Source organism: Capricornis sumatraensis, chromosome 3 (assembly GCF_032405125.1).
Source record: "Capricornis sumatraensis isolate serow.1 chromosome 3, serow.2, whole genome shotgun sequence".
Taxonomy (NCBI): Eukaryota; Metazoa; Chordata; class Mammalia; order Artiodactyla; family Bovidae; genus Capricornis; species Capricornis sumatraensis.
Window position 1 is genome coordinate 38,812,333 of NC_091071.1, and position 144,179 is coordinate 38,956,511.

A 144,179-nucleotide genomic window follows, 5' to 3' on the forward strand; every position below is an offset into this window, starting at 1 on the left:
ACTCTAGAGTGCTTGGGCTTCAGTGGTTGCTGCACGAGGGCTCAGTAATTGCAGCTCCCAGGCTCTAGACCTAAGGCTCAATAGTGGCACATGGGCTTAGTTGCTCCAAGGCATGTGGGATCTTCCAGGACCAGGGATCGAACTTGTGTCCCCTGCATTGGCAGGTGGACTTTAACTGCTGGACCACCAGGGAAGTCCAGCCAGCCACAGGAACCCTTTTAATAAAGATCAGAGGAGCTTCTGGCACTAACAGACTCCACTTTGCCACCATACCATTTTCTCTCGTTAACGGGTCGTGAGGTCTGTCCAGTTGCCCTGTGTAACCAAGGTCGGCTTTTAGTGCATCTGGTGGGGATAGTGTCTCTGCCCCAGGGTGTGAGCAGGGCTCTGGGTGAAACCAGCTCCCACTGCTGGCCTTTGGAGCCTCTGTCTACAGGAGGCTATTCTCTCACGCCAGCCCCTACCTCTGGAATCACCTGAGCTTCAACAATGTGCAGACGGTCCCTTCTTGGATGCCGATCCCATGCCTGGCAGCTGCGCCCAGATTCCAAAGAAAGCCTCCCAGACTTGCCTCCCAAGCCGTTCTGCCCCTTCCTGACTTTGAGCCCTGATGCCCTCAGGCAGGGATGCGTCTGCATCTATAGGTGACATCATTGGTCCCATCATGTATATGGTGACATCATTGGATGGGAGAGGTAGGCTTCTTTCTCTTCCCAAGCACTTTTCTGCAGCCGTCCTGGCTCCACCCATGAAAGCAGATCTATATGGTAGGGGCGGTGTCTGCTGATGGGTTCTGTGTGTGGCTGCTTCAGCCAGGGCTGCTTCCACACCCACACACCTCCCCTCAGCACAGCCCCACCCTGGCTGTCCCGCTTAATTGCCTCACGCTCCCTCTGCCCTGCCCAGCTGGCCTGCTCAACCTCCTGGGCGCAGACCACCTGCTCAGGCCTTTCTCTGGGACATTTGTCCTTAAGGCTCCTGGGCCCTGGTTCTGCTGACCCCACTGGCAGAGTTCCCCAGAGAAACAGAACCAACAGAAGCATGCATATGGCAGATGGACGAATAGATGGGTAGGTAGATAGGTAGGGTAAATGGACGGATCCAGATCTATCTATCCTTCCTTGTGCTTATGCTCAGTCATATATCTGTGTATCTAGGTCTGTCCACCCTTCAGTCCATCTAACTATTTGTCCACCTGTCCATCCATCCACAGAGATTTATTCTAAGGAATTGGCTCACATGATTGCGAGGGCTGGCAAACCTAAAGTCTGCAGGGCAGGCAGCAGGCTGGAGACCCAGGGGAGAGTGGACACTGAGTCCAAACAGGCATCTTTAAATCAAATGCAGTCAGCCCTCTAAAGCAGAACTGGGCTCACCCTCCCTGTCTTCTTGGCTTGGGTTTCCGTGGTTTCTCTGACCCTCTGTCTGTTCCCCACATCGCCGCCCTGCCCTCCACCCCCTTCCCTGACGTGCTAACTCCTCTCCTCCTCCGATGGATGCCATTCACTTGGTTGATGGGAGAAGCCCCGCAGTTTGTGAGGTGGGCAGATCTGGGCTCAAGCCCAGCTCTGTTCCTAGCTGATGACCCTGAATAAGTCCCTCAGCCCAGAGCTTTGGGTTCCTCTGTGAGGTGGTGACATTCGCCTCCCATCCCTTGAAGCCCCCGGTGGAGTGGACACCTCCTTGGCTAGGATGTCCTTTTCTCTCCTGTGATGGAGCGAGGGCTCCTCCCGCACAAGGAGGTTTCCCAGTCCCATGGGCATGCATACGGGTTGGAAGACTCAGTGTTGGTGTGTCAGTTGGGGTCTTGTGAGAAACAGCCAGTGGAATGTGTGTTTACAGAGGGAGGTGGTGGGGACTGGAAAGTTGGAAATCCGTGGGGGAGGCAGCAACTGGAAAGTCAGATAGGTGGACGTTGCAGTCTGAAGGCAGAATTCTCTCCCCCTTACGGGACCTTGGTCTCTTCTCTAAAGGCTGGCAACTGATTGGGTGAGGCCCACCCACATTAGGGGAGGTGGTCTGTCTGGCTCAGAGGCTATGAATTTAGATGTTACTAAGCATATCTGAGAAATGCCTGCACAGCAACATCTAGAGTGATGTTTGACCAATAACTGAGCACTATGACCTAGACAGGTTGACATGAAATTAACCCTCACACCCTCCCGCAAGGCTTGTCTCTGATGGTGCTGGTGCGAACTGGCTGACATACCAGTTGTTGCATAAAGCACTTTCTTTGGCTCGTATGATTTAATCCTCATAGTAACTGTATGAAGTATGTTCTATCTTGAGCCTCAGTTTATAGAGCAGGGCCCTTAGGTTCCTAGAGGTTAAGTAACTAGCCCAAGGTTGCACAGCAAACTGTGGAGCTGGGGTTTGAAGTCAGGCAGTCCCACTGCAGAGCCCACTGCTTTGGCCTCACACCGTTCTGCTGCCTCTCCCAGAATCCTCAAGAGACTCCGGCCTCTTCCCTCAGCCCCACTGGGACTTGCTGGCCCTTGAGGAATATCCCTTTCTCTCCCATGCCTTCCCCGACTCCCCTACTTGTTGGGAGCAGGCAGTAGGTTTCTGAAGTACTAAGGTTCAGAACTGCCTTTAGCCAGGCCTCTCTGACTCCACTTTGAGCCAGGGAGGAAGGAGACCTACCGGCTCTCTGTCTTAGCAGCCAGGGCACTCCTGCATGGCCACTGTCCCTGGTGGGGCAGAGGCCAGACCACAGTCCTGCAAATGGCACTGTGACCACAGGCTCAGCTGATAAAGTGTCAGAAGGAAGACCAGCTCTGAGCCGCTGAGTCGAGTGAGGTTGGCCCCTCTTCCCCGCAGGGCCCTGTAGCAGGAGCACAGGCGATAACAGGACTTCCGCCTTCTCAGAATACTTGAGCAGCCCAGGAATGAGGTTTTATTCTGTCCTGGCAAGGCTGCCTGGGCCTTGGGAACTAGCATTCTATCCCTGATCTCCCTGAATCTCGGGAAGCTGTGATCTCTGCTCCGTGTAGCCCTATACTGGGTTTGCTTGCTGCCCTGGGCACCAGCCTCTTGCTAAACATAGAGTCATTTCATGAACCCTAGATGTTTGCATTATGATTCACGTGGTGTTTATCTGTGTCTTGATGCATTTATACCTCATTTCTTTATGCCTTCGTGTAACTCAAGTAAGGAGGAAAAGATGGTTTCTAAGCTTTTAATGTTTCGGGATTTAAAATGTACTTAAAGAAACTTGCTTGTTGTTCTTTAGTCACTAAGTTGTGTCCTACTCTTTTGTGACCCCGTGAATTGAAATTTGCCAGGCTCCTTTGTCCGTGGGATTGTCCAGGCAAGAATACTGGAGTGAATTGCCTTTTCCTTCTCCAGGGGATCTTCCCAACCCAGGAATCGAACCCACGTCTCCTTTGTTTCCTGCACTGCAGGTGGATTCTTTACCAGCTCAGCCATGGGGGAAGATGGGTATCATTATAAACCCAGGACCTAACACATAATGCCAGGCACATTGTCCCCAATCTTAAGGGTTTATGGAATGACTTAAGCCCTAACCTGGAGATTGAGGATGCTCTCGCAGTTTACAGGTTTCAACAGCAAGGAATGTTGCCTAACTGCTTCCAGAAGACAGACAAAAGAGAAGGTGAATATGACCATTACCTGTGTCTAAGAACCTGACGTGACTGATTTACAATGTCAAAGTCACCAGCAACAGTGGGTGGACTGAAATGATTTGCAGAGAGGAGGAAAAGCTCAGACAGGCCAACTTTCAGATTATTGAAGGAAATCAGAAATGAGGAGCATGGGATAGCACTGAATGGGGGGCAGTAGTGCAGTTAGCACTGTCTCCCAGGGCTTCCTGTCCAGCTAGGTTGGTCAACAGAGGAGGCAGCGGGGTGGTTAAAGGGCTACCTGGAAGCTCACAGAGTGGTGCCTGGCTGCTCAGAGCTTCTTGGCCGCAGGACTCTGATCTGGTTTTCAATCTGAACTCTGTCCCTAGCCCATTGTCTGACTTTGAGAGTGTCACTCTCCAGCTCCCAGTTTCACATCTCTAAAATAGGGACAATAATATCTACCTCAGAGGGTTGTGGTGAGGACCAAAAAGGTCACAAGTGAAAGCATCCAGTGGTTTCTGGTACTTATGCCACATTTGCTCAGTGTAAGTTTCCTATGCTTATTTCACTGACTGCTCTTCTGAACTTCAATTTTTTTTATCTGCAAAAAATGGAATATGTGAGAGTGCCTGGCACATCATTGAAGCTCAATAAAGGTTTTATTTTTATTTTTAACTTTTTATGACTTTTATTTTTGAAACAATTTTAAAGTTGCAAGAAGTATAGTTCTCCTACACCCAAGCTTCCCCTAATGCTACCATGGTACTTAATCAAATTAGTGGCTTCCCTGGTGGCTTAGCAGTTAAGAATCCTCCTGCAATGCAGGAGACTCAGAAGATGCAGGTTCGATCCCTGGGTTGGGAAGATCCCCCAGAGAAGGGCGTGGCAACCCACTCCACTATTCTTGCCCAGAGAGTTCCATGGACAGATGAGCCTGGTGGGCTACAGTCTAGGATTGCAAAGAGTTGGAAGTGACTGAGCACGCACATATGCAATCATATTAGTACAATGATCCAAACCAGGAAATCAACATCTCACAACTCAATGCCATTAACCAAACTACAGACCTTATTCAAGTTTCCCTAAGACGGCATTTTCTATTCTGGGTTCCAAATCAGGATCCTACATCCCATTGAGTTGTTGTATCCCTTAGTTTCCTGTGACTTGTGACAGTGTACTATGGTGTTTCATGATGTTGACTGTTTCTATGTGTACTCGTCAATAACTTGGGAGAAACACTTCTCACTTGGGGTTTGTCTGATTTTTTCTCAGGATTAGATGGTTACTCTTTGCAGAAATACCACAGCAAAGTTACTGTTACTTTTTTTCTTTTTCCTTTATTGTGATAAAATACACATAAGATAAAATCTACCATTTGAACCATTTCAAAGTGTACAGTTCTCAGTGGCACTGAGTACTTTCACAGTATTGTGTGACTGCCACCTCCATGTAGTTCCGGAACATTCTCATAACCACCAGTCTCCAGCAATCACTAATCTGCTTTCTATCTTTTTGGATTTGCCTATTCTGAACATCTCATACACTGGAATTGTACAATATGAAGTTTTTCCTGATGGGCTTTTTTCACTTAGCATCATGTTTTCAAGATTTACCCAGGTTACAGCAGTGAATCAGCACACCACTCCCTTTTCATGGCCAAATAATATTCCACCATGCAGACAAACGGCATTTTACTTTATTTTCTAATTTAGCAGTGAAACTTGGTGAGGCAAGGTGGCCGCAGACCCTGGTGACTGGCAGGAGGTACTGTGAGGTGTGTAGAGGACAAAGTCAGGACTCGTGCCCTGGGGAACAGAGAGCTGTATTTCACCTTGCAGACAGCGCTCACCAGGTCACTGTTGCTTTGAAAACTTCTCTGTGGAAACGGAAAAACAGTTGTCCAGGAGGAGGGAGAGACAACCCAAGGACGGGAAGGGAAACCCTCCCTGGGGCCACAGAAATTGCGTCTCAGTGGCACCAGCTTTCCAGGGTCAACCACGGCCTCCTGAGGGTCTGTCTGGCCAGCAGAGGCTGGGACTCGGACTGCACCCCGATGGTCGCCACAAACACGCTCAGGGAGGGTCTCGAGTCCCGGGTGACACTTGCTCATTGCTTATGAAGAAAGGGAAGCCTCCCTTTAGGCACAGGCAAGAGCTGCAAACTTCCATTTATAAACAAGGTGTGCTGAGCGGGAGGGCAAACATTTCCACGTCCCAAACGTCGCACCTCAGCAGCTCCTTAACTAGTAGATGCCCTCAGGTTTCCCCCAGCGGGTCTGGGAGCCGACCTGCGAGGAACGGCGGTCTCTGAGCCGCGTTAGCAGTCCCAGCATCGCGCGCAGCCCGCGGCCAGGGCGCGGCGCGGCCCCGGGCGCAGGGCGGAGGGCGGGGCCTCAGCGCACGGCCCGCCCCTGTCCCGCAGCCCTGCCGTCTCGGCGCGCGCACCGTGCGCGTGCCCCGGACCTGGCGGCGGCGTGCGCGGGCGGCGGCGTGCGCGGGCCGCGCGTGCGCGCTGCGGCGGGGCGAGGGGCGGCGCGGGCGCGAGTCTGTCAGTGACAGCGGGAGGGGGAGGGGGCCGGAGATGGTGGTGGTGGCGGCGGCGGCGGCTCTTCCGACATGAGGCAGCGGCAGCGCGGGGCTCGGCGGCGGCCGCGGCCGGGGCGGCATCTCTAGCTCAGGAGGCGGCCCCAGGCGGCGGGCGGGCGTCCCGGGTCGGCGTCGCGGGAGCGGGCTCTGCGGCAGCTCCGCGCACGGGCCGCCGGCTGAGGGGCCCGCGCCCGCCGCGCCCTGCGCTCGGCGCCCGGCCGCTCCGGGGAGCGGGGCATCCCCGCCCGCCGCGTCGGCCCCGGAGGCCGGGAGGGGCGGCGCGGCCGGGTCAGGCCCCGCTAGACGGGCCGCGCCGACGGGGGCGGCCGCAGCGCCCCAGGCTCCGCAAACTCGCGCGGGGCGCCGGGCCTCGCCGCCCGCCCGCCCGCCGCCCGCGGGGCCGCCGCGCGGGGCGGGGGCGGGGGTCCGGCCGCCGGCCTTGACGCGGCTGAGGCGCCGCTCCGTGCGCAGCATGAGGGGCCGGCGGCCGCAGCCGGGAGAGCTGTGTTTGCGAGAGCGGCCCGCGGCTTGAGAAGGCTCGGCTGGACTTCCCTCAGGAGCGGGCGGCGGAGCAGGCGAGTGCGCGCGGAGGAAACGCGCCGCGGGCTCGGGTGGCGCTGGACGGGCGCGGGGGCGGCCGCCCGCGGACCCCCGGGCGCTCCCGGTCCGGCCGGGTGGCTGCTGTCGGCCTCAAGGGGGGACGGTGGAGCAGCGCTCAGACATTCCCCAGTCGTCGTGAGCAGACGGTGGCTTTCCCAGTAGACCGCCGGGGCCCCCGCTGAGGAAGCCGGTAGGGCTGGTGGCCTTCAGGTGCGCGTTCCTGCAGGAATAGACCCCGGGCTGACTCTGGCTGTCTCGCCGACAGGTCCCGGTGACCCGGGCCGGCAGGGTTCCGAGCTCGGCAACATGGCTTCCCCGCCCCACCAGCAGCTGCTGCAGCACCACAGCACCGAGGTGAGCTGTGACTCCAGCGGAGACAGCAACAGCGTGCGGGTCAGGATCAACCCCAAGCAGCCGTCCTCCAACAGCCACCCGAAGCACTGCAAGTACAGCATCTCCTCCAGCTGCAGCAGCTCCGGGGACTCCGGAGGGGTCCCCCGGAGAATGGGCGCGGGAGGCCGCCTGCGCAGGAGGAAGAAGCTGCCCCAGCTGTTCGAACGGGCCTCCAGCCGGTGGTGGGACCCCAAGTTTGACTCCGTGAACCTGGAGGAGGCTTGCATGGAGCGTTGCTTCCCGCAGACCCAGCGCCGCTTCCGGTATGCGCTCTTCTACATCGGCTTCGCCTGCCTGCTCTGGAGCATCTATTTTGGGGTCCACATGAAATCGAAACTGATTGTCATGGTAGCCCCTGCTCTGTGCTTCCTCGTGGTGTGTGTGGGCTTTTTTCTGTTTACCTTCACCAAGTTGTACGCCCGCCATTACGTGTGGACTTCACTGGTTCTCACCCTCCTGGTATTCGCCCTGACCCTGGCTGCCCAGTTTCAGGTTTTGACGCCACTCTCAGGACGAGTTGACAACTTCAATCATACTCGGGCTGCCAGGCCCACAGACACTTGCTTATCTCAAGTGGGGAGCTTTTCCATGTGCATCGAAGTGCTCTTTTTGCTCTACACCGTCATGCACTTACCTTTGTACTTGAGCTTGATTTTGGGAGTGGCCTATTCTGTTCTTTTTGAGACCTTTGGCTACCACTTCCAAGGTGAAGCCTGCTTTCCCTCACCTGGACTGGAGGCCCTGCACTGGGAGCTGCTGAGCCGGGCCCTGCTCCACCTCTGCATCCACGCCATTGGGATCCACCTGTTCATCATGTCCCAGGTGAGATCCAGGAGCACCTTCCTCAAGGTGGGCCAGTCTATTATGCACGGAAAGGATCTGGAAGTGGAAAAAGCCCTCAAAGAGAGGATGATTCATTCTGTGATGCCAAGAATCATAGCTGATGACTTGATGAAACAGGGGGATGAGGAGAGCGAGAATTCTGTCAAAAGGCACGCCACCTCCAGCCCCAAGAACAGGAAGAAGAAGTCTTCCATCCAGAAAGCCCCTATCGCCTTTCGCCCGTTTAAGATGCAGCAGATCGAAGAAGTCAGCATTTTATTTGCAGATATCGTGGGCTTCACCAAGATGAGTGCCAATAAGTCTGCCCACGCCTTGGTGGGTCTCCTCAACGATCTGTTCGGCCGCTTTGACCGGTTGTGTGAGGAGACCAAATGTGAGAAAATCAGCACCCTGGGAGACTGCTACTATTGTGTGGCTGGGTGTCCTGAGCCAAGGGCCGACCATGCCTACTGCTGCATCGAGATGGGGTTGGGCATGATAAGAGCCATTGAGCAGTTCTGCCAAGAGAAGAAAGAGATGGTGAACATGCGCGTTGGGGTTCACACGGGGACTGTCCTATGTGGGATCTTGGGCATGAGGAGGTTTAAATTTGATGTGTGGTCCAATGATGTGAACTTGGCCAATCTCATGGAACAGCTGGGAGTGGCTGGCAAGGTCCACATTTCCGAGGCCACCGCAAAATACCTAGATGACCGGTACGAAATGGAGGATGGGAAAGTTACCGAACGCCTTGGCCAGAGTGTTGTTGCTGACCAGTTGAAAGGTATGTGCATTTCTTTGCCTCATCATCTCCCTCCCCTATCCCATTTGTGTTGGAAAAACAAAACAATCTCTTTCCAGTATCAGTATCTGGAGGCAGATCAGTTGTCTCCCAGGGCCAGTGGGACTTTTCCCCCAGTGAGTCAGATATCACAGGTCTGTTCACTGTGACGGTGTTGACCTAGATGACACCTTTAGAAGGAGGGAGAACTTTGAAAATGTATTGCCCGCCAGCCGGCTGTCAATGTCTCTGAGATGCTGGGGCAGGTCCAATGAGTGTGAGGGGATCCGAGCCCTTCAGTGGGCAGAACTTTGAAGCACCATAAAAAATTGCCTTTGTGCTCCGTTAGGTTGCCCTTAAGCCCCATCAAAACATTTTTCTATGCCTTTCTCCTCTCTAGGCCTCACTTCGCTGGAATAGAGAAGTCAGCTAAGCCCTGCAGGATCCTTGAGAATTAGATGAAATTATGTACCCTCAAGTGCACACTGCTTTTTGCCTAGGTCTCTTTTTTAAATGTTTGATTTTCAGCTTTCAGTTTTCATATATCTCATTATGGTTTCTAATCATGATATTTGTCTTACCTTATGGACAGCAGCATTTTAGAATATTGAACTTCTCAAACCACCAGGTGATTTGAAAGTGGGACATATATCCAGAGCCATCTTTAGACCTCCTCCCCCAGCTCCTCAGATTTTCCCTGTCTTAAGTTCCTTACTGCTATTCTTGTTTTTTCACCAAGCTGCTTCTTTTAATTTTATTTTTTTCACTTAGGACAAAAGTCTTTGAGGTCTGGGAAGTGATGACTTATAAGTAACTGGGATCAAAAGTAAGAATTCTAAGTAACATCCTCCCCTCCTTAAAAAAAAAAAGTCCTTCTGTTTTACTAAGGTCTTCAGGGTAAGAGGAACATCTATTTTGGAAGTATGTAGAGACAATAACATTGATCTTTAAAAGCCAACATTTGTAAAACTATTTGTGTTTTGTGGTACCCCACATTGTATAATTACATGATGAAAAGCCCCTGGAAAGGGAGTACTCAGAAGAAGTAACATCTTAAATCAGAGACAGAAGTAATGGTGTAAATCTGCGCTCCGTAAGTGGTTGAGTTTGAGGGCCTGGATGCATCGTCACACCACCTGTGTCCTCAGTTGATATTTCCTTTGTTCTCCCTATCATTTACTTATTTGTTATCTGGTGAGGGTACTTTATCCTTATCCTGATCTGTCTTTGTTCTGTTAATTTTGCTAACAGTTGAGGAATTTGTGGGTAGAATAGAAGAATATTTTCACCTGATAATTCTCTCTGCCTAGAGAGCTTTGTGTCTGCTTTCTGCTAAATACTTTCTCTCCTTTTGTCCTCCTCAAATTTCTCTCTGCCTCTCCTTTGTGTTAGTTTTGCACAGCATTATTAGCAGTGCTGCAGACCAGGGAAGGGGGCTTCCCAGGTGGCGCTAATGGTAAAGAACTCTCCTGCCAATGCAGGAGACACAGGAGACACAGGTTCAATCCCTGGGTGGGGAAGATCCCCTGAAGGAGGGCATGGCAACCCACTCCAGTATTCTTGACAGAGGAGCCTGGCGGACTACAGTCCATAGCGTTGCACAGAGTCAGACACAGAGTCAGACACAGAGTCGGACTTAACACTAGCAGAGAGCTTGCAGTGCTACATTGATGAGGTCAGAAACTGCAGTTTACAGTTGGCTTGAGATTCTACTGTGACAAGTGTCTTCATCTGTAGGACGGTGGCCCCTGCTCTGGAGTTTGGAGATGCCAATGGAGTAGGGTACAGATGCAACCCTTGCTCTGTATCATTGATACAGATATGATATCAAAGGTATCATTTTGATACCTTTAGGATCTGAGTGTCCCCGGCTCCATCCCCAGGGATTATAGGACAGATTCCAGAGAATGGAGCAGCACTGTGCTATGTTAGATTAAGTGTGACGATGATAGCAATTTTGTAAGTGGTGCTCTAAGCAGTGTATTACTTGAATTTCAAAAATAAAGACAGATGTAAATCATTTTGTCTGGAAATTGCCAGGTCTTTGACTCTTTGGCAGTACCCATTTTTGTTTATGTGTAATTTTATTTTTAACTTACAGATCAAAGGTCTCAAAGACACTGACACCCCCCAACCCCCACCAAAAAAAAAAGCTAGAGTGAATTTTTTAAAACCCACATAGTGTAAATTTGGTAAATTAATTTCTTCTTTAAATTTGTGTGCACTGTATATTTATAAGGGAAGATTTTAGCACTGGATGGAGGATGGGGAAAGATAGAAGCCTTAGCCAAACTGGTGATTTTTTAAAATATAATATTCTCTTCTTTAACAGTTTCCCTGAGACCATGATTTTTGCTTTATTCAGCTCATTTTGAAACCCTCTGGACAGGACCCCAGTAATAGAGGATGTCTACACAACTTCCTGACCTCTTTTTTTTTTTTTTTAAACTGCACAGTTCACTTCTCCCGACGCTGTACAAATCTACTCAGCTGAGATGTTAGCACAGTTTGTAGAAGACCCTTTCCACAAAAGGAGTTAAGGTTATACACATAAGATTCCTTTTAGCCCATCTTTGGGTTTGTGGCAGGTATTTTTCTCTATGCAGTGCTGAATGCTAGCGTTTCTTCTCGTCCCCTTTTCTGATATTGGGGCTAAAAATACCCAGTCGAGGACTCTGTAGAAATGAAGATCTGTGGAATAAACTGGGGGTTCCAGCGCTAGCCTGGCAGTGTGGGAGGCAGTTTGTCTGAATGGGCTTTGTGGAAAGTGGGCTGTCGTTATTTCTGCACTGTCACTCACCCCTCGAACATCTTTATTGTTCTCTCATGGCACCTGGCCCTTTGGACACACAGGTGGAGTCGTGATGGTTCCTGACCTGGGTGAGCGTGCAGATTGTAAACATTCTTCGAGTCCACAGAGTTGGGAATGCGATAGAGATCTGCACGTGCCCAGGGTGGGTCTTGAGGTCAAGCAGTGGCTCTCTAGGGGAGAAAAGAACATTCAGTGCAGTGAGGGAAGCGTGGGCAAAGGCTTGTTGTGCTGTGCTTAGTTGCTCAGTCGTGTCTGACTCTTTGTGACCCCATGGACTGCAGCCCGCCGGGCTTCTCTGTCCATAGGGATTCTCCAGGCAAGAATACTGGAGTGGGTTGCCATGCCCTCCTCCAGGGTATCTTCCCAACCCAGGGATCGAACCCAGGTCTACCATAGTGCAGGCAGATTCTTTTACCGTCTGAACTATCAAGGAAGCCTGGGCAAAGGCTTGGGGGTCACATTTCTTGGCAGACTGGGCAGTTTAAGTAGTTCATCAGGACAAGGGCAGCTGTGATTACCTGGGAAGGAGTTTGGGTTCAGTCCTGTAGGTAATGGGGGACCATGATGGGCTTTAGGCAGGAAGCTTAGGTGCTCTGACTTGCAGTTTTAGAAAGTTTACCCTTTCAGTTCTAGGGAGTGTTCTAGTGGGTTGGAGATTAGTGAGCCATTGCAGTAAATCCTTGGTGGCCTGGACCAAGGTAACAAGAATGGCAATGGAGATGAGGCGACCGATGTGAGCAGCAGTCAGATCAACTGAATTGGATCCACAGCCACATTTAAACAGAGGATGAGGGCAGGCGTGGGGCTTGATTGTTTGAGAGGCTTTTCAGGTTTCTGGAATTGATGTGGGAATCGTTTGGCATCAGGAATGGGTGAGAGGGAGGCCTTTGAAAAATCTGTGGTGTGAATGGAAAGTGCAGGATCGAGTTGTAGAATATGAAATAGGCCAGGAAGCCCTGGCTTGTCCATTCATTCATTCAGCATTTTGTGTGGGGCACATTTCTAGGTGCCGTGGATACAGCAGTGAACAAAACACAAAAATTTCTTCTTTGTAAAAGTAGAAGATAGTTTGTTTTGTGTTCAGTTCTAAGGAGAAGACAAACAGCGGGAAGGAGACTATGGAGAGTGTGTGTGTTTGTGTGTGTGTGTGAAATTTTAGAGAGAGTGGCCAGTCACTGAGAGAGAAGGTTGAAAGAATTTTCAGCAGAAGACTAGGATTTGAAAATGATCCAGAAAGTGAGGGGCAATTATTATTAAAGATTAGAAAGAAATAGTCTGATTTGAGTGATAGGAAGAAGTGTCCTTTCACTCCACTGGGCCCAAGAGGATACTGGCTGTTGTGTTCTGTCTTGGGCCACAAGTGAAAAAGAGGAGTACTGTCAGTTGTTACAGTTTTTCCTCCCATAGGCGGAGTCACAAAGGAAGTGAAACTCAGAAAATACCTACAGACATCTTATTTTCCCTCCTTAACTATTGATCTAGGAAGATAAAGGTGCTCAGTCACCCTAAATCGACACCAACAGTTGTGTATTTATAGAGGGAATACCAACAATATTGCATTGTTATAAGCTAAATAAAATAAGACCTTCCCTCCAAACCAAGCTTTGGACTTGTGGAGCAGCTCCGGGAAAGATCTGTTGATGTGCGTGGGAGAGATGGCCACCCACTGGCCACTTCGGTGACTGACTCCTTCACTGTGTGCTGGTGTCACTTGGGAGAGTTCCTATCTAGACCCTGTCTGGAGTCTCACCTCAATCTGACAGTGGGCAGGGACACACAGCACTTCAGCCTCTGCCAGCAGCTGTCCCAAACTGGGAGTCTGGGCTCCTGGTTCCCTGCTAGCTACAGCTAGGATCCCTGGCTATGTACTAGTTCTGGGTGCAGTTTGCTTGTACCCCTGGATTCACTTGATAGCTTGTCCCCAGCCTAACCCATACCCCTTGCCACTCATTGAAGAAGACCCTGATGCAGGGAAAGATTGAGGGCAGGAGGAGAAGGGGGCTACAGAGGATGGGATGGTTGGATGGCCGCACTGACTCAATGGGCATGAGATTGAGCAAACTCTAGGAGATAACTAAGGGCAGGGAAGTCTGGTGTAGTCCGTGGGGTCACAGAGAGTTGTACACAACTTAGTGACTGAACAACAACAACTTGCTACTGTAGAGCTTGCCCATGGCTGACCTCTCGGTGTCCCCTCTTAAGTCCTGTTGAACAGAAACTCCATGCTCGCCTGCATCCTTGAGTGGACTCTCATGCCCATAGCCCACAGCCTCTGGAGTAGCAAGGAGGCAGAGATAAGATGAAGCAGAAAATCTGACTTGACATCTGGGATTGGAGACGGCAAACAGCTGTGGAGTTGGTGCTCAAGCAGCCCTGGTGACAGTTTATTTAGACTCCTTCAGACCAAATTATATGGCTTCCAGAAGGAGCACACAACTGTTGATCCTGAGAACCAGCTTTTGAGTAAATTAGCCTCTGGCAAAGAAAGTTAAGGATATGGTTCGCTGAATTGCAGGTGGAATGAAGGGAGGAGAGTAATCTTTTCAGGCAGGATAACTAAGAAAGGAAAAAATTGAAAAGAAGCAAATAGAATAGGTAAAGAAATTTCAGGGTTCTCGTCTACTAACCAGCCTTCACATAATTGTGTTTCTACCTATACTGGTCAGTGTCTCCTGTGGACTTTGCTGTGGAGTAATAATCTTGAAAAGAAGAACACAGTGAATTTTCTATGGTGTATGCACATGGGCCTAAATTTTAATCTCTCTGCTGATTGGTGATTTCAGTATTGGTATTTCTGTTTAGATTTTGATATTGTGAGAATATGGTCATTACGTACAACATAACAAAAATTTACCATATGAGCCATTTTTAAGCCTGTCAGCTGGATTTTCTTAACTGCTTTGGCATTGTCTGTTGCAGTATGTCGAAGAATGTGTGGAAAATCTGACTCTACAGAGATATATAGTTAGAAAGTGGAGGAGCATTTTAATAGCCATTTAGATAGCTGTGGATATTTTTCTTTGGTACTACACAAACACCCAAGAAGTGGTAGTTTATTGAGGGTTAGTTACAATAGCTAATCAGTTTTTTGTCTGCTGTCAAAACTCTTGGATTTTTGAATGAACTTTTTACCCAAGTGTGACTTTGTAACATCATGCATTGGTCATTTAGAAAATTACGGTTTCTTGAGTTATGCAGATCTTCCAAATGTCGGCATAAAGTCTTTAAATATTAGGACGATGTCAGCTTCACAGTGGCGGATAAAAACGTTCCAAAATTCTGGTTTTCCCTTGAAAGTTTGCGTTTCATCCTTGGCGACAAATACTCTCAGTTGTTTTCATTGAAGGGACAGGCTCATTTCATTCATTTCTTAGGAACAGTCTGCCAGATACTCAAGTGAATGACCAGAGTCTGTCTGTGCATAAAGTATAAACGATGTTCTATCAAAAAAGCAGCCGAAACAGGAGCATAGACGCTTTTGGGGACAACCGGTCACTTTGGTTCTTAGGGCAGAGTTGTAGGTGCATTCCAACCTCATCCTGCAGAACACACTCAACATTTAACACAATTATTTGATTTTACTGCTTCATCAGGGGACATTCTTAAGTGCAAATGACTGTTTTTTCCTTCTGCAAGTGTGTGGTGTGACAGAGCTGGTTAATGACCAGTAGAGTTTGGTGCTACTGCCCAGATTCATGGTCAGGCACCGGCAGTCTCTTTAGGGGTCAGGATGAAGAATGTCGGCTTTGTGTCATCACGTTTGCTTTTGTATCATCAAGGCCAATATCAACATGTGGGTGTGTGCTGAGTTACTCAATTGTGTCTGACTCTTTGCGACCCTATGGAGTGAAACTCGTCAGGCTCCTCTGTCCATGGAATTCTCCAGGCAAGACTGCTGGTGTGGGTTGCCACTTCCTTCTCCATCCAGAGATCTTCCCTACCCAGGGTTGAACCTGTGTCTCTTGTGTTTCCTGTATTGGCAGGGGTGTTCTTTACCACTAGTACCGTTTGGGAAGCCCAATGTCAACACGGAGAAAGGCAAATCATGTCTTAGTATGAAAATAGTTTCGGCCTCACAGATGCCCTGCAGAAGTCTTAGGGACCATTGAGGGTTTGCATACTGCTCTGAGAACTGCTTCCCTGAGTGGTAAGAAAGGAAGAGCGAGAGTTTGTACCTACTTCCCGGACACATTCTCATGTAGATGGTAGAGTTCATGTTGGAATTAGGATGGACGTGTGACATTTATTGTGGAAGTAGCAAGTGACTTCAGTTCATGCATTTCCTTTTCCTCAAAAAAAAAAAATCCTTTGTGACTCTGCCAAGTCCCTGCTCCTGGTGTTTAGAGGTCAGGATAAAGAACGTCAGCTTTGTTTTTTGATTTATTTTTGCCGAGCTCCCTCTTTGGTGGAGTAGTGTAGCGGTCGGTGCGTGGGTTTTGGTTTCCCATACATTTGGAATCAGTTTTCAGTTCTGAATCGTGGAACCCAGGGAAGCCAGGAATGACTGCCTCTGTCAGAGGCCTGCTGGAAGACTATGAATGAGATGATCATTCAAATAAAGCACTTATTAGCATAGCGACATGACTGCAAAAGGCGTTCAGTAAACAATAACCAACTCTTCTGCCTGAGGAGTCATGTTCCATATTGCAGTCAGTGGTGTGTTTTTTCCTGCCCTCTATCTAGATGGTGCACCTCTTGTGTAATTGGGTACTGAAACCAAGAACACACCAGGGACTGTGATTGTGACAGTTTCTTGAATGAAAAAGGGCAAGTGTCCAAAATACAAAAATGTGGATAACTTGCCCTAGTTAAACTGTAGCTGCCAAGTTTGGCAGCTTCGTTACTGAAAGCTCAAGGGAGTTCAGACAGTATTGTTCTTGGGCTGCTTCTTGTCCCCAGAGCTTAGAGGTACTTAAGGCGACGTGACCCTTGATAGTTGAGAAATTATGGGAAAATCTTCACCTCTGGGACTCTGGAGATATTGAATGAGATTTGTACCAGTTATTCAGCTCTACTGTGTTCTGCTATAAATTCCTTTATTTATTCAATAAACATTGAGTGACTTTTTTTTAAAAAAAAACTATTTGCAATGGCTTGACTAGGTTCTGGAGATAGAGCACGATGCCCTCCTTAACAGCCTACAACCTAGAAGGCTAAATAGATATGAATCAAAAAATCACCTAAACAAATACATTCTAGCCTTGCTGATCTTATTACAAAAAGGTCTGGAGGTAGGGAGACTTACCATTTCCTCCTTATAGGTGTGGGAACTGAAGTACTGAGAGGTTAAAGGTTAAGTAACTTGTGGTGGTCATCCAGCTAGAGAAGTTACCAAATGATGGGGCCAGTATTTATTCCCAAAGGACTGTATTAGAAAACACTGGTACCTGCTTCACAAAATTGTTGTAAGGATTAAAGGAGAAAATAATATTAAATACTTAGAAATGTACTTGGCACATAGTACTTAGTAGAGATTAGATTCACTAACTAGCATTACTGAAAGTGGGGAATGTTTTCTTAGTAGCAGAAGCAACAGAAAAACAGCTATACCTTTCTTCATTCAGCTCTTTGCTGTTCACACAGTGTTTTCAGGCATGTTATTATCTCAACCATTGTGAAATCCTAGGATCTTGGGATCTGTGTATATTTAGAAGTTTATGTTTCATTTGCTTGATTCCTCCCCATTGTCCACCAGTTTTCAGGCTGACTTGGTTTCTTAACATCCTCTGAAGAGGACTTGTGGCTTTTTAAGAAAGAATTAATGTAAATTCTTGGATTTTAGCTTCTTTGGTGTATTCTTCACTCCATTACAGATATCTTTTTTTTTTTGATGCTCAAATTGTCCCTTCTTGGCCGCCCGGGAAAACCCTTTTGAGTTAGCCCCTGAGTCCTTTTCATACAAACTGGCAGTGTCTGAGAGCTCTCATACTTACCTCATAACATTTTTATGGATTAAAGAAATAATAGGCATGAAAGTCTCATTATTTCTGTTTGTCTGGTATTTTTGTTGAGCAAGACTGAACTAAGCTTTACCCTCTCCCTTTTTGAAAAGAAAATTAATAGTATATGCCTGTTTATATGGAGAAAGAGCACTTCTGAACAAATGGTTTGTGCTTCTTCGAGCTCCTCAGAAGCTTTAATTTACATTCTCACAATTTACAATTATAGAGCAACACAGCTTTCTGTCTCCCGTATCTTCTCACTACTGCTTGTTGAAGGACAGGTGCCCTCGAATGTTGATAAATAAGGATCCAGAACAAGAAAATGAAAGGAATCCTAGACCAAAATGTAGGTCACCTGTTTGCAGACTGAAGTGCATACCCCCTACCTCTCAAGCTGCTTCTCCCAGGTGGAAGGTTCTGGGCAGCCCCACTCCAGGAATTCCTTTCCTGGGCCCCTTGTTGTGAATGGCGACTCCTGGAGGGATGCCCCTCCACTCCCCTTTCCGTGCTGTATAATGTTCATCTGACTTCTGATCTATATCCACTGCGCTCGAATGTACCTCGAGAGCAGGAATTTTTGCACATTTTATTTACTGCTGTATTCCTGGTGCCAGAAACATAACTGGTGTACAGCAGAGGCTCAATATTTGTGACATGAACAAATGAATGAATGAAGATGGGTGGTGGTGTTCAGTCACTGAGTTGCATCCGACTCTTTGCGACCCCATGGACTGTAGCACACCAGGCTTCCCTGTTCTTCACAATCTGAGTTTGCTCAGACTCATCCATTGAGTCGGTGATGCCATCCAACTGTCTCATCCTCTGTCACCCACTTCTCCTCCTGCCCTCAATCTTTCCCAGCATCAGACATGTGTAGAAAACCACGCCCCAGACATCAGCATGGAAGATAGAGAGAAGGCAGCAACTGGCCTTTCAGAAATAGCTGTGTGGTTAATTGAGTCGAGGCTGAGAGCACGGTCTCTAAAGGCCCTAGACAACGAGATGGGAGAGTGCCTGGGAGTGTGGACGGGCCGCAGGTGGGGATTGGGGGCAGTCCTGGGCTCCCGGGTCTGTGGGGAAGGCTGCCAAGCAGGAGCACAGAGGATTGAAAACCCAAGTGTTTATTTAGGGCCCAGGAAATGTGGGGTTGAATGGCTTAGTTTAGGCAATAATTTTGAAGCTTTTTAAGACAGAGATTTCAATAAGTATATTTATCTTTAATAATACTGTAGCTCCTTAAAATTCTTATTCGATTATCATTTATGCACATGGAAAGCCAGCATATCCTTTTTTGGGCAAAGCTCCAGCATAATCTTTGTACATAATTTCCAGGATTTTTATGTAATGTTATTAAATTCTATTCATTTTTTTTTTCTTCCAAGGAAAAATGTGCTACTGAAAGCAGCTTTTGGATCATTTATATTTGTGTTTGAATAGTGTAGGAAATATCAACTTTGGTTTTTTACCACGTAGTTTGTAGAGAGGAAGAAAACCCACATGCAGGTGATTTTATTTTCTTGTTTATGGATATCAACATACAATATCCTATTAAGGCTTTGACATTTTAAGTGGAAGAGACTACTGCATGTGAATTTAGTTAGTTTTGCCCTATCAAGAGTTAACATCGCAAGTGTGGATCACACTGCATTCTGTAACTTCATAAATGTGTTCTCTTCTCCATGAGAAATGCCTCTTGTGGTCATTAATTTTTGTTTTGTGAATGAGCTGTCTAAAACCAGGAGAGGGGAGTATTTCTGAAGGAAAAGTATGTTTATAGAATTATCTTGTTATTTGAAAAAACAAATTTGTTTAGTAGATTAGCTTTTCATCTTAAAATGTTTTCTCCACTAACTAGATAAGCACTTTTGGGAAAATAATCTCTCTGGTTCTCAGTTTCCTCCTGTTTGTAAAGCATAAAGTGTGAACTAGATGCGCTTTAAATTCCACACCATTCTTTAAGAACAGCTGAGCTCTGTGATTGGAACACAGTACACATTCTTCATATGAGGAACTGGTTTCTTCTTCATCCACTTGTTTAAACTATGAACCCTCATTTAGATAAATTTAGCATATGGAAACTCAGATTTACCTAACCACTAAATTGCAGGGCATGGTGAAATGCTTAATGTTCTAAAGGATTCTTTACTTCCTTCAAATATAAGTAAATAAAGATTGAGTTATAGAAGTGTAATTTACACTTTTTTTTTTTTTTAAATCACAATTGTTGTATAAAGCAGGGTATCATTAGAGGAACCCAATTTGATTTTGAAAGTTTGAGACATTCTTTGGAAATGGCTTGGAGAAAATGTGAAGTGATTAAATAATACTTAAAAAATGTGCTTCAGTTCCTGTTTGAACATTATTTGGGAGAGAGATTGAAAGGTTACTTGCCAGTAAAATGAATTTCACTTGTGTTGGCAAGTTTCTCCTTAATAGAACAGAGCAAACACTGGGTTAATAATGTGCTTATCGATTATTCCATTAATAAAAGACTCACTTGCTCCCGAAGTGGGTTCCTAGATCAGCTGACTGTATTTTTAGGGTGCCAAGGTCCTATATATTTTATAGTTAATGTGACTTCAGTAGGCCCCAAATTAATACGCCCAGGAAGAGTCTACCTTAGGCCTGTTAATTAGAAATTATAGATCACAGTGATAAAAGGAAACCCTTGGATTTCATTATAAAGGATTTATAAAAGATTTGAATGGTTTTCTTATCCTCTCTTCTTACAAAATAGCAAAGCCTTGCAAAGCAGCTCATGGAAAGTAATATGACATTTTCTGTGATCTGCATGGTTGGTGAAACAAAGTAAAAAGGAGAAACAGTCTACTACTCTGTCCTGAAAGTTAGCGTTGACACTGAGTACATGTGTCATCCGACCTGAGAGAGAATTTCACCTCAACAAAGGCCCAACTTGTGAAACTGTAGCTTCCCTTAGAGAAGCTGTTATTCACAGCCTGCTGGAGTCATATGTTTTCTACTGACTAAAGTGCCTGACTCAGTGTGTCAGTCATTGCAGGAGGTTAAAAACTTGTGGAACTACCATGCAAGTAAAACATCTCAAAGGACTTTTCTGGTCTCTCACACACATTTCAGAGTGACTTTCTCAGCTGGAATAACTTAATTAACCCTGTGTTCTTTCTGGCTCCTGAAAGAAATGGTGATTTATGAACACTCTTGGAGCCCACGATCCTAAGATAACAACTTTGTCCCTCTGCCATTTGAAGTTCAAATGGAAATATTTGCTTTCATAGCTCTAGTCATGATGTTGCTTTATTTAGTAGCTATTAAATTTCCAGTTCCATATACTGCCCTGGAGGCGTTCCAGTTTTCACTAAGGTTTCTGTTTCTTTCAACAACATTGCTTATGGTGTGTGGAACTTTCCTGAACAAGGAATATTAGGATGGATGATTTTGAGCTTTTCTTTTTTTTAAATAACAGCTTTTTCGGATGTATAATTCATATACTGTGCCATACTACTCACTCGTTTAAAATATGCAATTCAGTGATTGTTTTTTAGTATATTCGCAGATATGTGCAACCATCACCATAATCAGTCTTAGAACTTTAAAAAAAGTTTTTTTTTTTGACAGTGCCTTGCAGCATGAGGACTCTTAGTTTACCAACCAGGGATTAAACCCATGCTCCCTGCAATGGAAGCATGGATTATTTTTAAAAATTTTTATTTATTTATTTTTATTTTTGCCGTGCTGGGTTATTGTTCCTGCTTGGGCTTTTCTCTGGTTGCAGTACACGGGCTTCTCATTGTGGTGGCTTCTCTGTTGTCGAGCACGGGCTCTAGGGCTCATGGGCTGCAGTAACTGCAGTACATGGGCTCTAGATTACAGGCTCAATAATTGTGGCACATGGGCTTAGCTGCTCCGCGGCATGTAGGATCAGGGATCACATCTGTGTCTCCTGCTATTCCTTAGCACTGAGCCACCAGAGAAGCCCCAGAAGCGTGGATTCTTAACCACTGGACCACCTGGGAAGTCCCTGGAACATTTTTATCACTCCCACATGAACTTCTGCACAAATTAGCACTCAATCCCCATTTCCCCCCTAAACCTCCCAGCCCCTGGCAACCACTAGTCTACTTTCCATCTCTGTGGATTTGCCTGTTCTGGACATTTCATACACGCAGAATTATGCAGTATGCAGCCTTTTGTGTCTGACTTCTGTCACTGAGCATATTGTTCAGGGCTCACCTGTGTTGTGCCTGTGTCTTTACTTCGTCCCCTTATTTGGTCATATAATAGTCCATTGTATGGATAGACCAAATTTTGTTTTTCCATTCATCAGTTGATGGAAAAGTGATTCCTTTTTTGAAATCAACAAACTGAATACAAATAGAAATGATAAAAGTCTCTTTTTTAATTTAATAATATAACTCGACTAAAATTTAGCTATTTCATTTTCACTAGTGTTTAAAGTTTTCCTGAAAGATAATTAAATGAGATTTATTGCTGAATTATAATTTAATGTAAATGCTTCACATAATCAGCTTTTTTTTTAAAAAAAAAAACAGCTCTCCTCTTTTCTAAGCTTGATTTAAGTGAAAGTGAAGTTGCTCAGTCGTGTCTGACTCTTTGCGACCCCATGGACAGTAGCCAACCAGGCTCCTCCGTCCATGGGATTTTCCAGGCAAGAATACTGGAGTGGGTTGCCATTTCCTTCTCCAGTAGCTTGATTTGGATTTACTAAATATTAAATTCTCCGATGCTCTTCCTTTCTCCAGCCAGTTACCGAATAGACAGCCTTGGGAGTAGCATGTGGTTGACTTTGAAACCAGCCTCATTTGATATGTTGTTAGATATAAATATCAAATATAGTAAATCTTTTGGAATTTGTCAAGTGAAGAATTGGAGATTTTCCTCTATAGTCAGTCAGATGTTTTCCTATTTTAACCAGTTTAAATGTTTGGTTTTATGTTTCTGAAATGTATGAAATACTTTTTTTAATCTTCATTAAAATGAAATATACCAAATAAAATTTAATTTTGTTGTTGACTCAGTTATTTTTATTGCTTGTTGTTTGGCTTTTATTGATATAGCATTTTGCCTATAAAAATAGGAAATTTGCTTTTTACTTTAGATAAACTAAGATTGTTCTGTTTTTCCATTTCTTATGTTTTTAAATACTTTTTCTGCTTGCTCTCTTGCTATCAGCTAATGTAGCTATCAGTATGCTTTCCTGTGACAGGTTTGCTCCTGGTTTTCACTTTATTCCACTAAAAAAACCCCAAATAACAAAACTCATTAACCTTGCAGATAGATATACTTTGATTAAAAAGACTGAGTTCCATCTTTGTGTGACTTTTTTTGGTTGTCAGCTATATTCTGAATAAGTTGCCAGGTACTGAGTTCAGGATGAGTAAGATGTTATGACAGTTATTTTTAGTATATTTTTAAAGGGGAGGAGAAAGGGAAATTTGAATCAAATCTGCGCCTTCATAAATGGTGCATGTTTTCCACAAGACTGAAGTAGGTTTCTTTTGAGTGTGTAGAAATAGAAAATGGGAATTATAGATTAGATTCTGTAACTAATAATGAATTCATTAGAATTCACTAACCGTTAATTCTATAACTGGTTGTATTGTAAAGGTAAAACATGAACGTTAAATTTGGAAAGTGTTGATTGCTGTTGAGATTTACCAGAATTTTGAGAAAGTACTTTGCAGACTTTCCCAAGAAACGTTCGGTAAGAAGAGCTCCTTGCGTAGAAGCCGTGTGTGTCTGGTGTCCTCGAATCCACTGCCAAGGAAGGAGAGGCCTTGTTTCTTCCTTTTTGGTTTAAGCTGAAGGTGTGCCTGGGTTTGCATACCCCAGATTTAGTTGTCTGGCCTTTAGTATAGGTTCATCTATGGTGGTTTGTTTTAGAACGGTCTGTTCTTCCCAAAGGGCCTGGCAAGGGCCCAGGTGCCCAGTGCAGGCCCAAGCAACCCCAGAATTACCTGATCCATGCTCATATCTCACTCAGGTTATGTTCCCGTGTCTCTGACCTCTGGTTCAGTAAGGTTATTCTCTGAGGTTAAAAACTAAGGTAGACGCCATCTGTAGGAGGATGGGTTGTCAGTGTTTTAACTGTCCAGGTAGTCAGCGTGCTAACATATGCCATCTGAGCACTGGTTTCCTCTTTAGGGAAGTGTGTCATCTGACCTGAGAGGTTCTAGCTTCAGTCAGTCCAATGCCATCGTGCATGTAAGAGTGCCTGGTGTTTGGTAGGTGTTCAGCAGATGTTGGTTTTCACCCTGCTCCCCTCCCCACAACCTGTTTCATCAGCGATGAAACCCATGCAGTCGATGGTAATGTCGGTTACAGGCTTCCCTCATACCTGGGTGGAGCTTACCTTTCGTCTTTGGCACTCGCCTGCCCTTTGCAGATGCGTCTCTCCTGCTGTGAGCTCCGGGCACAGCGGATCAGGACGAGTGGCAGTCAGGGAGACTGTAAACCAGAGAACAGGAGGCAGGACACAGTGGGGCCCCATGAATGAGTGGAGCAGGGTGAGGGCATAGCCACTGCGGGTAGTGATTTTGTGTCTGGTGGGCGGAAGGTGCATTTGTCTCTCCAAAGAGATGTTCATTAATATTGTGGCTGATTTAAGACTGTTGGTGCAGCACTTCAACTTGTTTGTCCCCTTTTACAGGTAGAGAAAAAGATATTTTCCACAGATCAAGTGCTCAGTTCATGCTTCTCCATGGGGCCTCCCGAGCTGCTTGCCCAGAGCCTGGGAGGAGGGGGTCGAGATTTCTTAATGATAATTGTCGTAAGACTGTCATGGAAAGTCCTTGAGTGGGTACTTGGGATTTATCTAAACCTGACTGGCTCCCAAGCCTGGTGGTGCTGCCCCTGTTGCTTTTATAAACTGATGCCAGACTTCCTGTACCACAAGAACTTTCTAAGTTCTGCCGCCCATCCCCTTGCTGTAATCCTACCGTTTTCTGATATTCTGTTCACTTAAAAAAATTGGTATGCAATTCATATCACATAAAATTAAGTCGACAGTTCAGTGGCATTTTGTGTATTCGCTCTGTTGTACAACCATCACCTCCAACTCTAGCACGTGTTCATGGCTCCAGATGAAAACCTCACATTCATTAAGCAGTTGCTCCCTGTGCCCTCCTCTCCCCAGCACCTGACAGGCATCCAGTCTACTTTTCGTGTCCATGCGCTTGCCTCTGCTGGATACTTCATGTGGATGGACCATCTGTGGCCTCTGTGTCTGGCTTCTTTGACGTAGCATAATAATTTCCAGGTTTATCCGTGTTGTAGCATGTATCAGAACTTCATTCCTTTCTGTGGCTGAATAATACTCCACTGTGTGGATGGACCACATTTGGTTTATCCATTCATCTGCTGATGGACATTTGGGCGATTTCCACCTTTTGACTCCAGTGAATAGTGCTGCTGTGAACCTTCTATTTTTTGAGCACATGTTTTCAGTTCTTTTGGGTATATGCCTAGGAGTGGAATTGCTGGGTCATAGAGGAACTCTATGTTTAGCTTTTGGACAAACCTCTGCAACTTTTTTAAAATGAGAAACTTGTAAGAAGGACTGTGTTATGAGTCACATCTGGCAATCAGATGTCTCAGCAAACATCCTCCAGGTTGAGAGCCAAGCTGGAATAGGTAATGAGGAATGAGGGGTCCTGATTGAAATCATGACTTTGTTCCCTGTGAGCTGGAGTGGTATTGTGGTATTAGGGAAAGGATAACGTAGATGACACCTGTTTAGAGGTCTTTTCTTTCCGATAAACATGTGGGTTTGAACTGTCCCCTCCGGGCTGGCACTGGATTCGGCAACTTTGGAATTGTGTGTTAGATAAACAGTTGGTATCTAGGGCAAGCTTTAAAAGAAAGTGCTATTTAAATATTGACCAAAAAAAAAAAAAAAAAGAAGCCGCCCCAAACAGCTCTAAGAATAAGAACTTCCTTGTTCGAATGAATCCAAATTGTATAAATACGGCATGGTAGAATCAGGCTTCCCCTCTGGTTTCATGGGTCGAGTGAGCCGGGGCCTCCCGTGCTGTGTGGACATTCCTGTTAGCTGTCCTTCCAGCGCGGGGATGCGGACTACTGTGCACAGCCAGCAGTGTTCCCACAGCGCGGCCTTAATATAGAACGTTTTTCCAAAAAAACATTGGCCGCCGAAAGAGCTCAGCTCCCAAACATGGTCATTGGTTCATAGTTCGTGTGTATTTGTTTTTACATAGTTAAAACAAGAAAGAGTATGTGAACTTGTCAGTGTTACCAAGCGTCAGTCCTGTTCAGGGCAGAAGAAGAGACAAGTGAGTTTCTAATCAGAAAATGACTCTTCCTCCTTCGGGGCAGAGGAGGAGGCAAGGGTCACCTCCATAGTGAGGAGGGTAAGGGTGGAGTCCCTTTGCTCAGAAGGTGGGGTGGGCAGATGCTCCAGCACCACCTCGGCCCCCAACTCTGGGAAGTGGTGTCACTGCCTCAAGGTGTGTTGATTGCTCCCCCTGAGAAGTTGCCCTTGTGCACAGCTTGGAATGCCCTGTAGGGCAGCTGGATTATGATGCCCACAAGTAGAGAGGTTTTGTACCTCATCTCTGCACAACGTAGGGAGATGAGGTGGATGGTGCTGCTGCAGCCTCTTGGGAGAGCCAGCAGTCCTGGGGGGAGTCCATGGGCTCCAGGGGGATCTGGTTCACCGTTTCAGTCATTCAGAACCTTCATTTCCATCAGCATTCTGCGTTGTAGAAGTTTAAGATGACTGATTCATGCTGGTCATGAGAGTGATCTATAAGCTCGGTGCCAATGTGTTGGTTTACATTGGGGAATATAGTGTATTTTTCTAAGGGTTAGAATATTCTTAACTACTGCCCAGGGCATTTCCTCCATGAACTCAAGATATGTGGGGGCCTGGTTAATAGGAACAAGGTTGCTAAGGAGGGTCGTGTAGAGTGAAGGATCTTACAGCATGTGACACTTGACAGCCATGGGGGATCACAGTGTGTACCTCTCACCAGGACCTGGAACACTTATGTCCACCAGATCGAATGTCTTCTCTGAACTATGTAAGGTGCTGCCAGAGCTCTTACCTTGTGCTTTCCTTAAAGAAGAGGAGATGCTGCAAAATAAAACAAAGCTTCACCATAAAGTAGAACGCTTCCTACTTCATAAGGGAGGCAACCATATGTAGAAAAGCTTACAAGTAAAGTGAAGATAGTTTCAAATTAATAGTGTGTGAACTAATGAAGACCCAACTAAAAGTTGGCTTCCCTCGTGGCTCAGCTGGTAAAGAATCCGCCTGCAGTACAGGAGACCTGGGTTTGATCCCTGGGTTAGGAAGGCCCCCTGGAGAAGGAAACAGCTGCCTACTCCAGTATTCTGGCCTGGAGAATCCCATGGACTGTATAGTCCATAGGGTCGTAAAAGAGTCGGACTCAACTGAGTGACTTTCACTTCACTTAACTTCAACTAGAAATAGTGGAATTTTTAAAAAATCTCATGGAACAAGAAGTGTGACAGTTCCAGGGTTGCTTAAGTCAGAGGTTTGATGATATTTTCAAGGGCCCAGGTGCTGTCTGTCTTTGCGCTTTGCTGTCATTGCTGTGTGGGAGATGTCTCCCCTCATGGCACAAGGTGGTTGCAGACATTCCAGGTGACTCATGACATCCATCAAGGAAGAGGGCCTTTCCCTCACATGCATGTCTTGTTTTATTAGTAATGAAACTTTTCCTTGGTGTCCCCAAGCAGACCTCCCTCAGGTCCCTTTGGATAGAGCAGGACCATGTCCATGATCTTACCAGTCACCAGAAGGGAAGTGAGACCCTATTGGCCTGGACTTAACTTGCTTCATCAACTGGGGCCAGGGGTGTCTTTCCAGAACAAGTGGGAGATCCCCCAAAGAGTATCAGGTGTCTGTTGTTGAGAACAGTTGGAGGCGGTGCCTGAAGAAAGAAAATGGTCCCTAGGGATGTACAGCATTAAGGCTGTGGTTTCAGTGAAAACACAGTATTTTTAAGATGAAAATTTAGGTGCTTGTTCTTAGGAGAAACTTATGAAACTGGATCATGCAACCAACTCAGACTTTGTGTGTCTTCTCTTCATTTCCCCCAAATGGATCCAGTCCCTAGACCTGGCACAGCAGTTCTTTCTGCTTTGAGCCCACACCCTCACCGATTGAGTTTTTTCAAAGGGCAGGCCCCCTGGAAGGACGTCCCCCTCCGCCACTCTCCTGGCCCCTGACATCAGCTCTGACCCGCTGGCCGCTGCAGACATAGCCACTCTCCTCCCTCTCTGGATGGAGGCTCACTGCAGGTGCTCTGCCATTGACCCCATGGGTGTAAATGAATGAAGGAAGACATTTAGACTTGATGTGATAAGAGGTAAGCCCTCTTGAAGGTTTTGAGCAGTGCTGTGAATGTCATAATGAATGTGGTTTTAATGTGTAAGAGATTTATTCCTTCATAGTCACCTGCTAAGTGTCTTGGATTTCACCTCTGTGTCTTTTTCTTTTTTTTTTAAAAAAACAAACCTGTAACAAACATATTTCTTAAACTTTTGTCTGGTGTGCTGAAAAGTATTGGTTGTCCTGTAGGGATGATGAAGTGTCTAGAGCAAAGCTAGTTCTTCCGGAGCTGGGGAGCACTCTCGGTCCCAAGGATGGCAACAAGAGGAGGTGAAGATGGTTTTACTGTGGGCTGTGAACTGTTGACAGCATTTTCTTTAATGTTAAGTGAAGCAGGGTTCTCAAAAACTCTGTGATTATTGGTTCTAATTTGTATTCCATGAGAAAAAAAAATACATGAAGTGCCTGTGGCCCCTGGAATATAAACACACAGTGAAAGTATTTTCTTTTCCTGAGCCTCCTGTCCTGGCCCCGGGCTGTTCCGTCGACATACATTAGCATGCCTGTCTTCCTTTTCCATAGAGCACAGGCCTATAAATATTTCGCAGTTTAAAAATAATGTTTTCCCTACCGTGAGTCAAGGTTCAGTTCTCGTCGATCTAATTTTAGTTCCTTGCTTTTATGAACTTGCAAATGTTTTCTTTAACCAGAAAATAGGCTGGGGGCGGGGAGGGGGGAAGTACACAGAGATGAAGGAGACTTCTTGGTACATTTCCCTATAGCATAGGCATTTCTGTGTGAAATTTGCTGTTTTGTTGGACAGGTTATAGAAAAACAAAATTGTGAGCTAAGGAGTTTAGACAAGATGCAGAAAGAGTGCTGCCTGTTGGTTTCTACATGGAATGTTTTTCGAGAGTAATGTTAGAGACCTATGAAATGCTAACGTGGTTCTGGAAAGTCTTAATTTTTTGCCTCTATCTAATTTTATATGAAAAACGGAACAAAAAGATAAAAACAAAGAATTATATAACACCCATTACCTGAAGTGACCTCTTTGTAAGACCATAACTCCTTCACATCCTGAGGTACAGGCAGTGATTTTTTTCTTGGTTAAAATTGATGTCTGCTGCTATTTTGTTTAAGATTTCTCGTGCGTCTCTTTAATTCACATATTCTTATTTGTAAGGACGTACTATCCCTTGAAACGAATGACCGTGATTTGTGTAAAGGTGTCCCGCCTGAGCTGTTGGATTGCTTCACCTTTTTTTTCCCCTTCTGTCAGTATTGCATCTTGAAGGAATTGTGTGACTTTTGAAGACGTATGCTTAGACAGATGACCAGGTGGGCGGATATCTTATACTTACATGTTTTTAATAACAAAAATGAAACATGTTTGTGGTCTACCTTCAGAAAAGACAGAAGAGCAAACAAAAGATTAAAAAACTGCTTACCACCCAGAGATGGCCACTGTGAACCTCTCAGTACAAAGCTTTTAGACCTTTTCAGTTCAGGTGTACATACCAATAATTATCTTTTAACAAAGGGTGTCACAGTAAACATGTTGTTTTATAACTTACTTGTTCACCTAATAGATTGTGAGTGTCTTTACATCACTAATCTTTATATACATCTATATCATTATTTTAAATGACTATAAACTTTTATCACTGGTGTACTATGACTTGTCCAGGAAATCTCCCTTGTTGGAAATTCACATTGTTTCTAGTTTTGTCTTACTACTGAGAGGTGCATTTTCCAGACATCCCTCAAATCGGGATGCATCACAGAATTTAGCGTAAGCCAGAGTCAGACACAACCGAATGACTTCATTTTCTTTCTTTCCATAGTTCCTTTTGGAGAAGGAAATGGTAACCCACTCCATTGTTCTTGCCTGGAGAATCCCATGGACAGAAGGGCCTGGTGGACTACAGTCTATGGGTCTGCAAAGAGCTGGACACGACTAAGCAACTAACACACAAAGAGTTAAATGGACAGGCTTCTTTCGCTTAGAATAACACTTTTAAGATTTCATCCAGGGACTTTCCTGGTGGTCCAGTGGCTAAGACTCTGAGCTCCCAATGCAGGGGGGCCTGAGTTCAGTCCCTGATCAGGAAACTAGATCCCATATACTGCTGAGTTCTCATGCAGCAACTAAGACCCAGTGCCGTCAAAATAAATAACTTAAAAAAAAAAAAAGATTCATCCATGTTGTTGCATGAATCCAAAGTGTATTCCTTTTTACGGTGAAGTAATAGTCCTTGTATAGATAGATCTACCACAATTAAAAAGTCCCACTCATCAGCTGATGGCTGTTTGGGTTGTTCTCAGTCCTTGGCTGTGATGAGTAAAGCCTCTATGAACATTCACAGGTCTTTCGTGGACACAATTCCATTTCTCTTGGTTAAATACATCAGAGTTGAATTACTGGATTGTGTGGTGAGTGTGTATTTAATTTCATGTGCGTGTGTTTGCTCAGTTGTGTCCGACTCTTTGCAACCCCATGGGCTGTAGCCTACCAGGCTCCTCTGTCCATGGTATTCTCCAGGCAAGAATACTAGAGTGGGTTGCCATTTCTTTCTCCAGGGGATCTTTCCAGACCCCGGGATTGAAAACATGTCTCCTGCAATGCAGGCCTTCTCTTGCGTTTCAGGGAGATTCTTACCACTTCATATGACACTTTAAAACTGATAAAGCTTTTTTTCTGTGTAACAGTCCTCTTAACTGAATGCTTATTTGTTGTGATGTTTAAAACTCACCCAGTCTTTAGATTTTCTTGGTACGGATTCATATAAATTTAAAATCCCTTCCTTTTCAGTGCTTATAGTTTTTTTTTTTTTTAATTGAACTGACATGTACAGGCTCCACATGTGCCTTTTCTCTGCTTAGAGTTACTGTAACATATGGCTCTAGGGTGTGTGTGTATTCTCTCCCTAAGAAAAGGAAGGATGATGTAAAGTGCAGGAAATAATAATAAAGGAAATGCTGACCTATTTCTTAAGTGCTCATTGCCGCCAAACGGGGCTTCCCGGGTGGCACCCGCCTGCCAACACAGGAGTCGTATGAGACTTGGGTTTGATCCCTGGAGAAGGGCCTGGCAATCCACTCCAGTTCTGTTGCCTGGAGAATCCCATGGACAGAGGAGCCTGGCAGGTTACACTCCATGGGGTCGGAAAGAGTCAGACACGACTGAAGCAACTTAGCACAAGCTAGTAGAAATGTGCATTGAAGGCATAGGTGAGGCAAGTGAATTCAGAATAAACCCTGGCTGTATGCTGGGTGTGGATCAGGGGTGAACTTGGCCTGGGGTGAAAATATCACATTCTATACATTCTTTATTTCTTAAGTAGCTTGAATTATAAATCATAATATCCAAAGTCTTGGTTTTCCCCACAAATAGAAAACTTCTTAAACACCTTCAAATTTCAAAAGCGAAAGGGGAAAAAAATGTTTCTGCTACCTTTTTTTTCCTCTAGCCTATTTAATGAAAGAAGGAATCAATTTTTCACGAAAGGTGTAACTGTGGAGTTAGTTCAGTCACCAAAAACAGGTTCAGACATTTGATTCTGTTCATGAAGTGAGGTGTGTTAGTTGCTTAGTCGTGTCTGACTCTGCTACCCGATGGATTGTAGCCCACCAGGCTCCTCTGTCCATGGAATTCTCTAGGCAAGAATACTGAACTGGGTTGCCATCCCCTTCTCCAGAGGATCTTCCCCCCCCCCAGGGATTGAGCCTGGGTCTCCTGCATTGTAGGCCAACTCTTTTACCATCTGAGCCACCAAGGAAGCCCCTGGTGGCTCAGATAGCGAAGATGTACAAATTCACAAAGTAAATATTTGCATGCATTAGCTCACGGAGGAGAGTGCGTCTTGGGAAGTGATATCTCACTGCCGGTGGCAGAGAGCCCATCCTCTTGATCAGCTTGGGCCCTGACTTAACCTGCTCTCCAGGGTCACCTGGAGGCTGCGTTGGTTTTGGAATTCCTCTGGGGGTCCAATTATGTTTAGGACAGACCCTAAGTACAGCCCTCTGGGAGGGTTGCCAGGGTTGTGCAGAGTTACCCCAGAGCAGGCACTTAGCCTTGAAATCGACTCAGCCGCCTGTGTGCAGGATGACTCAGTTGAGCCAGAACTATCTTAATTTGATAACTATCCTAATTTGAACCATAGGCTTGGGTTTGACCCAGAACCATCTTGGTCTGCAGTGGAGTTGTGGTGTGTGTAATGCCGTCAGATTATGTGCATTGTTAGAAGCCTGGGGAGAGGAAGCAACTTGCTTGGCCAACATAAAAATAGCCGTGGTATAAGAAGAAGGATTTTAAAAATTAGTGTTTTTAATCTGCTTGTGAACTAATGTTGGTTATACATACTGTTTCAATCTATTTCGTAAATCCAGTTTTTTAAAAAAACCTGCACTTAGGGCAAGAGTTCAAGTTTCTACCTTGGAGTGCATTTTTCTCATCCCCTCCCCTCCCACTCATCATTCTAATTAAAAAAAAATAAATTGCTGGTTTTTAAAACTCTTTTTCATAAGAGCTAGGCATCAGCAAAAATTTTCTCTTGATTCTGTCTCAGATGATGATTTTCAGTTTAGTCGTATAACAGATAAGGAAATTGAACTAGTAAAGTTGCATTTGCTTTGATGTAATAAAGAATCTTTCCTGCATCTAAAGAAAATGGAAATTTATGGAAAAGCAAATACTTTCTTTGAATTGTATGTAAATAAGAAAGATGGGATGGACAAGTTTATGTTTAACTGGGCAGTTTTGAAATTGCTCCTGTTTGAAACTAAGTTTTTTGATATGAATTATTTGTTGTTCTAAAGAGTAATATTCACCTTCTTCTTGGGGCTTATGGAAATGTTATTGGATATGTGATCTCTGTCATTAAATAGTAGAACTATTGGATGTAGCTTAGGGAGAGAAAATTAAAAAATAGTCAAAGGACATCCCTGGCAGTCCAGTGGTTAAGACTCTGAGCTTCCAATGCAGAGTTTGGTTTGATTCCTGGGAAGTAAGATCACACATGCCACAAGCCCTGACCAAAAATATAAATAAAATTCTAAAAATAAAATATAAAAAAATATCTAGTCAAGGAGCAAAGAGGAGTTTGTTGTAGTTGATCAAGATGAGAAAACCAAGTGGTTTTTCCAGACAAAAGGCTTACACAGTATTATGTATTATAATTGAGCTACTTAATACTTTTTAAAACTTCGAGTGTACATTTGTAAATTTGAGGGCGTTCCATGATGAGATGTAGATGTAACTTCCCAGTTGCCCGTCACAGATACTCAAGCAAATTCATTTCCATCCTTGGAACAGGCCCCTTGTCTGTTGCTTGGAAGTGCCCCCAGGCCTTGGGAGGCAGCAGCAGGAAGTAGAAAACATGACCCACTTGTCAAAGGGGCCTGTACAGAAGGCTGATTGCTACTATGTAACATTGGACCTCACCATTATTTCAGATTTAATGCCCTCCCTGTCTCTGTTGTAGTGTTGTAGTAAGGATCTTAAGAGGAGATGAATAATGCGTGACAAATGTAAAGTATTATTCCATTAGGGAAGAAAGAAAGAAAATTGGAAAGCACCAAATGTTTGGGAGGAAACTAAAACACAGCTTACTTTCCCTTTCTGTGAGGGCTTTATAGTGTACACTTGGGAATGGAAAGTGAAAGGCGTGTGCAGGTGCTCCAGACAGGATGGGGTGGGGCGGGGCAGTGAAGATGACAACTTTAAAACCCTGGATGCTTTGATCTTAGAGCACCACTAATTTGTGCTTAGCTCAGATCCAAGTAAAAACGGTATAATTGACATAACAATAGAGGGGCGTTTTGTAACAGACTTTAGGAGCTTCCAGTCCAGCACACAGGTCATTAGAGACTGACACGTGAGGTTGTGGAGTGGCTGGCTGGAAGCTGCCAAAAACTTAAGCCTGGTGACTGACTAGACTTCAGAAACTGCTGTGGCTAATGCTTCCGATCTTTCCCTTATCCTTCCTTTGTTACTTTGTATGTTTGCCTTCCTGTTTTCCCCACCCATCCATCCACTAGCCATTGTACTAAGAGTGGACTTGGAGCCATGATCAATCTGGAGCTGAGTGATAGGCAGAGGATGAAGAGGGACAAGTATTAAGGCAGCCCCTGAATTAGTTGTTAATTTTTTAATTTAATTTTTGAGATCTCATTGGCTTTGTTCGATGATGCATGAATTGAGAAGCATCTCATCTAGCAGAAAAAAGTTATGTTAATTTTTTTAACAAATAAAAAACGCTATATTATGGATAACTTCAAGCATATAAAGGTGAAGACAACAGTACAATGAACTCAGGTCCCCATAACTCAGCTTCAGTTATCTACTCGTGCCCATTCTTGTCCATTTCTATAAGAAAAACTTACTGGATTGTGTTGAATCTGTATATATGGGGAGAAAATCCATCCTAACAATTTTGAGTGCTTGAACCTAAGAACCAGTATCTGTCTCCTTCCACTTATTTAGATGTTATTTAATATCTCAATAATAATATGTTTTTTCAGTTCAGTTCAATTGCTCAGTCGTGTCCCACTCTTTGTGACCCCATGAACCGCAGCACACCAGGCTTCCCTGTCCATCACCAACTCCCGGAGTCCACCCAAACCCATGTCCATTGAGTCAGTGATGCCATCCAACCATCTGATCCTCTGTCGTCCCCTTCTCCTCCTTCCCTCAATCTTTCCCAGCATCAGGGGCTTTTCAAATGAGTCAAGTCTCCACATCAGGTGGCCAAGTATTGGAATTTCAGCTTCAACATCACTCCTTCCAAGGAACATTCAGGACTGATCTCCTTTAGGATGGACTGGTTGGATCTCCTTGCAGTCCAAGGGACTCTCAAGAGTCTTCTCCAGCACCACAGTTCAAAAGCATCAATTCTTCTGCGCTCAGCTTTCTTTATAGTCCAACTCTCACATCCATGCACAACTACTGGAAAAACCATAGCCTTGACTAGATGGACCTTTGTTGGCAAAGTAATGTCTCTGCTTTTGAATATGCTATCTAGGTTGGTCATAGCTTTCCTTCCAAGGAGCAAGCATCTTTTAATTTCATGGCTACAGTCACCATCTGCAGTGATTTTGGAGCCCAGAAAAATAAAGTCAGCCACTATTTCCACTGTTTCCCCATCTATTTCCCATGAAGTGATGGGACCAGATGCCATGATTTTAGTTTTCTGAATGTTGAGCTTTAAGCCAACTTTTTCACTCTCCTCTTTCACTTTCATCAAGAGGCTTTGAGTTCCTCTTCACTTTCTGCCATAAGGGTGGTGTCATTTGCATATCTGAGGTTATTGATATTTCTCCCAGCAATCTTGATTCCAGCTTGTGCTTCTTCCAGCCCAGCGTTTCTCATGATGTACAGGGTGACAATATACAGCCTTGATGTATTCCTTTTCCTATTTCGAACCAGTCTGTTGTTCCATGTCCAGTTCTAACTGTTGCTTCCTGACCTGCATACAGGTTTCTCAAGAGGCAGGCCAGGTGGTCTGGTATTCCCATCTCTTTCAGAATTTTCCACAGTTTATTGTGATCCACACAGTCAAAGGCTTTGGCATAGTCAATAAAGCAGAAATAGATGTTTTTCTGGAACTCTCTTGCTTTTTCAATGATCCAGCGGATGTTGGCAATTTGATCTCTGGTTCCTCTGCCTTTTCTAAAACCAGCTTGCACATCTGGAAGTTCACAGTTCACATATTGCTGAAGCCTGGCTTGGAGAATTTTGAGCATTACTTTACTAGCATGTGAGATGAGTGCAATTGTGCGGTAGTTTGAGCATTCTTTGGCATTGCCTTTCTTTGGGATTGGAATGAAAACTGACCTTTTCTAGTCATGTGGCCACTGCTGAGTTTTTCAAATTTGCTGACATATTGAGTGCAGCACTTTCACAGCATCGTCTTTTAGGATTTGAAACGGCTCCACTGGAATTCCATCACCTCCACTAGCTTTGTTCGTAGTGGTGCTTCCTAAGGCCCACTTGACTTCACATTCCAGGATGTCCAGCTCTAGGTGAGTATGTTTTTTAGCATACAACTATTTTGTACTTCTTTATTAAATTTATCCCTAAATACTTATTAATTTTAATGCTGTTAAAAATGGAGTTTTTTCTTTATTTTTGGATTGTTCATTGCTGGTATGTAGAAATACAGTTGTTTTTTGGATATTGATCTTGTATGTAGTGAACTTGTTAAAACTCACATATTCTAGTAAATTTTTTTGTAGTTGCCTTAGGATTTTCTGTGTGCAGGATCCTGGCATATGTGAATCAGGACAGTTTAACTTCTTCCTTTCCAATCATCTATTAATATATTTAAAATTCTCTTTTCCTGCCATAGTGCACAGCTTAGAACCTCCAGTAAATACACTGTTGACTGGAAGTGATGAGAATGGACATCCTTGCTTTGTTTCTGATCAGAGAATGAACTTTCAGTTTCATTCATTTTCTCTAGTTTTTTTTCTAATTCATTGATTTCTACTTTAATATTTATTCACGTCTGCCTTCTGCTTCTTTGGGGTTTAATTTGCTCTTTCTTGTTTCTTAAGGTGGCATCTTAGATTACTGGCTTGAGACTTTTCTTTTTTTCCCCTCCAGGATTTTTATAAAAATTTTAAATTTCCCTCTCAGTACTTTCCATGGCTGAATTCCATAATTTTGATCTGGTGTGTTTTAATTTTCAATCAGTTTGAAGTGATTTCTTCTTTGATTCTTGAATTATTTAAGCATGTTTTCTAATTTCCAAATATTTGAGGTTCCCCCAAATTTCTCTTCTTGACTTCCAGTTTAATTACATTGTAGCAGACAACACGCTTTAGATGATTTTGATCCTTTAAAATGTATTGTTAATTATTTTTTTTGCCTAACCTATTGTCTGCACTGGAGAATGTTACACGTGTAATTGAAAAGAATATGTATTTCACTGTTGTTGCTGGAAGTGTTCTGTAGATGTCAGGTTAAGTTGGTTGTTCAAGCCTTATATATCTTTGCTAGTTTTCTGTTTAATTGTTATATCAATTAAAATATTATTTTGAGTTGTCTTCTTCTCCTCTGTCAGTTTTTGCTCCATGTATTTTGGGGTTCTGTTTTAAGTGTTTATGTGTATATAATAGTTAATATTTCCCTTATGAACTGATTGTTTTATCATTATAAAAATTTCTCTAACATTTTTTTGTCCTACAGTTAGTTTTTCTAATATTAGTATAGTGACTGCAGTTTTCTTGTTGTTTTGTTTGCATAGTATCTTTCCCCATCATTTTATTTCAACCTATTTATATCTCTTGTAGCCAACATATGTTTGGGTTTTGTTTTTATTTAATTTTTTAAAATTTATTTTTTTATTGAATATAGTTATTTTACAATATTGCATGAGTTTCAGGTGTACAGAATAGCAATTCAGTTTTTTTCCTTGCACATTACATTCTTCTATAGGTCATAACAAGATATTTGATATAATTCCTTGTGATATACAGTAAACGCTTGTTGCTTTGTTTTTGTTTTTTATCCAGTTGGATGGTCTTTGCCTTTTACTGGAGTGGTTAACCCCCTCAAGTTTAGTGTCTTTATTGATATGGTTGGATTTATGTCTACCATTTTGCTATTTGTTTTCTCTGTCTCACAATTTTTTTTGTTCTTCTATTGCTCCTTTATGTCTTCTTTTGTGTTAAATAGATATTTTCTAAGGTTCTATTTTAATCCATAAATTTAATGTTAAATGAATTAAATTTAATTTAACAAGATTTTTCTTGAGTTATATTTTTAGTGGTTAGAGATTACAGTATGCATTTCATCATGATCTACTTTCGATTAATACTAACTCATTTTCAATAAGATATAGAAAGTTTCCCCATTAAATCGCTTCCTCTTCCCCCCTTTGTGTCTCTGTGGTATTATTGTCATATATATTACATCTTTATGTAACTGAATTATGAGGTCTAGAATAAAGATCTATAGTTATTGTTTTATGTTCATGTCTTTTAAATCATTACCTGTGGGGAGAAAAAGGCAAGAGACTATTTATAACTCTTTTTTATATTTATCTATGTAATTACCATTACTGGTGCTCACTCTTTCTTTGTGTAGATTCAGATTACCATCTAGTGCTGACTTCCAGACTGAAGGATATCCTTTGGTATTAGTAAGGCAGGGCTAGCAGCAGATTCTCTCAGTATCTGGAATCTAGGGATGTCCTTATTTTTACTTCATTTTTGATGTATAGTTTTGTTGGATATAGAATTCTTGGTTAACAGTTTTCAGTTGTTTTTTTTTTTTCTTTTAGCATCTTGAACGTATTTTGTCACTGCCTTCTGGTTTCTATCATGTCTCATGTGATATCAGCTGTTAATCTTTTTGTGGGTCCATCTTATATGATGACATCTTTCTCTTGATGCTTTTCAGACTTTTCTCTTTGTGTTTGGCTTTTGAAGATTTGACTGTACTGAATCCAGTGGATCTTTTTGTGTTTGTGTTTCTTGGAGTTTATTGAACTTACTTTGAGTTTGTTGAATTTGAAGATCAATTAAAAAAAATCAAATATGGGGAGTTTTGGCCTTTTTTTCAAACAGCTTTTGTGCTCTTTTCTGACTTCTCCTTTTGGGGCTTCCTTTACATATATGTTGTTATTCTTGGTGGTATCCCTCATGTCTTGGAGACTCTGTGCATTTTTCTTCATTTTTTTCTTATTTCTTCATCATATTGGATACTTTCAAGTTTGCTGATCTTTTTTTCTTCTTCCACATCAAATTTATCATTGAGCCTTTAGTGAATTTTCTACTACATTTATTGAACTCCAGAATTTCTATTTGGTTCTTTTTTATAATTCTCTCTCTTTCTCTCTTTTTATATTCTTTATTTGGTGAATCATTGTGTTCATATTTCCTTTTTTCTTTTAACACAGATTCCTTCATTTCTTTGACCATATTTATAATAGTTACTTTGAATTTTTTCAAGGTTTATATCTGAACCCCCCTTTAGAGTTTCTGTTGATGGCTCTTTTTCCTGAGTATTGTTCACAATGCTTTCATGTTTCTTTGCATGTCTCATATTTTATTTTTTAAACTGGATATTTTAGTTCACATAATATAGCAACTCTAGATTCTGATCACCCTTGACAAAAATCCAGGTTTGTTTTCATTGCTTTTTATTTTTTTGCCTTGCCTGGATTAATTCTGTAGATTATGTCTTCTTAGCAGTGTGCAGCTGCTGCTGATCCTGTTCTTTTATTATTTTTATATTTAAGCCCAGATTCCTAAGGGTTGCCCCTGTGTCAGCATAGCTTAATGGTCAGCCAGTGATTGATCAGAGTTATGTTTAAACACCTTGAACTGGCAGAGCGTCATCATTTTGCAGTGAATGTGTGTGTACACTGAGGAATCTGTGCAAGGTGCAGGCCATTTAGGTCTTGCTTGGTTTACTTTCCACCACCGCCTCGCTTCAGCCAGGGAGGAATAGAGAACTAGGGCCCTCTCTGGTCTCTCCTGCATGTTTTTCCCTTTCAGGATGCCAGGGACACGTGGGAGCCTACCCTTGTCCACTGTAGCTCTCTTGTTTTTAGCATCTATCTCATGTATTTTTGGGTAGTGTGCTGGTCCATTTCTTACCCTGATCAGTATTGCAGCCAAAGGCTCTCTGAGATGTTGGCCTCGTATAACTTTCCGAGATCACTGTTGTTTATGGTAGTGCCCTGGGCGTGTGCTCTGCTCCATCAGTCATTTCCTCCAGCAGTGGAGACACCAGTTTTCATAGCCTGTCCTGCCCTAGTGGATCCAACACCATGATGGAGCTGGGGAGAGGGGTGGGAGCACCACGGGGCTAGAATGCCATGCATCCACACTGCTCTAATGCAAAGTTCTGTAGTTCTCTTTGAGTGAACCCTGATTGATTTGTTGTTTGGTTGATTTCCATTCCTGAAATCGTTGCCTTTGACAATCCAGTTCTTCTCTTTGCTTTTGGAGAAGCTTCTCACTTATTATGCCAGAAGTTCTGTCCTCCCCACCGCCTCCCTTTTACCAAGCTGCCTTTTGGTATCTTTCCCCCCACCCCAGGGTCCTAGGTGGTGTTAAGTTAGTTATAAAAACACAGCAGCATGAGGTGTAAGGTGTATAGAATGGAAATGAAAAGCATCCTCTGTTCTGGTAAAGACAGCCTCTGCTGATAGACCAGTGAGAGGCTTCCAGACCAAAGGCTTGCTTTAGCCATTGTGCTTTTGGTTGTATCCCCTCTCCACACAGTTCACTTACCCTTTGCCACAGTGGTTTTTAACTCAGGGACTCCTTTTAGCTCCAAGGAGTTAAACTTAATAATAATTAGTTGGACTAAAAGGAGACAAGGGGCCCTCTCCTAGCAGGGACAGAATACTCAGACTGGTGTGACTTGTGGCTTGTGAGTAACTCTAGTTCTGCCTGCACCCTGCCTTGCTGCCCTTTATCCTACTGAGAGTGCATGCCTTCCCAGGCTCTGTGGGAAAGTGCCCATCAGTCACGTCCCCTGTGATGTCACTCTGGCGTGACTGCATTTTAGAGAGTTCTCGGAAAGAAGAGGGGACACAGAGCAGAGTTAGGGCCTGAGCTCTGGCATCATGCTGCCGAAGGTTCAGATTTCAGCTCTCCATCCTCTAAGCCTCTGTGACCTCGGTTTTCCTGTCTCTGCAATGAGTCTGGTAACAGTCCTTGCTGTCCTGGCCTTGAGAAGCAGGTAGCAGCAGTCTCTGTCATGGGCTTTGCGGTAGCGCTTGGAACTTTGGAGCAAGCAGCAGACGCTTCCCCTGTCTCTCCTCCTGTTGTCCCTTTGTTCATCATCATCTTTTTGTTGTTCTTTATTACAAATTAGGAATCAGATAGGAGAGGATATCTAAAATGAGGCCTCTTTGTGCTCACAGCAGCTTAGTTGAACCTCTGAGTGGAGTTGAGGCTTTTCTACCGGGCAGGGCGTGGGGGGTGCTGTTGCAGGGGCACAGGGGTCAGGGAGTGGGCCATTGCTGGCAAGCACATGGCAGAGGTCCAAGGCCAGGCGACGTAGAAGCACATAGAACACAGGACATAGAAGCTGCTGGAGGGCACAGGGTTTGTTTTCAGGGCGGTGAAAATGTTCTCCATGGATTGGCCTGTGGTCGCCCAACTCTGTGAATACATTGAAAGTGTCTGACTTTTGTACTTTAAATGGGTACATCGTATGAGGTGTGAATTTTATCTCAATAAAGCTACTATTTAAAAATGGTGTTAAAGAAGTAAGGAAGTTAAGAGTGGTTGATCTCTCTGGTTAGGGTTGCTGATCATCTTTATTTTTCCATTACACTACACTTCTCACTTTTTTAGGTATTTCCAGCAGAAATATATTTATTGCCTTTGAAATGAGAAAACAGCCATCAATTTTTAAAAAGATTTGTTTGTTTATCGGCTGTGGTGAGTCTCTTGCTTCATGCAGGTTTTCTCTAGTTGCAGTGAGCAGGGGTGACTCTTTGTTGTGGTAGGCGGGCTTCTCAGTGAGGTGGCTTTTCTTGTTGTGGAGCACAGGCTCCAGGCACGTGGGCTTCAGTAGTTGCAGCTCATGGGCTCTGGAGTGCAGGCTCAGTAGTTGCGAGGCACGGGCTTAGTTGCTCCGCAGCATGTGGAATCTTCCTAGACCAGGGATCAAATTGGTGTCCATTACATTGCAGGGTGGATTCTTAACCACTGGACCACCAAGAAGCCCCAAACATCAGTTTTTTAAAAATCACGTTATTTTATCTGCCAAGACTTATGATAGACATAAAATAGTAGCAGAATAAGATTGAGGTAAGTTTCACGAGTGCAGATGACCTGAAAGAACTGAGGTCTTGGGCTGAACTCAGCTGGAACCAGCCGTGCACCGGCACCGACCGTGACCCTCACGGCAGGGCTTCGAGACTGACTCTTGTCTGACCCCAGGCCTGCAGCAGCTCAGGTGTGGCAACTTCAGAAATCACAGGGGTCGCGACTGGCGGGATGGGGTTGTGTGTGTGTGGATTGCTTGTCAGTGGGAACCGATAATAAAAACACACATGTAGAGCTCTGCACATCTCTGGCCTTCATCATGCTCGAATGTAACAAGGAAGTATGTTTCCTGAGGACCCATTGTGTGCAGGTATGGCACTGAATATTGCTGATGCAGAGATCAGCTGGGGTGTCTATTGGTCTGGCCCTCGTAGATCATATGCTGCCTCCTGGTGGTCCCAGGAGACCAACTTTGAGGTTAGAATTCTGCTTTTTACAGTGAGGGCTGGTTCTGACTCCTGAGAGGACTATTGTGCCACACACCACCCCCCCGGCCCCCTCCCCCAACTTACATTTGCTTTGGAGCCACAGAATTTTTTGTGCGTGAGGCAGCAGGTCTATAAATGTTTTGAGCTCTGATGTTGAGGAAATTATTTATGAACCCAGGATGTCATAGATTTTTCTGAAGATGACCTCTGTGGGTGCGGGGAGAGGAGTTTGTTGGGGAAGTTGACCCGCTGCTTCTCAGTTGTTGACTTTCAGATTCCCAAGCCCTGACTGAGAGCTCCCTGCCAGTGCCTTTCAAACAGTGCCCGACAGGCTTAAGAAGTGGCTTCAAAGCCATTTATTTGCCAGAGGTCCTCAGCAAGCCAGCCATCTCGCTGACCACCTGCAGAGGCTTTATCATCCCTCAGGTGTCTTTGATAAGAAGTTACTCACATTTAAGAAGCCACACCTTTATTCTGCTAGTGAATTTCCACCCCAGAAGCATTTCTAAAGACTTCCTCACCTGTGAATTTGCTGAGTAGAACCAGCTTTCTGAGTCTGGCTGTGCCTGCACAGTGTGGAAGGGAGGGAGGCTCAGCAGAAGCTCCCAGGATAGCCCCACCATGTCCCCACTCACTCTTCTCCTCCCTCTGCCTGTGCCCTCTCCCCTTTCACTGGAGCCCTGATCTCTGCCTCTTCCTGACCTTCCAGAATTTCCCAGTGGTGATTTGAATTTTATTTACCTAAAATCAAGTTTTGTGGCTCAGCTGGTAAAGAATCTACCTACAATGCGTGAGAGACCTGGGTTTGATTCCTAGGTTGGGACGATCCCCTGGAGAAGGGAAAGACTACCCACTCCAGTATTCTGGCCTAGAGAATTCCATGGACTGTGTAGTCCACGGAGTCACAAAGAGTTGGACACAACTGAGTGACATTCACTTTCACTTTTCATCAAGTTTTCATGATATACTGCTGTGGAGTGATGCTGGAGTGACTGCGACCACCTGGATGTTGCTGCAAAAGCACACAGTGGCTGCCCGTGGAGTGAACCTCACGTCTAGAGTGTGTCTCCCACCCTGTGTGTGTGTGCACAGTGGCTCAGTCATGTCTGACTCTCTGCAACCCCATGGACTGTAGCCCGCCAGGCTCCTCTGTCCATGGGGTTCTCCAGATAAGAATAGTGAAGTGCGTGCCATTTCCTACTCCAGGGATGTTCCTGACCCAAGGATCAAACCTGTGTCTCTTTGTGTTTCCTGCGTTGGCCACCACTGCGCCACCTGGGAAGATGCATACTGCCGTAAGACCCCGAAAAAGACTAAAATCTAGGGTCATTTGTTGTGCACAACAGAGTGTCCTTTTGCCTTAGTTGATGGTTTTTCATACTCGCTGAATTAGGGCCATGCTTTTAATTAGCACCAGTGCCTCCTGAGTCGGACACCTCCAGCAGGGTTTGCCCAATGGATAAACAGTGATTCAAATAGTGTCAGAGATACAATTTTTTTTTTTTTAATTTTTTTTTTTAATTTATTTTTTTTTTCATCTCCAAGATTTATTTATTTTTTTTTTTGCTGTTTGAGGTTTTTTTTTTTTTTTTTTTTAAATCTTTAATTCTTACATGTGTTCCAATTTGAATGAATACAATTTCAGAATTGAACCCTGTGAGGTTTTAGTCTTTCTTGGCATTTTACCACTTTGAGGACATCAAGTATGTATGAAGTCCATTTTTGTTTTTGCATGCTGTGAGTATATGTGAATAAAACCCAAATCTTTATGGTTGGGGGAGAATTCTGGAACCTGACCCTGGTCCTCAGGATTCCCATGTGCTTCCAGAAACTATTGTCTGCTACTTAAGTCACTCCACAGGGACACACTCAGTAAATAGTGTAGGCCAGCCCCATGTCTCAGTTCTGCAGATCCATCAGTGAAGGGAACAGACACTCTGTCTGTCCCTGCTTTTGTGGACCACATGTATAGGATGAGGGCATCAAAAGGTGAACACATATCTTAGGGAAATACGTGGTGTGTCAGAGAAGATTCAGCCAGGGGGCCAGGCTTTGGGGGAGCTGCGAGGTGAGGGCAGCAAAGAGGCTTAGAGAGAGTGGTTGCTGTGGGAAGTAAGGCCGCCAAGGAAATCCTTGCTCTGTTGGGTCTTCCCTGTCAGGGAGACCCTCAGCAGATGTGTCCAGTGCAGTTTCTTTACCAGGAAGGAATGGTCTGTGAGCACCCCCAGGCAAATAACTCGCAAAGTTGGCGTTGACGGGAGGTTGTGCAATCAGGCTCTCTGGCCAAGTCCCAGGCTGCCGGTCTGAAGGGCCCACGACTGTGTGCTCATTCCCGTGCCATCCAAAAATATTTTGTGACCTTGCTGGTTCGCAATTTTTTAAATGTTATTTTAAATCTCCAAAAAAGGGAAACATCAAAGTGCAGGCTGTCCACGGCTGCCCTTCTCGATGCACACAAACAGCTGCACAATACAATCGCCCATTGTGGCGCCCGATGCCAGCCGTTATAAATAGACTCGTGGCCCCACGTGAAACGCTCCCGAGGAGGGGCAAGTGCTCTCTTGATGAATGTGAGCCGCTGTTCCCATCGAAAGCCCTTCTCAGACATCAATATTATTTTATGTTTCACTGACTGAACTACAAGGACAGCAACTGTGTTTCTGCATAAGCCCTGTGTTGTTTAACTCTTTCCAGTCCTCTCATATCTCTGTGCTGTGTGTGGTGTGATTCATGGCTGGGAATGCCCAGCTGTTAAATATCGTGTTCATTCCCACATTTTTACCCTTATTCTAGGAAGTTTTTATTGTAGTTTACTTGTAACATGTCAGAATGTCTAAAACTGGCTGTCAGTAATCTAGAAATCAGTTTGTCTCTTAAGAAAAAATAAATACAGCACACACTTCTGACAGTCTCCACTCTTCCAGAGCCGATTAAGAGCAGCTCATAAAGAGTCGTAAAGAAACAGTGCTTATGTGGTGTGTGGCATAAGGTACTATGCCGTAGTCACTCAGCTGAGATAGGAATATGTCAAATGCTTTACCTTAATTATGTAAATATGGTAAGGGAGATCTTAGTATTGTTTGCAAAGCCATTGTACATATTCTTGGAGTCATATAGTCACTCCCCAGGCTCCTACAATAAAGTGCCACTTGTACAGTGCTGGAGGCCAGAAGTCCAGAGCCAGGGCATAGGCAATTGGTTCCTTCTGGAGGTTCAGGAGAACCCATCCCAGGAGTGTCATCTGGCTCCTGGGCCCACTGACCATTCTGGGTGCTCCCTGGTGGTACATGCAACATTCTCCATCTTCACATGGCTTACTCTGGGTCTCCGTGTGTTCTCTTCTGTCCCTTGTAAGGACACTCATCGGAATTAGGGCCCATCCAAATCCAGTGTGATTTCACCTTGAACCTTATGTGATTACTTATAATCACATCTGCAAACACTTTGTTTTCAAATAAGCCCATGTCCTGAGGTTCTGGTGGACATGAATCAGGGGGGACACTTTTCAGTCCACTATAGGGAGCTTGCATTCAACATGCATTGTTTGAGCACCTACTATTTGAGCATTTACAAGACCCTAAATGTGACGTGGGGAAGGGGTTCAGAGGTACGCAACATAGCCTTTCTCTTAGGGGATGGTGATGTCCTAGTCTCCACTCTTGGCATCGATGATCAAATGTCATTGATTAGCATTTCCAGTTAGAAGGGCACCACTGACACACGTTTTTGTCCAGTGGGTCAGCCTGAGTGGGTCATCTTAAGAGCTGTGCCCAGTGGCTGTGACCAGAACTGCGTGGTTGGGGTCTCGGGTCCATTGAAGCCCTTAGCCCAGATTCCCTAAATGTTAATGTTCTGCCACATTTGTCTCTCTCCAAACCACATACACACATTCTTTTTTTTTCCCTCTCTGACCCATTTGGGAACAGATTGCTGACAAGAGTCCCTAGAGTCCCTAAACACTTCCTTGTATACTTTTTTCTTTTTATTTATTTATGGCTGCTCTGGGTCTTTGCTCCTGCACACAGGCTTTCTCCAGTTGCGACAAGTGAGGGGTGCTCTCTAGTTGTCATGTGGGTTTCTCATTGTGTTGGCTTCTGTTGTTGTGGAACATGGGCTCTAGGGTGCATGGGCTTCAGGAGTTGCAGCTTATGGGCTTAGTTGCCCCAAGGTATGTGGGATCTTCCCAGACTAGCCATGTCCCCTGTGTGGGCAGGTGGATTCTTAACATCTGGACTAGGGAAGTCCCTTCCCTGTGTATTTCTTAAAAACAAGGACACATTATGTGTAGTTATTGTACACCCACCAAGTCAGGAAATGCACACTGTCACCATACCCTTCGCAGCCCCCCTTCACACTTGTCACTTATCCAGTCATTTCTTTTACAGGCCCAGGAGCCAGTCTAAGCTCATACATTACATCACCTGTCATGGCTCTTCAGTCACCTTCAATCTGAAACAGTTCCCTGTCTCTGTTCCATGACCTTGACATTTTTGAAGAGAACAGGCCAGTTACTTTGGCAGAATGTCCCTCAGTTTGGTTTTGTCTGTGTTCCCTCATGATGGAATTCAGGTTGTACCTTTTTGGCAGGACTGCAGAAGTGGGGCTGTGTCCTCCTAAGTGTGTCAGTGGAAGGGCACACAATTTTGATTTGTCCCATCTCCATAGATGTTAGTTAGGGGTTATCATTGGTTGAGAAGGTGTCTGCCAGGTTTCTTCACTACAAAATTAATTAGCATTTTGTAATTATTGAATAACTACTTGATGAGAAATATTTTGAGGCTGTGTAAGGCTGTAAGACTGTCTTTCATTCAGCTTTTACCCACTAGTTTCAGCATCCTTTGATGAGTCTTACCTGAATCAACTGGTGCAGTGGTGGCTGAATGGCAATTTTCTAATCACATGGTTTATCTTGCATTTGTTGGTTGATGTCCCTCTGTAAGGTGAAGCCTTATTTTTCTTCACTCCCTCTCTTTCCAGCAGCAGACTCGTAGATCTTAACTTTATTCATTGGGTTATAATCCTTTCTGTCACCGTCTGCTCTGACCTTGCGATTGTCCCGGATTTGGCCAGTGGGAGCCACTGTGTCCGTTTGACATGTCTGCGTCATTCCTGGAGTACATCCTTCCTCTTCTGGCACAACACACTCAGGTGGATCCTGGTCTTTCTTTTTCCCCAGCCTTGGAATCAGTCATTTCTCCAAGAAGCTCTGGTTCCTTTGAGAAGAAAATAGTTTTCAGAAACCAAGTTCTGAGTGCCGTGTATGTGCATTGCTACTGGGACAGTATCGGGGGTGGGGGGGCTTCCCTAGTGGCTCAGCAGTAAAGAATCCACTTGCCAGTGCTGGAGATGTGGGAGACACAGGTTAGATCCCTAGGTTGGGAAGATCCCCTGGAGGAGGAAATGGCAACCCACTCTAGTGTTCTTGCCTGGGAAATCCCATAGACAGAGGAGCCTGGTGGGCTATGGTCCATGGGGTCGCAAAGAGTTGGGCATGGCTGAGCAACTAGCAGACACACGCGGGGACATTGTGGCATCTAGGCCTTCTCATTGGATGTAATTAGGAAACTTGTGCATGTGCGAACTCCCCTCCAAACATGTGCATAAGGATGTACATTTTATAGATGCCTGTGTGCACACATACATTTGTAGCTCTTTATCTACTGAGGTGGCTGTAAGAGCCACAATGTTCACACCACAGTTACAGTTCAGGTCACATGGCTCATCTCCTCTTTCCCCATTTCCCTGGTCCTCCCTCTCTTCTCGCATCATCTGTGATACATTTGCTCGATCAGTCCCTCGTATATAACCAGTCTTACAGACAGGTTCGTCTAGACCTTGGCACGTACTCCCCAGCCCAGGACCCACCTGTGCCTCCAGTACTGAGCAGACTCCTCCAGCCTGTGTCAGCAAGCAGTACATATACTTTTAGGTCTAACTCTTGCCTGAAAAAGACATTCTGTTCGTCTAGGAACATTCTTTATAGTGGTTTCCTGAACAGAACATTTTTAGCATAAAGTCAGCAAAAGGTCTTTATTGGTATTTGTGTCTTGTGCTTAGTTGCTCAGTCGTGTCTGACTCTTTGCGATCCCTTGGACTGTAGCCCTCCAGGCTCCTCTGTCCATGGATTATTCAGGCAAGAATACTGGAATGGGTTGCCATGCCTTTTCCAGGGCATCTTCCAGACCCAGGGATCAAACCTGGGACCTGCATTGCAGGCAGATTTTTTACCATCTGAGCCACCAGGGAAGCCCAGTCAAGCCCAAAGATGCTGACACTTGGGAGAATCAGCTGGCGCTGCTGATGAGGGGCCCGTGGAGATGACAGCACCCTGGCAGAGCTGGGTTGAAGTGTGGGCTGGGTTTCCTGGAGCATCAGAGGAAAATTCTGTCTGCACTCAGCTTAACCACAGAAGTAGCTCAGAGAGTTACTGCAGAGATTCCAGTGACTGTTTTTGAGGATGATCTGGCAGAAAATGTCCAGTGTTTTGTTAGCTGATATCCTTGAGCTTGGCTTGGGCCTGATAGGGTCAAGAACGCCTGGTGGTGCTCAACTCCAGCGGAGTGCCTGGGCCTGGCTGAGTGGTCAGCTGGGTGCTTGCTCTCAGCGGTGCCCTCATGGCAGGGAACACCTGGAGCTGTATTTCCCTGGTCGATTCTTGTGGCCCAGGTTTGGTTCTGCTCAGCTGTGGGAGGTGGGGGAGCAGGTGGCCCTGAGTAGGCCACGGCATTGGGAGCAGACCCGTGGTGGGTGGCACGCCGGCAGCGGCTGTCTGGCGGCTCCCATCGGTAACGCCTTGTGGTGAGTGCTGCCTCCTCCCGACCTTTGCTCTCCCTGTCCCCGCTTCCGTGTATTTGAACCTTTCTGATCTGGGATTACTGTTCCTTATCGGATTCATAGCTGACAAAGGCCCCTCGGTCATTTTGAGTCCTGATGGCCCCGGGGAGTTTCTGGTCACTTGCTTGGGCTTCAAGTCATGATCTGGAGACCAGGGGCTTCCTCTGATGGGGACAGTGTTGGGTTTTATCCCGTGAGTGACCAGAAGCCCTGCCCACATAGCTCCTTGAGAGCCCCAGGGCTGTGAGTGGTCTGGGAGCTGGAGTGGCCCTGTTGGAGGTGGAGGGTGGCCAGTGTAAACGATGGGAAACCAGCATCACCGAACGCGCGCCCTGTGCTGGACACCGAGTCACGCTCTGAAGAAGAGAGGGTGGTAAATGATGACACGTGTTCCTCGCTTCAGGGAATTCCTACTGTATCTCGAAAGGACAGAGGTGGGCCCTTGGAAGGCAGGGGTTGGGCTGTGGCCACAGCCCTGTGGCTCCCATTTTGGTCTTCCTCTGCAGGTGGGGCGAGGTGCCAGCCTGAGCCGTGCTTGAAGGCATGCTGACGTTTCTTTCACCTTTTCAAATCATAGGAGGTAGTGTTGCGTTATTCTTAGGTAGGTTTTAATAGCTCAGTTTTCATAGTGAACTCCATCTTGGCATTGTACCACCATTTGTTGAAAAAAAGAGAAGTTGCATAAGCTACAGAAGGGCGAGAACATGACAGAAAGATGAACTGCTGTGTGTCTCAGTAAGAGTGTATAACTCACTGAGGATGGTTCTTCAGCGTCGAACAAAGAGGTAATTGAGATTTGAACAATGTGCAGTCACTCTCCTTTAATAGAGACTTCATTCTAGTCTTATTAGTGTTATCTCCTTTTAAAATGGCAGTGCAAATACAACTTTAAAGGAGTATTTTTGATTAATTAAATCTCTTTTTATGTCTGTCTAACAGTTTCTGATCATCACGTGTTTCCTTTTCCCTGAAAAATGGCAGGGAATAAAAACCCACGTAAAGATCTCTGCTTGGCGTGCTTCCCAGCCTCAGACCTGATTCCGCCCGGGAGGAGCTTGGTGGAGAACTGAGTCCTCCCTTGGGGCCGAGGGGAGGACGGCCTTACAGATCCAAGTGGGTCAGGGTGGGGTGGAGGAGCACAGAAGTATGACTTGAGAGCCGCTGCCGCCACGAGGCCCCCTTGTCATCTAGTGAGAGGTCCAGGGGGAGGTTAGATGGATCTGCAATTTAAACAATGGCAGACATACCAGGGGATGCGAGTTCATCACAGGACCAAGGTCTGTTTCTCTTGTATTCTGAGCGTATACTGTATGGTTTTCAGGCACTGTCAGCAAAGTCTGTGCGTAGTCCTGGACCCATCTCCCACGCCACTGATCAGGAAAGCAGGCCGTCTGCCAGTCCTGGAACCTGCGTGTGTGCAGTGTTGAAAGCTAAGAATGAAAGATGTCTAAATGCTATTTATGTTTAAAGAAGTGTGTGTTGGAGGGGGTAGGACTGTGGTTACCTGGCTGCTCTCACACGGAAACTCTCCTGCTCAGAGCAACTTCTCAGTTTCCCGCAGGCAAAGCTGTAAAGACCTGTGATTGTACACACCCATGTCATCTCCCTTTCCATCCTGAGTGGACACCGGTGTCTTAGGGGCCACACAGAATTTAGTTGCTTGCAAAGAAAGCCTCTTTGTCAATCCAGTTCCCCCCTCCCCTCCACACAACAAAAAAACAACCCTGAAGATGTTTTTAACATAGTGACTTTGTAACAGATATATAAATCCCCTGGTCTTTAACTGGAGAGAAATACTACCTTGATAAGGAGACTAGTAAAGAATCTTGGTTTAAGACTATGTACACTGATGACTTGCCTGGAACTTTTAGAGACTCTTACTTTCTTTCCAGCTCTGCTAGAGAGAGCAAAGTACTAGATTTAAGTGAAAGGACACTAGAACAGTTAACTTCAACCCTGTTCCATGAAGTATAGGCATCTAACATGGCCTTGGAAATAACCACTAGGGCTGTCCTTTAAAATTGATTCCTTCTGCATGAGTGGAAACATTGTTGGTTTCTCCCTTTATATCTTTAGTGCTTAAAATACACATGCACTGTGAACACACACAAGCAACAAAGTTGCCTGGCTGATACAATTTTGTCCTTACTTACAAAGCTAATATAAACAATGTAGCGGTGCTCACACATGCCTCTTCACAAAGTATATCTATTAACATAACCATGGGAAATACAGGACAACCGATGTGCTTTGGTTCAGGCTTTTGGCCACTTCATGCAAAGAGTTGACTCATTGGAAAAGACCCTGATGCTGGGAGGGATTGGGAGCAGGAGGAGAAGGGGACGACAGAGGATGAGATGGCTGGATGGCATCACCGACTCGATGGACATGAGTTTGGGTGAACTCCAGGAGTTGGTGATGGACAGGGAGGCCTGGTGTGCTGCGATTCATGGGGTCGCAAAAAGTCGGACACGACTGAGCGACTGAACTGAAACCCTGCCGCTTACTACTAAGGTGACCTTAGACAGTTACCTAAAGCTTTAGCCTCAGTTTCATCATTCAAATGAATCACAAAGTCATAAGAATTTTCAAAGCTAATTATTATCTGAGGTCCTTTTCCTCTCTAACATTAAGCAAGAAAAGTAGAAAGCAAAATTGTTTGGCTCTTCCTTGTATAAAAGAGCACAAACTGCTTATTCTTTTTTTTTTTTTTTAATTTATTTATTTGGCTGCGCCAGGTCTTAGTTGCGGCACGTGGGATCTCTTTTTGGTTATGGTATGTGCGATCTAGTTCCCTGACCAGGGACTGAACCTGGGCCCCCAGCATTGGGAACATGGAGTCTTAGCCACTGGACCCCCAGAGAAGTCCCCAAACTGCTTCTTCTTACTTAGGCTTTGATATTTTCTCAGTAACCATTTTATTTTGGTTTTATTTCTGTTCTCCGCTTCCCTTCAAATATTGTCAAAGGGTCTAAAAGATGGAACTGGGCTCTTCAATTCAGGGCTCTGTTCAGAGTCACTTATAAAGATTTATAATTTGTATTCATGCCCATAAATTAAGAAGATTGTATTAATTTATAGGAGTTTATGCTAACAAATGTTTATTGCGTGGTTGCTTCGTGAACAATGCAGAGCCAGCGCAGTGTCAGAGAATTTATAGTTGGTTAGGGCAGCCGGGAGCCAGTCACTGGAATGCTGGGAGAGGAGTGTTTGTCTGGGGAGAGACAGATTGTTCCTGGGGTGACAGAGGCGGGATGGAGAGTTCACCCGCCTGACCGAAGGGCTGGAGTGGCCTCCGATGAGGTCCTGGAAGATTGGTAGGACTTAGATGCCCGCTCAATCTAGCGATTGTATTTAAATATATTAAGGTTCAGAAGTGAAAGTCTCCGTGCTTCACACAGATCAGCTTTCTAACCTGGGATCTGTGACTAGCCAGAGACGAAGCTGATTTCCATGAAAAACAGCTGCATACCTCTGTTTCCAGGATTAAATGCAGTATGTTTGTTGACATTGAGCTGTGCTGTTGCTGGTGGCTACATTGTTAACAGTTTGATAACATAGGTTTATGAGAAGACCAAGTCTCTAAAACAGGTCTTACTCTCCAGGAGCCGTGTTTTAGATTTCCTTTTGTCTTGGACAAAAAAGCCTGCATCAGATCATTAATTTTATTAGTTTTATAAATCCTTTTTAAAAAGATTTAGTAAAAGGCATTTTGTAGTTTAGATGATTTTAGTTAAACTTTTTTTTTTTTCTTTAAGGGAGAAAGCACTGTTAATGTGCTCCTTTGTACAATGAGCAGAAGTTCTAGGGGAAGAATCAAAGACTCCAAATTATCAAGAGAGAATGAGATTTTGATTTTGTTCTGTTGGTACATTCCTTTTCTTATGATACTTTGTCTGTATATAAAATTATAAGATAATCTAAAAATAGTGTGGCGGAATCCTACATTTTTTCCTTTTTATTTTTAAAAATGAATTCAGGGACTTCCCTAGCCATCCAGTGGTTAAGACTCCAAGCTTCTAACTCAGCAGTGTGGATTTGATCCCTCGTTGGGGAACTAAGATCCATAAGCTGTGTGGTATGGCCAAAAAATAAAAATAAAATGAATTCAGATAAAAACAAAAGGAAACTTTAAACTTATGAATCATCATCAGCTTTTCCTTTACACATCATTTTCTTTTTTTGGTACTTGCACAGCAGTAAAATGATAGAATATGAAGATGGAATTTGCTAGTACTTCGTGATTTCAGAGTTATATGCTGTTGCAGTCAAGTGTTCCTTGAATCTGGCAATAAATCTAAAAATTTAGATAAGAGTCTAGCCATTTAGAAGGAAAAAATATGGATAGAAACATAGAGAATGGTAAGTAGAGGCAGCTCCCTTGTTGGTGAGAGTGAGGTCCTCATGGAACCCTCTGTCCTTGGAGAAGTATGACGACATTGCTGGTCTTTAATGCTCCGTATGTGATTTTGCTCTCTGAGCCTTTATTTTCTGCCTTATCTTACGTGGTCTTTTCCATCCTGACGTTCTGGGTGGATATTTACCTCCAGCTTAAACCTGGACCTGGTGGTTAAGTACTACCCCTGCCAACCCCCCCATCCGTCTCTATTGGTGGCAGGATTATTTCACCTATCTCATCGGAAAATCAAATGAGGTAATGGAAATGAAAAGTACTACACAGGTATAGTTATTAAAGACAATTCAGTCAGCAGGTGAAAGGCTTGTTTTAATACTTTAACCTGGAATCAATATCTTGCACTCAGTAGCCACTCCTTAAATGTTTGCTTAATTGAATGTCATTTTAATGAGCAGTTCCTTTTCAAGGAAGGAACCAGGAATCTGATAGCACCCAGCAACTTCACCAGGCGTTTGTCTTCAAAGCAGAGATACCCAGAGCAGGAGAGTATCACCTTGTAACTTGCCTGCTCCTGCCAAAGAGGCTTTCTTGGTTAAGAAAGAATGAAAAAAGAGAGAGAGAAAGCCTCAGCAATGAGACAACAGACCACCATAGTCTATGCTAAGTGCACCGCCTAAGGTCATGAACCTAGATTCTCTTTGGAGGAGAGGGTGAGCGTGGTTTTGGCTGTAAGAGGGATGGTTGCGTTACATCAGGTGGAAGCCCAATTTTACCATTGACTTCATTAATTGTGGTTAAAAAGAGGTGCACGTTGGCACTTCCCCAGTGGTCCAGTGGTTAGCACTCTGCACATCCATTGCAGGGGGCACAGGTTCGATTCCTGGTCGGGAACTAACATCCTGCATGCCACACAGTGCACACACACACAGAATGTGTATATATGGGTGCCAAGCCGACAGGTGGACTATAGTGGACTCATGTGTCAGCTTGGCTAAGTTGGATCTCTGCGTATGCAGCTTGGGCCATAAGAGGCAATCTGCACAGGCTCTGGAAGGAAGAGGTGAAGCAGCGGGCACACTCTTTTCACATTCCCAGTCAGTGCAGGGCCTGGAGCGTGTGGTCCTGACCTGCTGGCTGCCCTGGGCAGTGGGGCAGGAGGTCCTCTGACACCCAAGCATCTTTGGTTGGTCCTCCCATCCGCACTCGTGATAACCAACTTTTCTGTGTCTTCATCCACACTGTTGACCAAACAGTAACATGACTTTCTAACAGGTCGGCATCAGGGGCACAGCTCTCCATACTCTTTCAGGCTGCAGACTGCAGATATCCTGCGTGACAGTAGCGGAAACAAACGTTTCCTGAGTGCTCACTACGTGCCAGGCATTTTCCATACATTATTTTAATCCTCACAACTGTCCTGTAAGCTTGCAACCTCTATTGCTCCAGTTTTACAGATGAGTAAACTGGAGCAAGAGTGTTAAACAACAGGTAGTTTCGAGGTGGGAGAACTGGTACCTAAAGCCAAACAGCCTGATGCTAGAACCAGCATTCTCAGATTCCAGAGTGGTGTGTACCCGCCAGAGCCCATTCCTTCGCATGGGATGCTTTCGGCTGCATTCTCTGGGCGTGGTGGTTCGGCCAGCTTATTACCATGTGCCGCCACTGCCCTCTTTCACGTGAAGATGGTCTTTGGTCAAAGCCTTGTGTGATGTCTGTATGTGCCCGGCATGACCCTCAGCCCTCTGAGTGTATTTACTCGTGTAATTCTCAGAACAACCCAGTCAAGTAGGTGGTATTACGTCCTTTCAGACGAAGACACAGAGGCATGAGTAGCTCAAGTCCTTTGCTTGAGACGCCACAGGCTGCACGTAGAAAGTTCCGAACCCAAGCAACTTGGCGCTGGAGTCTGTGAGCTGAAATGGAACACAGGTACTGTTGTCGCTTGTCGGAAGTGACTTCACTGAGAGGCTATGGAGGGTTCCTCCATCTGTGTGTGGAGAGGGTTTGTCCTCAACATGGAATCATGTGGGTTTAGCTCTCCAGTTAATTCGTCTACTGACTAACTCGTTTGGAGTTAAATTCCAAGGCAGCTGTAAACAATAAACATTTTGTTTCTAGTTATCTTCATAGCACTGTCCGGAGAAGAGAATTAAGAACCAAAACCTATGAGAGTTTTAAATATTTTTGCTAAGTTTTTATTTGCGATTTATGGGGAAATGACTTGCTAGGAAACAATTTTGTTTCATTAAAAAAAAAAACCACCATCTTGCAACACCTTTAATAAATCATTCTTCAGTGTAAGTTAGGTGTGTTTTCATAGCAACCAAATTGTGAGAACATTTGGCAGTGAAGAGGCAGTAATGCTATTATGATCGTGTAACCACGCCAGCAGCTGCCACGCCAGATGTGGCTACGCGGTGAGGCCTGGAGAGGCCGTGGAGCTGGAGCTGAGCGACCGAGGTGGCCTCTCTTCGTCCTGCTTGATTATAATTTCTTTTCTCACACTGCAGACACAGCTCTACTCTGCTCAATCTCTTTGTTCTTTCATAAAACCACAGCTTTGTAAAAATCATGAAACAACACAGCTGCAGAAGACTGCATAAAACACACCTACGACCTGATTAAAGTGTCCACCCTGTGTTTCTGGACCAAGTTAAAAAAGAGAGCTCTGCCACTGCCCATGTGCCCCCAACCTCTCTCATCCTGCCAGAAATAACTGTGGTGTTGCCCTCTCCTGGGGCCACTTCTTTTCTTTGTGGTTTTCTTACCAAGTGTGTGTGTGTGTGCTAAGTCACTTCAGTTGTGTCCAGCTCTTTGTGACCCTGTGAACTATAGCCCACCAGCCTCCTCTGTCCACGGGATTTCCCAGGCAAGAATACCAGAATTCCAGAATTTCCCATTTCTTCCTCCAGGGGATCACTTCCAACAAGTCACTTCCTGACCCAGGGATCAAACCTCAGTCTCTTATGTCTCCTGCATTGGCAGGTGGAGATTCTTTACCACTAAGGCCATCTGGGAAGCCCTTTCTTACCAAGAGTGCCTCTCTAAACACCTTGATTAGGTTGTTTGGTTTTGCCAGATTTTTAGTTCCCTTTTGCTTTCCCCCCAATTTTTATTTTGAAAAATTTCAGACCCACAGAGAAGTTGAAAGAATAGTGTAGTGAACATTAGTTTGCCCTTCTCTTGGATTCACCAACTCAACATTTTACCAAATTTGTTTTCTTTTGCTCTATAAAGGTATGTATGTGTATATTTATGCAAACACGTATATCTGTATGTCCTTTATATATGTGTATATATACACGCTCTTTATATGTATCTATGTGTGTATGTGTATATCTCCTCTTTATTCTTTCCTGAGCCACTGAACCATTTGAGAATAAGTTGCAGTCATTATGACCCTGCCCCCTTAAATTCCTTAGCATGTGTCTCCTAAGGACGAGGACTTTCTCCTGCATAGAAAGACTTATCACATCAAGAAATGTTAACATTAACACAGTGCTCCAGGCAGATGTGTTGTTCACCATCAGTTGTCCCCAGTTATTCTGTGCTAGCTTTCAGAGCTTTTCTTACTTCCATCCAGGGTCCAGTCAGGGATTGGACTGTTCACTGCATTAGTTCCACATCTGTGTAGCCTCCTTTGACCCAGAACTATTTCCTAGCCTTTTTTGTTTCTAATGATATTGGCATTTTTGAAGATTTTGAATGCCTGCTTTTAAAAACAGACTTCCACTTTGATGTATAATTTGCATAAATAAAAATGCATGACTTGTAAGCGTACATTTGAAGAATTATCACAAAGTGGACCTGTCTGCACAACCAGCACCCAGAAGAGATGGAATGCTTCCAGCCCCCCTGAACCTCCCTTTGTGCGCCCCTCAGTACTGCTCACTCTTCCTCCTGCAGGGACCTCACCCTGACTTCTGGCCCCATCAGCTGGTTTTGCCTGTGTTTGCATTTCATACAGACGGGATCTGCAGGATGCCCTCTGCTGGGGCTGCTCCGTCACTCCACAGTATGCTTCCGGGGCTCATCCCTGTTGGACCATCCAGACGTTCATCGTGGTTGTTGTCTGTCCACCCTCACTGCTATGACGTGCTCTCTGGGTCTGTACTGCCATCTGTGTCTGTCCTGTTGATGGACATGTGGATGGTCCATCCTGACTCCTGCTGAACTTCTGCAAACATGTCTGTGCTGTGTCCTGGAGACACTTGCATGCACTTCTTTTGGGTAAATAGTCATCCAGGAGTGGGAGTCTTGCGTCATAGAATATGAGTATCTTCAATTTTAATAGATAGTTGACACCCAACTGCGAATTTACTGATTTTTTTTCTCCCACCAGTAGCTCCTGTTGCCCCATGTCTTCACGGGCACTGTCAGTCAGTCTGGCTCTAGCCACTCTGGTTGGTGTGTGGAGTTTCTGTTGGGAGCTTTAATCTGTGAGTCCCTGATTTGGTTCGCGTTTCCCTGGTTGAGTGCCTTTTCTTACGTCAGCCAGCCATCTGGTTTTGTTCTTTTGTCAAGTGTGTACTTGAGTAGCTTGCCCATTTTCCATGGAGTGCTCTGGTTTTGTTTGGTTTGGTTTTCTCATTGATTTTTAGAAGCTCTTTATATTCAGGCTACTTGTCCTTTGTCAGTGATATGTGAGACAAATGCTTTCTCCACTATGGTATTGCCTTTTACTATGAAATTGCCATTTTTAGAGATCACAGTGGTCAAATTCTGGCAGTTTCACGTGGTTCAATCTAGTATGAATTTTAAAAAAAGTATTTATTTGGATGTGTTGGGTCTTAGTTGTGGCACACAAGATCTTTGTTGTAGTACTTGGGCTCAGTAGTTGAGGTGCACAGGCTCAGTTGTCCCATGGCATTTGGGATCATATTTTTCCACTACCAAGAATTGAAACTATGTCTCCTGTATTGCAAGGTGGATTCTTTTTTTAAGAATTTATTTATTTTTTAATTGAAGGATAATTGCTTTATAGAATGCAAGGTGGATTCTTAACCACTGGACCACCAGAGAAGTCCCAGCTCATGGCGTTAATGTGCATTTCCTAAGCAGCTGATAATATTCAGTAGCTTTCCACGTGCGTATTTACCAGCCGAGAACACTGAGGGTGGCTGGAAAGGAAGCAAGAGATATCCACTCAGAGCTTAGCACTATTCTTGAAAAGGCCATCCTTTCCCCATGCTCTGCCGTGTTGCTTTTGTCATAAATTGTGTCCATATGTGTGAGTCTGTTTCTGAACACTTTGCCCTTTCCTCTATCAATATTTGTCTGCCCCTGTGTTGATACTCTACTTAACTGATGTAGACCTGTTGTAAGACCTGTTGGATTCCTGTAAAACAAGCCTTCCCCCTTGTTTTCCTTCAGGTCATGTTGTAGAAATGGAATCATATAGTAGACGATCTTTTGTGACTGTCTTCTTTCATTTAGCGTAAGATTCAAGGTTCATCCATGGTGTAGCATGGATCAAAACTCCATTCCTTTTTGTGGCTGAATGTTTTATTGTTTGTCTAGACCATCAGTTGATGGACTTTGGGGTTGTTTCCAGTTGGGGCTTTTATGAATAATGCTGCTATGATATTAGTACACAAGTGTTTGTGTGGACACGTGTGTCATTTCTCTTGGGCTGACACCTAGGTGTAGAATCACTGGGAGCTCAATATTTAGCATTTTGAAGAACTGCCAGTGTGTTTTCCACAGCGGCTGCCCCATTTTACTTTCCCACCAGCAGTGTATAAAGACTGCAGTCTCTCTTCATCTCTGCCAGCACTTGTTACTGTGTGTCTCTTAAATTATAGTCATCCTAACGGGTGTGATGTGATAGCTCATTGTGGTTCTGATTTGCGTTCTCCTGACGGCTAATGATGTTGAGCATCTTTTTATGTGCTTTACTGGTCATTTGTATATCTTCTTTGGAGAAATGTCTATTCAGACCCTTTTGCCTTTACAGAAAATAGATTATTTGTTGTTTCGGCGTTGACTATGAGAGTCCTTTGCACACATCACCTCCGGTCATCCACAGCCCATCATACTAGTCCCCTCTCCAGTCGCCTCTTACTCTACCTTCAAATAGGCTTCAGGTTGTCAGTTGGCGAATTAGCATGTCAGCTCGTCTGTTCACTCCTTCATTTCTATATTTATTCATCAGGTACTTAAGTGTGTCACCTGTGCCTTTGCTCTTTCTTTGCCCTCGAGTGCTGTCCTGAAAGAGCCAGCCCCCGCTGCTGTTTGTCTGGCTGGTAGCACTGTCACCTTCATGACCCCTTGAGAACATGTATGCCAGCCTGAACCCGACATGACATCCTCACAGCCACAGCCAAACCTTGAGAGTCCTGTACCCGCTCCTGGTCCCTTCCCGAAAAGCCTACAAAAGGTTACATCTAGTTGGTTCTTCTTCCTTTTTTTTTTTTTTTCTTTTTCCTTTTATAGAAGACTTTTGCCTCCTCCTGGTAGTTCCCCAGCCCCTTCACTTGACTTATGGGTTCTGTCTTCTCTCCCCTTTTCAGCAGCATTGCTCCTTGACCTGCCTTCATTTCCCCGTACCTTTAACCTCCCCACTCTCCTGGACCACCCCATCAGCCAGAGCTTTCTCGAGTGCCTCCGCCCTGCACAAATCCCCGCCAGAATGCCACATCACCCCAGTTCTCTGCCACACGTCATGACCACACTTCTCTGAAGGATTGACTTGTGCTTTCCACACTCAGCCCACCGAGTCTAACCACTCAGGTGCATCCCTGCTTGGCATGGTGCTGCCAGTCTCCATGCTGCCCACCCCAGGATGGCTTTTCAGCACTCATCTCACACACTAGTAATGCTCAAAATTCTCCAAGCCAGGCTTCAGCAATACGTGAACCGTGAACTTCCAGATCTTCAAGCTGATTTTAGAAAAGGCCTCTCAAATTGCCAACATCTGCTGGATCATCGAAAAAGCAAGAGAGTTCCAGAAAAACATCTATTTCTGCTTTATTGACTATGCCAAAGCCTTTGACTGTGTGGATCACAATAAACTGTGGAAAATTCTGAAAGAGATGGGAATACCAGACCACCTGACCTGCCTCTTGAGAAATCTATATGCACGTCAGGAAGCAATAGTTAGAACTGGGCATGGAACAACAGACTGGTTCCAAATAGGAAAAGGAGTATGTCAAGGCTGTATATTGTCACCCTGCTTATTTAACTTATATGCAGAGTAATCATGAGAAATGCTGGGCTGGAGGAACCACAAGCTGGAATCAAGATTGCTGGGAGAAATATCAATAACCTCAGATATGCAGATGACATCACCCTTATGGCAGAAAGTGAAGAGGAACTCAAAAGCCTCTTGATGAAAGTGAAAGAGGAGAGTGGAAAAGTTGGCTTAAAGCTCAACATTCAGAAAACGAAGATCATGGCATCTGGTCCCATCACTTCATGGCAAATAGATGGGGAAACAGTGGAAACAGTGTCAGACTTTATTTTTTGGGGCTCCAAAATCAGTGCAGATGGTGATTGCAGCCATGAAATGAAAAGATGCTTGCTCCTTGAAAGGAAAGTTGTAACCAACCTAGACAGCATATTCAAAAGCAGAGACATTACTTTGCCAACAAAGGTCCGTCTAGTCAAGGCTATGGTTTTTCCAATAGTCATGTATGGATGTGAGAGTTGGACTGTGAAGAAAGCTGAGTGCCAAAGAATTGATGCTTTTGAACTGTGGTGTTGGAGAAGACTCTTGAGAGTCCCTTGGACTGCAAGGAGATCCAACCAGTCCATTCTGAAGGAGATCAGTCCTGGGTATTCTTTGGAAGGAATGATGCTAAAGCTGAAACTCCAGTACTTTGGCCACCTCATGTGAAGAGTTGACTCATTGGAAAAGACTCTGATGCTGGGAGGGATTGGGGGCAGGAGGAGAAGGGAACGATAGAGGATGAGATGGCTGGATGGCATCACTGACTCGATGGACATGAGTCTGAGTGAACTCTGGGAGTTGGTGATGGACAGGGAGGCCTGGTGTGCTGCAATTCATGGGGTCGCAAGGAGTCAGACACAACTGAGCGACTGAACTGAACTGACAGAGTGGCCTGTTCCTTCTGGCTTGGCTTCCTCAAGAATCTTGTTTGTCTGACTGTCATCTTGGACTTCTTTGCTGGACTCCCTCCCCTACCACTTCTTGACTCAGAGGTCCTCAGGCTCCCTTCCTGGCTCCTCCTTTCTCGTCATCCTCTCCATGGGTGTAGCAGGGACATCCCATCTCTGGTCTGGATCTCCCCTCTGATTGGGATGTTGTGACTGCCTCGTTGACGTCCTCACTGGGGGATTTTGCAAGTGTCTTACAATTAAAGGGTCCAGAACTGAGCTTCTGATCTTACCCCTCAAACCTGTGCCTACCCCGGTTTTCCTCAGCCATTGAGTAGGGTGGAACACGGGGAGTCGGCCTTGTTCCCCTTCCTCACCCCCATGTCCAGCCTGTTGGTTCTGCCTGGAACTTGTTTCATGAATCTGCCTGTTTCCACCCAGCGGTGACCCCAGGCCAGGCTGCTCTGACCCTCTGCTTGGGTCACAGCAGTAATGTCAGGGTGAGCCACTGCTGGCTCTCGATACCTTCCAGCCGTTCACCCGTCCCAGCCAACCAGGATCTGGGTAGGGTCTTGCAGCAAAAATCTGATCGAGCATTGGTGACATTTCATTTGAATAAAGTCTGTAGTCCAGTTAGCAATATTATACCAATGTTGATATCCTTTTCTTGATTATTGGTCTGTATTTTTAAAAATTAATTTATTTTAATTGGAGGATAATTACTTTACAATATTATGATGGTTTTTGCCATACAACATGAATTGGCCATTGGTATTCATGTCTCCCAGTCCTGGACCCCTCTCCCACCTCCCTCCTCTTGTTCTATGTTTGACGTTGCACAATAAGATAGTAACACCAGGACAAGAGGGGTGAGGAATAAAAGGGAACTCCTAGTTCTTTTTGTAACTTTTCTGTATTGTCTAAAATTACTTCAAACTAAAAGTTTTTAAAAATGAAAATGAAAATAAAAACAGGGAAAACTGGGCTGTGTGCATCCACACTTAAAACTCCGCCGAGGTCTCCATGCGCTGATTCAGGGTGCGCCCGCTGGGTCCAACCCTGCCCGGGGGTCCAGCCTCACCCAGGCCACACTCCTCCCTTACCCTGCTCGAGTGAGGAGCAGCTGATTGTTTATCCTTCACTCCCAGATCCAGGGGGTCAGGGACAATGGTCTCTCCTGCACGCAGTTTTGTCATTAGTGTTCGCCTGGCATATAGTGGGTGCTCAGATAGAATCAGTAGACAAGTGGCTTCTTGTTCCTGTTCAGAGCAAGTACAGTACTTTCAGTGCTTTGTTCTGTCCCCGCTTGATTTTCATGCCATGTAAATGAACCACTGCTGCAGGGGTGCGGTCAGCTCCTGCCGCGTTTGGATGCCGCGTGTGCCAGGCCTCCAGGCCAGTGCTGTCAGTCCTCAGATGAGTAAGGGAGAGGCCATGTACGGTATTAAGAGTCTTTGTCGTGGTCCTTGCCTCATGCTTGGCAGATCTTAGGAGTTCATTATTTGCTGACGGAGTGAGGAGGAAAAGTTCAGAATCTTTTCCTTTTAAAATTGCTGCAGATACGCACGTACATGCACACACACACACACACACATTATATGTACAATGATGTAATAGACGCACATGCAGCATTGTGGAATTTTTCAGTTTTTTTTTAATATCCTTTCAGCTGGTTCTCTCTTGGCAGGGGGAGGTTTGGAAAGAGAACTGCAGGACTTCTGGCAGCTTGTGGGGCAGGGGCCCTGCTGTGGCCTGGCACCCACTTTCCTGGACACCCCCTGCTGTGTCCCAAGGTGGCTTGACACAAGGCCATGTGGTGGGAGACAGGTAGAAGTGTGGCTGACGATCTTGGTGGTGAAGGTTGCATATTGTCCATGAATTTATTTTTATTCAGGAAGATAAAGAGGGCACTGCAAAGGAAGTATATAGTAGAAATGGGATAACACAGGGCCATTGGGGTGGATTGGATTGAGAACCATCTGGTTTCTGGAAGGTGTCAGTATGGGTCCTCAGGGAACTTAAAGTATTTCAGAGGATCCAGTGGGAATGCTGTGTTTCATGATGATTCCAGATGAAGCTCAGCTTTATGCTGGGACCTGGGACTTGCCCTTGGCATGGAGGTCCCTTCCCACGGTACCTGGCAGAATCTGGGCCTGACTCTTGGTGACCCCAGAGTTTCTGGGCTGTGATGGGGGACCAGATATTTTCACCAAGTTTGCACCAGGAAGGCACACCATGCAGGTCAGCCAGCTGCAGGGGTGAGTTTCTTGATCACTGTGGGCAGCTGCCTTGTGAGAGCAGAGGCAAGGGTGGGGTCCCCGGGGCTCACCCCACCCTCCCATCACAGGTGATGTCATGGCCCCCTGGGACCCTTGATCCCTTGGATGCCAGTGGACATTCAGACAGCAGGTGACAGGACGGAGGGTACGTGGGAGGAAAAGAAAGAGGGGAGGTTGGCCGAAGTGACCAGTCAGTTTACCTGCTTCACAAGTTGCCTGGGGTTGCAGGGGCCGGTCAGCAACACGGCTCACGAGACGCCTTCTCCGGCCTGGCCTTGGCCGCTTGTGACAAACCCATTAGCAACATGGCCACGTGCCTAATTCAACATTCAGGCCGGTGCAGTCAGAGGAGCCACCCCCACCAGATGGTCATTTGTTCAGGGGCATGTTTTACTACATGTGTTGCTTTTAATGAGTGTGAAGGATCACCGAGCTCAGTGTTCATTTTACAAACTGCTTTTAGGAATCCTGAAGCAAATTTCCAAGCTCTCCTATTTCCTTATTCTTAAAGATTGCCTACCATTTTGTTTGCTTTCAATTTCTGTCTCTATATGTATCTGTTTCTACCGTGCTTTTCCAATTTGCCTTTGCTGCTCTTAGTGTGGAGGGTAATGTGCCCCTTGTCTTTGCTACTAAATGTCATCTATAAAAAAGTTCATACTGGTTTCACATTTAGTTTTCCTCTTTTCTCTAGCCATTTTTTTTTTTAAATCTTATACCTCTTCTCTAGTTAATAAAGATAAGGAGTTTTCTGTTGCCAGTTCATTCTGCTTCTCTAATAAGGAAGCGTCTAGATCTTCATTGTTCAGTGTGCTAGTAGCGAGCCGCATGTAGCTGTCTATAATTTATAATGAGAGAACATTAGAAATTTAGTTTTTCACTCATGTAGCCACATTTTGAGTGCTTGGTGGCTTGTGACTGCTGAACCAATGGCTGTAGGACATTTCCTTTGTCAGAGACTGTTCTCTTGGACTGCCAGGGGTACGTTCTTACCCCAGTAGTGCTCTTCCTGTATTATCTCATCAACCCCCTGAAAGCCTCTTCAATTTTCCGGGACTTTTTCCTCCTGTTCCTCCCAGCCCAGCTGTGTGTGGCTGAAGGGTGGAAGGCACACGACCTAACTCTGTAGCAGTCCCATGGGGTCTCTGAACCAGGGAAACGGAGTTGCCACCCCTCAGCCTCCTTAAGTCACAGTCTGAGGCACTCTGTGTTCCTCTCATTTCTCTAGTTTCTTTTTTTCTGTTTCAGTATGGTTTTGTGGTGCTTGGCTTGCCATCTTAGCTGAGTTGGATTTCTTTGACTTTTGGGGGGCAACTTCCATTCTTGAGCTCCTCTCCTGACTTTTTTTTCTTTTAACTAGTTCCATTTCTTTTCACAAGTTCCATTTCTTTCTTAAATGTATATTTATGATGCATTCTTTGAATCAGTGGCATTTTTACATTCAATATGTCTTTATTGATTTATCATATTTCTCTTATTTTTAACAGAACACAGGATTTATCATTGGTGTTAATGTAATACTTAGAGATTTTCTTTATTGAATAATGATGTATTTATCCAGTGGGACATTTCATAGTATTGAAAATAAATGAATGTGGATCACATGTATCAGTATGGAGGACTCTCAAACATATTGTTGCACCAAAAAAAAAAAAAAGGCAACTTTTAGAAGAATACTTATAATATCATTTAGGTGAAGGCAAAAAAAAATATATTAACTCTGAGTATTGTTAGCATTACATATGTACTTAGTGAAAACCTAAAGAAACACTTGAGGAGGAGCCCCTGACCGTGGCATTCAGGATGGTTCTATGCTCTGCTGGGGGGAGGAATCAGGTGGGGAAGGCCTGCAGGGAACCTGGATGCTGCAGACGACCCTGTGCTCCTTGGACTGGAGGGACTGCAAGTCTTCAGCCTGCTTTTCCTTACATGTTTCTATGTCTGAGAAATTTTATCATAAACTCAAAACCTGGTGCATATTTAAAATATATGTAAATAAGAAAAAATCTAATATGGCTTTTGGTACATTTCTGTGTGTTTTTCTTTCCTTAAATTTTTTCAGCTTTATTGAGGTATAATTGACAAATAAAATTGTAAGATATGTAAAGTATAAATTGTGATTTGATATATGAATATGTTGTGAAAGGATTCCCCTGTCTAGTTAATTAGCACATTCATCATCTCATGTATTTATCTTTTGTGTTTGTGTATAAGAGAACATTTACGTTCTAGTCACTTAGTAGATTTCAATTATATAATATGGTATTGTCAGCTGTGGTCACCACAGTTTACATTAGCTCCTCAAACTGTATTTCTGTATTTTTCACATAGTGATTTAGCTGTTAGTTTCATGTTTGACTCGTTGTGACTCCACAGACTGTAGCCCACCAGACTCTGTCTGTTCATGGGATTTCCCAGGTGGGAAACTGGAGTGGGTTGCCCTTTCCTTCTTTGGAGGATCTCCCCAACCCAGGGCTTGAACATGTGTCTCCTGCATTGGCAGGTGGATTCCTTACCACCGAGCTACCCAGAAAGCCCATTTTTTGGTGGTGTTGGGAATAACACATTTTTCTTTCCTGTGACGCCAGCTGCTCTTTATGCCTCCTCTTGTCCAGGAACTCAGCTGTGGGGTTTTGGGCCAGCACCTCTACAGCATAGGGACCTGCTTGCTGGAGTGTCTGCCCCCGCTCCCCAGAAAGTCTGAGCCCCTGGCCTTCTGCCCGGGTCTGCCTCTCCTTTAGTAAAGCCCCACTCTCCACCCTTAGACGAGGGGACTTGTCAAGGTTCATCCACCCTTCTTGGGCATGAGAGGTTGTTTGCTGCAGTGCCAGGCCACATTTTTATGTAGGTCACATCTCTGCGTGTCCATGTGCCCCCTGCATTGTCCCTTGACCTCTTCTCACAGGTGGGCACTTACTACTCCCTGCCTTGGTTTCACTTCCAGTTTGCCCCTGGGAGAGTCTACAGCATAGCTGTGATTTTCTTGAGGCAGGAATTATAGTGGGAGGCTAGCATGGGAGAAGGAACCCCTGGCCGGTGATCCCCCACCCCGTGGAGGGGTGTGCTCTTGACCTCTCTTTTGTTGCCCAGCAATACTTTTCAGGTTATCAAGAACAGACCACACAAACACAGCTGAGAAAGATCTAAGAAAGGAAGACCACCTCTAGTGCTGAAGTGAAATTAGAGAAGCCGGAGATGTCCAAGACAATATTGCTTCCTGATCAGGAAGTAGAGATTGGGGTTTCCCAGTTCTGGGCTTGCGCAAGTCTGCCTCTGGCAAGAAAATGCCATCTGGGAAACCGTTTCTGGCAGCATTCCAGCTGGTATGCGAAACACTCATCGAAAGAGAGAAAACTTTGATGTGACCTGAAAACTGGTTGACTTGGAAAGTGAGGACACTCGCAGCAGGCGTGTGACTGTGCTGGAAGTGTGATCTGGGAGTCTGCCAGAGGCTGCATAAACATTCCCACGAAGGAACAGGTGGAGACGGCGCATGCCATCGATCCTAGGAAAGGCTAGTCAGGAGTGGCAAGAACTGTGGGGTTTTGTTTTTGCATAAGATGAAGTCTCCAGGTGAGGGATGGTGAAGCTGTCAGCGTTGCCTTCAGTCCCAGCTGTAGATGCTCCCAGGAAATGTCTCAGTGGTGGCTCCCCTGCCTCTGCAGATGAAGGTCCTGGTGGGTGAGAGGGGAGCGGCAGTGCTGGGGGGCTGGCAGAGCCCCACTGTCTGCCACAGCGTGGCGAGGCTGTAGCCCCGCTGCTCGGGCAGGCTTGCTGTGCAGCGCGGTGAGCACTTGTCGTCTGATGGGTGTTGCGTCAGTGGTCTGGGAAGACAACCTGAGTGTCAGCCCAGCTCTTCTGGACTGGCCTGTAGCAGTGAGTGTTGCAAATTTGCTGATTCTTGGAGATATCTCGTGAAGGTCAAACTTCTGTTGTGTTTTGTTTAATCTCTCTCAGACTTCTGAACTCTTGCCATGTTGAATTTTTAGTTCTTCAAGGCTGTTTAGCCTTATTTCTTATTTATATGTTTTTCCACCCTAGCTCTACTGTGTTATCTACTTCCAAGCCTTTCTTTGTAATATTTTTCTTTCACCTGCTACTGCTCGCTCCTTTACCTTGAATTCCCAAGGACAGTGTATTTCTTACTGACTTTTTTTTTTTCATTTCTCCTTCAAATCTCAGGACTGTTGCATCTTAATGTTTGTGTAGGTTTTGTTTTTTAAAAAAGAAGCAGCCTCATTGAGGTGTAATTAACATACTGTACAGTACACACTTCCAAAGTATACAGGGCAATCGTCACCACCATCTAACTTTAGAATATTTTCATCATTCCCCCCGAAAGGAACCCTGGCCCGTTAACAGTCGTTCCCCATCCCTCAACCCCCAGACCTCTGGCTACCACTAGGCTGCTTTCTGTGGCTTTGCCTATTCTGGGCAATTCACATCAGTGGGACTATGTCAGACGCAGCCTTTTGTGTCTAGCTTCTTTTGCTTAGTGTCCTATAGCTTTATTTCCATTTCAATATATTCCCCTTTTGGGGTTTTATTTTTCAATTATTTAGCTTATTCCCAGATCTTAAATTAAATCTCTATTATTTATTTTCTAGAACTTATCTTCCATTATCTGTGTTCTGTGTGCAAATCTGCAACTCTTAAAATTAATTTTTAAACTATTAGTTTAACTATTAAGTTAAAATTTTAAAATTAGCTAGTATTTCTCAGGTCTCCAGGGGGAAGAGTACAGTCTATGTCTCCTGTAACTGCCACAGACGTGACCCGACGTGCTCGCCTATGTCTGATGGCCACTCAGGGTCACCGTTAGGTGAATAACAGTTCATTAGTTGTCAGTTCGTCTTAGTTCCTGACACCTTTCCTTCTAGCTGTCTTGTTTCGTAGTCGCTTCTGATTGTTAAATTCTGTCATATGTAGTATTCCAGAATAGTTATCGTAGACCCTCACTTTCCTTTTGTTTTCTAACTGTAAATATGCCTTTTGTCACTGGTGAACCTCCTGCCAGCACAGACTTGACTGCATGTGATTCTCTCTTCTTGTCGGTGGTCTCTGTCCTCCCCCTCACCCCCTCACTGCCAGCTTCCCGTCCTCCCATTTAACTCTTCGTGAGCATTACTGCATGCCCTTCCTCGGTCCACTCTGACTTCCTCTTGAGTGTTCCTGGAGCTGCCCCGAGGGGAAGCACTGACTCCTTTAATCCTCACGTCAGCCCTGTGAAGTGGGTCATCATTAGGTGACTTGTATTTCCATTTTAGGTCACGGTTTTCATCTGCACTGTTGCGAACACTGGAGCAGTCCTTTATCTTATCCATTTCTTTCAACACTCAGCCCAGGTCCCTGCCCTCAGTAGGTTACTCAATAAATATTTTGTTTGCTGGGTAAGTGAATGTGAGAATGAGCCAATGAATGAAAGAGATGGTTAGTACCCAGCAGACTGTTTCCATAAAGAGCCAAATGCTGTCTTTCAAAGAAGTCATTTTGTAGCTTTTGAAGACCTGTAGTATTAAACCCTAATTCAGGAGCTTCTTAGAGGTGCAGGGAGTGGGTCTTTGAAGGTGGTTACACTGGCCTCTCCCTGCGCTGGTTTCCAACACTGAGCAGGGTAGCACTTCCTCTTGCCAAGTAGGAAAGTTCAGAAGACAGCTCATGGGAACGTGGTCACCAGGTGATTGCCCGGTCACTCACCTTTGGCCGTTACATGTACCCATTCCTACGAAAACAATGAAGGCTGGCACAGGGGGTGCCAGCCGCGGGAGCAGGTATGGGGCAAGTGTGTGCACATGTGTGTTCTTGTAAGAGTTTGCGGGTTGGGCTAAATGTGTAGTCAGGATCAAGCCACGTAGGCACAGTGCCCATCACTTCAATTTTTAAGAAGAGGGTAAGTCTCACCCACAGCCATTTGCTATCTTGAGAACTTGTGATTTATTGTCAAGTGTTGCGACAATCAAGATGAATCACCTCCTTGCAATTAATTAATTGTTTCATGTAGGAGTAGAGAGGGCTTAGGCCCATCCACAATGTTTTGATGTTAACAAGATGGAAAAAAATTTTTTTCCCCACCAAAACTTTTGGTCTTAAGCAGAAGCAATAGATAGTTATGAAATATCTATAATTTTGTAGGCGCTGGTTATTTGGTAGATTAAGGTTGAACAGTTTTAATCTTTATTTTCTGTGTTGACTGACTGCATTTTAGTTTAAATAATGCTCGTGTTACTTGGTCATCACAGACCTAGTTAGCAGGAAAAATTTGTTACAAAGTGAAGTGAGTTTTTAGACTGGTTGTGAATTAGCCCAAGCTGATGCCCTCCCCTTATATTTATTGTTTTAAGCTCCCAGCCGTCTGCTGTGTCACGCCTCTAACTCCCAAGGTCATGCCTCCAGGCATTCTTTCCTTCCTGATTAGTCTCCTCTTTTCTTTCGGGTTGACACTCCTGTCCTTGGTTCTTGGGTTGGGATATCTCCCTCCAGAGCAAAAGTCCTGCAGAAAAAGACAGAAATAAAGAGGCCAGAATCGTCTTTCTTCTCCAAAATGAACTTTGGCACTCACTCAAATTACACTCAGCTCACAAAAACTAGACATGAGTTGTGTGCAAGGCTTAGGTTTTCTCCTCCTGCTATAGTTAAGGCTGTTGACCACGTCAGCCTCTTGAGCACATGCAGCCACAGAGGGCACTTCTGCCTGTTGGAAGCTCTGGGTACCTTCTCTAGCTGCTGTGAAATTAAGCCAATGGAAGGCATCCACACTGGTGAGGTTCAAAGTCAATTACCAGGAAAGAATATAAGAAATCTTATTAATTGTTCTCCTGTTTACACTGTACATAAGAAAATAAATAATTCAGCTGCCTTATTTTGACCTTCCGCTCAAAGAGAGCCATCCTAACGAACTTGGACCCCTGGTTCTCTGTGTGGTTACTCATTAAATCCTTATGTCTTATGACCTCTCCTGACTGAAGACTTTAAAGGGGCTGCAGCCCAGTCACCTGGCCCAAGTACCTTCCCTGGGATAGGTCACATCTGGCCTGGCTGTATCACACTGTTGCCACTCCAGTTTCAGCAGAAGGTTACACTTTAAACTTAAACTTTTCATATTGAAGCATAAATTGAAAGTTGCTTAACTTGGTTACCGTTGCTTAACTTGGTTACCGATTTGCTCACACATCCATGTGTCTGACCTTTGGCATACTAGCACTGCTGTCTTACTAATACAGGTTCCCTAGGGGCTCACCAGAGGAAAATTCTAGTTAGGAGCAAATTCGGAGCAGTTATTGATTTAACAGTCCTCCAAATGCTTTTGTACACAGAAGGAGCGTAAAAAAAGACTCCCAGCGATAAGCAGGCCAAACACACTGGTTGATAGTAGTAGCTAATGTTACTGACTTTTTGCCATGTGCCAGGCACTGCTGTGAAGGCCACACGTGTGCTAATCATTTAATCCTCCAGTCAGCCCTGTGGGGTGAGTCCTGTTCTCAGCGGGAGGCAGAGCCATGAAGAGTCTCACTCTGTCACACATGTCGAAGGGACGGAGCTGAAGCCCTGGGCTCCCCTGCCCTTGGAAGCCACGTGCCCTCACCCGTCCCACCTACTGGCCGTGAAGCCTTGCCCGCTGCCCCACACTTTGGGGGGCAGGTTTCTGCCCCTGCCGTTGTCTCCCACCTCCTTTGTCCCGAGTCCCTCCGCACCCACTTGTGGCCAGTGTTCCCAGGGCTCCCTGGTTTTTCCTCAACCTCCTGCCTGCTACTTCCACCTTCTCCCCATGGCCCCAGCGTGAAGGTTCCTGGAGTTGGCCTGCCCTGCACAGGGCATGGACTCCAGCACCTCTGTGACCACCCCTCTCTCCCACATGTCCTCTGTTCCAGCCACACAACACTCAACTTCCACCCCCAACTCTGCCTGCCAAATACTCCCTTTCTGGAGGCCACTTCCCCAGTTATTCTGTCGACACCCGTGGCCTGACCATGGCTGCCCCAGCCCCTGGTCCTGGCGGCTCTCACGGGGCAGGCCTCTCTTTATCATGTCTTCCTCAGCATGGAGGAGACGTCACCCAGGAGGCTCCCTGAGCCACTGAGTCTTTGCAAGGTGCACCCCGTCCCATGCCTCCTGGGCCTGGACCCGCTGCTGAGGTCCCCCTGCGGAGCCGCCCTGTGTGGGGAGGGACATGGCTACTGTGTTCACACTTGTCCCCCCCAGCACGATCACAGTGCATCGTTAACAGAGGCTCCTGATACACGTTTGCTTGGTGAGTGGCAGCTCGGTAGCTACAATTCAGAGCGAGAACAGCAACAAGCCTCAGGGGTGTCCCCCCCAAGGCAGGCATCAGAGCTTACGCTGTGGAGCTGGCACCGTGCCCTGCATCCCCGGGCAGAGGTATTCTAGTTAACGTTCCCTCTCTAGTTTATGCGCAGTCAATCAGGACTGTGACTACTCCTATACATATTTGGGATGTATATTTGTTTTGGAAAAAATACATGGACGTTCAGGACCTCAGGTTAAGAGTGAGCATTTAATACTCTCCTTGGAGTCAGTCAGTATCTAAAATTATTCATCTCAGTCTTTGGATTCCCACCTCTGAGTTGGCTGCACTCCTGGGTGTCTTTAGGTCGTCGACAGATTCTCAGAATAGTTGACTTAAAAACATACATGAAAAAAAAAGTACACCATACAGTACTTTACAAGGAGGGAGAGAGAGAAAGAAAGGTGAAGTGGCAAGATGGTTTAGCTATAAAATGGTTAAGGATTATTGAGGAAGTAGTCCAGGGTCATTTGATTAATTTTAGAGTATTTATTAAATATGAATTGATTGTGAGAAACTATGGATTCAGAAGTGTAGACACTGGCCACCTCTTGATTGAGTCTCTCAATGATGACTTTTCTTTACCACCTTCTGCTGCAGCTTAAACTCTTTAAGATGGGAACCCTGCTTTGTTCTTATTTTATTCTCTGTGTACAGCATACACCAGGCCTAAAATAAATATTTATTGAATAAATCATATTGTCACTCCCTTTCATAAATTCACAGTCTGGGTCAAATTCCAGTAAGGACTAACAATGGATTTCTTTCAGTCAGGCTTGCTTCTTTTGCAGAAAGCCCTTGGGTTCCATCTGGAAAAGCTGTTCCTTGTTACCTTCCCATCAGATAGTCCTGCACACCCAGAGCAGGGCCCACCACCCGTCACAGCGGCTTCCCAGGGGAGTGTATACTGCTACCACAGCCTTTAGTGGGCATTGTAAAGTTGTAGGCTAGGTGTCCACTTAACCAGCTTTTATTGTTTGTTTTAAATGAGGATTTGGTGAGAGAATAAAATTCCCATAGACGGCACCTTGACATATGCTGATGTTCCTGCCATGAATGTCTGGATCCCATAGAGACTCGATGAACGTGAATCGAGGGGGCACTGAGTTCCCCGATGGCACACATCCTGGTCTTCCCCTTCAGAGTGTTTGGCAGTCCCTGATATAGGTTACGCGGTCTGTAATGACCCTCACGTCTAGAGTGGCCAATGTGAAGAGCAACAATACAGATAGAAACAAACCACAGAATTGTAGAGGGTCCACCATCAGTGGGCTCTGCCGCTGGCAGAAAGAGGCCACAAGACTCTTCCAAGGAGGGACTTTTAACCCCCATTTCAGCCCCAGTATGTGACACGAGCTGCCACCACTCAGAGGAAACACAGCTGGAAGACATGGTGTGTCCTGGAGGCGGGTGTTCTCCGTGAGGCTGTGCGTCTCTGGGAAGCTCACGGGTGCAATAGTAAAAATATGACCTTTTCTCATTTTCACTTTACTCTCAACTTTCCAGGAGAGTGTCCTGCGTAGAGAGCAAGACGGAGCTGCGTTTCGATCACCGCTGGTGTTACCTGTGCTGACTGTAATTTTTATCCATAGGTTTGAAGACATACCTGATAGCGGGTCAGAGAGCGAAGGAGTCTCACTGCAGCTGTTCAGAGGCCTTACTTTCTGGCTTTGAGGTCCTTGACGGCTCACGGGTGTCCTCAGGCCCTAGGGGACAGGGGACAGCGTCGCCAGGGAGTGTCAGTGACTTGGCGCAGACTGTCAAAACCTTTGATAACTTTAAGGTTAGTTTTTTTTTTTTTTTCCTACTTCTAAAACATGATATTAATTCTGCAGTAGAACATGTGAAGTAATAAGCAGCCTTCAGGTCTGTGGCAGAGACTTGGAATGCCCTTTCATTTTTTTTTTTTTAACATTTTAAAATTTAGTATAAGGTTAGCAGCATTTTGCATTTTTAATATCTTTGCTTTTATGATATTTTATGCACCACCATTTTCTTTTTACGCATAGACTTACTTCTAACTTGAGTTACTATTTCCTTTCTCTATGAGCTACGATGTCTTGGGGGGATTTCTGAAAGATCACGAAACGTGATGATAGTCAAGGTGATTCTCTCAGCGTCTTGCTTTGAGGCCTAGTTCGTATCTTATTTCAGAGACCACTTTCTCAAGTTACTCATACGTCTCCTGAAATCCAATGTTTTATATAGTTAGGTTTTGTTGGTGTGGGTAAAGCCTGTGCTGTATAGCTCCCTGGAAGAGTTTAGGCTTGCCAAGAACATTCTAGTAGTTCATCAGTGGGACAGAGATGGCCTGGTGGTTGCATCGCTGCACCCATTCCTGTCCTAACAAACCACTAAGGAATTAACACAATGGACCCTGAGCCTGCAAAATCACTCTAATATGCGAGTCGTTCCTCAGTTGATGTAGTTCCAGTACTGCACTGATACCTTTTGTTTATTTTTAGTTTACATATTTGCTGTTTCTTTTTTTTTTAAAGAGACAGTTAACACCTTTTCACTTCACTGTTTTGTGCTCTCAAATAACACTGTGATGTGTGGTCAGGATGATGGCCTGCCAGTGTGGCTGTGACCAGCACGTTCCCGCGTGTCCTCGTCCATTAACACAGTTGAAAGCTAGTGGTCTTGGTGTTTCATGGTGTGGCATTTGGCTGCAGTCTCCAGCTTATTTCACTGTGTTGGACTCCGTGGTGCCTCTCCTCCAGGTACCATGTGTGGGTCTCGTGTTCAGGTTTGTGGACTGCACACGCATCACTTGTTTCCTTGGTGCAGGGTTTCTCAGTCTCGATACTGCTGGTGTCAGCTTCAGCCTCGACTCCATCGACACTCTGGGTGGAGAACTCTTTGGACGGGGGCGCCCTGTGCACTGTGTGATGCTAAGCAGCCTCCCTGGCCTCCCCCTACTGAATGCCAGGAGCACCCCCTCCTCCTAGGGTGTCAGGCCCGGTCTCTAGGCCTAGCCCCGTGGCCCCTAGCAGAAGGGGAAAGGTGCAGTCACCCCTGCTGAGGAGAAGGTGTTAGCCCCGCTTCTCCCCCACGCTCTCTGGCGGGTGTGTCACAGTGGGTGTGGCAGAGATTTCCACAATGCCTGCACACTTTGGAGCCAGCTCCTTTGCCTGGGTGGCTGTCTTCCAGGAATCAGAGAGAGGAACCCCCTTCCCATGCCACCCCACAGCTCAGAGGCCAGCACTGAGCAAGGCCAGGCCGGGAAGAGCAGGCAGGGGACAAAAATGTGGCTTCCAAGCCCAGCCTTCTTACTGGAGGAGAAAGTGTTTCCTCAGGCTTCCAACTGGGCTATAGCCAAGTAGAGAAACAGCTCAAGCCAGAAGTAGACGCTTCGCTGCATTTGTGTGCCACTTAAGATGATGTGTGCGTGTGTCTGTGAGGCGGGGCCCTCATGGACCTTAGTGCGCCACATGCCTGCAGCATTAGTGACAGTGGTTCTGCACTCAGTTGCCTTACGAAGGTGTTTTGTCCTCCCGACAACATTTCTTATTCTAGTTATAAATCTACTTATATACTTCGGTATTTTGGGTCTGGTTAGGCAAAAGCAATTTAGCATACTCTGTTGCCATGTGTAAGTTTTCCAGATAATCTTGTGATCCCTGAAGGATCTCTGTGCCTCTTCCCGGAGGGGACGATGAGAGCATATGAAGTGTCCTCTCAAGTTAGTTTTGGGAGGAGAACAGGATATCCCCATCCTGAGACGAGGACACCCTGAAGGTAATGTTCCTAGATTCACGGAGTGGAAGGAGCGGGAGGAGACAGGAGGCCTGGTCTCCATGCCAGGATTTGCCACTCAGGGTGCCTCCTCACAGCCCTGCTCTGGGCCCTGGTTCCTGGGCATCAGCTGGGCCAGGGCATGCGACTGAGAGTCATTCGCTCCGGAGACCCGAGTAGTCCCTGTGAACTGTCATCCTAGACTTGAAAGGCAGAAAACTGAGATTTGCTGTAAAGAATACGTTGATTATGATCTGGCAGGCAAGGTCTCCCCTCCGGTAGGGGTCTGTGAACGAGGCACAAGTGCACGAGCACTCACTGGGCCCAGGCCTCTGGGAGGATTCCTCCTGTGAGCAGGCAGTGCCTCACGTGGGCCCCTGGCCTGTCGCCAGTGTCATCCACACTACCGTGAGGTTTTCTAATTCACTGGGTCACAGACAAGTTCCTCCCTGTCCTTTCCCAGGATCTACAGACTCTCTCTGTCAACAGGCTTCTTTCCCTTGGTTGCTGCTGCCACCCTGGCCATCAAGAGTTGGCTCCCGTGGGCATTTCTATCTCCCTATATCCCCCGACCCCTGCCCAGCACAGGAAACACTGCCCAGCTGAAGGGGCCTGTCAGAGAGAGGGTTTCCCCAGGTAGGTTCCCTTGAGCAGTAGTTTCTTAGGATGGCATAGGTGTCAAGTATGGGAAAAGTGTTCTGCAGTCAAGTCAGTGTGGGTTAAGTGACACTGAAAGTGTCTCTTTGCTCTAGGCCTGCTCAGAGCTTAGCACAGTAATGTGCACGGATAGGTCTCCAGAGAGTGAAGTGGTATGCAGAGTTCTCTGGCTTCTTCACCACAGATTTCTTCTTTCAAGCTGTACCTTTTGGGGGCCTGCTTGTCTAGTGGAAGGAGTTCTATAACCAAGCCCAAGGATTCCTGTGTCTGCAACAGAGTCAGGGTTTATCTGCAGTTGCCAAGCAATATGGTGGGAGATGAGCCTCAGACCCACTCTTGCTTGGTCTCTGAGTTAAAGAGGGAAGACTAGTGAAGCTGGAGTTAGTCTGTGTTCGGCATTTCTTAATTGTGGTTTCAGGAGTCAGGATGGCTCTGGCTCGTGATTCTTTGGCCTGGGGTCCCTGGTGGCCTGTGGCTGGGGTCTGTGGCTCATCTTGCCCTGGAAAAAGCAACCTGACAGTGACGCCAACAGCAGCGATTCAACGCGTTGATGATGCTGTCGGCAACACCGTCTTAGTCTCCTGACAACGGCTGAGGCGTGTTCAGTTAGCCCAGCGTCGAGGTCAGAGGGCGCAGGAAAGGGAATAAGGTTTTGGATAGAGAGATTGATCATAAACTCAGCAGGGGAACTCGGTGTTGGAGTGACTCAGCTGCAGTTTCAAGAAAGAACCAAGGATTTAGAGGAAAGGGGTTGCATAAACTCTCGGGGAGTGCATCCGTGCTTCTGGTCCTGTCACGCCTCTCTCCTGTGATGCGCTTACTTCCTGTCCCCACAGACTCCCCTCGTGCTGTTGCCCTACAGCCCCCTTAGTTTCCTGTGATTCCTCCAGCCAGTAATGCCACCTGCCTGTCTTTGAAGTCTAGCTCAGTTAGTCTGTACCACTTGGTTATAACACACGCAACCTGAAATATGTGCTTTGATTTCTTATGCACCTTCCTGTGAGCTCTTTGCACGCAGGGCCCATGTGTTACATAACTTCAGTTTCTCCTGAGTGCCTAGCATGGTGCCTGGCATGAAGTAGATAAGTATAGCTTCCTTTTGGCTTTTTTTAGCTTTTTCGTGATGCACTAGCTCTGTAACTCTGCAGAGCTAGACTGAGGGCTGCACTGGAAGCCTGGGCAGAACTGAGCAAGCCAAGGCGAATGCCTGCAGAGGTCTTGTTTTCTGCTCCTGTCACTCGCACCCCATGTGTCTGTAAGTTATCAGCCTGTTCACAGCTGGAGAATTGCCACCTGACATTTCATCAAATAGTCTGAGTACGGTGATGACCTGCTAAGAAACAGTAGTGGTGTCAGAGGTCAAGGGCTTTGGCCCTGAGGTTTTAGGTCAGAGGGAACCCTTCACACCCAGGCCTTGGCTTCTTGAGTGACTGGCTGTGAGTGATGCTGCTCAGGAAGGTCCTGGCATCCCATATTGTGGGGAAGGGGGTGCCCTAGAGCGCTGGTGCTCACCCACTGAGCCCCATGAGCTGTGAGAGCATCTTACGTCACCTCTGAAAGGCCTCCCCAGGAGATATCTGCTTGGCTGATCTTCGTGCATTTGCCTCAGTCCCTTATTCAGAACACAGGGCATGTGCTTACAGGGCCTTTTTCCCTGTTTGCAGTTGGTAATGAGGCTAGTGGTATCGATTTGGCCACGAAGGGGCGATTCAGACAGGACCTGTTCCAGCTCATAAGGGTTATATTATACTTATATGGCTCTCGTGGTAAAGAATCTGTCTGCTTTTGCAGGAGAGGCAAGAGATGTGGGTTCGATCCCTGGGTCAGGAAGATCCCTGGAGGAGACCATGGCAACCCAATCCAGTATACTGGCCTGGAGAATCCCATGGACAGAGGAGCCTGGCGGGCTATAGTCCATAGGGTCACACAGTTGGACATGACTGAAGCGACTTAGCATGCACACACACATACCTGGGACCACCCTGCTGTTTCAGTTGCTGTGGCTTTTTAAATGACTCTAAGAAAATGATCACCTCTTTGATCTCCTTGTTATTTATATGTGAAGTCATTATGAATAGGCTCAATCCAGTCTGAGGACATGAGGGCCTTTTATTTCATTGTATCAGTAGATGGAAAAAGTAACAGACTTTTCTCTTTCTCTGTCTGTGTGTGCAGTTTGTGCATGAGTGCTCAGTTCTGTCTGACTCTCTGCAACCCCATGGGCTGTAGCCCGCCAGGCTCCTCTGTCTATGGGATTTTCCAGGTGAGAATACTGGAGTGGGTGCCATTTCCTCCTCCAGGGATCTTCCTCCTCCAGGGATCTTCCTGACCCAGGGATTGAACTCACATCAGTTTAGACATTAAATATTTATTGTAAAAGGGCTTCCCTGGTGGCTCAGAGGTTAAAGCGTCTGCCTGGAATGTGGGAGACCTGGGTTCAGTCCCTGAATTGGGAAGATCCCCTGGAGAAGGAAATGGCAACCCATAGTTGTCTGAGTTAACTGGTGGTGATGGTTGCACAATTCTGTGACTATACTAAAGACTATGAATTATATACCTTAGATGGTGAGTTGGATAGATACAATGTGAATTGTACCTCCATGAAGCTGCTGTACAAATAAGTACATAGTAATCTGAATGCTGGCTCTGAAATGTGGATGCAAAGCCAGTTTTGTTTTTTTTAAAGGACTTTTCAAGTTGTGTCTATATTTTTAGTCATGTGCATGTTTTCTTCAATTAGGAGGAAGCACATCACATATAAATCGATAGCTCTTCCTTGTAGAACAACTCCAGCTAATAGATTATAAAAAGAATGAGAGAAAGAAAATCAGCTTCAGAGCATCACAGTAATAATTGCTTCAGGCAAGATCCATTGGTGAGTTCTAACCGAAGTGGATAAAAGTTTAGGGACAAACAGGACATTTGCATAGCCTCCAAGCATCTCCCTTCAGGTAGTTATTCATTTTAAAGGGAAGGATATTGAGGGAGTTCCCTGGTGACCCAGTGGTTATGGCTCTGCACTTTCACTGCCCTGGCCCAGGTTTAGTTCCTGGTCAGGGAACTGAGATCGCCCAAGCTGTGCAGCTCAGCCAATAAGTGAACAAATAAAGGGAAGAAGAGTAACTTGGCAGTGGAAAACCTAGCAGAGCCCGCCTTCAATGATGGTTAGCATCGCGATGAATGAAACCAGCCCCCACCACCGCATGTTATGTGCAGAGAAGAGTGCATCCCCTCTATGGGATTCTTCCCTCAAACCCCAAACCTCCCTCAGCTTCTGAGAAAACATTAGCTAAATCCAAGTTCAAGGGCCAGGACTCATCAAAAGCGTCAGACTGGAGGAGACTAAATGTGCGTGGGATCCTGGAACAGGGAAAGAACATCTGAATGAAAACTGCATCAGGGACTTCCCTGGTGGCCCAGTGGTTAAGACTCCCAGTGGTTAGGACTCCACGGCTGGAGCCATAGGTTCGATCCCTGGTCGGGGAACAAAGATCCCACATGCCATGTGCCATGGCCAAAACAAATAAATAAAGTAAAATACATACAGTGAAAGCAAATCTGTTGCAAATAGTGGAATGAATTTTGACAAATCAGTATTTTTTTTTTTTAAATCTGCAGTGTGGTTAATAGTATGGTGCCAGTGTTAAGGTCTTAGTTTTGATAACTGGACCATGGTTCATGTATGATACTAACTTTCGGTGAAGCTTGGGTTTTCGTATGGGACTCTCTGAATTGTCTTTCCCACTCTGTTTAAGTCTAAAAGTGTTCAAAGTAAAACATTAAGTATACACATACAAAATATTATGTTTGTATTGTTTTGTTATAAATATAGGTATTATTGTTATATACTACACTACACGTGAATTAAAATGGGAAAGTTAGTCCAGTTCACTCAGTTGGCATCATCAGGTGGTAGAGTATTGCACATGTAGGGAATTTCCCCAAACACCAAATATTTTCTTACTTTGACTTTCTGATGGAACTTTATCATAGCACAATGACACTCTTCTTGCCTTATCAGCCTTGGTCATTAAACTCAGTGATCGTTTAGGGCTCAGAAACCTGAGGAGGTTTCCAGGGTTCTGCACTCCCTGACTTGGAGGTTTCGCACCTGGTTCCTACAGATGTGTGTTTTGTTTGTTTGTTACTTTGCCTCCAGTATTTGTAGGCCGTCCGCTTGCTGTCCTTACCGCTTCTGGATGCCTTTCATTTTCTGTAATAATTACTGCTTCTGTCTTCCTCTAATATTTGGCTTCTACTTTTCTCTAGGATTTTGTTAACAGCAGTCATCCATTTGGGAGTGTGCATGTGTCGACCCACTAGCTTGGGGAGAGTGCCTGGCCCTCCCGTGACAGGCTGCAGCCTAGGCAGCCTCTGCCCCACGTGGCAGGTGGCCCCTGTTCACCCAGAGGTGTCACATGTGTGGTTGGGGTCCACACCTGTGACTCTGGGCCGGTCCCTTCTCTCTGTGCCTCAGTGCCCTCAGGTGGGAAATGGGCTGATCGCAGTGTTACCCAGGTGCTTGTGAGGACTCAGCACAGGCCCCTGTGGGTCATGCATACTCTTGCTGCGTGCGTGCTCCTGTCTGCCATGTTCTACCTGCGTCTCGAGTTTAGGAGGCAAGGGACACTTCTCCTGGTCCTAGGAGGCTTGCTGAGACTGAGCAGGCAAAGCAGGACTTTCCTCATGTTTCCTCCTTGATTCTCAGAAGAGAGGTCTCCCTGTCCCCCTCCCCTTCCCTGACAGCTATTGGCTTAGAGCTGGTTTTATCTTGTGAAGAGAAGTAGTCTTGAAGAAGAAACTATCTTATAGCTCCGTGCCATACATTCTAAAGAGAATGTAAGGTGTGTGTGTAGAAATGTGAAATGTGTTAAAAACAAATACAGAGGCACCCAAGTGTGTTAGAGAAATAGTTCCAACCTCCCCTCCAGAGCTCTCATCCCGATGGGGGTGGCCGAGGAGTAACCTGGGAAGATGCAGAGCTTGCTCCTGGCTGTCTCCACGGGAGCTTGGGTTTCCTGGGCAACAGCCAGCACGCTGCTTGGTGCGAACAGTCCCTTGTCCCAGGGACCTTAGCTGGTCTTGGTGAAGCTTGGTGCCACTTAAAAGAGCCAGGAGGTGGCTATAACTGCCCGGGTCACTTCAGGAGAACAAGGCAGAGGAGATCAAAGTGCCAGGATTATTCTTGGGTCCCCTTTGTGCCAAGAAAAGAGGCAGAGAGAGGCTGTTGCTTGGTGGTCAGGGGTCAGGAGCCCCATGGTCTGACCCCCAACTGTGGCCAGTCACTTCTGCCTCGCAGCAGTGAAAGGAGGATTAACAGAGATTAGGCACACGAGATCATGGGTGTCACATGGATAAGCACCTGACAGGGTGCATTGGCACATGCTAGGCACTGAGGTGTCTCCATGTCTTGGCAGCTGCTGTCATTAGAACAGTGGCTTTGACCTACTGCACCTGCAGAGAGGCTGCCCTGCATGTCAGCTGCTCAATTCAGGCATGCCCCCAGAGCCCCCAGCAAGGGCTTCTTGGGGTCAGAGATGCCGACAGCTGTTCAAGGGGAGAGACAGGCCTTTAATGATCTAGCAAACGTTTCACAGAGGGTATTTGTGTGCCTGACAAAACCCAGTATGTAAGGTGTTTTAATCCAATTAAAGCAAAGCAGGCAAATAGTTCAAGTTGCTGTGTGTCTAGGGGGCAGGGGATCAAACCCACCCACTGTTACCTAGTGAGACCCTCATGGAGCACAAGGGGCTCCCCCCAGAGATCAAGGGAATGTTGAGATATGAGAACATCTCCATCAGGGCAGACATATTTCTCTAAGGTTTCTGTTTCATTTGTTTTAAACTTAGAATCAATACAGTTTCTCCCAGAAAAGAAAAGGGATTTGAACTTCGGTTTGTGAGAAACGAAATCCCTACCCTTTGTATTTGGTTGGCCAAAAGGTTCGTTTGGGTTTTTCTGCACGATGGTATGAAAATCCGAACAAGCTTTTTGGCCAACGCAATACTGTCCTGGTCGGTACTTGTTTACAAATTGAAGTATGGTTGTTGTACGATATGATACAAGTTGTGATGTTAAGTCTCTCCAGCCGGGTCTGGCTCTGTGACCCTATGGACTGCAGCAAGTCAGTCTCCTCTGTCCCTGGGATTCCTCAGGCAAGAATTATAGGTATACAGTATAGAGGTTGACATATCTTCTCTTTGTAGTTATTGTAAACTACAGGCTATATTCCCTGTGTGGTATCGATACTATACCTGGCAGTGTTGGGTCTTTTCAAGGTCAGCTAATTCCTGCAAACGTGTGAGAAGGGCTGGGTCTGTAAGCTCGTCCCTCTGCTTTACAAGAACAGCCCACCTTCCCAGGGAGCTTGAGAACCTTCACTTAGGGTTTGAGTGTGGGTTAGCGGCTAGTTTAACAAGAGCTGTATTGAGATATAACTCACATACAATAAAATTCACCCTTGTAGAGCATCTAATTCAGTGGTTTTTAGTATGTTCATAAAGTTGTACAGCCATCACCATGGTCAATTTTGGAACATTTTCATTCCCCTGAAGAGAAACCCCACACCCATTCCAGTCACTCTGCATCATCCCCTTATGCCTCTCATTCTTGTGAACCACTAGTCTCCTTTCTGTCTCTGTGGAGTCACCTTTTCTGGACATTTTATATGGATGGAGTCTTACAATACATGGCCTCTTGTGTCTGGCTGCTTTCACTGAGCGAGTTTTCAAGGTTCATGCATTTTGACGTGTATATCAGGGCTTTATCCCTTTGGAGAGCTGAATAATGTTTCGTTCTATGGACATCCCCTGTTTCATTGATCACTCATCCACTGATGGACATTTGAGTTGTTTCTGCTAAAGAGTAGCTGCTGTTAGGGTGCATTCACGTACAGGCCTCTGTGTGGATGTGTTTCCATTTTCACGCTGCCTAAGACGTTTGGTAAACTTTCCACTGGGTTGTGCCCATCTTGTGTGACAGATTGCAACAGCAGCTGACTCATCTGAGTCACGTAGTGAGCTGTGTTGCCCGAGTGAGCTCTACGCTCTGTGCTCTTCTTGTAGACCTGCCCGTCATGTGGAATCACGTTCACTCCCAAGCCAGAAGCTGGTGCAGAAGGTGGAGCGGTCCAGAACGGCTGTCAGGAGGAGCCCAAGAACAGCGCCAAGGTACCGGCTCTCAACCCTGGTCCCTTGCCAGCGCCTCTTTCAGTGTGCCCACCAGAGGGGATGTCCTTTCGGGTCAGCTTCTCAGTTCTGAGGGTAACTCCTCCTGGGTGACATCACGGCACACCTTCTAGTCCTCTGGGTTTTGGACAGACGGATAAAGAGCAGGATGGATGCTGACCTGATGGGACTCCCTAATGGCAGTGAAGCCTGAGGATGTGTGGCTGAGGGGAGTTTGGGAGGCTCTGTGGGGCTGGAAGCTGGACTCAGCAGCTGGTGGAAGGTGGATGTGGAAGAGAAGAGGGGCCTCCTCAGGGTGAGAGAGGAGTCTGTCCCCACCACCATCCTGGTTGCCTGGAGGAGCAGGGGGAGTGGGGAGAAGCAGACGGTTGTTCAAGTTAGAGCAGAGACCCGGAGGTGCAGGTTGCGGCATGTGGGGCACAGTCCAGGGGCCTCTGGTGTGGCTGCGTCGGGGGGACAGCGCTACTGCGGCCGACGCACCAGCCTCTGCATTCACCCCACTTCTCCTGATGTAGGCCTCCGGAGGACCCAGCTCCAAAACGCAAAATGGACTTCTGAGCCCTCCCCCAGAGGAGAAGCTCACCAACAGTCAGACCTCTCTGTGCGAGATCTTACAGGAGAAGGGCAGGTGGGCAGGCGTGAGCCTGGATCAGTCGGCTCTCCTTCCGCTGAGGTTCAAGAACATCCGGGAGAAAACAGATGCCCACTTTGTCGATGTTATCAAGGAAGACAGGTAAGAGGGAGCCAAGATTTATAGGTAGATGCACAGCGCCACCCCCCCCACCCCCGCCCCCGCTGCTGCTTTTCTGAGTCCCCTTGCCCCCCAATGTGTTTGCCCTCCAGTGTCAGTGTGTCAATAATTTGAAACTAACACAGTGAATAATACGGAGGATTCCCTTTACTCCCTTTGTACCCAGTTTACCAACTTTTAACATTTTACTGTGCTTGCTTCATCCTCTTTTCTCTCCCTGTGAAAGTTATGTGTGGTGTTTTTTTTTTCTAAACCATTTGCAGTACATTGGACACATTGTGCTCTCTACCCCTTAAAACTGTATTTCCTGAGAACAGGGGCGTTCTTGTATCTGATCATAGTTACAGGCTGCAGTTCCTGTTCCGGTTTTGTCAGGTGGCCCCCTGTGTCCCTGACAGCATGTCCTCTCCTCTGGTCCGGGACCTGGTCTAGGGTCACATGCTGTGTTACATGGTTGTCAGGCCTCTTCCATCTTCAAATCTGGAGGCAGTTCCTCAGCCATCCTTCATCTTCCAAGACACTGACGTTTTTGAAGCATGCAGGCCAGGCTCTTATATAAAATCTTCCTGAGGTTGGATTTGTGTTGAATCCCTCAGGATTCTGTCTGGGCTGTGAGTGTGTCCACACCCAATGGAGGGGACTTGCCTTCTCCGGCCCCAGAGGCCCAAGGCGCCCTTGTGATGACCTTTGTTGGGCAGTGAAATTGATCATCTGGGCGAGTGTTGCCAGCTTCTGCAGTCTGTGCTTGTTTTCTCCCTGTGACTAGTCAGCTACCCATGGGATCATGTAGAGATCCCTTTCCTCATTGCACTTCACTTGACTCATCTCCACTGATGACTCTTGCCTGTAATAGTCCTTACTGTGCTGGGCAGCATGGCGACTGTCCTGCTGCAGCACAGACAGCGCATTCACCACGTAACACTTGGCATTCTGCAGTGAGCAGTCTCTTCCCACTTACCACATAATCTCTCCATGTATGGACATAGAAATCCATGTAAACCCACATGGAGTCCTGGTTTACTTAACAGGGCATCATTGATCACTGTCCTAATGAGTGTGATGCCCTAGTCGTCCTGAATCTGACCATAGGAAGCCCCTGTTCAGGCTGGCTCTTGCATCCTTTTGACATAGCTCTTTCATTTGTTTTGAGCCATTTCTTACTTTCCAGCACAACAACTCATTTTATATTTTCCCTGCCACAGCACAAGCATCAGCTATTTCTCCAAAGAGCCTTGGCTCCTTTTAGTGAAAAATGGCACTTAGATACGTTAGTTATTAATGTTCGATTGATTGTCTTTGTAATCAAAGGCATATACTCACTATGTGACTTCATTCCTTTTACATTCATTAGAACTTGTTCTGTGATTTCTGCATGTGGTCTGTTTTGGTCAACGTACGATACACACTTAAAAAGAATGAAAACTCTGCATTCTCAGGATGTTGCAATCCATAAACCTCAATTAGATTCAGGTGATTGGCAGCAGTGATCAGATCATGTGTCTCTCTACTGAAAACTTGGGCTGTTTTTCTACCCATTATGGAGATAACTGTTAAGATTATTTCTATCAATTATTGAGATAATAAATAATCTCCAGCTGTGGTTATGGAATTGTCTGTATCTATCTCACAGAATTGTCTGTGTCTCTGTCTCTTTGTTTCAAGTATTTTGAAGCTCTTTTTTAGGTACATACACACTTGTGAGTGTTATATATTCCTGGTAATTAATCCTTTTATCACTTTGAAGTGTCCATCTTTGTGCCTAGTAATACTCTGTCTTGAAGACTGCTTTGTCTGATATTAACAGTCACTCTAGCTACTGTTTGCATGCTATATCATTTTCCATTAAAAAAAATTAAAACCTGCGTCTTTATATTTGAAATACATCTCCTGTGGGTCTTGTGTTTTAAATCACTCTGACAATATCTGCCTTTTTATTATATTTTAATATATTTTGTTTTTAGCCATACCTCTTTGCATTATGTTTCTTTTAGTGGTTGCTCTGGGCAGTCTTATATTTTTGTAGTCTTCCTATCGTTAATATTATATCATTTCACTTTAAATGTAGAAATCTTATATCAGTGTAGGTACATTACCTCTCCTCTCATCCCTTATGTTATGGTTTTCACATGTTACATATATATACATTATAAACAACAACCTCCAATTCCAACTTCTTGGTAACCTCAGGTTGTTCTCTCTTGATTGTTTTTTGTTGAGGAGGGACCATGTTTTCCTGATTCCTTGCTTGTCTAGTAATTTTGGATTATGTTGTGCACATTGTATACAAAACTCTCCATTCTGTTACTTTCCTTTGAAGAGTATCAACTTTTTGTTTGTTTCAGCAGCCAGATAAGTGATCTGAACTCAAATGCTAAACTCTGTCTCCCCTGAGGTGGGCAGCAGCTGTTCTTTTTGCCTTTATTAGGCGGCTTGGAGTTGGCTGCACACGTGCATTTCAAGGGTCTGCCAGAGATGGGAGCAGAGCCTGTGTGCAGAATTTAGGGCTCTCCCTTCTCTGGTCTTCTTCCTCTGGGATGTCCAACCTCATTTTCCATCTGTGGGCATGCTGAACTCTCTCTCCTGGTTTTCCAAGTCAGTGAGATGGGAGCTTTCCTATCTGAGTTGTAGCCATCCTACACATGGTGCTGACTAATGGCTCTCTGTAGATGAAAAAAACCCCACAAATTAAACTTCTTCCAAGTGTAGCTCCATTTTCTCACTGCCTCCGGCCGATTGCCAGTGCTTTCAGTTGTTTTTATATTTTGTTCAGGGTTGTGACTCCGATGGTTAAGAATCTGCCTATAATGCAGGAGACTCAGGTTCAATTCCTGGGTCAGGAAGATCCCCTGGAGAAGGAAATGGCAACCCACTCCCGAATTCTTGCCTGGGAAATCCCTTAGACAGAGGAGCCTGGTGGGCTAGCGTCCATAGGGTTGTCAAGAGTTGGACACGACTGGGTGACTAACACTTCAGGGTGTGTGGTCGCTATCTGAGAAAGGATTGATCCAACACGAGCTCATCCCTGTTCCCAGAAGTGGGACGGCCCAGTATTCATTTCAAACGAGCAGCACAGCTTACAGTGTGGATCCTGCCTCTTGACTCTTTGCAACCCCATGGACTATATAGTCCATGGAATTCTCCAGGCCAGAATACTGGAGTGTAGCCATTCCCTTCTCCAGGGGGTCTTCCCAACCCAGGGATTGAACCCAGGTCTCTCGCAGTGCAGGCAGGTTCTTTACCAGCTGAGCCACCAGGGGCAGGAGACTGGGGTCTGGTTCCTGGGTTGGGAAGATCCCCTGGAGAAGGGAAAGGCTACCTACTCCAGTATTCTGGCCTAGAAAATTTCATGGACTGTATAGTCCATGGGGTTGCAAAGAGTCAGACAAGACTGAGCCACTTTCACTTTGCCTCTTGACTGCAGAAATAAAACCATTATGTTTCCTCCTTGTAGCTGCCTTGTTGCTTTTCCCTCTGTCTACACTCACCAAGTGAAAGGGAAGATGGGGTGGCGGTCAACACTTGGGGGTGGCATTTTTTTCTCTTCTGAACCTGAGAGCCAGTAAGGAATCTCACACTTAGCACCAGGAGTCGTCTGAGCATGGAAAGGAGGAAGTGCAGTGGCCCTTGCTGTGTGTTGGGCGCCTGATAGGCACTTCATGTATTTTATCTGCTTTAATCATTCTGGTAGTTACTGTGTGAAGCAGAGAGACAGCCCACAGCTATATTTTCATTTTAAAATTATATTAACATCCCCTTAGATTTATAGTAATTTTCTGCAGGATAAAAAGGATATGACTATTTGCTAGCCATCCGTAAAAGAATGAGAGAGCCATGTAAAGCAGGCTTGATTTCTCTGCTATTAAAATCATCGAGCATTATCATTTTTCAGGTTTCACACGCAATCTGCATATGTGACAACAGCTCCAAAATTACACTGGCTGTAAACACAATTTTGTGATAACAACCTGTTAGCGGTGACGGTGGTAATTACTGTCAGTGCTCTGAGTGACAGGACAGCCGGTTCTGAATTATGTGTGCGAGGAAGCCTCCGAATCCACATAAGCACGATCCATGCAGGGACCTGCTGGTCCTTCAGAGGGGAGCGTTTCATGGAACAAAAAAAGCTGCCACCTCCTTCTAATTCTGCATGCCAGAAGATGTTTTCAAAAGCACAGTTCTACTGCTGTGTGTTATATTTATGGTGAATGGGCATTCTTTCATGGAGGTGCAGCCTGAAATGGGATTCTGTATAGAAGCATGAAGGACTTTCCAGAGAGTTCTAAAGGGGTGGTTGAACAATGTCTATTGTGCAGTGACTTTCAGGTGCAGCCTTTGTGACACACTCCACAAATGGCATCTCCGTAGCTAACGGTGATCTTCTGAGAGAATGAATGTAGCAGCTGTGCTGCATGTTGATTGACTGCATTTATCATCTCTTCTAGCCTGATGAAAGACTACTTTTTTAAGCCACCCATTAACCAGTTCAGCTTGAACTTCCTGGATCCGGAGCTCGAGCGGGCCTACAGGACCAGCTATCAAGAAGAGGTGTGTGTTTCCTCATAGTTTCACTGAAGACATGCCAGTTTTACTCAGTAGTTCTTAGTCTTGTGCTTGGGCAGCCCTTTTTCGTTTTCCTGAGCAACGGGAAATTGAAGGCTCATTTTGATCTCCCACAGTCTGTACGTAAGCCCTGAAATGTATGTAAGTCCTGAATTTCATCTGTATGTGAATGTCACCACAAGGGAGAAAACCCTAAATCTGTCTACAGCAGCTCAGCTTGTCACCTCTTGGTCTCCTTTCCCTTCAGCTGGTGGGTGCCCAGGCTCCCCAGCCGTGTTCCAGCCCCTGGAGGCCTAGTATGACGAGGGGGCTCCAGCCCCACCTATTCTGTTCTCCAGCAGAACTTCTCTCCCTGTTCCCTGTTGGCTTTCTTCCCACTGAGGTGGGACACAAGTCAGAGGCCTGCCACCTCGCTGGGCTTTCCCAGATGCTTCAGGGCTGAGCTCCCCTCCATTGCCCTCCCCTGCCTTAATTCCTGCTGTCCTATAACTCTGAGCCCAAACCTCACTTCCTCCAAGAAAGTCCCTGACTGCAGACTGGATTTCCCCTCCGTTATACCATGTCTTCACAGCTGGAATCCCATTTTGAAACCTCTTCTTGTGGGACTGTTGAATCATATGCCTCCCTCCCTGGACTCTCAGCTTGGGGAGGCAGAAGCCCATCTCTTATTCTCTATTCTATATGGTGTCCAGTCCTCAAACCTGCAAGCGCTTGGTGGGGCTTGATGGGAGCAGTGGACAGAAGCAGTAGCCTAGAGCCTGGTTTGAGTTACAAGCAGCCAGCCCCCTGCAGTCTTCCCAGACCTAACCTGGCTTAGTGTTACAAGGTCAAAAACACATACCCTCCCAGCCCAGAGCCAAAAGGATTTCTCCTTCAACTTCCATTTGTTCATCCAGAGGATCACCCCTTAGTGTCTGCTGCATCCAGGGCCCGACCAGGCTCTAAAGTCCTGGTGAACCAGACAGGGTGGGCCATGCCTGTGGGGTTGGGTTTCATGAGCCTCTTGGGACGTGAATACCTGTGAACACCCCAGGCGGGGCTCCTCGTGTGGACTTTCGAGTCAGTTGATTGATGCCTGGAGAGCAGAACATCATCTCATTTTTAGTCCTTTCAAGCAGGTTTACGATGATCCCCGTTTTGCCAAAAGAAAGCCAAGGCCAGGGAAGGTTGAGGGCTGAGACCCCATCACTAGAGTGGAATACCCCCCAACCCCAGTACTGAGTGTAGAGCCTCCCTAGCAATAGGCACGGGCTACCCACCCCTCTCGTCACCAGATGCTCCCTGAGCATCCTGCTCCTGGGACTGAGGCAGAGAGATGACAGACGCTCTCAGAGAAGCAGTAACCTGGCAGAAGTCAGAACCCAGACCCCTGGGTCCTGAAAAGCCCTCAGAGCACACTGACCCCAGGTTGAGGGCCTAGAGGGAGCCCTTGTTACTGGGAGGGCTGGCAACTAACCCAGTGAAGAAAGGTTGCAGAGAGGGGCCAGCAGCTGCAAACCTTGGAGATGAGATGGAGCCTGGGTACCTCCAGGGATCTGGGGGCGCTTCCATCTGGCAGATGGGGTGGAGGTGGCAGGTGGGCAGCTTCCTGCATGGTGGACATTATGTCAAAGGCCAGGGGGAGCTGGGAAGAATCCAGAACAGGGGGTGGCACCATCAGACTGTACTGTATAAAGGTCACGTGGCCGAGCCATAGAAGGTGATGAGAGTGGATGAGCCTGTAGTCTAGGGTGCAGGTGGGGTGCTGCCCCTGGAACTTGGGGCAGGGTGGCGAGGAAGGGAGAGTTGCAGGAGCAGTGGAAGGTTCTGGTCCGTCCCCGCTTAGGCCCCCACTGCACTCAGTGTTTTCCCAGTGAAGCTTCACCATCGCCCATAAGGTGTTGGTCCAGAGTTCATCCTTGTTCCCAGATAAAGAAACGAGGCCCAGGGACAATGGGTGACGTGGTCAAGGCACCACAGCCCTGGCTGGGCTCCTCCTCGCCTGTGTGACCTCGGGTGGCCCCTCACCTTGGCCTCTGACCTGTGCCCTGAGATGAGGAGCATTTCCTCCTCAAGAACTGTGTGAGCATGGAGTGAGGCCGGTCCCTGCAAGGGTCCACCTGATGCTTGGAGCTGGCCTCTCTCTCGGACTCCGGCTTTGTTATCATTTCTCCCCTTTGCTGTGATTCCCTAGTACCCTGTGCATGTCACTTTGTCACACTGACCACACCACCATCTCAGACCCTCGTCTGCCCACCATGGGGTTGTGAGCCCCCCAGGGGCATTGTTTCCCGCCTGTCCATCCCCCCTGCACCCTGTGCAGGCCCAGGCCCAGAGCAGACTCTTGCCATCACTGTTACTGCTGACCTGCTGCTGCTCTAGCCCCGCCTTCTGCTTCTGTCAGGAAGCCCCGAGTCTGGGACCTGGCTTCTAGCACGTGACTTTCCTGTCAGCAGCATACTTCGGGCTCAGTGTGTCACACGCCTGTGAGAATTTACTGGTTTGTACTCAGCTGCTCTGTGACCTTGGACAAATTTCTGTACTTCTCTGTGCCTCAGTTTGCTCACTGTTGGGCAGAGGGTAGTAGTAGGGAGATGGCTGTGTGAAGCATTTCTCACCCTGCACCTGGTCCGTAGGAGGCAAGTGCTCAGCAGACATCACTGTTTTCCTCCTGGATCGCCTTCCTCCAGGTAGGTACGTCCAGCAGTGTCTGTTAACGTTCCCCCACCGCCACCTCCCAAACAGGTTATAAAGAATTCTCCCGTGAAGACTTTTGCCAGTGCCACCTTCAGCTCCCTCCTGGATGTGCTTCTGTCGGCAACAGTGTTTCTGATTCTCTCCATCACCTGCTTCCTGAAGTACGGGGCCGCCTCCACGCCGCCCCCGCCGGCCGCTGTGGCAGTCTTCGGAGCGGCCCTGCTGCTGGAGATCCTGTCCCTCGTGGTCTCTGTCAGGTAAAGGCCCACCTGCAGGCAGCTCCACAGCTGTTAGCCTTCAGCTCCCTCTGCTGGCGTAGCTGCCAGCCGGCTCCGTGAGTGCATTTCTGGACGGTCCTCTTCTCTTCCCTGGCCCAGCCCTGCTTCATAGACTCCTCCCTCGCGAACCCCTCAGCACAGGGGGTCTCCCTCCTTACCTGCAGGTCAGTGTCCTCTGCAGCCTCGACGCCACCAGTTAAGTCCCTTGAGCTCCCAAACCAAACACTTAGAAAGTGGGAAGATAAGGGGCAAGAAAGCAAGGCAGAGAGAGAGAGAAGAGGAGGTGTGCAGTGTGCCCCTGGGAGGGGCCTCTCCTGAATGCAAGAGTGAAGCCCTAAACCCCCAGAGGAAGCGCAGGCCCAGGTCCATGGGCTCAGGTCAGGCAGCGGTTTCTTCGAGGTGACACAGAAACACAAGCAGCCAAAGAAAATGTAGCTAAGCTGGACTTCATTAGAATCTAAAACTTTCATGTTTCAAAGAACACCATCATCACTTTTCACCCCCAAGTGAAAGAGGACATATGGAATAGAAGAGTACTTGTAATCGTGTCCACAGCAAGGGTCTAGAATGTTAGCTCAATAATAAAAAGACACTCTGTTTAAAAATGGACAGAGTGTCTGAGAGACATCAGGGCCTCTGTAAGAGGCAGGGCCCTCAGGACCTGCCCAACCTGCCTTCAGGGCAGCCCCAGCCCCAGGAGCTCACAGTGATTCTATCCATGCCATCAATGCCCCAGACCCACCCCTTCCTCCAGCCCTGCTGCTCTCAGCAGGACGGCCCCACACTGGGGGTCAGAGAGAAACAGGGAGACTGGCCCTGACCTGTGCCCCGAGACAAGGAGCATTTCCTCCTCAAGAACTGTGTGAGCGTGGAGTGAGGCCGGTCCCCACGAGGGTCCACCTGATGCTTGGAGCTGGCCTCTCTCTCGGACTCCGGCTTTGTCATCATTTTTCCCTTTTGCTGTGATTCCCTAGTACCCCGTGTGTGTCGCTTTGTCACACTGACCACACCACCATCTCAGACCCTCGTCTGCCCACCATTAGGCTGTGAGCCTCCCAGGGGCATTGTTTCCCACCTGTCCATCCCCCCTGCACCTCCCCAGCATCCCAGGACAGGAAACTATAGCTTCGGGTCTGGCCCTGAAGCTTCCAGTGCATGATCCCTCCTCTCCTCGCTCACTTCCAGCCTCCCCTGAGGCCCCTTCAGCTCTTTGCCAAAGGGTTTTGCTGCCTTGCCCACAGCAAGCCCTGCTCTGGGGCCTGCCTCCTTCCATGTCTTGGCTCCAAGCTCCTCGCCAAGCTGCTGGGGACCCACTCCCAAACTAGCTGCGCCCTGTGCGGGCCTGCTCTCAGCTGGGGGGCACCAAAAAGACCCAAATGCTGATTTTCTTTTCTCCCTGCTCCCCAGGATGGTGTTCTTCCTGGAGGACGTGATGACGTGCACCAAGCGCCTGCTGGAGTGGATAGCCGGCTGGCTCCCGCGCCATTTCATCGGGGCCATCCTGGTGTCCCTCCCTGCCCTGTCGGTGTATTCACACGTCACCTCTGAATTTGAGACAAACATACACGTAAGTAGAGTCGCAGTGATTTTGTGTCCAGGTTCCTCTGGGCTTACGGATCACTTTTTTTTTTTTAATAAGTCTCCTGGCTTGGGACAAGAATTTAAACACAGAGGCCCATACCCTATCAGTCCTTTGAACTTGTCTTTTTAAAAGACTTGCCTAGGACAGAGGAGCAGGCCGGGTGGTCAGACCGCAGCCTGCCTGGGGAGAGTCCCCCGTGGAGCTGGGTCCTCTCCCACTGGCTGAGTGTCGCTAAATCCCAAGTCAGTTATTTCCTTACATGTTTTATGAGGAAGCATCTGTCCCACATATCCAAATGATATAGGGTAATACGCTGTTGTCTGTCAACTGTACTTTATTTTAAAAGAAAAGTAAAAATAATAACCTTAGTCTGTAGAACTGGCACCAGCCTTCCACTGGCACCTCAGCTGGCTGCTGCTGATCATGGAAGCCGCTTCCAAGTTACACCCATAAAGAGTGAATTCACGCTGCTGTAGCAAGATTGTATTTCTTGTGCCGGCAAGTGTAGCACAAAGTGCTGGCGGGCTGGCTGCATTCGATAGTTACACACCCCAGTTTCATTTCCGCTCACGTGCAGCAGGGTGCCTGGAGGATGGGTTTTGGGGCGGGAACTGATGACAGGGTGGCTTCATGGGGGCAGCCTACCTTTCCTCCCCGCCAAGGTGATGTGTGTGGTTCCCACACACCTGTAAACGAGAATACTGTGGGAACTTAATTAATCCCATGGTTTATGATCTGTCCCTGAACTGAGGGTGTTCTGTTTCACAGAAGGACAGGTAAGCGAGTGTGTCATCTGCTCTCAGGGTTCCCACGTGGAGGGGAGGCTGGTGGGCGCATTGGGGTCCTCACGAGCCCTCCCCTCGTTTCAGTCCACTGTGTTCACGGGCTCGGCCGTGCTGACCGCCGTGGTGCAATACTGCAACTTCTGCCAGCTCAGCTCCTGGATGCGGTCCTCCCTGGCCACTGTCGTCGGGGCCGGGCCCCTGCTGCTGCTGCTCTACATCTCCCTGTGCCCAGACAGGTACGTGAGCCCTGCTCCCCACGCAGGGGTCCCCCGCAGGGTGTCACCCGCCCTGACACTGCTTTTGTCCCCCTCACACCTTTCCTCTTAATTGAGATAGATCATTGACACAGAAGTATTAGTTTCCAGGTGCACTATGTTATGATTTGGTATTTCTGTACTGTGTGAAATGATGACCACTATAAGTCTAGTTAAGTTACTCTTGGGAATTTCTTGGCAGTTCAGTGGTTAGGATTCAGTACTCTCACTCCTGGGGCCCAGGCTCAATCCCTGGTGGGGCAACTAAGATCCCACAAGCCGTGATGTGAAGCCAAAAAAAGAAAAAATGTTACCTTCTCAGCAACTTTAAAATATATAGTACAGTATTATTAACTATAGTTACCACGGTGTATGAGTTTGAGTAAACTCTGGGAGTTGGTGATGGACAGGGAGGCCTGGCGTGCTGCAGTCCATGGGGTCGCAAAGAGTCAGACACGACTGAGCAACTGAACTGACTGACCTCGGTGTATATTATTTCCCCAGGACTTAGCTACTTTATGACCGGAACTTTGTACCTTTTGAGGACCTTCACTCATTTTATCCACCTTCCACCCCTGCCTCTAGCAACCCAATCTGTTCATGGTGCGTGTTTTTTGGCTTGTTTTTAGAGTCTGTATGTAAATGAGATCATACGGTATTTGTCTTCCTCTGTCTGACTTATTTCTCCTAATGCCTCCAAGGTCTGTCCATGTTGTCACAAATGGCAGGATTTCTTTCTTTTTTGTGGCTGAAGCATACTCTCTTGCATATATACCATGTCTTCTTTATCCATTCATTCTTTGACAGATACTTAGGTTCCTTCTTATCTTGGCTATTGTAAATAGTGTTATAATGGACATGCAGATACAGGTGTCTTTTCAAGTTGCGTTTGTGTTCCCTTCAGATGTTTCTGAAGAACTGCTAACTTCTGTTTTTAATTTTGGGGAGACCCTTCGTAATGTTTTCCATAGTGGCTGCACCAGTTTACTTCTCACTAGCAGTGCACAGGGGATTCCCTGGTAGCTTAGCTGGTAAAGAATTCGCCTGCAATGCAGGTGACCCCAGTTTGATTCCTGGATCAGGAAGATCCCCTGGAGAAGGGATAGGCTACTTGATCCAGTATTCTTAGCCTTCCCAGGTGGCTCAGCTGGTAAAGAATCCTCCTGCAATGCAGGAGACCTGGGTTCGATCCCTGGGTTGGGAAGATCCCTTGGAGGAGGACATGGCAAACCACTCTAGTATTCTTGCCTGGAGAATCCCATGGACAGAGGAGCTTATGGCCCCAAAGAGTCGGACACGACTGAGCGACTAAGCCCAGCACAGCAGTGCACAAGAGTTCTCTTGTCTCCATGTGTCAACATCACTTGTTACTTCTTATCCCTTTTTTGTTTATACCTGTGCTAATAGGTGTGAGGTGATGTTTTGCTTGATGTGCATTTCCCTGATAATTAGGGGGATATTGAACAGCTTTTCGTGTGCTTATGAGCCATCTCTATGTCTGCTTTAGAAAAGTGTCTATTTAGATCCTCTGCCTGTTTTTCAATTAAATTTCTGGGTTTTGCTATTGAATTGTGTCTGTCACTTGTTCTTTCTCATCAGTACTAATGCCCTCCACCCCAACAGACATTTAGTGTCTTAACAGGAAATAGCTTTCAGCCTCATCAAGTCAACAACTTGATGAAATGCCCAAAGAGTAATATGCAAAGGAAAGAAAAAGGAAATAATTTTTAATAGCAAAATATGTATTTACCTGTAGACTTCATGGGGTGACCACCCCCAGCTAACATCATGCAGTAGTCGCATGCTAGAACTCACAGTTGTCCCACGATATCCTCAGGGGATTGGTTCTCAGACCCCTTCCCCTAATACCAAAATTCAAGGATGTTCAAGTTCCTCCTATAAATGGCACCACATTTGCATATAACCTACAAAGCTGTTTAGACTGCTTATGATACCTAATACAGTACAAGTGCTATGTTGTAAGTTGTAAGCATGCAGCAAATTTAAATTTTGCTTTTTTGAAACTTTCTGGAAATTTTCTTCATAATATTTTCGATCTGAAAGTGAAAGTTGCTCAGTTGTGTCCAACTCTTTGCAGCCCCATGGACTATAGAGTCCATGGAATTCTCCAGGCCAGAATACTGGCGTGGGTAGCTCCTCCCTTCTCCAGGGGATCTTCCCAACCCAGGGATCCAACCCAGGTCTCTCCCGCTGAACCGCAAGGGAAGCCCAAGAATACTGGAGTGGCTACCAGGCTTCCCTGATAGCTCAGTTGGTCAAGAATCTGCCTGCAATGAAGGAGACTCCAGTTCAATTCCTGGGTCTGGAAGATCCACTGGAGAAGGGATTTTTGATCTGAGGTTGGTTGAATCCAGAGATGCAGAACCTGTGGATGTAGAAGGCCGTTTGTATTCACAATGAGGAAGTTTGAATTTAAGAAAGTAGAACCAGAAGCCATTGCATACAAGACTATCAAGAAAACAAAATGTTAAGAGGTGGACGTGACGCACAGATGAGAAGAAGTGGCTGGTTCTGGCCTCCTGTGGTAGGGCTGGTGTGCTGAGACAGGCCACAGACTGTCGAGGTGGAGGAGCTGAAGAACGACGGCCTCGCGAGGGACCTGGCCCTGTTCATAAGCCCGGTGTCGGAACAGTTCTCCAGCTTGTGACATGAAACGTTAGGGCAGCGAGAAATCACTGGAAATACATCTCTTATCTTGAATCCTTCCACATATTGAAGCATACATTTTACTCAAATGGCCTTCAAAGCTCTCTCACTGGTGATGTGGGGAAAAGAAACAGGAGCTTTGTGAAGACCCCTGGGGACAGAATCTGTTCTGTGCTATGAAAAATATAAAAATTAAAATATATAGGATGGCGCTGATAGGTGCTATGTTTAAAACAGCCTCTGTTAATGAATCCATCAAGGCTCCTGGTTTCCATGTGTCCTACTGATTAAGTCGTGTTTTGGTTCTCCTAAATTACCAGTTGCACATTTGCGACTGGCTTTGTGGCTTTTAACCTTTTCAACTAAATATATAGTTGGAAATATGATGCTACCTTGGACAGCAAAGTGCACATAGTAAGTAATTTATTCAGAAATTTGGAGGGAATGTCTCAAATCATTAAGCTTCTGTTTCTAAACGTTGGACTTCTTGTGTAACTGCTTATGAAAATGTTTTATGTTAGCACACATTAAATAACCATTTATTTATATTTACAGTGGGTTTAGATTAGCAGGATATTTCAAAGTTACATGGGACATTTCTCCATTGTGCTCTGCAGGACATCTAACATTCCTGGCTCCCCAAATTATTATGGTAACCAGGAGGGACTCGAGTATTCCCAAAATGCTCCCCTGTGCTGTGCTGTGCTTAGTTGCTCAGTCATGTCTGACTCTTTGTGACCACATGGACTGAAGTCTACCAAGCTCCTCTGTCCATGGGGATTCTCCAGGCAAGAATACTGGAGTGGGTAGCCTTTCCCTTCTCCAAAATGCTCCCCTAGGAGTGGTATTACCACTGAGAATCACTGCTTTCATAAATTCAAAAGTAGAAAATGGTCTAATTTGTTTCAATATCCAGATAAAATCGCCATAGTGCATTTGGGATATTACCAAAGCAGTGGTCAGTAATGGACAGAATGAGTGTCCTTCCTCAATTTACTTAATAAAATAATAGCGACATGAAAGATGTTCAAGTTCTCTGCAAATTAAGATCAAAAAGAGAATTCAAAGTATTCAGCATTCACTTTATTCAGGGAATTTACTGCTATCCAGCATGTGAAAGGAAACTTTACTGAACAGTTAAATTACTTTAAGCAAAACAAAGTGTCCTTTTTCCTTCTGAAGGTATGTTCAGCCTTCTGGAATTGTGGTCTTTATAAAGCTTTTTCCCAACAGTATGAAATTCAGTAATACACTTTTTAACCTTTTAGTTCAGTTCAGTTCAGTCCCTCAGTTGTGTCCGACTCTTTGCGATCCCATGAATTGCAGCATGCCAGGACTCCCTGTCCATCACCAACTCCCGGAGTTCACTCAAGACTCACGTCCATCGAGTCGGTGATGCCATCCAGCCATCTCATCCTCTGTCGTCCCCTTCTCCTCCTGCCCCTAATCCCTCCCAGCATCAGAGTCTTTTCCAATAAGTCAACTCTTCACATGAGGTGGCCAAACTACTGGAGTTTCAGCTTTAGGATCATTCCTTCCAAAGAACACCCAGGACTGATCTCCTTTAGAATGGACAGGTTGGATCTCCTTGCAGTCCACGGGACTCTCAAGAGTCTTCTCCAACACCACAGTTCAAAAGCATCAATTCTTCTGTGCTCACCCTTCTTCACAGTCCAACTCTCACATCCACATATGACCACTGGAAAAACCATAGCCTTGACTAGATGGACCTTTGTTGGCAAAGTAATGTCTCTGCTTTTGAATATGCTGTCTAAGTTGGTCATAACTTTCCTTCCAAGGAGTAAGCGTCTTTTAATTTCATGGCTGCAGTCACCATCTGCAGTGATTTTGGAGCCCCCCAAAATAAAGTCTGACACTGTTTCCACTGTTTCCCCATCTATTTCCCATGAAGTGATGGGACCAGATGCCATGATCTTCGTTTTCTGAATGTTGAGCTTTAAGCCAACTTTTTCACTCTCCTCTTTCACTTTCATCAAGAGGCTTTTTAGTTCCTCTTCACTTTCTGCCATAAGGTTGGTATCATCTGCATATCTGAGGTTATTGATATTTCTCCTGGCAATCTTGATTCCAGCTTGTGCTTCTTCCAGCCCAGCATTTCTCATGATGTACTCTGCATATAAGTTAAATAAGCGGGGTGACAATATACAGCCTTGATGTACCCCTTTTCCTATTTAAGTCCATCACAATTACCCCATCAGCCATTCAGTCACAGGGATGGACCTTTTCCACTTGGATCTGGAGGGCATTAGCTATGGGGAACCCAGAAATCAAGCAGGAGATCTTGAAGTGGGGCTGGTGGTTGAATCTCTGCTTGATCCAGTCCACCCTCATACTTGCAGGATCCTCTCAGCCCATCCGCCCTGTCACTACTGAGCCCAACTAGGATAGGGGGCATGTTCAGTTCAGTTCAGTTGCTCTGTCATGTCCGACTCTTTGCGACCCCTTGGACTGCAGCACGCCCGGCCTCGCTGTCCATCACCAACTCCTGGAGTTTACCCAAACTCATGTCCATTGAGTCAGTGATGCCATCCAACCATCTCATCCTCTGTCATCCTCTTCTCCTCCTGCCTTCAATCTTTCCCAGCATTAGGGTCTTTTCAAATGAGTCAGCTCTTCACATCAGGTGGCCAAAGTATTGGAGTTTCAGCTTCAACATCAGTCCTTCCAATGAACACTCAGGACTGATCTCCTTTAGGATGGACTGGTAGAGTCCTTGTGGTCCAAGGGACTCTCAAGAGTCTTCTCCAGCACCACAGTTCAAAAGCATCAAATCTTCGGCACTCAGCTTTCTTTATAGGCCAACTCTTACATCCATACATGAATACTGGAAAAACCATAGCCTTGACTAGATGGACCTTTGTTGACAAAGTAATGTCTTTGCTTTTGAATATGCTATCTAGGTTGGTCATAACTTTCCTTCCAAGGAGTAAGCGTCTTTTAATTTCATGGCTGCAGTCACCATCTGCAGTGATTTTGGGGACCCCCCAAAATTAAGTCTGCTACTGTTTCCACTGTTTCTCCATCTATTTCCCATGAAGTGATGGGACCAGATGCCATGATTTTTGTTTTCTGAATGTTGAGCTTTAAGCCAACTTTTTCACTCTCCTCTTTCACTTTCATCAAGAGGCTCTTTAGTTCTTCTTCACTTTCTGCCATAAGGGTGGTGTCATTTGCATATCTGAGATTATTGATATTTCTCCCGGAAATCTTGATTCCAGCTTGTGCTTCTTCCAGCCCAGCGTTTCTCATGATGTACTTTGCATATGAGTTAAATAAGCAGGCAATATACAGCCTTGATATACTCCTTTTCCTATTTGGAACCAGTCTGTTGTTCTATGTCCAGTTCTAACTGTTGCTTCCTGACCTGCATACAGGTTTCTCAAGAGGCAGGTCAGGTGGTCTGGTATTCCCATCTCTTTCAGAATTTTCCACAGTTTATTGTGATCCACACAGTCAAAGGCTTTGGCATAGTCAATAAAGCAGAAATAGATGTTTTTCTGGAACTCTCTTTTTCGATGATCCAGCGGATATTGGCAGTTTGATCTCTGGTTCCTCTGCCTTTTCTAAAACCAGCTTGAACATCTGGAAGTTCACAGTTCACGTATTGCTGAAGCCTGGCTTGGAGAATTTTGAGCATTACTTTACTAGCGTGTGAGATGAGTGCAATTGTGTGGTAGTTCGCGCATTCTTTGGCATTGCCTTTCTTTGGGATTGGAATGAAAACTGACCCTTTCCAGTCCTGTAGTCACTGCCGAGTTTTCCAAATTTGCTGGCATACTGAGTGCAGCACTTTCACAACATCATCTTTTAGGATTTGAAATAGCTCAACTGGAATTCCATCACCTCCACTAGCTTTGTTCATAGAGGGAACAAAACACGAACTCAATTCCTATGAAGCAGGGACGACTCGTCTAGCTTTGAGGAGATGGGAGGCTCTTCCAGCTCTGGGGGCGGGGGACACACACGTGGGTTATAGCAGTGTCACAGTCTTGTCTGGACTGGATGAGAAGGGGACATAAAGTCTTAGAATTTGCATTTCGTGTGTAGCTCTCACTTTCCTTCTCTGTGAAGGCAGCTTCTATAATCACGTAAGCCACTCTGAGCCCTCACTGGCCTGTGCTGCCCAGGAGAGCTGCTCCCAGGTGCTCCAAGAGGTCCCCTTTGCAGGAAACAAGGCTGGGGCCCTGGAGAGCGAAGTGTCAGGGCCCTTGCCACGGGGAGAGGCGAGGTTCAGGTGATCTGTGGGCCTGACTGGATGCTGGGTGTAAGGTGACCCCAAAGGAAGCTGTGGAGAGGATGGGCTGTGTGTCTTGGGCACCTTCCCCAGCAGCACCAAGAGAGGGGTTGTTAGGTACGTGTGGCTCAATGCCCTAAAATTGGGATTTGATTGCTTTGGGCACCACCAATAGCAAAGTTCAGCTTCCAGAGTAAATGATTCAGCAGCACCTCTAGCAGGGCCTTTTGAAATTGATCCTCTGTCAGTAGGCTTTGATGTCTGAAAATGACCAAAGTTTCCAGCCTGTAGATACTGTGGATGCGTTCTTAGCAACAAAATGAAGGCTTTAGAGACCTTTCCTGATTTTGCTCTTTGTTGGCTGTGCATACCTTCCATGGCTAATATAAAAGTTGTTGTTGTTGTTAATATTCATTTATTTATTTGACTGTGCTGGGTCTTAGTGCAGCATGTGGGATCTTTAATTTTTGTTGCAGCACCTGGGATCTTTAGTTCTGGCATGCAGGATCTAGTTCCCTGACCAGGGATTGCACCCAAGCCCCCTGCACTGGGAGTGAGGAGTCTTAACCACTGGACCACCAGGGAAGTCCTGATAAAGGCTTTTACATCATTGTCTTTACCATTTTGTTTTTCTTCATTAGCGCACAGCATCAAATTATAATTAAAATTTACTATCCTTAACTGTCTACCTTGAACTCCACCTTGAAAATAGGAAAGTTGTTTTTATTTAAACTGTTCTCAGATTGCTTTGTATAGTGCCTTCCTAGCTTTTTATAATCATAGTTTTCTGCATTTTAATTTCAGTTCCACTGTAATTTCACACCTTGATGCAGTGCAGAATTTCAGGTAAGCTTTTAACATTGTGCCTATATCTGAATAAATGAGAGTAACTATATTATTGCTGGTTATGTCTAAGCTTCCTGAAAACAGTTGTGTCTTGAACAAAAAGAACAACATACTCACTCTTAAAAGAGTAAGCGGAAAATATCTGTTTATTAAAATAACAGATCATATTTAGAATACCTTATTGGGAAAATAAATGATTGCTAAGATGTAGGCAGATTTCTCCTGCTCTCTTGACAGTGGAGCATTCTTGTGAAAACTTTCCTAACCCTAACTGTGAAGAAGCAGTTACCTTAGGACACAGCTTGCACAAAATGAGTCGAGGTAAAGCACTGATGCTCACAGCTCAGAGCTGTGGTGGCCGATGCTGCGATGCTGAGTCGTACCTGGGGAGGAACTCCCCCCGTTCAGGGTGGCGCTGGCTGTCTAACATTCACTGCAGAACAGACGCAGAACACTATTTTTACTTTTTGCCTTTTTCCCTAAAGGCCAAAATCCCCTTCAGATTTCTTTGATTAGCAAAAACAGGTACTAATATAGATCTTTCATCCAAGCAAAGCAGCAAAAAGCGAACTTTCAAAAAGCAAAGGATTCTGGTATTAGATTTGGTTTAATTTTATATACGACCTTTTTTATATGACTGTTACAAAGGAAATGTCACAAATCAAAGTATTTTATTCACTAAAATATTTTAAATTAACTGACTAGAAATTTGAAAAAAAATATGTTGGGTCCTTTCCTTACTATAAATGTCAAATTTAATTCTAAATAAATTGAACTCAAAATTTTTTAAAATTATCTAAAAGTATGTCAATATCAAGAAAAAAATAAAATTAATCAGTTCTTAAGTCTCTAAGACAGAGACAACTTTCCAGTCTTATAAATAATAAATAAAACCACGTTCACAAAAAAATAAGACTGACTGAGTGGATGGTACCAGCAGAGTGAGAAAAGTATTTGTGGGACTGTTACATAAAGAGCTAATTAAGACCTGATCTAAATTTTTCCTTCAAAATGTTACTAAGTGGATACCCAGTGTAGGCCAGGGTATGGCACATTTATGAATTGATGGTGGTGTTTAATACAGGTTTGTTGAATCTGCACAATAACCTGATACATTAGGAGACTTTGTCCCTATTTTCCAGATAAGGAAGCTGAAGCTCAGAGAAGTTAAGGAACCTGCTTGTGGACACACAGCTAGTAACTGGCAGTATTTAAACCCTTGCCTACCTCACTGCCAGGCCATGCTTTTTCTGCCATGCTTCAACACTTTTCAGAATGATACCATAGTTTTGGAAAGTAACTTGACAGTCTATGAAAAATAGTCCTAAAAATGTTCATCACCTTTAGCCTAATAATTCTATTTTTTAAGCTTATCTGCTGAGGAAATAATTCAGCATTTGGTAAAGGCCACATCCCCCCAGATATTGATCATAGTGTTTTATAATATTGAAAGTTCATCAGCAAGTTAAGTTGTCAGTAAAAGAGAATTAGTTATGAAACATGTACCCAAATATTGTAGCCATTAAAATATGGAAGTTATGGAAAGCATTCATGATTTTTTCATCTTTCATTTATTATGTAAAATTGCATATGTCTTATAGCTACAGGTAGGTATTTCATTATATATTTTAAAAAGTAAGATATGTAATCCTCATGATCTAATGGTAAGTGGTAATTTTTTTCTATTTCTATAATTAAAAAATTAAATATCTATGTACGTTTAGATGTTGGGAAGAAGAATTAAAGTGACAATAGAAGTAGAATACATATGCACAGAAAAGTCCCTAGATGACAAGAATAGCTCAGTGAATTTTCACAAGCGAGCACACCCGTTTACCTGACACCCAGACCAAGAAGTGGAACAGTACTGCAGCCCGGAAGCTCCCCATCACGTCTCCTCCTGGGTCCCTGCACCCGTCCTAGGCGTAGATTTTAAATCACATTGAAATACACCAGAATGTTGACACATCCCATGTTGAGCTGGCTAGGACGACCAGTGGTCTTTGTTTTCTGTTTCTCTCTATTTTGTAATCCCTCTCTTCCATGGTAATGAACTCTACCCTTACTGTAACTTCCATTTGTCCACCTGTTGAGTTGTCTCTTGCATTTATTCATATCAAATCTCTTCTTTAGGGACTGCCCTTCACTATTTGAATTTAGGAGTAGAGCTATTGCCTTCATTATCCCTCTACAGTAGAAGAAACACAGGTGTAGAGTGGAGGTAATTCTCTCACCCACTGGTGGCAGATCTCTTTGGCTGCAGGGCAGCCCAGGGCACGACATGACAGTCTGTGCACTAGGACCCTTCCTTTTCTCTCTCTCTCTCTTTTTAATTGAAGGATAATTGCTTTACAGAATTTTGTTGTTTTCTGTCACACCTCAGCAAGAATCTGCCGTAGGTATACACATATCCCCTCCCTTTTGAACCTCCCTCCTTTTTAAGCAAAGGCCAGAGCCGGCAGTGCCGTGGTTCCCTCTCTCTGTCCCAGCACCCACGTCTCATATTCCCCTGCTCCATCCAGAGCAGACTGGCTCGTGCCCGTCCCAGGCTCAGGCCACACTGCTGGCTTTGGCCGCAGCGCAGTCAGTGTCTACACCCTGCCCACTTCTCCCTCTGGATTCTACGATGCCTGGTTCCAAGGTGACCTGAAGCCTTGGTGACATCTCCTCATAAAGATGCTGTTCCTCTGTGTTACCTCTTCCGAGAAATGAAGGAAAGGCCAACTCCTCAGCCAAGGAAAGAAGCTCACGCAGGGAAGACTCTTCCCTGCAGACTCTCCCCTCCTCTGGGCCAGCCAGAGGGCTTAAGGGGCTGCACATGGATCTGTTTCAGTACCTAAAATAGTTATGTTTAGTGCTTGTGATTCATAGTATGTTTTGCCATTCATTTAAGTGACAATTGGCAAAATTAAGGAGTTAAGTGTGGTGAATCTTGCCACAGAGGTCTTTTTGTTTCCTGGTTCTTAGGCATGAAGTAAGGGTCCCCAAGACCACGCACCCCCAGCGATCATTCTCTTGGGGGACTCAGAGCTCATCATATGGTTGTACCCATGACCATGGTTTATTACAGCAAAAATGACAGAAAGCACAATCATCAGGGGGCAAGGGTGCATAAGACAAAGGCCAGAGGAAACCAGATGCCTGTGTTCAAGAGTCTGCTCCCAGTGGGGTCGTGCAGGATGCGCTGAATCCCCCAGCAATGAGCTGTGACAGGGAAGCGCATCACGTGGCCACCCTCTGCCTGGCATGTTCCAAAATCCCAGATTTCTGGAAAAAGGGCAAGTGCTCAGCATACACTCTTGTTTGTACAAACAAAGAGGGGCACAGTGAGCCCCTCTCCTCAGGGACTGGTGGGAATGCCCCAAAGCCAAGCTCCTGATGCCAACCTAGGGCACCGTGCCCGTGGGCCTCTCTACGGCACAGCCTCAGGCCCTTTCTGCACAGGCCCTTGGGCCAGTAGAGACTTGGCCATACTCCAGCCCATCTTCCATTTACACATGAGGAAACAGACCTGAAAGGTGGCGTGACCTGCCCAAGGGTCCCAGAGCTCTTCAGGGGGAGCCAACCTGGCCATTACACCAAGGCTGGGGCTTTTGGGACTATGTTTCATGGAAGGCGTTATGGCCAGATTGGTCAATTTCATTATTTTTAATATCCTTAAGTTACTGCTAACAGTAAAACTCATTTAAAGGACTCTGATTACAGAATTGAGCTTTCTGTGCCACAGCTCTGTCTACACTCAGAATCCATCTGTTTTGTACATAATTATATTCCTATAAGTGACCCAGCAGCCCACTCTGTGCATTTTAGAGTACAGCAGGGAACAGTTTACATGAGCAGAGCAATCACAGCCATGTAAGCTGATAGAAGAAGGATGAGAAGGAAATTCAACAAGTGTTAACAGTGATCGCCTCTGGATAGTGCAATGATGGTGAATCTTTTCTTTCTTTCTACTTTTACCCTAACCTTCCTATGCTGAGTATGTAGTATTTTTAAGTGAGAAAAAAAATCTATTTAAAGAATAAACTTTAGAAGAGGCAGTAGCCCATGCTCATCTTCAGTCCTCGGGTGCCAGCTGTGTCCCTACGGCACTTCCACGACACTGCATGGAGCCGCAGAACAGACTGAGCAGACTCGGTCGTCAGAAGGAAGAGAAATGGGTTCCATCCGTAGAAGGGCAGTGTGGACATTTCTACTGGAATTCTAAGTGTGTGGTATTTTACATGACTCAGCAGGTTCATGCTCAGGAGTATATCCCACAGACAGGCTCCTTTGTATGCACAAAGATGCACTTGGGAATGCCGGCTGCAACCTTGTTCCTAGAAGCCCAAAGATGGACGAAGTCAAGCACCTCAGCCAGCGTCTGGTTGTGACAGCACAGCCAAGGGTTAGAATAGTGCGAAAGGGCACTGCATAGGAAAGACACTTAATTTCCATTGCTTATAATTTGTTTGAGTTTCTTACAGTATGTTACTCTTAAAAGAATACATTTTATATATTTTTTAAAAAATGTTAAAATTGTCTTAAATGACTTTGGCAAAACAGAACTAACTCAGGGGGGTGGGAAGGAGGGGGCAGGCAGATTATATCAAAGTATCAGAGGATAGGAAATATCTTGGGTATGGCAGTGTGGTGTGGTTCCCAGGGAGATAGCCTTGCTCGTAGGAGACAGGTCCTGAGCTGTTCAGGACTGAAGTGGCCTGGTGTCTGCAGCTTACTTTCAGAATGTTCAGCAAAGTGTGCCTGTGTGAGTGTGCTTGTACGTGTATACCACTGTGCACATGTGTGGAGTGTGTATTGACAAAGGGGGAGAAAGCAAAGTAACATGATGTTGACAACAGTTTCATGCAGGAGAAGGGTATACAAATGTGTGTTTTGCTAGTCTCCTAAACCTTTTTTGTAAGGTGGAGACTTTTCAAAATAGAAAGTTGGGAAAACAGACAAGATTTTAAAAATCAAGGAGCTAAAGACTTCTGAAAAACAGAGCACTTAATATAGAAATCTTACAAGAGTGACTCTACCTTGCCACATCTTTCTAAACAGAAACAGGTCACTCGGCAGCTGCAGGTGATGGAAGGTTCGAGCTGCACAGAGCTCTGTGCAGGATGCTGGTTAGGCAGGGCTGGCTCGGACCTGGAAGTGCTGGGCAGTAAACTTTACTTAAAGATACACTTCAGGAGGCACGCCCTTTCTCCTCTCTTTCCCCTCCAGCTCCACGAGGAAGCTGTGCAACGCCTCGCTGCCTCACGACAACAGGAGCCCAGCCACCCTGATCGGCCAGGAGGTGATTCTCGTCTTCTTCCTCCTGCTCCTGTTGGTCTGGTTCCTGAACCGGGAGTTCGAAGTCAGCTACCGCCTGCACTACCACGGGGACGTGGAAGCGGACCTGCACCGCACAAAGATCCAGAGCATGAGGGACCAGGCCGACTGGCTGCTGAGGAACATCATCCCCTACCACGTGGCCGAGCAGCTGAAGGTGTCCCAGACCTACTCCAAGAACCACGACAGCGGCGGCGTCATCTTCGCCAGCATCGTCAACTTCAGTGAGTTCTACGAGGAGAACTATGAGGGCGGCAAGGAGTGCTACAGGGTCCTCAACGAGCTGATCGGGGACTTCGACGAGCTCCTGAGCAAGCCGGACTACAGCAGCATCGAGAAGATCAAGACCATCGGGGCCACGTACATGGCTGCGTCCGGGCTGAACGCCACGCAGTGCCGCGACGGCAGCCACCCGCAGGAGCACCTGCAGATCCTCTTCGAGTTCGCCAAGGAGATGATGCGTGTGGTGGATGACTTCAACAACAACATGCTGTGGTTCAACTTCAAGCTTAGGGTGGGCTTCAACCATGGGCCCCTGACAGCGGGCGTCATCGGCACCACCAAGCTGCTGTACGACATCTGGGGAGACACGGTCAACATCGCCAGCAGGATGGACACCACGGGGGTGGAGTGCCGCATCCAGGTCAGCGAGGAGAGCTACCTCGTCCTGAGCAAGATGGGCTACGAGTTTGACTACCGAGGAACAGTGAACGTCAAGGGCAAAGGCCAGATGAAGACCTACCTGTACCCCAAGTGCACAGACAGTGGGTTGGTGCCGCAGCACCAGCTGTCCATCTCACCCGACATCCGGGTCCAGGTGGATGGCAGCATCGGACGCTCCCCCACAGACGAGATAGCCAGCCTGGTGCCTTCCGTTCAGAACCCGGACCAGGTGTCCCCGGGTTCCGAGAACAACGCCCAGACCAGGGACGCTCACTCGTCTGCTAAGAGACCCTGGAAGGAGCCCGTCAGAGCCGAAGAAAGGTGTCGGTTCGGCAAAGCCATAGAGAAAAGCGACTGTGAAGAAGCGGGGATGGAGGAAGCCAACGAACTCACAAAGCTCAACGTCTCAGAGAGGGCGTGACGCGGCCCAGCCCACCCGCGGTGCTCTGTCTGTCCAGGCGCCACTGTCCCCGTCCCCGGACGGCGTGTCGTGTGGTCACTGCAGCCCTAACCCCTGTGTGGATCACAGTCATTCAGGGTTCACTTTCATCCGCCTCCTTCCCCTTCCCCCACTCAGTGTGACCGTCAGAAGCGTGGAGAACAAGTGCCTTCAGGGGCTGGCGCGACCTGGAGTCCAGGGAGGCACAGCCAGGGCGTGGCACTGGATGGTGGCGGACGTTAAAGCAGAAGCTGTGGTTAAAATCAGATTTTTATTGCTTTTTCTCACGAGACACTTTTTTTTTTTTTTGCTAATATAATGTTTTTGAGGGTTTTTTTTTTCCTGTATACATACTAGTGTTTTTTTCCAGTGACCTGACCTTTCTATGTAAACACATACACGCACACACACTTGTATTCATGAATATGAGATCAAGTGCCAGTAACTCACTGGGCTGGGTGCTGGGGGTGCAGGCTGAGGACCACAAGGAGCCGGCAACCCCCTACCCGCACCTTCCAGGGCGATCGGGCCCTTGGGGGCTATGGCTGCACCTACTGGCCCCCCACACCCAGCGGCTTTAGGGCTTCCTCCTCATGCAGGCCAAGATTCCAAACGCCAACCGGTCTCACAGCTTGTGAACCCCGGCCTCAGGTATCTAAAAGCCCTTTTCCATTCTGCCCTTGCCCTGAGGGGTCTTCCAGCTGGAGTGGAGTGGCTCGTCTTTGAAGGTGACTCGTCCCAGAGGGAAACAGAAAATAAACATCCGAGGGTTGCATTTATTTATTTATTTATTTATCAGGAACCGTGTGTGTCTCGGGGAGGGTTGCTGGGCTGTTCTCTCTAGCGAAGGGAACTAGGCTTGGAGTGGGGGGTAGGTCACAGTGGAAGGATGAAGATGGGGCCATTAGATCCCCAGCCACCCTGGGCCGTCTCCCCTGAGGAGAAGGACCCCAGTGGGCGTGGCCCGTGCTCTGGGTTGGGGCACCCTCGGCCACCACTTTGAACGCAAAAGCTCTGCTCCTACCCCTCGCCCATGGGGTCTGCCCATGGCAGGAACTGGGTCAGAACGACTCAGTGTGAAGCAGGTCTGGGCTGAGCACCAGGGCTGGCAGGCAATGCTTGGCCTCCACTTTCGGGAAGTTTCTCCATCCTTTCCGTTCTCAGCCTGCGCAGCGCTTGTCTGTGGCGGGATCAGGCCTGGTGAGTGGACCCCAGTCTTCTTTAGGTGGAGCTCTTACACTGTCAGTAGGGGCAGAATCGTCTGGATGTAAAAGGCGTCGGAATCCAGGGGAGTACAGAAAACCCAAGGGACTCGCTTCTGTGCCCTTTGTTACTAATCCCGTAATCCCCCTTGTAATTGTTTTGCCACACTGAGTCTGCAGTTTATATGGACTTGAGCTCAGGCCAGAGCTGTCCTGTCACAGTCACATGACACCTCCCTCTTAAGGTGGCTGCAGCTCGTGCAGTAGGGGAGGGCTAGGTCCTTGTCTGTGTGAGGCCTTCACCGACGTGCCCTGTGCATTTTCTCGTCCCCAGCAAATCTCTGTGTAGCTTTTGCATCTACACCAAGTCCCTGTATCACTCCTCTTTGCCAAACTCGCACAGAATCTGCCCTCCCTGGCACCATCAAGTATTGACTTGGATCAGCCAGCTCCCCAGTGACGTGCCTGGGATGGCCCCCAGCAGCGTAGTCATAAGCCAGGATCTCCACGTCCAGGGGGATTTGCCTTCAGGTTTTACTGTCAGACTGTTGGTCTTCCAATGCCAGAGAAAGGATGACTGTGACAATACCTCTTGCTTCTAAAGAATGTATTCTTATAAAATATTGCAGAATTTTTATTTTTTCTTAAAAACACTACCTGATGCTCTACCTGTCCGTCGGGGTTGTGGGCACATCAGGGGTTCCTTCCATCAGTATTAAGGTGTGTGTCATGTATGGCCCTCACCCTCTGCCCCCCAACCCCTGGGCTCCAGGCTCTGCAGCAACCGCGTTGGCCAGGAGCTGCTGGGCCGTTGCTGAATTTTCTGCTGTTCTGCTCCACAAAGCTCATCTCTGCACACACTTCCTCCCTAGCAAACTGTTTTTTTCCTTCCCCTCCTGCAAAGGTTGGTTGTGATTCCTAGGAAGCCAAGGGGCTGCAGATACAGGGATAGCGTGGTGACCCCCGCTGGTCCGGTTCAGCATTGTGCAAATGGGATCCTTCAAAGAACGGTTTAAATTGTCTTTAAAAAACACCCCAGCCTTCCTAAGCAACCAGTGCAGGTGTTCCCTCTGGGTGTTCTACTCGTGACTCGGGTCCCTCCCAGCCACTGCTCAGAAGCGTACCTCAGCGCAGAACCACGGAGTGTCCGCAGGGGCCGCACTGGGCCTCTGACACAGCCGGTTGCTGAGCAGCAGGCTCAGGCACTCCCGATTCGATTCGGTGGAGGTGTCCTTCAGAGCGGCATACCTCCTGTGAACTTAGGGCAGGAAGCAATACTTCAGAATTGAATGTGTGTAAATATAGTTGCTTTGAGTTGCAGTCGCTGTTTTCTTCTTGGCCTCAGGTCTGATCAAATTCTCCATGTACAAATCCATATAAACAAGCACACAGAATTGTATCCAATGCAGACAAACGTAGAGCATCAGTTATGAAACCCTCACAGAGCCTGGAGGCTCCCCACGGCTCCGTGACCCTGACTGTGCTGTGGAGACGCCTGCACACTTGCACTTGACACTGAGAGCCAAAGGGCTGCGTGCTTCCCATTACATGGGCTGTCGTGATTTGTAGTTTCCAAAGGTCTGTCCGCGTTTGCATTTCTAGGTTTTCGAGGTAAGCACTTTTTGGTGGTCGTTTCGGAAAATCACGTCATGCCTAGAATCTGAAATCAAATTCTTGAGAACCAACTGTTTGAGTTCTCCATCTTTCCTTTGCTCTACCCTTTTTAAATTGTTAACCCTGATAATTTCAAAATGCACCCCACCCCCCACCGCCCCAAAGAAATGAACATTAAAATATTCTAAAATCTCAACATTTGCTGCCTGGTATTTCCTCACTGACAAGACTGGTACCACTTCCGAGATTAAAGCAGTCCTCCTTGCCAGCCATCTGTGGCTGAAGTAGGGTTTGTGGGTCTTTTACATTGTGACTTTGAAAACAGGCAACTAAAAACCCTATTGTGTGTGTGTGTTTTAAATGACTGTATTTGCTATAGTAAACTTTTTTTGAGAAGTATTTATTTCTATATGGGACTTTTAACAGAAGCAGGTTACAGCACAAATTCTGCTTGCGACCATATCCTGATTTTATTCGGCCTCCTAAAGAGTTTCTCCCACAATATCTCAAGCAATTGACTGAGAAAATAAAGTCAGTTTTTTAAAAGGACGTGCCCACATAGCCTCTCCCTTGCAGAGTTCTGGGAGGCCCGTGTCATGGGGAAGGTCACAAACCCAGTTCAGAATCTGTTTAAATTCAGAGTGTCTTTGCTGGAAAATACACATGCCATTTCACACGTCACAGGGGCTCACAGCACCTCCATACCTGGAGCCAAATGCTGGCTCTGCTGGGGGTTAGCTTCCCCGTGGTTTTTCCTGGCGGTATTTAGGTGCAACTGCAAAGCAGGGACCCTCTTGTCAACTCAGGGAAGGGGGCTGCAGATGTGGCCCCAGCCTTACTCATCAGTTTGGAGGCACCCAGAGTCTAGGTCATCCTGGATGGAACCCGTGAGGACAGTGCTCATTGACGAGGGTGCTCTTTCCTCTGAGTCTGTACTGCAGGCATCTTCAGGAACTTTCCAGGAGGTGAGGGAACAGCAGTCTTTGTTGCGTTTCTCTCTTAGAAAAGACATCCCAGGGACTTTCCGAGGTTTCTCTAACAGTCTCGAAAGGCAACCTCTAATTCTCACAGCAAGCCCCAGGTCTTACCATTTGTGGTTTCGCTTTCACTTTCCTTTTCATCTATTCTATCCTTTTTTTAAAAAAAATACTTTAGCTTGCATTTTAGAGACAGTTCTGAAATAAGTGTGAAGAACTGATCTTACCTAAGTTGAGGGCTGGCCTTTTCTCTGGTCTCTAGGGAAGTGATCTCTGAGCTCTTGAAATGTCCTGCCTGATAAGTGTCTCTGGGTAACTGGGGGCTTTGGGTCACACCAGCTAGTCTGGTGGTGTGGTTTACTGTGGTTGTCATGTGGACCTTATGCTGGGACTGGAGACAAGTTCTCTCTTTCAGCTGAAATCTCTCCATGTGGCGGCTTTTCTCTGGTGGAAATCTGTCATGGTGACCACCTGGGTTGGATCCCAAGTGCCAGGGAGAGGAAGCAGACTGGGGCAGCAGATAGTGAGAGGAAGTGATTAAGAAAAAGTACACACTTGCACACCACATAGGTGTAAACTCAAAATCTCCCCAAGTGTCTTATTTTTATACTCTTCCTTTGTAAAAATTATTTTTTAAATAACATGACTTCAAGGAGTTGTTAACTTTACATCAGCGTAACCCAAGCATGGGGAATTCTCACATCCTTGCTGGGCCTGAAAGTCGGAAGGAGGAAGGAGTTATGCAGTCAGACATTGAGCAATCTGAGCACTTCCCGAAATCTCAGTCATCATAGCAGCAATTCCTAACCTTTGGGGGGGGCTTCAGAGGCTTTGATAATTTGATGAAAGCTGTGACTCCTCCAGAAAAAAAAATGCACATAAAAATAAACTCACTTCATGTTCCTCGATCCAAACCAAAATACCTGTGATCTACAATAACAGGATGGATGGTGATTTTTAATTACAAGCACCTGTGGGTGAAGTTTCCACGCATTTCTGGACTCCATTGGAAATGTGAATAAACAGGTGAATGCTGCTTGTTGATATACGCATTTCCAGTCTAATTATATTTTAGACTTTAATGTCTGAATTACCTGAGTACCTCTGAAGAGCCACTCAAAGAGCTTTTCAGGATAAAGACAAAGCTTGTCAGAGTCTTTCCAGCAGATAAGTAACATTCAGACAGTATGTGCTGAGCACCCGCGACATGACAAACCTCACTCACGTGGTGGTTGCACCATGCCACTTGAGGCTGTTTGAGGAGCCCCTGGGATCAGTCACTGCTTTTCCTGATGGCTCCCCACAAGGAAACGGAAAAGAATTCTGAGACACCCCTGTCCTTGTTGACATTTTTAAATGGTGGCTCTTTAGTGTCGTCTGATGATTACTGATGATTTTCGTGTTCACAGTCTCACAGAGTATTCAGTCTCTCTGTGAAGAAAGGGCAACAGATGAGGTACCACTCAGAGAAAACAGCTGCCCCAGTACTGGGTTAGCCCCTCCATGAGGGAGGGGGCGCTCCACATTGGTCGTATATTTTATTTTTAAAACAGGCCTTTCCAGAAGGCGCCTGGGATCTCAGAGCTGGGCAGGGTGAGGCACTGGCCTGGATGGACCAGGGTGGGGGCAGCCTTTTAGGAGCCACACTCTCAGTGAAGCATGCCCCCGCCGCCTCCTGGGGAATTGCTGGGGGTCAGAGGACCACAGCCTCTGCCCATCGCACCTCCTTCCGAGGGGCCTCCAGCAGGCTGCAGCATTCTCAGAGCTGCTCCTCCTCCGTCTTCCTCTGACCTCCTCCATCTTCTCAGCAAGCAAAATTCTTGCCCTGTAGATTGATAGGGCAAGAGGAGTGATCGCAGAAAGCAGGAACCGTTTGGACTTGTCCATGTGATTCCGGGAAGGAAGCCGAAGGGGAGTGACGTGGCTGAGCACGCTCCGCTGGGAGTCCCCTGGGCACAGACACCCTGGCGCCCAAGGCTTCCATCTCCAACCCTCCCTGCTTCACAGCCTCCAGTCCCCAGCTCCGGTCTCAGTCTCATGGAGACCACTCCTCTCCAGGGACACTTGTGCCTCCCTCCCCTCTACCTGCGGCCCCCACCCTCTGCCCACCATCACCTTTGACCTCCCAAGTAGGTTTCACTGCTATGCCGCCTCACTCCCAAACCTCAGGAGTACAGACAAACCGACGGCAACACTTGGAGCAGATGTTTATTGATTTAAAGAGAGTAACTCTTTAGCCACAAAATTAAGTTCTCACATATGTAAATGTGCCTCTACAGATAAGGCAGCCTCTCATTCTATGACAGTTTTCTGCCAAGGAACTCAAAGCACCTGGAACCCCTTCTGTCCTCACCATACCTCACTGAAGGTGGAGGAGTTTTCTTCTGTCCAACAAGTTTGAAAGCTCAGGACCACAGTCTCTGAGTGGATGGCCATCCTCAGCCAGTCCTTGCCAGTGACTCCCAGCTTCACAGCCAGAGACAGATCACCCTGTCAACACAGACATCTCATGGCTTAACAGCCCCTTTCTTTGCAAGAAAAGAACAAAGAATCCAGGTGGTGGGGTGAAACACTGTGCGTTTAAATAGTGAGATGAGGAAGTAGGTCAGCAAGTGACTAGCAAGGTAAATCCGTTTCCCCTTCTCTCCCTCTCCCCTTCTTTTTGTAAGACTGGCTACTTGAATTATGTGTAGAATGTTTAAGGTATTATTGTCTAGTGTCTGCTTAGAATGGAGAAGTTTTCAACTTACTCAAGTGTCTGTATGGGCTTGTGTCCATCTGGTAACCAAAACCATCAGGGAATGGAGGCAAAGTTTGCAACACGTGGGTGCCTTCCGAAAGGTCCGTGTGAAACACAGATTATATTGGTGTCATGTGTGTCCTGCTAACGTAACAGAACAAGATCACGTCCCTTTAACGCAAGATCTTGGTTTTTTTTCCCCCAAAACTGTTGGTTACACAATAAATTTATTATTATATGTGATGGTATGTTGTTTTTGAAATGCCTTTATATATCTGTATGTACATCTCCAGCAGTATTTCAGGGAAATATTAGAGGGAAAAGAAAAAAACATTATTTAGCCATTTAACTTGAAATATTATAAAATAATTCACAATTTCCATGCCAAAACCAACTTTGTTGACTCTTTACAAAGGACAGAGGAAACAGATAGTTGCCTTTTGGAAGCAAATCTCGGCAAAATGATGAGTTGGTGGAACTTGTCTTTGGTAAGTTTAATTTGCCGGAATGATACCTCTTTTTCCTCCAGAGTAAAGACTTCTGGTGGTATCGCAGATACACTTCAAGTGTTCACTTAGCGCAGAAAAGCATGGCTGAATGTTGTCGTTGGTCTCCTGTTTCTATTATTAATTTCATGCGAGTTGCGCTTTCCCAAAATTTCAGTGAAGGACTTCCAGAGACTCCTAAAGACCCTAATCTACCATAATACCTAGAGAGCTTTTGGATTCAGTTGGTTGTTTATTTTTTAATATTGAAGAATGTGACTTACACGAGCTTTCGGAAATTGATTCAACTAAAACCTAAATCTAAGAAGATAAGGTAAAATTACTTGGAAGAGAAAAGAGATTTGAAGCACTTATCCAGATAGGATAAAAGCATCCTTTTGCAAAAAAAAATATTTCAAATGAGACAAAATGAATTTATTGCATGAATCACGTGGACAGTGATCTACATTCTTCAAGTGACTTTTCTTACATAGCCAATACAGTGTGCCGCTTCAGTCCCTTCAGCAGCTCATTTCCAAATTTCCTCATCTCCTGCCACTGTCTGTTATGTTGGCAGAATTACAATAGACTCAGACCCGCGTGCTTTGAGAGAAAACCTGCTGTGTTCTTGTGAACTCGCCATTCAATAGTTACCGAGACTCTGAAAAAGTTCGTCTGTGTTCCTTCTGACCGGTGGTTTCTGTCACCATTGCAAACATAAGACCTCCTGCATCTGTTCCCATAGCAACAGCCTCATCGGTGACCTCTGGCAGGAGCTCTGTAGCGCCAGCGTGACCATTTCACATGCCTGAGACAGTCTGGCCACCAGGAGGAGACTGGCTTTCCTCTCTCATCCCTCTGCAGTACAGGAAGGAAGCCCCATGATCTGGCCCAGCTTGAGATGCTGCAAACCCCTCAGCACAAGCTGCTGCCAGGTCTGGGGCAGGCCTGTGGCACCCAGCACCCTTCAGAAGACCATCTGCCAGTCCCTTCCAGTTTTAGCCTCAAGAAGCTGCCCGAGCAGCAAGCTGGGGCTTGGGGCCTGATCCAGGCTCACAAAGAGATTCTTCATCCCTGCAGTCCTGGGCTGGCCCAGGCAGCAGCAAGCCAGACTCTCATGCCCTCGTGGAAGCCAAATAGACTCCCACCAATGCCACACACGGTCCTGGAGTCCCCAAAGCTGTCCTTGGACCTGGGGGTGGTCAGGGACAGAGAAGAGGACCAGCTGGGAAGTGTATGTCAGCAAAGTGGGGACTCCAGCGTTCTGTGACCTAACACAGCAGGGGCCCAGCCCCTCGGGTGCCACCACTGCCCCACATCATAAGCCATCGGGTGGGTTGTGCCAGGAGAGGCCTCTGGGCACACCTGCTTCATGCCACTGCATTCAACCGAAGCACCAATAACACACAAACAAGCACCAGTGAAAAACCCAAAGCCTTAACATCCTCTAGGAAACCCTGTGTTGATTTCATGATTTGTAACAGACATTGTTTTAGCATGGAGCTTGTCCCCGGGGTGATCCAGTTACTAAATCAACATCCACCATCCTGATCCATGCACTCATCCTCCTACCAAAACCAGTTCTGCAACGCGACAGGGCAGTGTCACCCCATCCTGACAGCTTTGTCCTGACGGGTCGCCGGGGCGTGTTTTCCTTGTTTACATCGTTGTATCACCATGAAGGGGCAACAGCGGTTTTGTTCCAGCAGCATTTTGGCCTTGGGTGGTTGCACACTCCATCCTAGAATGGGCATTCTTGCACACTGCACGTGTTTGTGGAGAACAGCACTCATGGAAGGCAGTAAATCGTCCTTCCATTCCAGAGCATGGATAGTTTACTTTTTCAGTCGTCACGTTTTATTGAACCTGCTCGTGGTTCTTCCTCTTTGCCCCTCTGACCTTCTTCTCATCTTCACTTTCCCGTCGTCTCTTTTCCGCAAGATGAAAGCACTGCTGAGAGGGGAACTCCATTTCCTTCCAGATAAAGGGAAGGAGCCTAATTGTAAATTTTAAAAATAATGTAAGAAACTGCTTATGTTCTGTCAACAACCAAAAAACAGGAAGAACTGTATCTGTGAACTATAAAGCTGTATCTGTAAACAGATTAAAAAGCACATTATCTTTAATTTGTCATGACAGACCTTGTAATCTATTGTATATTCAAATGTTTTACTGTATCAGAAAAAAATTATGTGATACATTCAGAAAAGCTGGGAGAATAATTCAAAATACAGTATAATTAACTCAAATTCTGTTGTTTGTTTGTTCTTGGCATGGCACAATTTCCAAGTGGAAAATGTGCTTACCTTAAATTATCAACCAGAAAATGAATTTATCTGTGAGAATTCTGAGATTTATTTTATTGTTTTTTTTATTGGAGTATAATCGCTTTACAGTGTTGTGTTGTTAGTTTCTGCAGTACAACAAAGTGAATCAGCTGTGTGTACTCAGTTGCTTTAGTCGTGTCCGACTCTTTGTGACCCCCGGACTGTAGCCTGCCAGGTTCTTCTGTCCATGGGATTTCCCAGGCAAGAATACTGGAATGGGTTGCCACTTCTTTCTCCAGAGAATCTTCCTGATCCAGGGTTTGAACCCACGTCTCTTACATCTCCTGCATTGGCCGATGGGTTCTTTACCGCTAGCACCACCCAGGAAGCCCCATGTATACATATATCCCCTGCTTCTTGGATTCCTCCCCCCACCCTCCTGAGACCTCTTTTTAATGCAATGCCATTCACAGAGCTCACAGTGTGTGGCTTCACCATGCAGCCCAAGGGGTCAAAATCTGGTTGTTCCAATTTAATCCAGACTCAGGAATTTCAGGGAGAAGGGGCTGCAGCCTGGATCCAGCCTGCTTCCACCAGGCCACCGTCAGCTCCCTTTTGTTTGAGAACAAGTATCCAGAATGCAGAGTGGCTACAAGTGTCCAGGGCCTCAAGGACCACTGTCAGTATCAGAAGGTTCAGGAGCCCCTTCCCTCCAGCAGGACATGTACAGACAGACAAGTAGAGACAGAGGACAAAGAAGTACCCCCCCCACCCTGCCCGGGGGTCTCTCCTGCTGAAAAAGGGCTGGGGAAGCCTCCGTGGTAAGAAACAAGGATGCGAGGAGTCGGGGGGCGTGGGGAATGAGCTTTCGCTGTGATTTTGCTGAAGTTTGTTCAACCCTGAGCTGAGCTCATGGACAGGAGGGAGACAAAAATTATTTTCTTTGGACTGCTTTGAGCCAAAATAGAAGAAAGGGGCTCATTTTTTCCAGCAATTTTTTTTTTTTTGATCAGTAGTACAGATCCAAAGTAAGCGTTGATTCACTGGCCCAGTTTCCCAATCTTTCTGCTTAGACGCACAACAGCCAATTCCCTGGGTTGTAAGAGTATTCTGAAAACAGCCCACCAGCCGAAGACTCATAAAATGTGCTTTCCCCGTGTGATGGGGTCAGGGTGCACCAGCCATGGAGTATGTCACTCTTCACTCTGAGCTTGACTTTGTTTAGCCGGTGTTGGGTGAACAGGTGTGTGAACCTGGTTAGCAAACATGATACACAGAGAAGCTGTGCACCTCCTGGGGGAAGACCGAACGAACTCTTTCGCTTTTAAATTCAAACCAACCATCTATTAGGAGAAAAGCCTTACCCTCCTAGCCAGCAAGCGATGTGCACGGGAGGAGAGGAGAAGGGTGTTTAGATGTTTTGTATTAGCAAATGCCCTGCTGGCAGAGGGGTTTTGTCCATGAAGGAAACACTGTTCACCTCTCCCCTCCATTTATCAAGCTCTTGTGGAAGTCAGAAAGCATTCCTTTAAGTAGCATTCCGTTGGTGGCCCAGTGGCTCTCCTGATGCTAGGATTGTCACCTGGTGGCCCTTAGACCTTCCCTGCGCGCTCGGAGATGGGGCCTTCCTTGTCCATCACCAACCGGAGAGATGCAGCCCGCATACCTAGGCCACATGTTCCTCTGGAAAACAGGAAAGGACCTTGTATAACGAACTCTCACAGCCAAAGGGATCTGGCAATAAATGTTAAGACTGAAGGATCCCAGTCTCCATTTTTAAAAGGGCATTAGTTTGCGTTTTGGTTTATCAATTAATTTGTCTGGAGGGCTTTTTCTTTTTTTTCAGTCAGATTACTCACTCTGGTCTGTTGTGAAGCAGTCAGTTTAATTTCATGGCTTTCAAAAGTTTACAGAACATAAAATTTTGATGCCAATGAAAGTGATTAGAATTCTCCATTATCCAGTGGATTTAGTGCCCATCTATCCTGCATATGTTTCCAGCGGTGGCTGACAGTGGCACTTGCCATCCATCGGCCTCATGCCCACGTATCATGCATGCAGGGACAGGCACAAGCACGGGGACCCCAGGCTGGTTGTAAAATAAGGCCTGTCTGCAACTTGAGTTCAAGCACCCACCAGGCAAGTGCCCTGGAAAGGCGTGTGTGTGTGTGCGCGCACACACACACACACACACACAGACACACACACACACTCGTGTGCTCTTGACAATAGATTTAGAAACAATCCAGCCAGCTCAGCAAATGTCACTTTGTTTCTGTCTGCTCTCCCTTTCATTTGCAATAAACCTGACAAAAAACTTCCCGAATGAAAATGAGAAGGTTCACATTGGAAGGAGATGCTGGCCGGCGGCCACAGACTCAGAGGACGAAAGCTAATTTTGCTCTTGTGTTTCTGCCAATAACTCCTTGGCCCCTACATGTTCCGCACAGGCCAGGCCCAAGGGGGATCCTGACCGGTCAGCGGCACACAGGCCACAGAAAACCCCCAGTGGAGAAAGGAGCTTCCTCAGCTCCAGAACAAACCATCCCTTCCCAGTCGGGGCTGCTCAGTCCACAGAGCTGGGTGATCCCACCTCCTGGGGGCCTCGTCTCACTCAGCTTGAGCCCAGGAACATCCAGGTACATCTGGCTTCCCTGATCGGCCCCCCAGTTAGGGGATCCTCCAGTTTAGGAAGGAAGGAAGGAAGGGAAGTGGGGAGGAAGGAAGTTCAGAGAGAAAGAAGGAAGGAAGAAGGGAAGGAAAGAGAGAGGGAAGTGGGGGTGGGGGAAGAAAAAGAAAGGGAGAGAGAGCGTGAGAGAAAGCAAATACTTTCACTGCTTTTAAAGTAGATTTGCTTTTTAAATCCATTTCTGGATCCCATTTTCAGAACACATCTCCTTCAGTAAGTATCCTGCCTCTGGTGGCACAGAAGAGCTGGAGTTTCACACCTTGTTGTGTGTGTCGGGGGTGGTCCTGGGGGGCAGGGGTGGTCCTCTCATGGAGTTTTGAGCTGAACCCCAGAAGGCACTGGGGTTGGTTCCTTCCTTGTGCAGCTGGTAAGGTGCCCCCACTTCGGATGTGAGGTGGTGGAGGGAGCACCCTGGCTTAGAGGAACAAGACTGACTTGGGCCTAAGAGAGGTTGGAGGAAAGACTCAAGGCTCCAGAAGGCCCACTGGAAGAAGGGTGGGTGAGGCAGGAGGGTCTAGCCCCTCACTAAGCTCTCCTGGACCTGGGAGCTCCAGGGCCAGGGGCCTGCACCAGGCCCAGGAGAAGCGAGGGGGACAGGCTGGCAGCCTCTTTAGCCAGAGGCTCAGGAGATCCTGAAGGGGCAGGGCCAGGACCACCATCAAGGTTCCCAGGAAGCGACTGAACGCTCCTCAGCCTCCTGTGAGTGTTCCTTCACCCAGAAGACAGCCTGGCAGCTGAGGGCCCAAGACCCCAGGGCCTGGCCTGAGTCTGAGAGAGCTGAGGTCATGTCAGGAGAGAAGAGTCCCAGGAATTGGCTCTGCAGGGAAGATCCTGCCCCCACCTCCCACAGCCACGTGTAGCCCAGCAGTGGGACCTGGAGCATTCCAGAAACATTAAAGCTTGCGGTGCAGGGAGGGCAGCTCAGGAGCAGAGTTGAAGGCAGGAGGAAGGAGCTGCTGAATGAGGCTCCTTTCATGCGGAGCCCAAGGCTATATATAACCAGGCAGCTGCTCCACAGCTGGTGCAGAGCCATCCGGGCAGGGGGAGGTGGGGCTGGGCAGTGAGACAGCAGCACCCCCGCACCTCTGAGCTGCGGGAGAGTCCCGGGCGGCGGAAAGGCTGTGAGCCTCTCCTCCTGACCCCTGGCGCCAGCAGCCAGTCAAGACGGGACAAAAGAGACACAGGGCCTCTGTGCAACCCTCTACTCCAGGGACCCTCCCTGTGGCCCTGGCCCTGCTGTTTGCACATCAGTGTTGGCACTTTTTATAAAAAATCTTTTTCTTTTTATTGAGATATAGCATCTGTGAAGCACATACAGCTCAGTGAGTTTCATACGTAGGTATACACCCACCTAACTATCATACGGATCAAAGTACAGGGCATTCTGAGCAGCGTAAGGGATGATTTTGTGTTGTGTCATCAACTGCCCCCCATCCAAGGGAATCCCTGTTTTGATCTCTGTCATTGTAGATGGCTTCTTCCTTTCCACTTAGCAGGTGATTCATCTCACTGGAGTCCCACAGGAAGCACTGCTTTGTATCTGGTTTCCTTTGGGCACTGACATGCCTGCAAGATTCCTCCGCCTCGTGGGTAGCAGAACTCTGTCCTTTTTCGTTGCTTTATACTATTCCACTGTTTGGTGAGACTGTGATTTATTTCTCCATTTTCCTGCTGAGGGTCACTGGACTATTTTCCGTTTGGAGCTCTGATGAATAACACTTATTTGGGATTCTTGTCAGTGTTGGCATATTTCAGAGCAGGTTTGGAAATAAATTCTGCTGGGGATCTGACTGGTACACCCTCAGTTCAGTTCAGTCACTCAGTCGTGTCCAACTCTTTGTGACCCCATGGACTGCAGCACACCAGGCTTCCCTGCCCATCACCAATTCCCAGAGCTTGCTCAAATTCATGACCATAGAGTCAGTGATACCATCCAATCATCTCATCCTCTGTCGCCCCCTTCTCCTCCTGCCCTCAGTCTTTCCCAGCATCAGGGTCTTTTCCAATGAGTCAGCTCTTTGCATCAGGTTGCCAAAGTATTGGAGTTTCAACTTCAGCATCAGTCTTTCCAATGAATATTCAGGATTGATTTCCTTTAGGAATGACTGGTTTGATCTCCTTGCTGTCCAAGGGACTCTCAAGAGCCTTCTCCAAAACCACAGTTCACCCTCAGTGCATGGCAATTTGGCAACAGCAAGCAAAATCAGAAAATCACACACCCTCCTGAGAATTTATTCTGCAGGTCTGCTCAAACATGCAAAACACCTTGTGTGTATGGTTCTTCATTACAGCACTTATTTGTAAAAGCTAGAGTTCTGTCTTTTTGTTGTTATGTTCTCTGTATAGTCTGGATACTAGGCCTTGTCAGACACAGAATTTGCAAGTATTTTCTCCTATTCTGTAGGTTGTCTCTTCACTTTCTTGGTAATGTCCACTGATACAAGGTTTTCATTTCAATGTCCAATATGTCTGTTTTTTCTTTTGTTGCTTGTGCTTTTGGTGTCCTGAGATTCTACTGCTGAAACAAAAGTCGTGAAGCTTTACCCCTGCATTTCTTCTAGGAATTTTATGGAATATAAACCCACTTCTTAAGTGTGGGCTGCGCCTCACAGTTTTGCTGCAAAGAGCACAGTATGGAAAATGGAAAGAAAGGAATAACCATACAGCCAAGAAACCTGACCAACATACCTCAGCCAGGTGATCCAGGTGGTAAGTCGACAGCGATAAGCCATGTTGACAGCATGGGCCATCAATATGACAAGACCGGCATGCTTATGGGCTCAACTGTGTCCCCTAAAAATTTATATGTTGAAGTCCTAACTCCCAGTACCTCCGAATGTGAATGTATTTGGAGAGAGGATCTTTTAGGAGATGATTAAGGCTTCCAGGTGGCTCAATGGTAAAGAATCCGCCAACCAAGCAGGCAGGATTTGACCTGGGTTTGATCCCTGGGTCAGGAAGATCCCTTAGAGAAGGCAATGGCAATCCACTCCAGGATTCTTGCCCAGGAAGCCCCATGGACAGAGAAGCCTGGCAGGCTACAGTCTATGGGGTTGCAAAGAGTCAGTCTATGGGGTTGCAAATAGTCAGAGATGACTTAGTGACTAAACAACCAACAAGGCTAAATGGGGTCATTGGGATGGGCCTTCATCCAACATGACTGGTGTCCTTATAAGAGGAGATTAGGACTGAGAGGAACAAGTGAGGACAGAGGGCTAAGGTGGCTGCGCGCAAACCAAGGAGAGAGGCCTCGGGAGGAGTCAGCCCTGGGCACATCTGGAGCTTGGACTGTCAGCCTACAGACTGTGAGAGAGTAAACTACTGTTTAAGTCTCCCGGTCTGCAGTACTTGTTCCAGCAGCCGGAGCAGATGCAACAGGCCCTTTACCTCCAAGGTCTTCAGCTCCAGAACCCATAACCCCATGCTAATCATAAGAAGAACATCAGACAGATCCCAGTTAGGGACACTTCATGAACTATCTGACCAGTCCTCCTCAAAACTGCTAACGTTATCAAAAAATCAAGGTTTAAAAAGAAAGCCTGGGAAACTGTTACAGCCACGAGGAGCCCGAGGAGACATGGCAACTAAATGTAACGAGGTGTCCAGGATGGAGCCCTGGAAGAGAAAAGGGGGTTCAGGTAAAAACTAAGGAAATCACAACGAAGTGTGAACTTCAGTTAATGGTGACAAAGGTACCACAATCACCTCAGATGATTGTGACAGAGGAAACTGGAAGTGAAGTATATGAACCGTCTGTACTCTCACCAGCTTTTCTGTAAATCTAACACTATAATAAAACTAAAAATTTACTTTTTAAAGTGGACAAAAGATTTGAACAGACATTTCAACAAAAATATTCAAATGGCCAATAAGCACTTGAAAAGATGCTCAACATTATCATTCATTGGGAAAATGTAAGTTAAAACTACACTTAGGTGGGAATTCCTGAACAGTCCAGTGGTTAGGATTCTGTGCTTTCATTGCCAAGGACCCAGGTTCAATCCCTGGCCAGGGAATTAAGATCCCACAAACCCATGGCATAGCCGAAAAGAAATAAAATAGACTTTAAAAAAAAACCCCAAACTACAATTAGGTACTATTTCACACCCACTAGGAAGGGTATCATCAAAAAGAAGTCAATGTTGGCAAGCATGTGGAGGACTGAAATTATATTGCTGATGGGAATTTAAAATGGTACAGACACTTTGGGAAAAGAAAAATTGACAGTGTTTAAAGATGTTAAGCATAAATATACCATAATATCCAGTAGTTTCCATTTCTAGATACTTACCGAAGAGACATGAAGTGCAGCACTGGTGGTATAGTGGTGAGCGTAGCTGCCTTCCAAAGAGACATGAAAACATCTGTCCACACAAAGGTCTGAATGTGACTGCACATAGATGTGTTATAAAAGCCACCAAATACAAATGACCTAAATGTGTCATCAGCTAATAAGCAGAATGGGACCCATCCATACAATGGGCTGCTATTCATCTGTGAAGAAGAATGAAGCACTGACACACTCTACAACACAGATAAACTTTGAAAACACCACGCTCGGTGAGAGAAACCAGACACAAAAGTCCACACATACAGTACCGCCATCAACGTGAAATGCCAATAGAGATAGAAGGAAGGTCAGGGTCTGCCGAGGACTCGGGATGAAAATGAGGATAGACTGCAATTAATCACTAGCGAAACTTAGGGGCTAGAAATGTTCTAGAATTGGATTGTGATGATGGAGTAGGTGAGTTTCCTACTATTCATTGTTTTGTGATTGTGTATTTCCAAGGTCTGACTCAGAGATTGGCAAATAAGTGTTAGTTGAAGAAACTGCTAAAATATAATGGGGAGGGAGAAAAAGAAAGAACTGGTAACATAGAGAAAGACTATTTTACAAAAGCTAACTCAAGTTTCTCAAAAGGAAATATTTTAAGTATTCAGAACTGCAAGATGACACCTTCTGAATTTTCTGGGATGTTCTGCATTAGGGAGGGGCCCCTGTTAACAGCAACCACATTGATGGTTCCCTGGTTCTAAAGTTGTTATACCTAAAGCATTCTGCATGAAAATAACCCTGAACAAAACTAGATCCTTTTTAGGTAGGGACTTTACAGTGTCTCAGGGTCCTCATGGCGACGCTCCTCTCCTTACATTTTAGTGAAAAGGGAAAACTTGACTTTGGTTCGGATAAATTTCCTGTGTTTTAAAAATGTGATTTTCTTGCCAATCTGCAGTCCTCTGTGGCACGTGTTGAGCAGGAAAACTTCGAAGAATCGTCCAGATTTGCTAACAGAGAGGAACAATCTACCCGAAAAAAAAAACAGCCTCCTGTCCCCCCGCACCTCCTCTCCATCCCCGCAGTAAGAGGAGGCAGGAGGAAATGAGCTTAACATGCCGTCCACCTTCTTCAGGGGCCTGGCAAGGGCTGGGTCTTGAGAAGTTCTTGCACGTGATCCTTCCGACAGTCCTGCTAAAGAAGCGAGGAACCGCCCTCTCCCCCTCCCCCCGCCACTCTGCCAGGATTCCCCGGGGCCCCAAGGATTCCCAGGAGCCGGGCCGAGCCCGCCGGCGGGCGCCACCTAGCGCTGACAGTGCCCGGAGCCGGCCCTCCCCGCGCGTCCCACCGGCCCCGATCCGGAACACCTGAGTCCCAGGTCCCTGGATAAACGTAAGCAGGAGGAACTGCGCCAGTGCGCCCTGCGCTCGCGATGCTTCTGCCCCGCGTCCTGCAGAGGTTTCTGATGCGCAGTGCCTAGGGCAAGAAAGGAGCTGGACTGGGAGCAGGGCTGGGACGACGTTGTAACCCAGCCTCCGTCCTGAAGGATCTGTTTCTTCTAGAGAAGCAGAAGGGAGGGGCCCTGAGACCATCCAGAGGGGTTCTAGTATTAAAAGTCCGAGTCCAAGTGCACAGTGTACTCCCAGCCCCTAATCTACCCGTAGAAACCATCAAAACGCTTCTGTGGCCCCTTAACCTTGGTAGTTCGCTGGAATCTTGGGCGGGGGACTTCTTAATGGGCAAGTATCTGGGCCCCACCCGAGACCAATTGAAGGGGGAGAGAGGGTGGTATGGGGGGCCTGGGCATCAAGATTTTCCACCTTTGCTGGGGTGATTTGTTTTTTTTTTTTTTTGCCAGTGGACAGTTAATGCGGGATCTTAGTTCCCTGACCAGGAATGGAACATATTCCCCCTGCAGTGGGAGCCCAGCGTCTTAACCACTGGACCGCCAGAGAAGTCCCTGGGGTGATTTTATTGTACAACTAAGAACACAGCCTTATACTTTGATATAAATATTATTAATAGTGTTGATCCATGTGCTAGTCCCAGCAATCCTGTGGCGTAAGACTGTGCTCCCTTGTAGGTGAGGGGCAGTGTAAGTGCTGCATCCCAGGTTCAGTTCAGTTCAGTTCCATCGCTCAGTCGTGTCTGACTCTTTGTGACCCCATGAATCGCAGCACACCAGGCCTCCCTGTCCATCACCAACTCCTGGAGTTTACCCAAACTCATGTCCATCGAGTCAGTGATGCCATCCAGCTATCTCATCCTCTGTTGTCCCCTTCTCCTGCCCTCAATCCCTCCCAGCATCAGGGTCTTTTCCAATGAGTCAGCTCTTCACATCAGGTGGCCAAAATACTGGAGTTTCAGCTTCAGCATCAGTCCTTCCAAAGAACACCCAGGTCTGATCTCCTTTAGGATGGACTGGTTGGAACTCCTTGCAGTCCAAGGGACTCTCAAGAGTCTTCTCCAACACCACAGTTCAAAAGCATCAATTCTTTGGTGCTCAGCTTTCTTCACTGTCCAACTCTCATATCCATACATGATCACTGTTATGCACCTATGAAATGACAAAACAAGTAAACTGATATGCTGTTTCTATCAATTATTCTGAACTGACCTTCAAGTAGTCAAGGGTAAAGGCCCTGTCCTTAGACATGCCTATCCAAGAGGGACCAAATCTGAATTCAACCCCCTTTATGGGCTGTATTGTGTCTCCTCAAATCCATATGTTGAAGCCCTAATCCCTAGTCCCTCAGACTGTGACTGCATTTAGAGATGGGATTTTAAAAGAGATGCTCATTCAAAAGGAGAGCAGTTATAGTTGGCCCCAGTCCAGTCCATCTGGGGTCCTTATAAGAAGAGAAGGAGTCACAGAGGACAGACCATGTGAGCACAGAGTGAGAAAGCCAAGGGGACCTTCACCTTGGACTTCCAACCTCCAAAACAGTGAGAAGATTAATTTCTGTTGTTTAAGGAACACAGTCTGGGGCAATTTGTTATGGCAGTCCAAGCAAACAAACACACCCCTCTCCCCAACCCCAAGGAATTCAAGGGTGAAAGGATGGAGTCCAGGAGCCTGGTGTGCACATTTCTTCCTGTCCAAACTGTTGTCCTTTTGTTCGAACTGTTCAGCGTCCCACCTGGCACGTGATAAGCACAGAGCCATTCTTAAGAACATACAACACCTGGATAGGACAAGGAGTATTCCCCCTCCCACATCTGAGCTGTAGCCCCATTCTCCAGATGAGGAAACTGAGGCTTATTAAGGCTGCATAAATTGTCCAAGGTCACACAACCTTTTAAATGTGGAACCAGGATGAAAGACTCAAACGTAGGTCATTTATTTCCAGATACGCATGCTCCTTTTAATTTGTTTAATCCAGTTTCCCTATTAAAATGCATATATTTAAAGTCTACAGTCCAATGAGTTTTGGCAAATGTGTTATTCTGTGTGTGCTGTTTTCTTTGGTTCAACATAGTGTCTCTGAGAGCCAACCATGTTTTTTTTTTTTATCAGCTATTGTTTCCTTGTTATTACTGAGTAGAATTCTGTTGTGTGGATCTGTCCTAATATGTTTCTTCCTTCATTAGTTGATGGACTGATGTGTTTGCTTCCACTTTTGAAATCTGGTTGTGAAATCTGATTGTTTCCACTTTTTAGCCGTTATGAGTAATGCTGCTATGAACATTTTCTCTTGGGTAAATATCTAGTAGTGGAATTGCTGACCATTGATAAGTATATGTCTGATAGTAAAAGAAGTCGGGTTTCAAAAGTGGTTGTACCTCTTTACACTCCTACAGTAGGGCTGGAGAGTTCCGGTTACTCCACAACTTGCCCCTGCCTCCCTCTGAAGCCCAGCGAGGCCAGGAATGGCCAGAGACCTGGGAGAAGGACTGGGAGGAGAACCAAGAGAAAGCCCAGGAGGAGGACGAGGAGAGTGGTGAGGAGGACAGGGAGGAGCCCAGGACCAGGAGTCAGGCCTGCCGCAGGGAAAGCCTAGGTACAGACCCAGCCCTTAGTCTCTCTGGAGGACGGAGGTGTAGTGTCCAGATCCGGCAGAGTGACAGTGAGCAGGAAGCATCAACAGCACAGCCCTGAACCCATGAAGCAGGGACAGGAGGCTCTGGTGAAAGAACGTTCCAGAATGCCGAGCTTAGATGCAGACGCAGAAGGCTCCGCACAAGGGCAGAGTGCAAGTTGAGCAGCTCTCCCGCGAGCGGAGCAGAGACAGGTGGACCCAAACAGCAAAAGAGATATCGCGAGACCCTGGGATCCCGCGGACCAACGGCGCGTGTGGAGAGAGGGGCGTCTCGTCGCTCCAGCAGGAAGGCGCCCCCCAGCCCACCGCTGGTCCTCCCGCTGCCCTTGAAGTGCCGTGCCTCCCTCCGCTGAAGGCAGGCCCAGGCGGGGACGGTCCCGCTCCTCCGAGGCCTTCCTCCGGGTCTGTCCCGTGTCTTCTGTCCTGAGGAGACTGAGCGACCGAAGAGGTGACGTCCCGAGGTGCGGTCCTGCGCTCCGGGTAGGTCAGGGTGGTTGGCGAGACAACTGCTTTCCTCTGAGGAGTCGGGAGACTGTTGAGGAAGAGCCCTTCTGAGCAAAGGTTTGTTGTTGCTGTTGTTTTTAAGAATTTTAAAATATTTATTTCTTTTTGGCTGCCTCCGGTTTTAGTTGCTGCATAGGGCTCAGTTTCCCCACAGCATTTGGGCTCTTAGTTCCCAGAAGAGGGATCGAACCGTCGTCCCCTAATTGGCAGGTGGATTCTTAACCAGTGGATCACCCTGAGCAAAAGGTTTTAAATCAGAAGTTAAAACCAAGCCTTGTGCACTGTTGGTTGCTGCTGCTACTGCTGCTGCTAAGTCGCTTCAGTCGTGTCCGACTCTGTGCGACCCCATAGGCGGCAGCCCACCAGGCTCCCCCATCCCTGGGATTCTCCAGACAAGAATACTGGAGTGGGTTGCCATGTAGGAAGGTAAAATGGTGCATCGCCTGTGGAAAACAGTAGGTGGAACTGCCCCCTCCCCCAAGCAATCCCACATTTGGATGAATATCCTGAAGAAATTGAAAGCAGGGTCTCCAAGAGATATTCACACCCTCATGTTCCTAACAGCACAGTTCACATGAGCTGAGACTTGGAAGCAGACAAAGGGGTGTTGATGGGTGAGTTAGTCAGTTGCTCAGCCATGTGTGATCCCATTGACTGTAGCCGGCCAGGCTCCTCTGTCCATGGGATTCTCCAGGCAAGAATACTAGAATGGGTTTCCATTCCCTCCTCCAGGGGATCTTCCAAACCCAGGAATTGAGCCCAGGTCTCCTACATTGCAGGCGGATTCTTTACCATCTGAGCCACCAGTGGGTGAAGGGATGAGCAAACATGCTAAGTTAATATGATGACAGTGACCCAGCCTTGACAAGGAAGGCAGTCCTGACACAGGCGACAGCATGGATGGACATGGATGGACATGCCAGTCACAGAAGGACAGGTCATGTATGATCCATTTAAATGAGGTCCCTAGAGCAGACTGATTCATAGAGGGGGATGGTGGGGGACCGAGCTGGGGGAGGGGAGGGGAGTGAGTGTTGAATGGAGACAGTTTCAGTTTTACAATATGAAAAGAGGCATGGAAGGTGGTGATGATGGCACAACCATGTGAATGTTCCTAATACTGCTGGACTGGTCACTTGAAAATGATAAATTTTGTGTTATATACATTTTACCCAATAAAAAGAGAGAGATAGACCAAAGAAAATTTTTTAGTCATTCTAGTGGGTGTGTGCTACTACTCATAGTAGTTTTAATTTGCATTTCTCTGGCCCTATACATTAATGATCTTAAGCATCTTTTTACAATTGTGTGAGTGCTCCGTTGCTCAGTCTGGACTCTTTGCGACCCTATTGGCTGTAGCCTGCCAGGCTCCTCTGTCCATGGATTCTCCAGGCAAGAATACTGGAATGGGTTGCATTTCCTTCTTCTTCTCTTCTTGACCTAGGGATCTTTCCATATGCAGATTTTTATTTGGTTTCTTCTTTTGTGAAGTGTCCAAGTCTTTTGCACATTTTTAGAGTATTTTTTTTAATCAAGGTATACTTCATATAACAAAATTCATTATTTTTAATATATTCACTATGCTATGCAACCATTGCCGCTAATTCCAAAACATTTCCATCACTTCTAAAGAAACCCGCATCTATTAACTTATGTTTTTTCTCTTTCTTTCCTTTTATGGGGAAAAGGAATGTTAAGATTCCAGAAGAAACCTACACTACATCTCATCTCAATGAAAGAGTAACTGAAAATTTCAACACAAAGGGGAAGAGTCTATAGATGAAAATAAGTATAAGAGAATTCATTGTAATATACTTAAAACTTTTCCATAGGTTTAAATTTTTTCAAAATAAATACATTTAATTTAAAAAGGGAGTCCTTTGGCATATAGAAGTGGTGAAACTGCACAACTCATATTGGGATTTGAACTCACTGTCTTTTTTATAATTAAATTTATTTATTTTTAATTGAAGAAAACTCACTGTCTTTTAATTGAACTCACGCATCTGGTCTCAGTACTTGATGAAGTTCTCAATGAAGTTCTTTTTTTTTTTTTTAAGTTAACTATGCCTCAAATTATTTATTTATTTTACTTTACAATATTGTATTGGTTTTGCCATACATCAACATGAATCCACCACAGGTGTACACATGTTCCCAATCCTGAACCCCTCTCCCAACTCCCTCCCCATACCATCCCTCTGGGTCATCCCAATGCACCAGCCCCAAGCATCCTGTATCCTGCATCGAATCTGGACTGGTGATTCATTTCTTATATGATATTATACATGTTTCAATGCCATTCTCCCAAATCCTCCCACTCTCTCCCTCTCCCACAGAGTCCAAAAGACTGTTCTATACATCTGAGTCTCTTTTGCTGTCTCGCATACAGCATTATTGTTACCATCTTTCTAAATTCCATATATATGCATTAGTATACTGTATTGGTGTTTTTCTTTCTGGCTTACTTCACCCTGTATAATAGGCTCCAGTTTCATCCATCTCATTAGAACTGATTCAAATGTATTCTTTTTAATGGCTGAGTAATACTCCATTGTGTATATGTACCCCAGCTTTCTTATCCATTCATCTGCTGATGGACATCTAGGTTGTTTCCATGTCCTGGCTATTATAAACAGTTCTGCAATGAACATTGGGGTACATGTCTCTTTCACTTCTGGTTTCCTCGGTGTGTATGCCCAGCAGTGGGATTACTGGGTCATATGGCAGTTCTATTTCCAGTTTTTTAAGGAATCTCCACACTGTTCTCCATAGTGGCTGTACTAGTTTGCATTCCTACCAACAGTGTAAGAGGGTTCCCTTTTCTCCACACCGTCTCCAGCATTCATTGCTTGTAGGCTTTTGGATCACAGCCATTCTGACTGGCGTGAAATGGTACCTCATTGTGGTTTTGATGTGCATTTCTCTGATAATGAGTGATGTTGAGCATCTTTTCATGGGTTTGTTAGTCATCTGTATGTCTTCTTGGAGAAATGTCTGTTTAGTTCTTTGGCCCATTTTTAGATTGGGTCATTTATTTTTCTGGAATTGAGCTGCAGGAGTTGCTTGTATATTTTTGAGATCAGTTGTTTGTCAGTTGCTTCATTTGCTATTATTTTCTCCCATTCTGAAGACTGTCTGTTCACCTAGCTTATAGTTTCTTTTGTTGTGCAGAAGCTTTTAATTTTAATTAGGTCCCATTTGTTTATTTTTGCTTTTATTTCCAGTATTCTGGGAGGTGGGTCATGGAGGATCCTGCTGTGATTTATGTCAGAGAGTGTTTTGCCTATGTTCTCCTCTAGGAGTTTTATAGTTTCTGGTCTTATGTTTAGATCTTTAATCCATTTTGAGTTTATTTTTGTGTATGGTGTTAGAAAGTGTTCTAGTTTCATTCTTTTACAAGTGGTTGACCAGTTTTCCCAGCACCACTTGTTAAAGAGATTGTCTTTTCTCCATTGTATATTCTTGCCTCCTTTGTCAAAGATAAAGTGTCCATAGGTGCATGGGTTTATTTTGGGCTTTCTATTTTGTTCCATTGATCTATATTTCTGTCTTTGTGCCAGTACCATACTGTCTTGATGACTGTGGCTTTGTAGTAGAGCCTGAAATCAGGCAGGTTGATTCCTCCAGTTCCATTCTTCTTTCTCAAGATTGCTTTGGCTATTCGAGGTTTTTTGTATTTCCATACAAATTGTGAAATTACTTGTTCTAGCTCTGTGAAAAATACTGTTGGTAGCTTGATAGGGATTGCATTGAATCTATAGATTGCTTTGGGTAGTATACTCATTTTCACTATATTCATTCTTCCGATCCATGAACATGGTATATTTCTCCATCTATTAGTGTCCTCTTTGATTTCTTTCACCAGTGTTTTATAGTTTTCTATATATAGGTTTTTAGTTTATTTAGGTAGATATATTCCTAAGTATTTTATTCTTTTTGTTGCAAGGGTGAATGGAATTGTTTCCTTAATTTCTCTTTCTATTTTCTCATTATTAGTGTATAGGAATGCAAGGGAATTCTGTGTGTTGATTTTATATCCTGCAACTTTACTATATTCATTGATTAGCTCTAGTAATTTTCTGATGGAGTCTTTAGGGTTTTCTATATAGAGGATCATGTCATCTGCAAACAGTGAGAGTTTTACTTCTTCTTTTCCAATTTGGATTCCTTTTATTTCTTTTTCTGCTCTGATTGCTGTGGCCAAAACTTCCAAAACTATGTTGAATAGTAGTGGTGAGAGTGGGCACCCTTGTCTTGTTCCTGACTTTAGGGGAAATGCTTTCAATTTTTCACCATTGAGGATAATGTTTGCTGTGGGTTTGTCATATATAGCTTTTATTATGTTGAGGTATGTTCCTTCTATTCCTGCTTTCTGGAGTGTTTTTATCATAAATGGATGTTGAATTTTGTCAAAGGCTTTCTCTGCATCTATTGAGATAATCATATGGCTTTTATTTTTCAATTTGTTAATGTGGTGTATTACATTGATTGATTTGCGGATATTGAAGAATCCTTACATCCCTGGGATAAAGCCCACTTGGTCATGGTGTATGATCTTTTTAATGTGTTGTTGGATTCTGATTGCTAGAATTTTGTTAAGGATTTTTGTATCTATATTCATCAGTGATATTGGTCTGTAGTTTTCTCTTTTTGTGGGATCTTTGTCAGGTTTTGGTATTAGGGTGATGGTGGCCTCATAGAATGATTTTGGAAGTTTACCTTCCTCTGCAATTTTCTGGAAGAGTTTGAGTAGAATAGGTGTTGCTCTTCTCTAAATTTTTGGTAGAATTCACCTGTGAAGCCGCCCAGACCTGGGCTTTAATGAAGTTCTTTATGTCTCAGAAAGAATTCAATGAAAGACAGGGAAAGGTAAGAAGTGGGATTCCTAGGTGGCGCTAGTGGTAAAGAACCCATCTGCCAATGCAGGAGATGTAAGAGAGGTGGGTTCAATCCCTGGGTCAGGAAGATCCCTGGGAGGAGGGCATGGCAACCCACTCCAGTATCCTTGCCTGAAGTACCCCATGGATAGCGGAGCCTGGAGGGCTACAGTCCATAGAATTGCAAAGAGTCAGACACAACTGAAGCGACTTAACACACAGCACAAGAAGCTGACTTATTTAGAGAGATATGTGTTCCATAGACAGAATGCAGTCTGTCTCAAAAGGCAAGAATGGCCTTGGGAGAAGCACACTCCACAGACTAATTGTGGGCCATCTCAGAAGGTAAGAGGCTTCAAAATATGGGGTGGTTAGTTTTTAATGAGCTGGGTAATTTCATAGGCTCATGAGTAGAAGGATTATTCCAACTATTTTAGGAAAGCAGAGGAGATTTCCAGGAGTTGAGCCTGGAAATTTTATGATTGGCCTCAGAACTGTCATGGCACTTGTGGGTGTATCATTTAGCTAATGTATTACAATGAATGGTGACTGCAGCCTTGAAATTAAAAGATGCTTGCTCCTTGGAAGAAAAGCTATGACAAACATAGACAGCAGAGGGTTTTGTTGTTGTTGTTGTTGTTTTAATCACAAACCTAAAAAGCAAAGATATCACTTTGCCAACAGAGTTCCATAGAGTTAAAACTATGGTTTTTCTGATAGTCATGTACTGATGCAAGAGTTGGACCATAAAGAAGGCTGAGTGCCAAGAAGTGATGCTTTTGAATTGTGGTGCTGGAGAAGACTCTTGGACAGAGAGTCCCTTGGACAGCAAGGAGATCTAACCAGTCAATCCTAAAGGCAGTCAACCCTGAATATTCATTAGAAGGACTGATGCTGAAGTTCTAATACTTTGGCCACCTGATGTGAAGAGCCAACTCATTGGAAAAGACCCTGATGATGGAAAAGATTGAGGGCAGGAGGAGAAGGTGGCGACAGAGGATGAGATAGTTGGATGGCATCACTGACTCAATGGACGTGAGCTTGAGCAACTTCAGGAGATAGTTAAGAGCAGGGAAGCCTGGTGTACTGCAGTCCATGGGGGTAGCAAAGAGTCGGACACGACTTAGTGACTGAACAACAACAACAATTATCTGAATTCATTTTATTTCTTTTTCATGCCTTACTGTAGGGGGTAGGACCTGCAGTACAATGGCTACCAGATGTAGTGAAAGCAAATGTCTTCTTTCTTCTCCCAATTATAGGAGGAAAGGACTCAGTCTTTCATTAGTAAGTTTGATGTCCATTGTAGGTTTTTCATAGGTGCTCTTCTATTTTTAGTTTGCTGAGAGTTTTTCTCGTGAATGAATGATGAATTTTGTCAAGTGCTTTCTCTGAACTTACTGAGATGATCATATGGTTTTTCTCTTTTATTCTATTGTAGTGGGTTACATTGATTGATTTTCAAATGTTAACCTAATCTTATATTCCTGGGGTAAACCTCATATGGTTCTGATCTTTTGACTATATTGCTAGATTTTATTTGCTATCATTCTGTTGAGGATTTTTCTGTTTGCACTCATGAGTGATATTGGTCCGTAGTTTTTTAAAAAACTTTTACAGAGACCTACTTCCTCCTTAAGTAAAATATAAGGGTTGGGGAAGTCCTCCTCACAGAGGGTATTTCCAAGTCTAAGGTTCTCTCCAGGTAGGGCTCTAGTCCCAGAAATGCCCTGGGTAACAAGCAGCTAGTGTCAGTGAGATGAGATATGCTGGCTAAGAGTTCCACCTGGGTCATTTAGTACGTACATTTGAGGGGTAAAGCTGATGCCAAGATCTGAGCTTCTCCTATACAGGTTCAAGAATTCAGCTTTACCAGATCACCCAATGGTGTTAATTTCCTAGGAAATTAATTGCATCATACTGTGCAAGCCCATGGGAGACTAAATGATTAGATCAGTGTCTTTTTATGAATTTATGATAGTAGTATACTGTTCCTGAAATCTGAATATTTATGCCTGTTATTCAAGGAACATACTCCCTGACTTGGTCTCTCAATATTCAAGAAACCAAGTTAGTCATGCAAAGGGTTCTTAGCACACCCAGAGGCCAAGCGCAGGGAGCTGGGCAATGCTAGGTTTGTTTTATCCAGGCTGGGGTGGAATATGGAGTCTTTCCATTCCTAGCTGGTGATCCTGTGCCAGTCAGAGTCCCTCTGCCATTGTTAGCACTAAATAAACAATGGTAAATTCTTAGCCTTAGGCAATCGTAGACTTAGTCCAGGCCGCTATCTTATAGCCTTTCTCGTGTTGCAGTTAATTGAACAACTGCTGATTTTACATTTGTTTTCATTTTGCCTCCCTGATGGAGACTTAAGACACCCTGAAATGGGGACAGCAGATATTCTGTATCTTTGAAAAATCTTTGTAAAAAATGACACCTGCACAGAAAAGTGCACACACAAAAAAATGTACTACCCAATGGCTAATCATAAGGCAAATACTTGTACAAACACTATCCACGTCAAGAAGTAGAACACTGGCGGCACTCCAGAACCCACTGTAGGCCCTTTCTGTCACAAATCTCCATTCCCATCTTGACTTTTGCTTAATCTCTTCTCTGTGTTTACCTATAATTTCCCACCAAAACGTGCATTCCTAAATCTTATGACTCTGTGTGTGTGTGTGTGTGTGTGTGTGTGTGGTTTCTTCTTCAGTCAGTCATGTTGTTGTACATTGTTAATTCACTTTCATCCCATCCTTTGGATATTTCACAACTTATTCACCCATTTTACTGTTGGTAGATTAAAAAAAATTTTTTTTTTTGGCTGTGCCCTGAGCATGTGGGATTTTAGTTTCCCAACCAGGGATCCAACCCATGCCCCCTGCATTGTAAAGACAGAGTCTTAACCCCTGGATCACCAGAGAAGTCCCTCCAGATAAATTTTTGGATTACCAAAAATCCAAATTTTTTGATTTTTTATTTATCGCTCCCTATTTTTTAATTGTTTCCATTTTTTGAAGTCAGTTTGTCAAATTCTATTTTTTTAAAAAATCCTTTGTGATTTTGATTAGGATTTCTTTGGATCTACAGATCAGTTTGAGAATTGATATTAACATTATTGTCTTCTTATCCATAAATGTATTTGTTTAGGTCTTTTAAAATTTGAAGTAATTTTTTTTAGTTTTATATTTAGAGATCTTCTTTTAAAGTTTTGGGAGTTAGGAAGACAAATATTGGTATCTAACTCGATTGTGTTTTTTTTTTAACTGTATATAAAACTGCACATTTAGTGACATTTTAAAGTAGTTGATTTGTCGTGTTAGTTTTGGGTGTACAGCACAATGATTCAGTTATATACATGCGTGTTTACGTGTGTGTTCAGTCCTGTCTGACTCTTTGTGACTCAGTGGACCTAGCCCACCAGGTTCCTCTGTCCATAGGATTCTCCAGGCAAGAATACTGCAGTAGGTAGCCATTCCCTTCTCCAGGGGATCTTCCTAACCCAGGAATTGAACCCAGCTCTCCTGCATTGCGAACAGGTTCTTTATCAATGAGCCACCAGGGAAGCCCCTATATAAACATGTACATATATGTATATTCTTCAGATTCTTTTTTCTTATGGATTATTACAAAATACTGACTATAGTTCCCTGGGCTATACAGTAGGTCCTTGTTGATTATCTAGTTTATATATAGTAGTGTGTATGTGTCAATCCCAACCTCCTAATTTATTCCTCCCTATTTGGAGGTCTTTGCATACTTTTTTAGTTTTATTTTTAGACATGAGTATTTTTAAAGTATTGCAGATGGTGTCTTTTAAATTTATTTTATGTTTATTACTGGGACACTCTTGTTTTTGTACACTGACTCTATATCCAGTTACCTTACTAAAATATTTTATTAATTCTAATATTTATCAGTCGAGTCATTTGGATTTTCTTCATATAGAATCATTAGCTGAGAATAATTACTGTCTTAGATTTTTTTTCCCTTTCTGTCCAACCCTGATAACGTTTATCTCTTTTTCTTGCCTGTTGTACTGGCCAAAGCCTCCAGCAAAATGCTGAATAGAAATGATGGTTGTGAGCTTTCTTATGTACAATCTCAAGTATAAGTTGAAATCTCACAATTTCAACTTTTTACCAAATATGGTATTTACCAAGTAAGATCGGGTTTTTTTCATCCATACTTTAAAAAAATATTTTATTTGTTTATTTATTGTGGTGTGCCAGGTCTTAGGTGCAGCATGCAATGCCTTTGTTGCCACATGGATGATCTTTAGTTTCAGCATATGGGTCTTTTTTTTTTTTTTTAGTTGCAACATGTGAAATCTAGTTCCCTGTTGTTGCTCAGTCACTTAGCTGTGTCCGAGTCTTTGTGACCCCATGGACTGCAGCATACCAGGCTTCTCTGTCCTTCACTATCTCCCTGGAGTTTGCTCAAACTCAGTCCATTGAGTCGATGATGCCATCCGACCATCTCATCTTCTGTTGCCCCCTTCTTCACTTTCTGTCATAAGGGTGATGTCGTCTGCATGTCTGATATTTCTCCTGGCAATCTTGATTCCACCTTGTGCTTCATCCAGCCCAGCATTTTGCATGGTGAACTTTATATATAACTTAAATAAGCAGAGTGACAATATAGAGCCTTGATGTACTCCTTTCCCAATTTTGAACCAGTCTGTTAGGGGTCAAGTCCAAGCCCCCTGCGTTGGGAGGATGGAGTCTCAGTCACTGGACCATCAGGGAAGTTGCAAGATAGGTGCTTTTTTTTTTTCTAAAGGAATTTTATTAGTTTGTGTATTTATTTGTTTTTTGGCTGCCCTGGATGTTTCTTGCAGTGCACGGGCTTCTCTTTGTGGTGGCTTCTCTTGCTGTGGAGCCCAGGCTCAGTTGTGGTAGTGGTGCACGGGTTTAGGTGCTCCATGGCACTTGGGATCTTCCTGGACCAGGAATTCAACCTGTATCCCCCATGTGGGCAGGAGGATTCTTAATCCCTGAACCACTAGGGAAGTTCCCCAAGATAGGTTTTTAAATTGATGTCCCTCATTAGATTCAGGAAGTTTCATTCTTTTCTGTGAGCTTTTGTTTTATAAAGATGTCGAGCTTTGTCACTTTTCCTGTAAGACTTTAGTTGATGAATTTTCTCTTTTAATCTGTTATTGTGGTAAATTCTATTAATTGATTTCCTAATGTTAAATCAACATCCATTCCTAGGATAAACCCAATTTGATCATGATGTATTATCCTTTTACATATTCTTTGATTTGACTTATTTTATTTTATCTAGGATTTTAGCACCCATACTCATGAGTGAAATTGACCTGTACCTTCTCTTTTTGGTGATGTAGTCTGCCTGTATCTACAGTTTCACTTTCCATTGTTTCAGTGACCCAGGGTCAACCACAGTCCAAAAACATTAGATGGAAAATTCCAGGGTTGCCCAGTGGTTAAGACTCTGTGCTTTCAATTCAAGGGGTACAAGTTCAACCCCTGGTTGGGAAACTAAGATCCCACATGCCAAGGGATGAGGCCAAAAAGAAAAAAAAAAACCTCCAGAAATAAACAATTCATAAATTTTACATTGCAGGCCATTCTGAGTAGTGTGATGAGATCCCATCCAGTCCTGTTTTCTACCATCTGGGATGTGAATCATCCCTTTGTCCACCAGATCCTGCCCACTAGTCACTTAGTAGCAACTCAGTTATTAGACTCATTATCACCGACTCGTGGGACTTATATGCAAGTGACCCTTATTTTACTTAATAATGGCCCCAAAGTATAAGACAAGTGATGCTGGCAATTCGGACATGCCAAAGAGAAGTAAAACAGTGCTTCCTTCCAGGGAAAAGATGAAAGTTCTTGACTTAACAAGGAAGAAAACAATTGTAGACTGAGGTTAAGATCTATGATATGACTGAATCTTCTATCCATGAAGTTGTGAAGGAGGGAAAGGAAATTCGTGCTAGTTTTGCTTTCACTTTTCAAGCTGCAAAATTATAGCCACAGTGTAGGGTAAGTTCTTAGTAAGATGGAAAAGGCATTAAATTTGTGCAATAAGATGTTTTGAGAGACTGCACATTAATATAATTTTATTACAGTATATTGTTCAATTTTATTATTGTTGTTGGTAGTCTCTTACTGTACCTAATATCTAAATCAGAATTCATCATAGATGTGTATAGATGGGAAAAACAGAGCATATATAGAGTTTGGTACTGTCTGTGGTTTCAGGCATCCACTGGGGGACTTGGAACATATTCCTGCAGATAAGGGGGGCCTACTGTACTGTTCTTGTTGGGCATTAATATAAAATTTATACCAGCATCCGAGAGTTAGCTGTTGAATCCTTTCTTGCTTTCTGGAAGAGCTACATAAGTAAGCGTCTTTTCTTTATTCAGTGTTTGGTAGAATTCCCCAGTGAAGACATTTGAGTCTTGAAGTTTCATCATCAAATATTTTACAATTACAGCTTAAAAAAAAATAAAATTACAGCCTTAATTTTTTAATCATTATAAGACTAAGATTTTCTGTTTCTTTTTGTCAGTTAGGTTGTATTTTTCTGTGTGTGTATGTGTATGGGTGTGTTAATTGCCCAGTCGTGTCTGACTCTTTGTAACCCCATGGACTGGAGCCCAGCAGGCTCCTCTGTCCATGGGATTTCCTAGGCAAGAATACTGGAGTGGGGAGCTGTTTTCTTCTCCAAGGGATCTTTCTGACCCAAGAATCAAAGCCTCGTATCCTGCATTGCAGGGAGATTCTTTACTGCTTGAGCCACCAGGGAAACTCTGCTCTTTTTCTATAAATATGTCCATTTCACTGAAATTTTCAAGTCTTTGGCAGAGTTGTTCATATCATCCTCTTACTTTTGCAACAAAGTCTCTTTCATTTTTGATACTTCTCTGTGTGCCTTCTTTTTTCTTTTTTCATTTTCAGTGGGGGTTTATTGATATTTTTAGTCTTTTCACTTTGACTTTGTTGCTTTTCTTTGCTGTTTGTTGTGGGTTTTCTTTTATATTTACTTATATTGTTAAATTATTTCCTCTCATCTACTTTTGTTGATTTATTTTGCCATTCTTTCTCTAACCTCTCAAAATGAATGCTTAGTTCATTATACTTCAGTCTTTTTCTTCCCTAAAATATGCAATTAAGGCTATAAATTTCCCTCCAAGCATTGCTTTATTTTTATTCCACAAATGTTGTTGTGTTGTATTTTTTAATTATATAAAATTTAGTTAAAATAATTTCTAATTTCTATTTTTATTTTTTCAGAGACTATGCATTATTTAAAAGTGTATTTTGGAAGCATATTACTCAGAAGTGTAGCTTTCAAAGATACAGGGATTTTACAATTATATTTTTGCTGTTGATTCTTAACCTATTTGCAATGTGGTTAGAGAACATTATCTTCTTTAGTTCAGCCCTTTGAAATTTGTTGGAATGTGCATTTTGGTTGAGCATTACAGTCAAATTTTTTAACGGATTTTAAAAAATCCATTCTTCTTGAGGCTAATATATTCTTTGGTTGTTGGGTGCACATATATCCATAAAGTCAGATTTGTTGATGACATTGTTTCAGATCTTCTGTAGTGTTATTTATTTCATGTCTGCTTGCTCCATTAATTACTGAAAAACGTATGTTATAGTATCTCACTATGACTATGGACTTAATCTGTTCCTCCATATAATTCTGTCTACATTTACTCTATGTTTCCTGTTATTCAGTTCAGTTCAGTTGCTCAGTCGTGTCTGACTCTTTGCGACCCCATGAACCGTAGCACACCAGGCCTCCCTGTCCATCACCAACTCCCGGAGTCCACCCAAACCCATGTCCATTGAGTTGGTGATGCCATCCAACCATTTCATCCTCTGTCGTCCCCTTCTCCTCCTGCCCTCAATCTTTCCCTGCATCAGGGTCTTTTCCAGTGGGTCAGCTCTTCACATCAGGTGGCCAAAGTATTGGAGTTTCAGCTTCAAAATCAGTCCTTCCAATGAATACCCAAGACTGATCTCCTATAGGATGGACTGGTTGGATCTCCTTGCAGTCCAAGGGACTCTCAAGAGTCTTCTCCAACACCACAGTTCAAAAGCATCAATTCTTTGGTGCTCCGCTTTCTTTATAGTCCAACTCTCACATCCATACATGACCCAGTTTCGTACAAATTTAGGATAATCTTTTTAAAATATATATTTTGGCTGCATATTGTCGTGTTCAGGATGGTTTCCCTACCAGGGATCAAGCCCAGGTCTCTGCAGTGAAAGCTCTAAATCCTAATCACTAAGCCACCAGGAAACTCCTTGAGATACTCTTTTATATTATAGACTGCATGCATGCTCAGTCGCTTCAGTTGTGTTCGACTCTTTGCAACACCATGAACCATTGCCTGCCAGGCTCCTCTGTCCATGGGATTTTCCCCGTAAGAATACTGGAGTGGGTTGCCATTTCCTTCTCTAGGGGATCTTCCTGACCCAGGGATTGAACCCACATCTCCTGCACTGCAAGCGGATTCTTTACCTGCAGAGCCATCAGTATTATTACAGAGTGATGCTCTTTAATTCTAGTGATGCTTTTACCTTAAAGTATATTTGTTTGACATGAGGATCGTGACCCATACTATACTAATAGTATTTCAGTTGTATATGATTTTTTCATCATTTCTTTGCACTCTTTCTTGATTCTTCTGTTTTAGATATGTCTCTTGTACTTAGCATATATAAGATTTTGTTTTTATCCAGTGTGATAATCTTTGCCTTTTAGCTGGAGTAGTTGACCCTCTTCAGAGAAGGCACTGGGTTGAGTTTTTACGTTATCATTTTGTTCCTCTGTTGGCTTGATATTTATTCAGGATTTTATCATTCTTTTTAGTGACTATTTTAGGAATTACAATATGGCAACCTTGACTTATCACCTGATAGGAATTATTACCTCTTCTCTTCTAGAAAAACCAAGGCATTTATAAAGAACATTTACACTTCTCCCATATTAGATGCTTTATTTTTTCAAAACCAACAACTTTTTATTGAAGTATAATTGATTTAAAATGTTGTTTTAGTTTCAGATGTACAGCGAAGTAATTAAGTGTATATCTTCTTTTTTAGATTTTTTTCCATTACAGGTTGTTACAAGATATTGAATATAGTTCCCTGTGCTAAACAGTAGGCCTTTGTTATTTATTTTATATATAGTAGAGTATAAACTGCTAATCTCAGACTCATCATTTATCCAAATCTTCCGCTTTCCCCTTTGGTAACCATAAATTTGTTTTCTGGGTCTGTGAGTCTGTTTCTGTTTTGTAAATAAGTTCATTTGTATTGTTTTTTAAGATCCCACATAAAAAGAGATATCATATGATATTTGTCTCTCTCTGTCTGACTTATTTCATTAAGCATATTACCTTCTGGGTCTATCCATGTTGCTGCAAATGACATTATTTCATTCTTTTTTAAGGCTGAGTTGTATGTATACAACAGAATATTACTTATATATATATATGCCATATCTTCTTTTTCCATTCATCTGTCAATATCAAAAGGTTGCTTCCATGTCTTATCTACTGTAAATAGTGCTGCTATGAACATTTGTAGACTTTTTGATGGAATTCCAGTAAAGCTATTTCAAATCCTGAAAGATAATGCTGTGAAAGTGCTGCACTCAATATGCCAACAAATTTGGAAAACTCAGCAGTAGCCACAGCACTGGAAAAGGTCAGTTTTCATTCCAATTCCAAAGAAAGGCAATGCCAAAGAATGCGTGAACTACTGCACAATTGCACTCATCTCACACGCTAGTAAAGTAATGCTCAAAATTCTCCAAGCCAGGCTTCAGCAATATGTGAACTGTGAACCTCCTGATGTTCAAGCCGGTTTTAGAAAAGGCAGAGGAACCAGAGATCAAATTGCCAACATCCACTGGATCATCGAAAAAGCAATAGAGTTCCAGAAAAACATCTA

General features: G+C 45.5%; 1 protein-coding gene across 1 annotated transcript; it reads left to right on the forward strand.

The window, feature by feature from the left end:
- Positions 1 to 7,078: 7,078 nt before the first annotated feature.
- ADCY9 (adenylate cyclase 9) lies at positions 7,079 to 108,911 on the forward strand. Its single transcript, XM_068969155.1, has 10 exons — positions 7,079 to 8,771; positions 73,488 to 73,678; positions 83,355 to 83,459; positions 83,993 to 84,210; positions 88,671 to 88,773; positions 91,513 to 91,721; positions 93,150 to 93,309; positions 94,194 to 94,345; positions 102,090 to 102,131; positions 107,343 to 108,911. The coding sequence occupies exons 1-10, from the start codon at positions 7,079 to 7,081 to the stop codon at positions 108,532 to 108,534; spliced, it is 4,065 nt and encodes a 1,354-aa protein (XP_068825256.1). The 3' UTR covers positions 108,535 to 108,911.
- Positions 108,912 to 144,179: the final 35,268 nt, after the last annotated feature.

Bases quoted from the DNA above. Each gene is read 5' to 3' on its own strand.
- ADCY9 (XM_068969155.1), top strand. From the start codon at position 7,079: ATGGCTTCCCCGCCCCACCAGCAGCTGCTGCAGCACCACAGCACCGAG. The intron at 88,774-91,512 runs GTGTGTGTTTCC...CCTCCCAAACAG, and splicing joins GGACCAGCTATCAAGAAGAG to GTTATAAAGAATTCTCCCGT. The intron at 93,310-94,193 runs GTAAGTAGAGTC...CCCTCGTTTCAG, and splicing joins AATTTGAGACAAACATACAC to TCCACTGTGTTCACGGGCTC.